The 144,179-nt window shown below is 47.0% G+C and overlaps 5 protein-coding genes across 6 annotated transcripts in view; 2 read left to right on the top strand and 3 right to left on the bottom strand.

The window, feature by feature from the left end:
* LOC119373644 (uncharacterized) overlaps positions 1 to 11,846 on the top strand; it is a 20,240-nt gene extending 8,394 nt beyond the window's left edge. The window contains exons 3-5 of the mRNA XM_037643700.1: positions 264 to 861; positions 6,493 to 6,649; positions 11,314 to 11,846. Of these exons, the coding sequence (XP_037499628.1) occupies positions 264 to 861; positions 6,493 to 6,649; positions 11,314 to 11,480 (922 nt within the window). The 3' untranslated portion in view covers positions 11,481 to 11,846. The remainder of the gene's footprint in view (positions 1 to 263; positions 862 to 6,492; positions 6,650 to 11,313) is intronic.
* Positions 11,847 to 41,193: 29,347 nt separating this feature from the next.
* Positions 41,194 to 48,435, bottom strand: LOC119373637 (uncharacterized). The gene is made up of 2 exons (XM_037643691.2): positions 48,272 to 48,435; positions 41,194 to 42,348 (listed from the first exon to the last, which is right to left on the bottom strand). Exon 2 carries the CDS (start codon positions 42,202 to 42,204, stop codon positions 41,464 to 41,466), a length of 741 nt encoding a protein of 246 aa, XP_037499619.1. The 5' UTR covers positions 42,205 to 42,348; positions 48,272 to 48,435; the 3' UTR covers positions 41,194 to 41,463.
* Positions 48,436 to 61,398: 12,963 nt separating this feature from the next.
* On the bottom strand, positions 61,399 to 62,871 carry LOC119374209 (uncharacterized). The gene has a single exon (XM_037644266.1). It carries the CDS (start codon positions 62,869 to 62,871, stop codon positions 61,399 to 61,401), a length of 1,473 nt encoding a protein of 490 aa, XP_037500194.1.
* A 21,821-nt stretch (positions 62,872 to 84,692) lies between these two features.
* Positions 84,693 to 109,143, top strand: LOC119373248 (malate dehydrogenase, cytoplasmic). The gene is made up of 8 exons (XM_037643270.2): positions 84,693 to 84,771; positions 86,617 to 86,718; positions 88,719 to 88,815; positions 94,924 to 95,099; positions 97,045 to 97,167; positions 99,697 to 99,873; positions 101,802 to 101,915; positions 108,822 to 109,143. Exons 1-8 carry the CDS (start codon positions 84,721 to 84,723, stop codon positions 109,032 to 109,034), a joined length of 1,053 nt encoding a protein of 350 aa, XP_037499198.1. The 5' UTR covers positions 84,693 to 84,720; the 3' UTR covers positions 109,035 to 109,143.
* Positions 109,144 to 135,424: 26,281 nt separating this feature from the next.
* The window catches only part of LOC119373224 (malate dehydrogenase, cytoplasmic), a 25,552-nt gene continuing 16,797 nt past the window's right edge, over positions 135,425 to 144,179 (bottom strand). Inside the window, exons 6-9 of one of the 2 annotated variants that reach the window (XR_007414384.1) lie at positions 143,690 to 143,866; positions 141,173 to 141,286; positions 137,077 to 137,571; positions 135,425 to 137,021 (exon numbers count right to left, since the gene is read on the bottom strand). Coding sequence is in view for 1 of the 2 variants with exons in the window: in XM_037643231.2 (XP_037499159.1) it covers positions 137,359 to 137,571; positions 141,173 to 141,286; positions 143,690 to 143,866 (504 nt within the window). In the remaining variant the exon portion in view is untranslated. Of the gene's footprint in view, positions 137,572 to 141,172; positions 141,287 to 143,689; positions 143,867 to 144,179 lie in introns of both variants that reach the window. The other variant, XM_037643231.2, reaches the window with a different exon arrangement.

Genomic DNA, 144,179 nt, shown 5'->3' with positions numbered 1-144,179 from the left:
GAATTCTTGTCTTCTTGCTGAAATACGGTGCCTCAATTAGGTAACGTATCTGAATAAATACTTGTAAGTTAGTAGACACATCAATTAATCTTAACAACTTGCCCAGAGAATGGTTCGATGAAATGCTAGAGGCAAGTATTGATATTGAAAATGAGTGATTCTTCGGCGTTACCCAAGATGCTTTATTCGTACGCATGTCTAGTATAAGCGCTACATAGACGAATTCGCGTCGCAGTTATGTTTTCCTTCAAATCTACTCGCAGACTTTCTCGGTTCCGGACAATGCCAACTCTCCAGCAAACTGATCCTACCTCGATGCACTCACCCTTCGCCCAAAGCGAAATACCAAAGGTGTACAACGAGGTGCACAAGTTCGTCCGGCAGTCCACAGCCAAACTACTCGAAACTTGGCAGGCGTCGTTCTTCACGTGCTCCAAAGAAAACGGTGCCAGCGACCACCAGTACCTGGAAATCGGCTGCGGGCCGGGCAATTTCACGCTCAACCACCTGTTGCCCTCGTGCCCACCGACCCTGAAGAGGCTCGTGTCAACCGACAACTCGCAAGCCATGCTGGATCATGCGAAGACGGTCCACGCACACCCGAAGATTGTTTACAAATTGCTAGACATATCCAAAGACGACGATGTGTCCCGCTTCGTCGCTGAGGAGGGTCGTTTTCAGCGAGTCTACTCTTTCCTCGCATTTCACTGCATCGAGGATAACGCTGCTGCGCTGAGAAACGTGGAGCGGCTGCTGACACCTGGTGGCGAGTGCCTCGTCATATGGAAGGCGTGTCCGAGCATGACAGTGCCGCTGCACCGTGCCCTCCTGGAGACCGAATTGGGAGCAAAATACCATGACGTAGGTAACATTCTTGTCCTAAACCTATGTTTTCTTTAATCCCAGATTCAAGCACCTGTACATTTCCTAAAATACTTCCACAGAAACCCATCACAAGCATCAGCTTGCACTCCAAGAGTATTTTTCGCCAACAATACGTTTAGTTTCTCGTTCTTTCCGCCAGCTGTTTGTTACCGGAATGCTTTAGCCGAGCCGGTGGTCGCACAGACTGTTGTTGACAAATTTGCTGAACTTGCTAGCTAAACTGTGCTGTCAGACACGAGTTATCGACCCTATCGCTTTTGTGTCAATATCAATCGATGTCCTACTTACGTGCATGTTGCAAATTTGCGATGTAACGTGGTGGGTGTTGCTATCAGTGTTATATCTAATGTGCTCGGCTCACTTTTTTTTGTTTTGTTTTTCATTTGCAGTGTTTCACGCGTAATCGAGATAAGTCGATTATGAGTCGTGTCTTTGCCCTGCGTAATAACACAGGTTAACTGTCATTATGACTTTTTGTAACCGTTTATGCCTATTGTAAACTTATGTGAATGCCTGTACCACAATAATAGGCATAAATCCTTCTAACCCACTCCTGTAAGAATATCTGATGGGATTCACAGTATCTCGAAATAAATAAAAAATATATATTAAGCAATCTCAGACGTGCAGAAAAATATTACGTATTTCTTTCTGCACGTCTGTGATTGCTAAATGTGTACGTACACATTGAGTTTCTATTAAGCTACATATATTCACCCTATATCGAGCGCGTAAGCGACGGGCTCTTGTAGGGAGTCTTCATGCGGCTGCGCGAATATGCGTACGAGGGCTTACCATAATTTTTGGTGCATTTTGGCGGTACCTGGCGGTTGCTACTGCAAAGATATACTGCAAAAGGCACAGGTGAACGTGCAAGACTGCTTGTTGCTCGTCGCGACAAGCGGTGTTGATGGAAAATGGTAGAAACATATTTAATGACCGAAACAAGTGGAAAGATCGAGTAGGCTCACGAGAAATTTAATGCGGACTTGTTGGTCTGGCATGCTGAATATATATTAGTTCTCGCGAATAAAAGACTACAAAAAAAAGGCACACAAGGACACACAGGGCACCGTCGGTTTGATTCTGTGTGTTCTTTTGCATAGCCTTTTACTTGCACTAAGAGAAAATTTGGAGGACGCTTGAGCTTAAGTAGAACGCGATAGCGTAATCGGGCCGAGCAGCACCTGCGAACTTTAATTTTAAGGGCATGGTCGCAATCGCTGGCGCGCGCGCTATCTCGGCAGACATCTTCGGACGGCTCGTATACCCTTCTACGTGCTGTGCTCTCAACGCGAAGAGACTTTGCGAAAAGCGAAAGTGCGGGTGCCCTCCGGCTCATATTTTTATTTGAATCTACCTCGAATTTTCGCTCACGGACAACGCTGCTTTTCCGCTCACAACCAAAGACGCCGCCGCCGCTGACACCGGAATTTCTGCGAAACGAGCTCTTTAGCGCTATCGCGTTAAAAACAACTTGCGGCCAGAGAGCGAACCCACAAGCTTCGCATTAAGTGTTTCAAGCTACACCATAGGGTGTCCCGGAGTGTGGAAGGCTGCGTGACTCAGGCAGGACTGATGTACTTTCAGCTAGTGGGCGCGGTCCCGCGCGCTCTTTAGTAGACAGCGTACGCAGGAGAACGCACGGTTTCTTGCGGGCGTGAGCAGGTTTTTGAAAAAGCTACGTAGCATTTATTGCGGGCTCTGCGGGAATTGCGTGTTGTTCTCGCGTCTTGTCGAGTCTTCACGCCAGCGCATTTTCAATATGGCTCTGGCCGGAGTGTTTTGCGTGAGTTGGGGTGGTGAGACTACTATATGGGTTCAGTTCAACCCTGCAATTGACCTAAAGATGTTTTCGTACGCGAGAAAAGCATGCCCTTTTCGTGACAACAGGGAGGGGATGCATGTAACAGCGAAAATGTTGGATTTAACGAAGATGTCTCTTATAAACCGGATAGTGCAGAAGCGCACGTACGTGCTGCTCGGGCGGTTCGTCACAAAAGACCGTGTAGCCATCCGCAGGCAAGTGTCGGCTCAATGCAAGAAATCTGTTCGTGAAAGTTGTTAATGCATATCCTTGGGCGCTTGAATTTTTAAGTTCGAGACACAGCGCCCGATAGGCAACTGTTTCTTGACTTGAGAGGCGCACGGCCGCGCTAGAGGGGAGACGCGACGCGCGAACACGAAGGCGACCCTTTAACGCGGCCGCGCTGCTTGTTCCTGAAGCTGGCGTATGGCGTCGCTGAGCAGCACACTGCCGGCTCCAGCGCGTGCAACGTTGCGATCCACTATACGGTGCGGACGCGCTTTTATGTAGCGGCCGTGGTACTACGCAGGATATCGCGTGCAGCGTACGGGGGTGCCGGCGGACGCCCATCTAAAACTGTCTATTGACAGGCATAAGCAGACGGCCCATACCTTTGCACGCGCTGTGGTTTCACCGCTCAGTGTGTGCAGAAGCATATACAGGGACTCTAAGACCTTCTTCGCGCCATCTCGCTGGTAATAACGACAACACGCTGATGTGCCACCCATCTCTGAGTACCGCGAGCGGTAAATGGTTGATATAAATAGCTCGCCGTCAGTGCGCAGAAGAACGTGCGGTCTGTGGCCGAGTCGTTTAGCGCCTCGCGCTGTGGATCGAGGGAGATTAGCTCTCATAGTTAACTGACTGAAACTGCTCCATTTTTAATAACCTGAGAAGGTATATCAATCCGCTAATCTTTGTGTGCTTTCCAGTTTGTCAATGATATATTACTGAGCGGGCTCCAAATTGGATAGGCCTACTCTAAGATATGTCTTTCTAGACTTTTGTAAGCTTTCAGTTTGACAGGTGCTGGTGCTCCGCATAGTTTGTTTTTCGACAGCGATGGTGTACCATGGGGTCCTGGCAACCATTAAAGTAGGTTTGCCTGCTTAGGTGGTTTGTCAGTGTTATCCCCAGGAACATTATTGACGCAGTTCTGGTTAGTGAGCTATGGTAGAGTGGGTACGCGAAGTCAAGTCGGGGATGAATCAAATGTATTTCTTTTTAGCAGTGTTTTGAACTACACACCCTAATATCCTCCCCACTTGAACAGAATTTATTGCAACTTCAGATGCGTCTTCAAGCACTGATTTCTATTTGACGCAGTTGTCTGCGGAGAAGTGCGTGTGTACCGTCGGGTGAGCACGGTATTTTGTTCAATTAATGTGAATTAAAAATAAGAGTTCACGTAACGCAAGAAGGCGGAAGCCTTGCTGCATTCATGTAAGACAAGATAAGCCGCAATGAACAGTACAAGACGCCTTTGAACGCCTTATGCGAACCCTTTTTTTTATGTTGTGCATGTGTTTACGTCTTCCGCTAGTCGTCCCCATTGCTGTACCGCTTTTCGCTGCCGCACTGCGGGATCTTCTTGCCTTCTGCATCGTGCTCGTACAGGCTTCGAAGCAAGAGCAGCGACACACGTTTTTTTTTTTTTTTCGCAGTGGCATAATTGCGCGGCCGACCCCGCGAGTCGCAAAGGTCCGCATGCTCCATCGCTCGCCACTTCGCCGCCGACTAGCGCCGCCGGTAACTGCCGACGCCTAGTTTGACACAAATGCGCACCGCGCCCGCGCCCACTTCTTATGCCCAACAACACCTGGTACTCTCTCGAGTGTGTGGCTGTGCGCGCATAAATCTTCTTGCACTCGCTCCCAGCTGCCTTCGAACGTATCCGCGAAGGGTTTTTTCCATCATGGCGCGTTTCGCGCCAAGCTCACAGGCTCTTGGAACGGGGCCTCCAGCATAGGCCCCTAATGCTTTCGCCTTAATAACACGGGCGCCAAAAGCGGCCCTTAAAGGATAATTTCTCAAAGGTAGTGACTGCAACGCAACGTGTGCAACTTCACAGCTGTTGATGTGACTCTTCACACGATAGCGTTTCGGTGATATAACTATGACGAATAAGGTGTATCGTGAGTGAACTCTTTGCAATTGGTGGGAAGTTCTAATTCGTCCAGCCGTTTCGTAATGTTCCGTAATTCCCGTGGCTTGACGCATGCTGCAATACTACGCAACTGCATCACAACGTGCGCATTCTAATTGACACACTCAACTTCCCGCGCGAGAGGACGCCCCTGAATTGTGTTTTTCCGGAGCAGTCCAGGAGCACTGGCCTAGCTTAGCGAAGAAAAAAAAAGGTCGACCTTCACGCAGGGTACCCGAGTTCAATCACGGCGTGAACTATATCTGAGTTTCGAATATTTGAGATTCGAATAACAGAGAGCTGAACTAGTTGGTAAGCATTCATTCTTAAAAGACAATGCGGACAAACACGGACACAAAAAATAAGTCAGGTCACCACGAACGCTAACAACTGAAGAAACGCACAACGACGAAAAAGAAAGAAGGCACGAGAACTTATCCGCGCATGCCCGTGCAATAGGCGAACCTATCAATCCGGCACGCGTGGGGGTCTACGAGGAAGATAAATATTAAGGCATATGATTTCATCGTTATGCAAATCCAAAAAAAAAGAACAAACGGCAGGAGGTGGAAGATGGAAGCTTGCGATGAAAAAATCCGTAAACAGGGGGCGGGTGCTCGAGCCGACGTTTCGACAAGTGGACTTGTCTTCTTCAAGGCTGGAACTGATTTCCTTAGCTATCGTGTGTATATGCTTCGTGCCCTCTCCAGAGTGGGGGTGGAGGAGGGGGGGGGGGAGAGGCCGCCGTGATGAACGGTGTGAGTCATAAGGAAGGCGGGGAAAAAAAGAAAGGAACAAAAAAGCGAGGGGTGTACGTTTCGTTGAATGATTGTCAGTGGAAGCACGTGGCATTTTAACAATAGTAGGTTCGAAAAATTGGAATGGGAATTCGTGTCAAGTCGATCAGAGTTGTAAACCACCCGCACGATCGTAGTATAGGTGTCATGTAATATTCTAACATCCAGTTTAGTGAATATCAGCGAGTATTGAATGATGTAGTTTGGTTTCTCGAATTAACAATGTCCGCATATTGCATTATTACAGCCCAAGGACCACTGCCATATGTGTGGCAAGTGGGCTTTTATGACGTAAATGCTGCCGCATTCGTAATTTTATTAAAGCGCCCAAGTAACTGTATAGGTAGCAAAGAACGCGCCTTCGGGATTTGTTAAGCCTTATGACTGCAATGTAGGGTTTCTAAAAATGCATCATGTTTATGATACCATTTCAATGGGGACTGTGGGTCCTATGACATTCTCTTAATTGACTCGAAGGCTAAAGCCATCTTCTTGTTCTTAGTTCCCCCGTCTCTATCTCTATCTGTATACATACATATTTTGCATTTGTATATATACACGCACAAATACAAACACATACACGAACATACATAAACTATGGTTGAACACCCCTACCGCTCCCCTCGAAAAAAATTTCTGGCTATGCTGCTGAAGATGATGTACGGACGGTCTTGCAAAATTATCGGCGACGCTGTCTCTGCGAAAAGGCTACGAGGCCATACTTTGGCCATTGGGAAGTGAACTCTCTGACATTTATGAAAGGTGGCTGTTTGCCCCGTTGTGCTCATCTTCTGTCGTTTCGATCAACTTGTTCAAAAATGGTTGAATCGTATTTTCCGCATCTTTTCATCCTTCAGGTGATTCAACGCGTCATAAACACACCACCTGAGCCGCGCGGCCCTGCCACTTTGAGGAATCACCTCCTCAGCCTTGTCGAGCAAACAGGGTTCGTTCCGTTGACTTGTGAGCTGTTGACAGTCAATATCGAAAACGCTGCAATCGACGACGCTGCACGTGAGTACCCATACGGTTTTCTAATTCTGTTATTAGGCACCTTTAGCTGGGCATTTACGATCCGCTCCGGTCAGACCGCGAATGCACATGAAAGCGTAGAAGGAACTGTAGTGCGCGCGCAGAACGATCGTGCGACCGGCGGAACGTGGAAAGCATCTCTCGCTCTGCTCGTGAAGCCAAGTGACCGGAGCGTGAGGGTGCGTCCACTTGGTTCCGCCGTCGTTTTGCAGCCGAGCTCACCGCGTCTCGGCAGGACGCGGTCGTCAAAAACACGAAACTTATGCAGTTCCTGCACTCACTCGGGACGCTACACCTGCGAGCGATTGAGCGTAAGCGCCGTTCAGCTTAAAGAACCTATTAATTTGATATTCCCTGCGGTTTAGAGCTTCCGTGAATGCGCGCTGTTATCCTATTAGTCTGGCTTACCCTGAAAGAAATTGGAACAGCTACGCACTAGTGATGTAAAGACCTGAGGAAACAGTGGACCTGGCGGCCATCTCCTCCTCCTTTCTCTCCTCCTCATCCTCACATCCGTTACTCACCTGCTTGCTATACTATACTATCCGTGACTATGGTATGCTCTCTTTCTTTCTTTTCCCTTTTCTTGCTATCTCTGTCTATTTCTTTCTCTCGATTTCTTTGATTGTCTCGCTTTCTTTCTCTTGCGGTCTTGCTCTCTTTTTTTTCTATCTCTCTTTTTGTGTATGTTTCTATCTTTCGCTCTCTCTCTGTATTTCTTTGTCTTTAATTCTTTCATTCAATTATAGGACACTCTCGGTGGGCTTTTGCCGTCGGCGTTGCCGTCACCGTCACGTTCCGTATACATACACACACACATATATATATATATATATATATATATATATATATATATATATATATATATATATATATATATATATATATATATATATATATATATATATATATAATTCACAAAGAAAAATTTGCAGTGGCCTAGCTCGGCTATGCCAGGATATCCGTAGCGTTAGCAAAGGTTCAGCTGATTATTCTTAGCTTTCCAGATTGTCTAGGATTATTAGCCTTCTTCTGTTCTTTCTTCGTACGCTGAACCGCTAATTGCCAGGCAACTACTTCGGGATCCGATGAGATAAGCTTCTCGGCTCTTCTGCGCCGTTGAGCAGCATTTGCGCTCTCCTTCTCCATAGCGTTACCCACCTGCAAACGCCAGTCAGACGCGTTATCGAGCAGTTCCAGCGCAGTGTCAGACGGCGACTGCACAGTGAAGGCGAATAGCTGCGCGCGCGCCGGCGCCAGTGTGTCTGCCATGGCTACGACGTCATTCCTCTCGAATGCTCAGACCACCAGCGGCGAGTCGCGCGCGGCGGTGACGGAGTCTGCGCGCGCGCCGGCGCCAATGTGGCTGCTGCGGCTACGACGCCACTCCTCCTGAACGCGCAGACCAGAAGCGGCGAGCCGCGCGCGGCGGTGGCTAAGAGCGCGTGAGATGCCGGCTCCGGTGAGCCAGCAGTGTGACATCACTGATCCTCGCGCATGCGCAGCACGGCTCATGATGATCCACGCGAAATCGGCTCCGGCTAGGCAAGTGTAGCTAACGCTACAAAATAATTAAGAAGAAACAAAATCTGAAGCGCGCGACCGGGGATTCGAATCTGCGACCCCTCGATCCGCAGCGCGCTGCGTTAAACGACTCTGCCGTGCAGAGTGCGTCCTCAACCCTGCTAACGGCGAGCTATTTATATACACGACCTTTAAAGCACGCTCATCGCGCCAGCGGCGCGTAGGGCGTGCTCTAAAGGTCGTCTCCTCTCCTCGCTTGTCTTCCGCCGGAGTTGGTGGAGTTACTGTATAAGCTACCTTTTTATAGCAGAGTTGTGCGTGTGTCTTCGAAACGCCGCTAGCAACCATGGACCGCAGAGAAGCTGGCGCTCGGGCCAATTTTCAGCATTTCTCGACGACGCCGCTGCAGTGAACTGAAATAACACTAGTCATAGACAGGCAATGTTTATCGCCGGTCTTCGACACGCCAGACGTGTCAATCGGTGACACGCATGTCGCCTGTAAAAACGGAGTGCGACTTCACCGCATAGCTGTGGTTGTTAGTCAGACCTATACACAACTCTGCTACCTCAAGGTAGCATATACAGTAACCCTAGGAGTTGGGATACGCGCGCGTCTCCTACCTCTACCACCTGTACTTTGCCATACCGGGCGTGGTCGCCCGTGCGCGCCCGCTTATCTCGTGAGGGGGGTGGTTTGTATGTCTTGCGCTTTCAGCGCAAAATTTGTGTTGAAGTTACAGAGCGCACGAAGGTCACTTCGCTCCCTGCAGCGACCGCGTTTACGAAAGGAGTGATCCACTAGCTAGAAGAGCCAAAGTAATCGCTAGTTGGTTGTGCATAGCCGACGCTTGCAAACAGTTCGGACTCGTCCTGTGCATACCTGCGCGTTCTTTTCATACGTCGTTCTTTTTGTTTGAGCAGCGCGCTGCAAGTGTCGAGCTGTGACAGTTCTTAGTTCGCGCTCGCCCTGTGCGTGTTCTTTAAGTGGGTCGTTTGTACTTGAGCAGCGCGCTGCAAGTTTCGAGCTGCTTGCCGTTCTTCGTGTGACATTACAATTTGTTGCTATGACATTCATTGCTTCGCCCTTGCGGCAAAACTTACTTTTTTCTGTCATGCTTTCCTTTCTATCTCTTTCTTTCTCTCTCTCTTCCTATCTTTTTTGCTGTCTCTCCGTACTCGCTATCTCACACATCCAAGTTATTGCATCCCACGCCGGACGAATCGGCGCACGTGATCTAGGAGCGAAGCAGAAGATGAAGAAGACGACCAGTGTCATTCATTGTCTTGACATTCGTCACGTCGCTAATGCACATCTACTGAATGTCCGCTCCATTGGGTGTTTGCGGTTCGGTATATCGAGTTAGCAGTCTAATTCATAAACAATAAAAACTGCATCATAATTAAGTTTGCGTAAACATGGCCATTGTATTAGGTTCAATGCCGTTCAACATAACAGTGAGCGCACTAGTTGGTTTCGCCTGTCGTTAAATCTGTATGATTTATTACACGCTCATTGACTATAGAGCAGTGTATTGCGTCCATTCTGAAACAGTGGGTTCCATCTGCGCCGTTTTTTTTGTATGAGTCAAGCGGAGATGTGTGAGCTTTCGGATTTGAGGGTGCGGGCGCAGCGTACAGAAACGATGAGTACGCCAGCATGACGAGTCAACGTACCTCTTAATACCAGACAACACAGGGCACCGGTGCGAAGCTCCATGCGTGGGTGCGAAGCACACAAGGCGGTGGGGCTATTCTTGGAGATTACCATGAAGATTTAGCCAACGGCTGTCGGTTCCGCAAATTGTAACATGCTGCGTTGTCACAGCGTGCTTAGCAGGCAATAGTACAGATAAGCTATTTCTTAATTTGTTTTGCTAGCTCGTACAGCTATATATAGCGATGGTGGGACATTGGATAGCAGTTATGCACCCGTGCTGCTTGGCTCATGCACTAGAGGCATGTACACATGCAGTACAGCACACACAAACATATGTTAGGCCAAATATAAATTTCATGACTAACATTGTTAACATGTAGTATTGTTGGTTTTCGTAGCGCTATTATGTAGAGAAACAAAAAGTCACAGTTTCGCCGGAAGGGCGAAGCAATGAATGCGATAGCAGGAAATTGGAAGGTCACACGCAGAACGACAAGCAGCTCGATACTTGCGGCGCGCCGCTGAAGCACAACGAAGGACGCCCGAAAAAAACGCAGAGGTATACACAGGACAAGCATGCACTAACAACTGTCACAATTGTTACGTCTCTGTGCTTGAGCAACGCGCTGCAATTGTCGACAATAGAGAATCAGACCATCTTAGATATTTCTTTTTCTTTTAAAATGCGGCGCGTGCAGTGACTCCTCTGCGTCTCCTACCACGCCGGGGCGTCTCACGCAAGATGTGCCCGGTGTTTTTTTTTTCGTTGCACATCACCAGTGGGTACAGAAAGAGGCCACTTTGTCGTGCGAGTCTCAAGGGCAGTTTTCAAATTCAAAGAAAATGTAGGAGTGTTGCGTGATTGAAAACATGCTCAAGCTCCTCCGAGATCTGCGTACCACCAGCGGTAAATGGTGAATATTAATAGCTCGCCGTTATTCGCCAGCGCATGAATGGCGCGTGGTGGAGTCGCCTAGCGCGGCGCGCTGGGGAGCGAGGGGCCGCTGGTTCGAATCCCCGGTCAGGTGCTTCGGAATTTTTTTTCTTCTGCTATATTTTTCAATGTGACTTGTTTATATATACGTGCATATACATATCTGGGACATGACGGCGACGGCAAAAATCTGCCGAGAGTGTCCATATAATTGCTATCGCAATAAAATATCATTGTTGATTGTATGAAGACTGCAAATTACAAAGTGAAGGTAACGTACATTTCACACTGTTTGGTTGAAATCAAACGAGTTGCAGGTACAAGCCAAGGCTTGTACGTGCAACTCCTGTCGCGTAACAAAATTAATATCGCTGCAAGTGTACCACATCTCTCAATTTATGTGCGTTCCTTTGTGTCTCTAATTCAAATATTACATTTAGTGAAACTTTATACAAGGAGTTCTGATTATGTGCGACTCTTGAAAAGTCCCTAATGAACAGTAAATTCGTATGCTTCACGTTGTTCACAGGTCTCTACACTGCTGGTAACATCATCTACCATCTGCTGACAGAAGAAGAGAAGCCCAAGCTGTTCAAGTTCACCAAGAACTTCTTGCTGCAAGAACAAAATTCCGACGTCTCATCCGTAGCGTCAACACGACAGCTGAGATTTATTTTCCATGGTTATAAGCCATAGGTGTCACTCCTGTCTGTGCCAACGTCTGGAGAATTCACAAAGTAACTTAACATGAATATATCTGTCCTGTGTTCTTAAGGATCTCAGAACCAAACACTGGTGTAATATAATGCGGTGCGGATAGGAAGTGCGATTTTTCATCATTAGAAGCGACAGCCTGGTTCTTATTCTCTGAGTTTCGTTTAACTTTATATTGTACTGAATGAATTTTATATTGCTGCTACCTTACTACCCATCATATCTGCGCTACGATATCTTACATAGTGATTTCAGTCAGCAAAGTTTACTATACGTGACTTAAGAAATCAGGGCAAAGTAGTACTTGCATGTAAATTATTGCTAGCGTAATAAAGTGTTCGTGTGGGAGTGAGAGAGTGCTGCATGATACATTGTCGTCTCTAATTGGTGTCTAAGCATTCCTAGGCGTCTTTACCAACACACTCGACCATGCCTTCTGTCTGTAGCGTAACGCCTTTCTGTATGAATATATATGGATCGGTAGGAAATACGTCAAAAGCGTGATGAAATATCGTTGAGCACGGAATATAAGTTGGGCCACCATTCCAAGGGAGGACCTTCCATCGTCAGAGCAACAACTGCGTTACTTCGCAGTGTGTTTATGAGCGCCCTGGTAGTTCTCGCCAACCTCAGAAGTGGAAAAAAAGAGAAGGCTTCTGCCCAAAGGCCTAAGTGTGTTCGATAGTAGTTATGCAGCTCCTATATCAAATAGGCTCAAGTGTGCCCTTTCAAACGTTTTTCGTTTTGGTCGGAGCACCATCATTCGTGCTTATGAATCAATGTGAACACGCCATCAAAACGCTTTTTCGTGCGAAACGACGCTGCTGGTCCGCTTCGCGCTTCCTGCGCAATATTCAATGCGATTCTCGGGCTCCTCTACTTAGCCAGCATGTACGAGCATATCCTAAGACACGCATTCCAGACGTCTCTTTTCGGCCGAGCCTTTCGTACAATCACTTATGAGTACCAGGCAGTACACTAACAAGCAGAGCACACATGTTCGGCGTGGTGACAAAAAATAGGATACTCAATGATAAAAAGACCTTCGGGTTTATCCCATAGGTCGGCAAACTCACTCATGAATCGACTAACTCAGACTCAGATCGAGACGTGAGTCTGAGTCTGAGTGAGTCCGAGTGAGTAATGTTCTTGTGAGCCTGAGTCCAAGTGAGTCCGGTTGAGAAAAATTATAGTGAGTTTCAATCCTAGTGAGTCCGGTTGAGGAAAATTTTGGTGAGTCTGAGTCCGAGTAAGCCCTAAGGTCAAAATATATATCATGAGTGATTCTGAGTGAGCTCCATATTTTTTACCCACTTATGGTCCTATCACCTCAACTTCAGCACTACTGTCAGCCTTATGTCGGCTCATGTTTACTTTTTTTTTTTTTTTCGAAAGTCTGCCCTTAGGCATAATATTTATTCAGAAATACACATATAAATTTGCTTCGTGTATGAAGTCCAGTAACGAGCGGTGGTGAGGTCCACTAATCCAGCAGTCAAGGTCGGGTGGTCGGCCAGGCCTGAGGCCTGTTGCACGTAGGTGACGACGACGGCTTAATTGTAGACCCGTGCATGTCCACAATAGGTGTGTGACAGTTACATGTTTACACTCATGTCTACTCACACATACTTCTACGCGCTGCCATTCATACGTCAGCTCAATATTATTGACCAGAGGTGTGAGTTGCGCAGGGCGAGGGGGAAGAGGTGCCTTGGCCTCCCCCCGCAAACTCTTTCACGGGAAGTTATAAATAAAAAATATCGTGTGAGTCATGTTGTTCAATAAAAATGTCTTAAGTGCAAAGTCTGATAACTCGTAATTGAAGCTACGATATCAAAATGTGCTAAATAGAGCCGCGATTATGCGAGATATTGGTATTAAAGAGCATTGACACTATGCCAGAAAAAGCTAATTTAGGCTAACGGACTCAAGAGTCGTCTCACTAAGACTCAGTGAGACTCAGATCGAGCCGTGGATCTGAGTCTGAGTGAGTCCGAGTGAATTATATTTTGGTGAGTCTGAGTCCGAGTGAGCCCTAAGGGCAAGATACGTTTCGTGAGTTTGAGTGAGCTCCACATTGTTTGCCGACCTATGGGTTTATCGAAAATGACGGAGGAGAAAGCTTTGGCTTCTGCCCCCATTCATCCCATTATCGGCCGGAATCCCTTAGACATTTCTCTCTCTCAGGTTCATCGATACGCACAGTCGACGTCAAGATTGTATGTGCAGGCGTTAACCATAGGCGTTGCGCCCGTACTGAACTGAATCTGCAGCACTATGCTATCAATAGTAAATGCTTTATCAATTCAAGTTATCTATTCCAAACGATTTGAAAAGTGAAACGGAGCATTCCATTGATATGCAACAAATTAAACATGCCGCTAGCAGCAGAATGTTAAGGGCCAAGTGTTTTTTATGCTCTTCCTAACTTCTAAATTGCCACGTTCACGGTGTATCTGCCAAACTTCCGTTGTTAAGCGGTCTAACTGCCTTTAGCGCATGACCCCGCATACACTCTAAGAAAAAAGAGAGTCAAAAGAGGGTCATGGAACCGTGACTCTCTTCGGGTGTCCATCTGACCCCTTTGGAAGGTACAGGCAGAGAAAAAGAGTTCGCATTTGGGAAGGAGTTACTGGACCCTCCTGAAGCGTGTTTCGATTGGCTTCGGTATACGGAAGAGCCGCCGTATACGCCATACATATCGCACGCTCGCCCTTTGGCGCCGTTGTGGCGCCTTGCTCGGCGACGCAGAGACGCAGATGACGCAGACGGGGTTGGCGCCGGGGTGGCGCGCCGCTCTCCTCTCTCAGTCGTTTCAGTCAGTCTCCTGGTCTATTGGAATGCATTGCGTGGTTGCGTTGGTTGCGCGTCTTTGGTGGTGGTGACGCCGGCTCCGTGCACGAAGTGACGCTTGGAGGGCGGAATATTCATGGAGCTGCGGACACCGACAACGGGCGCCAGTTAACGGTGAGTGTACTGCCTAATTATACAGCTTTAGCTGGGCGTCTGCAGCAGCTCTGCGGAATCTGCCAGCCATTTCTAACAGTAGCCTGTATCCGCGGGGCTGTTGCGGATGCCCAACTAAAGCTGTCAGTTGACGAGTTGCCACCGTTATGCGCGTTGCTGTACAAGCTCCCATGAAGTGAGCGATGCAAACAATAATCGAGGGTCATTTCTTGCTGATCGCACGTCGTGTCTGCACTACTGAAGGTGCAAGATGTCGTTTTCAGATGCACTTTAGTCTACTTCATAATAACATTTCCATCGACCTTGAGTGTGCAGCGTGCTTCCACGCGGGGGAACGTGAAAAAAAAAAAGCCTGTGTACAGAACGCTCAGACGCACTATATGTAATGGTTTTTGTTGGCTGAAAGACGGTAGTTTGAGGTGCAGATATAGTACGGTGGCTTCCAGAATGTATGCGGTAGTCATTCAAGTTAGACACGCCTCGCCAGTAAAGTGAAAAAGCTCTAGACTTTCGACGGCGCGCGTTGTTGCCGCCGCCGGCGTGCACTCTTTTCCCTCGTTTCTGTTTGCTGTTTTCGTGGTTTGCATACACTGCGATGACGTTGGGCGCTCTAACAGAATCGAGTGAGTGTACGGGATTGTGGGAGTTATGTGCGCTAATTCTAGCATATGACATGTCTGATCTCGACGTAGACGGCGTACGCACGCGCTGGGTGTCGTTCGGGCCCTAGTACTCGCATCTGTTTATCTGAGTATTTAAGAATGGGTTACGTTTGTAAAACATGCGGTCAATAACCGCTCACGGCATGCCCCTGGCTGCCGGAGGATGTGCTTTGTTGTTTTGTTGTTAGCCTTTATTATGTCTGTGTGAACCACTTATTGTGTAGGTTTTGCAAACCTTTACTGCAATTTCATTTTCTCATCATAATATCAGGTTCTGCTTTTCAGATACCGTTTTTCATGGTGCTCACGCTGGACAGGAGCGACAACCTAGCAAGCCACAAGTCTGATGCCTCAAGCCGTACCACTTTTTGATTTATTCTTAATCACAAGGAATAAATATGGAAACATGATGGCGATTTCTGATGCTCATTTAGCACCAAATGACACTGTGCACATCACAGTCACACATTTTAGTTGGCTATACTCATAGAAGCATGTCAATGAGAAATACCCAAACTTCTTAATTGGAAATCACAGACCATCTTTTCGCGCTTTCTATATAACTTTGCTGGAAAATATGTGTTGTTTTGACGAGTTTTATTAAAGTAATGCTAAAACTGAACTATTCTTTTTTTACAGTCGCTGGGCAGAACGGCAAGTATTATTGGACTTGCTTAAAATGAATACTCCACTATTTTCAACAGTAGTCGCGCAAAAGTAGAGCAAGGATCAAATGAGTAGCTTAAAATACTTGTGGAGTCGCTTGATGCTTCGGTGTGGGTCCCTTGACCCCCCCTAGGAGCGTTACCGGCAAGAGTCGTGTGACTCCCTATAAGTGGTAACGTGATCCTCCCGATGAGAGTCTGCACTCTTCCTAGAGGGTCAGGAGACTCTCCTAGAGCGAGCCGACCCTGACCCAGCAAGAGAGTCACCGTGACTATTTAAAGAGAGTCGTATACGTGGCAAGTCAGAACTCTCCGAAAAGAGTCACGCACACTCTTTTTCTTCTTAGAGTGTAGAGCGATTCGTACTAGCTGCTTCTTGGGTCTGGAGTGCGTTGCGTGCCCATTGTTCACGCGTGAACGTGGCCACGACATAACGATAACATGCGCACAGGCTCCCATTGTGATAATGCAAGAAGAGAAGTCACTTGACATCCGAGTGCTTGTTACCGCTTCGCAGCAGCATGCTCGAACGTTAGATATTTGTCCCCACTGAGCTCGTCAAAGAGAACTGTTGCCGCGGCCCATAGGCGCGCTGTCATGATTTTTTTTTATATTTCGAGGGCCTTCTTTAACCTCCTCGGACAATGAGAGTAATGCCTCGCGTGACAACTACTCGAGCTGATTGTCGCCATGTTGCCTTCCCCAGGAAGTGAAAAAAAAACGCTATATGTAATATACCGATGGTCCCACAATACTCGTCCTTCAACAACGGCACCTGCTCTATAAAACTCAGATTTCATTTAGAACCTCAGAACCGATTGTCCCTGTGGAGAGAAAAGGAGTCTGAAGAAATTAACACGCAGACAAAAGGCTTGCAAAATAACGAAGTTTCGAGCCACTGAAACGCGTGCGTTTAAAATCGCTCTAGCACAAAATGTCCATATATTTTTCATAGATGCAGCCATTAAAACGTTGAATACTTACAGATTTCCTATTAGCACGGACACAAGAAAAACAACATGCTTTCACGTTTCACCTGATATTTGATTTGTTTTGTCAACATCGGTCCCTTTTTTCTAAAAGCTTGTTCTCGAAAGCTGGTATAAGCTGCATGTTGTGCACATATGTTTTACAAACTCAAATAAGTGCAGCACATAGCTGAAGCAGACTTAAATGTAATATAATCTGTGGGGTTTCACATGCCAAAATTACGATATGATTACCACGCACGCCTTAGTGGAAGGCTTCGGAAATTTAGACCATGTGGTGTTCTTTAACGTGCACTGACATCGCAGAGTACACGCTCCTCTTAAAATTTCGCCTGCATCGAAATGCGGCCGTCGCGGCTGGGATCGGACCCGCGACTTTCAGGTCTGCAGCCAAGCACTGTAACCTCTGTAGCACAGCGGCCGACAGACATAGAGGATACTCAAATTCTTTTCAGACTCAGCGTTTGCCTGACATTTTACACTAATATTTCACTCTGCGCCGTATTGCAATGGGTATTTATTGTGCAAAATATACGAGCAATAGGGCTGGATGTAGAATTGAACACATTTATACTAATTTGACTAGCTAAATGTTCATTCGGAAGAAAAAACGCCAGGCCTGCGCGGAAAGCGCAGCACAGTCACAGCCAAAGCTGGAAGAGCGGCATTTCTAGAGCCCGTTATAAACTCTCTTGTGGCTACTAATACAAGTACATTAGCAACGTACCCACTACGCCACAAATCATAATTTTTGGGAAGTTGGGAAGCACCCACCACGACATTATTCGTTATTCTGCGGAGAAGCGAGGTACCATCTGTGAGGCATTATGTGCACTTTGTTATTGCGGTGGTTGATGACGATGAAAAATTATGGCTGAGCCCTTTGTAATGGGTTGGAAGCTTTAAACGACCCACTAGTTACGTAATTCATATTGTGTGACGCCCGATCGTTATTTAACTGCCCCACTACGCTTTATAACATACGTTAACCGGAGAAACGGAGAGCGAGAGAGAGAAGGAATTAACTTTATTGAGAGCCTGAGGAAATGGATCATGGGAGCGTCATGGGCTCCCTTGGCAACCACTTAGAAGTGCACTTGCCAGAAACCCACTACGCTATAAATCATCATAATTTTTGTGAAGTAGGGAAGCAGCTACTATGCAATTTTTCGTCATTCTGCGGAGAACCGTAGTACTCGCTAAACACCTGTAAGGCATTGTGTGCACTTTGTTGATGCTGTGGCTGATGACTATAAAGAATTATCGCAGAGGCCTTTGTAATGGGTTGGAAGCACTCAACAACCAACTCGTTGCGCAATTTGCATTGTGTGACGCCCGGTTACAGAATTCGCGTTTGTGTGACGCCTGGTTGTTATTTTACTCTTCTACCACACTACATGACATATGTTAATGTGTTTCCTTCCCGACATGAAGCCTGTATAGGGTCTTTTTGCAACGCAGTTCCAAGCACCGGCATGGCCCCGAGGTAGAACACTGGGCTCCCACGCAGAGGGCCCAGGTTCGAACCTCGTTCCATCCTGGAAATTTTTTCTCATTTCGTGCAATAGTGGTTACGGACACCGGCGGCGGCGGCGGCGGCGGCGGCGGACAACTACGGCGCCAAAAACGGCCGTTAAAATGATCTCATAACAGCTCGCTGTAAGAATGCGCAGCTTGCACTAGTGTCACAAGGCTGGAACCGTCAGCGGAGCTGGTGTTCCACTTAGCTAAGTTTTGCTAGTTTTGCCAAGCCTTTGCTGAGAGGCGAAGTTTAAGCTAGTAGTATTAAGTACGCCTAGACTTGGCTAGAAATTTCACATGACTACATGATAGGTGATGTGGTGATTTTAGTCAGGTGACCAGCTGTTACGTGGTTTTTGGTGGGAACAAGACCAAATCCTGGCCGTCCAGTGCGCCCTCGACGGGGCCGTTAGGCTAGACCTGCCAGTCCTCACGTGGGAGTAGTCGGATGACGCGGGGCAACCTCAGTGGATACCATATCCCCGCACTGTTTCTTTTTAAGTACAAGGTGATTTTTTGGGGGCGATACAGATTCTTTATAAAAAGAATTTGCTGCCATCTCGCACTGCGAATGTGAATGTCCAGCGAAGCTGTATTAACAGGTTCCTGTCCGCGGGAAAATAGGCCATTTTTGGGTACTATAGAAAACAATTTTGCTACTGTCGCACAAAATTATTGATACTGTAACATATGGTACGAATCTATAGGACAAGGAATACGCTTTCGATTAGTATTAAATTTAAAGCAAGCGTTACTGAAAAATTTTGCAAAAAAGAAACTTCAATAGGGCAGTTTTAACAAGAAAGCGAACACTCTGTAAATACATCAGTTCTGCTTTGCACCTGGTAACAAAGAAAAATGCCAAATAGCCATTTTTACCAAAAATATCATATTCAATTGCCCTGTAGATATAAGCATTTTATCTGTCGCCGTTATTTAGATACAAAAAAAAATAAATTTAGGACAAGTGGCTATAGTGCTACCGCGCAATGCAGTTACGTGATGCGGTGTAGTACGGGCTTGCGCAGCATGTCTCGCAGGAAACATTCGTTTTCTGTTCCATTTTTGACTCAGGAGTATGCATCCATGCATATTCATTAGCTATGTTTCACATTTCGGTGATTATTTGTCAGGTAAAGTAGAGCCCGAACAAATCGACGGGTCCGACGAAACGCCGCGCGGCACAACGGAGCGCAATGCTGAAGTCCGTTGCGGGTCGCCTTCTCGCGTTAAACTCCACTCGTTGAGCATCTGCCGGCAAGCGGAACCGCCCAAACGGAGTTGACACCCTGCAGTTAAGAGCAGTGACAGTTAGAACACACCGGATGCCTTATGAACGGAGCGCGGCAGCTTCGTAGATATAAACGAAAGTTAGCGGCGAATACCTGTTTACGTTCCGCGGCTGTTTTACACACATTCGCTGTCTGTGCTGTTGTCCGAGTCAAAATCAACTTCCGAGTCTTCGTTGCTGCCATCACCAAAAATTCTGAATCGGACTCGTCGGAATCTGCCGATATTTAGCGTTTGCGAGAAGCTGGTGCGCGCGATATTGGCACCACCCTTGAAGCTACGAGCGTTCGTTCCTCTCGACTTAAAAGGCATTTCAAAGCACATGGGCAGTGCTGGAAATGAAGAGGCTGATCGCCTCGCTTCATCTTGTAATCATGATGACTGTGACTGCCCGGAAATTTCGTCTATGATGGACAACGCTCGTCTGTTTATACACCGCCACCTCCTAAAGCAGCACCCAGACCAGCGTGTCGCGAACGGATAGTTCCCTCCCCGTGTTCGTGGTCGTGGCTTGCCTCGTCGTTCCCGAGCATTGTTATACAAACTAAGAGTCGGCTCAGTATTGGTGTCCGAACGCTTATATCGTCAAGGACGTGTGAACAGTCCGTTGTGTGCAGCTTGTGGCTCCTGTGAAACACTTGAGCATCTTATAATACACCGTGCCGCGTGTGCTACGCAGCGGGCTTTGCTGATTTAAGGAATATAAATTCCTCGTATTTAAATGCGCGACCATCGACGATTACCTCTTTCCGAGAGGTTGTGTATCTCGACACGATCAGGCCCATCGAGCTCTACTGACCTTCATGGACCAAACAGATCTGACAACCCGTTTATAGGCGTTTCTTTTTTTGTGTGTGTGTTTACCTATATTTGTCCAAGTCTTCGTCAATTTTTTTCTTTACTTTCCTATCTCCTTTCCTCTTTTTCTCCTCCTAACTTTTTTTCCTCTGTCTCTTCCTTCCTCCCGAAAGAGTAGGCAGGTGTTGTGCCTCTCTTGGTGGCAGTTGCCAGCTTTCTCTCGCCCTCTTTTCTCTGTGTCCTTGTGTATCTCTGTATGCAAATCAAATAAATAAATAAATAAATAAATAATCCCTCTGCGGCGGAAAAGGTAAACGAGAAAGCGAGACTAGAAAAGCTGTTCCTGTTATATACGAAGCAAAACGTTAGCGGGAAAATTTGAAGTTGAAAACCATCGATAGCGGTCTATCGATGGGTATATGCACGGACAGGAAAGTGTCATAAAATTGCGAATATATTCGGCATTTTTTCTTATACTGCGAGTTTCAAAATGCTCTCTAAGATGTTTGTCTTATGAAGCAATAGCCTCATTCACAGCACCAATCGAACAAGCTGTGAAATGTCCTGGACCTCACACAATGTTTCCCGGACGACGGCTCCTGGAGGCCTAGCCAGGGCCAGTAATTTCCCGCTGGACCCTTCATAAAGTTGATTATCTACCTTCGAACTAAATGTTGAGACCAAGGTCATCCTCGCAAGTGAAGCGCACGACTAAGCTATCAGTGCTTTTTCTCGCTTTGATGTGCTCTTGGTTCATCCACACGAACAGCTACTACTTTTTTTTCTTTTTCAGCTTTAGAGCTTCGACCAGAATTTTCTTGTCCTGAGTTAGGTAATCACTGGCGTACAGTCGTCAGCAAGCTTAACTCGAACGCTCCGCAGCGCGGCCTGGACTGGTTTGACTAATGCCAGCCGCGGAACGCTGGACGCTGTTGCCGAGATAATACCTCGGTGTGCTTGGATGGTATGTCGTCATGTATTTTAACATCTCAACAGAACCCGAAGCTACGCAGCGCTGGCCTCAATCAAACCGTTTCAGGACACGCTGCCGAGCGTTCGAGTTAAGCTTGCTGACGACTGTACGCTGGTATTTTGTTGACGGAGGGAAAGCCTGGTGATTCCATTGCAGGGCATGCCTTTTTCAGGGGCGAAGCTCCTTAAGGCGGCACCCGTTTGTTTCTCGTAGTTGTCGTAGTCGTAGTGCGTAACCAGTCGTAACGCTAGTACCAGATCTTGACCTCCAAGGCGGTGCCGGTGGGAGATTTTTCCTGTGCGTTGTTGAACAATAAAAAATTCGCAGCGTGCGCGTTAACTAAAAGCCGAATTCTTCTGTCTCTCATTCCCCATTAGCAGCCATTGGCATGTTCCAGTAGGAAACGTTAGTAGAAGTAGAAGTGTAAGTGTTAGCTAAAAGCCGACTTCTTCTGTCTCTCATTCCCATTAGCAGCCATTGTTTACCTCCAAGGTAGTGCCTGGTGAGATTTCTCCTGTGCGTGATTAAACAATAAAAATTTTGTTCAAAACGCCGTTGATTGATGAAATAAACCAACGAAAGACGCCAGATGTTTTCTAAAAGCAAAACGAAAGAACGCCAGATGTCTCTAAAGCAAAACGAAAAGACGCCAGCTGCTTAACGAAAGACGCCAGATGTTTTCTAAAGCAATGGTTTCCTAAACAATGAAAATTCACAGCGTACATGTAAAATTAAAGTGAGCTGCAAGTCGTCATAACTCATCGAACCTTCAGTATAAATGCGCCCGATCGCACGTCGGTGATGATGTACTGGGCAGAATTCACGGAAGATTCACGGTTTACCGATGAACCTCCGCAGCTTCGCCCACTCATCATCATTCACTCCGTGGATATGCTGTGATTTTTTTTATTGCGATAGCAATTATATGGACAGTCTCGGCTGGATTTTGCCGTCGCCGTCGCCGCCGTCATGCACCGTATATGTAAAAGTATGTATAGATATATATAAAAGCCCCAAAGAAAAATAATTCTGAAAAATGCTTCCGAAGCGCGGAATCGAACCAGGGACCTCTTGTTCTGCAGCGAGCGGCGCTATCCACTACGCCACGAAACGCAGATCCTCCACGTAGCTAACGGCGAGCGTTATATACACACCCTTTAGCGCTGGACGGACTCGGAGACAGCAGGCGATAATAAGCGTTTCTTCATTACCAGCGACATGGCGCTAGGAGCCCGACGGGCGCATTTAAAAGTCGTCGGCGAGCTCGCTCGCTTCTTATATTTGCGCATGGGAGAAGCTTGCGCTTCCGCTGTCTGCTCGCGCGGTTTTCTCGTGGTGAGGGGAAGAGGGATGTTTCACGCTTTCACCGTGATGTCCGCGCTCATGTTACGGAGCGTACGAAAGTCACTCGATCTCAAGGGACGCCGCTAAACGAACAAACAGAAGATGAGCGCGAATTATCAAGTGTCACAGCTCGACACTTGAAGCACGCTGGTTTCCTTCGCTGCTTCGACCGCCTTTGCAACAGAAGCGATGTTCAAACTGAGAGTATGCATTGGCGAGCCTCACTTCGTATAGCATTAGTTCCTTGCTATCGCATTCATTGCTTCGCCCTTGCGGCGAAACTGTGACTTTTTTTTATCTTTGGCGAATGGTTCGTCCCTTAGTCTGTAGCGTAAGGCATCACTCACTGAAGTTGGAGGAGGAGAAAAAACTTCATCAAACACGTAATTCAACGGCAGTTCTGGGTGGAGCGCTCAGTCCAAGGTTCCACTGGCTCTTGCTGCTTGTTGAGTTTGGCTCAGGAGAGCCGATTTGTTCTCCCGGTCCTCGCTTGCGAGCAGCCAGTCCCTCTGCCGAACGAAGTACACTGCCCCTTAGAAAGGGTGAGTTGATGTGTCCCGGCACCACGAACAAGTGTGCGTTTAATGTACCGAGAGCACCTTGCATAGCATGAATATATAATACTCCTCAAGAAAGGCATCCGAAATGTCATGACACATCGTTTAGCCCGGATGTCAGTGCAGCCAACGTATCCACAAGAGGACTTCCCTTCATCACAGCAACAACTGCGTTCCTTAGCAGTGTGATCATGTATGCCCTGGTCACTGTTGCCAACCTCAAAGGTGGAAGAAGAGAAGAGCAAGCTTCCTAGCAAAAAAAGAAAAAAAAGAAAGAAAGGGAACAGGGGACTATGACAGACAAAGCGGTTGGCTTGTCAAATGGCCTGGTGGACAGGTGTTGCACAGTAAGGGAATACATATTACTAGCGGCACTAAAACAGGTACAATGAAAATGCACACACTACGACCGCTAGACTTCAACTGAATCTTTACTTCCGTCACATGGTATATAAATTGATAACCTCAAAAAACTCCTCAACTGATTGTAGCTTCACCGTCTCGTCAACAGCTTCACGTGCCAAGCTACGTGTCGTGCATGCACCCTTGCAAGAAGCTAATCTCGTTTATTGCGATAGCAATTATATGGACACTTTCGGCGCACTTTTGCTGTCGCTGTTGCCGTCACCGTCATGTCCGGTATATGTATATGTATGTATATCTATATATATACATATATATATATAAATAAATAAATAAATAAATAAATATATATATTTATTTATTATATATATATATATATATATATATATATATATATATATATATATATATATATATATATATATATATACATATATATATATATATATATATATATATATATATATATATATATATATATATATATATATATATATAAGAACGGCACAAAGAAAATAAATCAGAACAAAAAAAAATTCGGCAGATCCCACGTACCGTGAGAGTCGATGTTATGCGAAGCATGCGGCGGGTAGGTGACTGTGGCGTAACTTTTTTTTTACTGAGCGACACGTTACAAAATGACGCTAAAGATTTGTATAAATTTTATACGCACACATATATATGTTGAAGAGCCGCATATGTGTTACATAACCAGCTGTTTACGGTTGGGTAACGCTGCCAATGGCAACGTGGGTATTACCAACACCAGAAGCGGTAAGTTGATATGTAGTGGTTATACGTGTCCCGAGAACGCATGCACGTTTCACAAACCCGTGTGCATGTGTGCAAGAAGTTCTTGACAGTTCTTGAACAAGGGCACCATCACCCTGATCAGTGAACACCAGCCGCTGGTCATGACTTCTTATAGGATCCGGTCGTGATCGTGGTGACGAGGGGTCCATGTGTAGTGAAGTATGTCGTATAGTTGAGCTGTTGGAATTCGTGGTTGCCTCGGTCATTTCGTCGACAAATTGTCTGTCGACAGAGCCAGCGAGATGTCGGAATCTGAAGTCACCCTTCGCGTTGGTGAGGTATAGGCCGTCGAGGCTGGTAGGCCTGGATAGTGCTACATAGACCATCATCAGTGGATGGTGTTTGTCGTATTCGTAGACTACCTGGGCGTATGTAGCCTACGTAGCCTAGTCTACAAAGCGGCTGTCAATCAATCTGGCATCATTCTCGGTCAGCATGAGGCCATCGCTCAGCCTCGTAAGAAATGAAGAGGACACTCTGTCGTTCTGGTGGACGAAGTGCAGTTTACGGTGCGGTGATGTGGATATCATATGTAACTTAACTTTCGTTAATGTATTCATCCGGGGTCGAGCAATGCTTCAATATAGCTTGCTGAATCATAGGAATACCAATGAATGTTTATTAGACTGCTATAAAAGCGGAGCCAACACTGGAACTACAGACGTTAATCTCATATGACGCCTGTGTCGTAGGAGTACACATCGTAGCAGTATCATGTAGTGTTTATTGCTTTCTTGTAAAATTACATAGTCAGCACCACAACCACAATTGACGTTACACCGTTATTACGCCTGCGTAGGCTGTTTTTCCGAAGCAGTTTATGGACCTGGCGTGGCTCAGTGGTAGAATACCTGATTGCCACGCAGAATGCTTGGGTTCGATTCCTGCTGGGATCCTAATTTTCATTCTTTAAATTCGTTGAGTCAACGCTGCCGATGTTGGTTTTCCTTAACGCTCTAGCATTTAAGTTACCAATGTCTGTTCTCGCCGTTCCTGGGTAGATATAAACTGTCAATCACCTGTGGCGCATACCCGTACACCGCGGCCCGTGGTAAAAGGGTATGGGCCACACGTGTCTAGTGGAAAGGGTTCGACGACGTACGCGACAAGATTTTAACGTTATTCATGTCACGACCCGGCAGTCATATTCGTCAAATCCTCTTCCATCCCATGCAAATTTTGGTCTACACCAAGTTAAGGAGGCCATCATGAGAGCACCAAGACATAGGCGGCTAGATAGACAGATAGATAGATAGATACGTAGCTGGAAATGCTCAAAGTGCCAGAGGTTCGCCAAGAAATGCTTCGCATTTAAAAATCTGAAGCGCCCGACAAAGGATTCGTACCAGCAACCCCTCGCTCCGCAGCGCACCGCGTTAGACAACTCAACCAAGCGGCATGCATCCGCCGGCATAATAACGGTGAGCTATTTACATACACCATTTACCGCTGGCGATGCGCAGATCTCGGCGGAGCTTGGGCGTGTTCTCTGTCACGTAACGCTCATACATTTTCTTTCAATTTGAAAATTGCCCTTGAGACGCGCACAAAAAAAGTAGCCTTTTCTGTACCCACTCGCAATGTTGAAGAAAAAAAAAAGGCCGCGTATCTTCGTGTTTCGCTGCAAATGTCATCGAAAAATGATAGAGGAGGCGCTGGATGAGATATGGACGTCATCTTGCAGTGGCGTCGGGAAACATGAGCTTGTGCAAAACCCTGGGCCACTGCTAGGTGGCAGCACCACATCGTCGGCAGAGGGCTTTTTCGTGCATAGCGTAGCATTTTCAGCACAGCCTATTCGGGCGTAGCGCCGCATTTTCAGCGCAGCCTAAGAAACAGTAGGGTCTTTATTGTTACGTATCTATGTATTTTCTAGTAAAGGAATACACACCTAATACTTACGTATTGATGTTGCGCCTCAGATATGCCTAATATTTGCTTTTTGGTCGACAATGTTCACAAGTATGAACGCACCCACCAGTTCAAGGTGGCTGGGCGTTGACCTAGTGCTTAACCTTTGGCCGGGTGGCTGAATCGTGTGAGAGACTAAGTAGCGCTGAGTAGCGCGCGCTTCGAGTGTGCGGAATCGTAGCAGAGCCGGTGTGTGCCGAGCCGATGGATGGATGGATGCTATGAGCGTCCCCTTTATAACAGGGCGGTGACATGTCTGCCACCAGGCTCGAAAAAAAAAACCTTCCTTGTTTTTTGTTGGCCTAATACCTTAACCACATTGATTAAATCTATGTTATTATACCGCAAAAAATATAAATTCACGGTCCATCTCTCTGCCTCTCAAGGCAGAATCACCTTATTTTCCCCATTATTTATTTTTGTACTTTATCTCTACCTTTCTGCCACCAATACTTCAACCGTCTCTTACTTATTTCTATCGCGGACGTGTTCAGCTTTCCATTGTTGTCCCTAAAACCCAAGGCTTCCTGTAGACTCGTGCCAACAAGTATACCTGGGTGAATATCGCCACATTCAATCAGTACATGTTCCATCGTTTCCTTAGTTCCCCCGCAGCATGTAAATTGTTCTTCTTCGTTACTGAATCTCGCTTTATAACTACGTTCTAAGGCAGCCCCACCTTGCTTCAAACAGTAAAGCCCTTCCCCTTGAATTATAATAACACCTTTCCCTCCTTATTTCGTTTTTTCCCTTTCGGTAGTAACTCAGAGCCGGCTTCTTCTCCATCGCTGTCATCCAATAAGTCCTCTCCGCCTCTCTGACCTTCCGCTTAATGCTCCTTGTTGCCATATCGCCCGCACCGCTAGCCGTATATTTACTGTTCTTTTCTCCACTGCGTGTCAACGCTTTTTTTATACAAATACCTGAAAACCTTCTCTGCCCATCTACTCTTCTTCATTTTCCTCAGCCTCTCTTCGAATCTCATTTTGCTCGGAGCTTCCCTCACTTCAAAGCCTGTCCATCCCATATCACCCTTTACAGCCTCATTTGTCGTCTTCCCGTGAGCGCCCAACGCGAGGCGGCCCACCGTCCTTTGATTTACATCCATTCCTGATTGTACCTCTGACTTCATGCACACCACTGAGTTCCCAAATGTAAGCCCCGGGACAACCACACTCTTCCACAGCCCTCGAAGCACCTCGTACCTATTGTATCCCCATAAAGGCACACCTTGCGTCAGACGCCACCGCGTGGCAGGAGACGGAGAGAGATCACTCCACGTGCCGCAGTTTAAAGAGAAAAAGAAATATATCTAAGTCAGATATTTGTAAGATATTTCTAAGAAATATCTAAGAAATATGCATAGTCGACACTTGTAGCGCGCTGCTCAAACACAAACACGTAACAACTGCGACGGGATCGCGCTTGTCCTCTGTATACCTGTGCGACCTTCTTTGTGCTTCAATGGTGCGCTGCAAGTTTCGAGCTGCTTGTCGTTCTTCGTGTGATATTCCAAATTCTTGCTATCGCATTCATTGATTCGCCCCTGCGGTGAAACTGTGACTTTTTTGTTTTGAGGACAACTGAGGGTATCCTTACGCACCTGTCTGCCTCCCTGTGTATGTGCATAGCCTCACAGATCTCGCGTCGCATCTATTCACGGTGCCGTTCCAACATCCTGAGTTCATCTTTCTTTATCCCTGATATAGTTCCGCTGGTCATTCGTGTTGAAGACAAAACCAACTGGTCCAAATTTCAGCTTTAACAGTAAGGAAAAAATAAAAGGGGCGAGTGGGATGTACGTAGATTTAATACCGGGGTTTTGATCACGCTGATAGGAGAAGAGGAGGGCACGGTGCTGAACCGTGCAACCGCTAAGGTTGCAGGAAATAACAACATTGTGTTCTTCCCATGAACCACGCCACAGACTTGGCGGCAAGTGAAAATGGGAATTTCATGGAAAAGACGGTTAAAAAAATATAAAAAAACCTTTAGAGAGAAGGCCTAAGTGCGTCTGATCGTAGTTATCGATGAGGACGCCATCAGAAGAGAATGTCGGAAAATATGCGTTGACTGCAGCCTGTGGTGTCACTGGGATACAGCCATAGGTCAGAAAAAGAGATTTGTAATTCGTAAAAGAAAACGTAATTGACTTTTGAGAAAATAAATACTATTACTTTGAAGGGTATACTGGTTTGTGCTAGTTGGTAGGAATTTGCGGTACAGTTACTTCCGCTCCTCTGAAGAACGTGTTTTACCCTTATCACACTTTTTTAAGAGGAGGTCAAGTAACTACATCACAAATGCAATGTTTTTTTAATGATTACCCTAACTTCAAATTTTTGCATACAAAAAGAAAACCGTTACGAAACGTTACGGAACATTTTTTTTCGTTCCGGAACAGAAACGAAACGGACCATCTTGCGGTGGAACGTAACTAAAACCGAAACGAAAAACATTTCGTTCCGACACCCTTCTCATGCCCAGGCCCCCACCTGAGAATCACCGGATGAGGAAGCGAAGGAATGTTTCGTAAAATGTGTGAAACTGTGTTCGGCGCTATGCCTTGGAGGAAATATCGCATAATGATAATATTGCGCACGCAATACGAAGACACAGACGAAAAGTTCACAAGGACCAGCGCAGACTATCAACTGACTTTATTCAAAAAGAAACAACAATATATACTCGCTACACGCACCTAATGATCATTGCGCATGCGCAGAACGGCATAGCATATTCGGATGCTAGCATATTAGGATGAGTATACATAACATCATGAGTATACATGTTATGTATACTCATCCTAATCAGACAACAAGAGAGATTGTAGAAGCTTGGCACATCTCTAGACTTCAAGACATGTGTGTCAGTCATCCACCTGTAGCGTTGAATGAAAGCGAAATTGACTTGCTAAACAAGATGTGATAGTGCAGCGAGTATGTTAGATGCTTTAATGTTCTGTATGTAAAGGAATATGCTATGCCGTTCTGCGCATGCGCAATGATCATTAGGTGCGTGTAGCGAGTATATATTGTTGTTTCTTTTTGAATAAAGTCAGTTGATAGTCTGCGCTGGTCCTTGTGAACTTTTAGTCTGTGTCTTCGTGTTGCGTGCGCAATATTATCGTTATGCAACCAAACCAACTAGCCCGCCTTTCCGTTTTATTGCAGGAAATATCGATGTGCTCCTTGGGAATGGGTGCAGATTTCTGTAATGGTAGAATCCGGGGCCGCATGCGCCATTGCTAGGGATAGTGCGACCACCTCAGCCCCGTCGGGGCGAGCCGTATTAATCGACGCGCGGATGTTAATGCGTCCGTCCTCCGTCATGGTAGCAGCCGTGGCCGTTCCTTCGAGTGGTCCTACCGCGGCGTGGGCATAAAGGACGTCTTCGCGATTTTTGTACCGCCGGATGGAGCGATGAGCACGTGCCCTGCCTCGGCTCGGGTGGCGTTGTGAATTCATGTTGCGTGGCAATGGTTTGTGTTGGATGTATGCCGCGACCCTTATTGGCAAAGGAGATCATGCTTCTAGAGCGGGTACTGTGTTTTAATTAGTATCCATTTATTTACCTGTTTTCAATACTGCTGCTCTCAGCTGAGAGCGTAGCAGGAGGGCATTACAAAAAGTCAGTACAATATATGAAAGGTTTACAGAACAATCAACTATGCAAACGAATGTAGGAAAAAAAGGGGGTTACAGTAATATATTACGACAAAAAGTGGTTACATACATACACACGATGAACTTGCATACATTTGTTACACCACTCAAGCTAAATTGTGTAAGGTTGAACACCATTTGTACAATGAAACAGTAATATTACATCCCATAAAAGGTATTTCATACAAAGAAGGAATTAGCCTGCATGCGTTCCTGGCTGTGCCAAGGGGAGGCAACTGACAAGTGTTAATGAGAGATGGGAGTAGGCAGTATGGCATCTGGTTGGGACAATACTAGTTCTGTGTACCTTCAATTTTATTGGCGAATTCCGAAAACGATTTGGTGTTTGTGATAGATGGGTGTAGTTGATTCCATTCCCTAATGGCAAGTGGAAAAAATGAACGTTTAAAAGTTTCATTAGTATATGAATATTCTGTTAATTTATTTGCATGGCTTTGACGTGTAAGTCGAGATTCAAAAAACGAACTGTATTTCGACGCGTTCATCCTGAGGCTGTTGTTAAGAATCTGAAACAAAAATTTTAGGTGGGCTTCTTTCGCTCTTTCTGACAGCGTTTTTAGATTAGATACGTTTAGAAGGTTAGTTGGCGAGTCTGTAAGCCTGTACCAGTTGTGGATAAATCCCACGGCATTTCTTTGCACTGCTTCCAGTTTTCTTAAGTTAGTCTTCGTATGCGAGAACCAAACCACACTGGCGTACTCTAAAATCGGCCTTATTTTTTTATAAATGTCTTATAGGCGAGCATCTTAATCGGGGTAGGAGCTAGTTTCAGGCATCTCTTAGGAAAAGATAGCTTGCGTAGTGCTGCTGCGGTAGTTATCGATGTGCTGGGTCCATTTAAGGTCTGCAGTAAGCGTCACACCTAAATATTTATCGACGTTTACTTTAGTCAGCACGGTGCCGTCGACTGCATAAGCGAAGTGTGAAGGATTTTTTCTTTTAGTGGTCGTACTCACGGCGGATTTTTTTACGTTAACTGACATCTGCCGTTGCTCACACCACTCGGATATTGTGTTAAGGGAAGCACTTAAGTAAGGTGGTCTGCGTAACTATTATTCCCTGAAATATAACACAGTCGTCGGCAAAAAGATTAATGTTAGAATCAATGTTCATAGAAATGTCGCTAATATAGATTAAAAAATAACAACGGTCCAAGAACTGATCCTTGTGGTACACCTGATGACACAGAAACAGTTTTTGATGTAGCGTGTTCAAAGAATACAAGTTGTTTTCGATTAAGCAAAAATTCCTTAATCCAACATGTAAATGGACTGTTACATAAGATGGCTTCTAATTTTCCCATTAATTTGTTATAGCATGCACTGTCCAATGCTTTTGAAAAATGTAATAGAACCATATGTTTTACTGCGGTTGTTAAGGCTATATGCAAGGCCATGTACAACTTCGGTTAATTGTGTAATAGCTGATAAATCCGTGCTGGTTGGGAGAAAGGAAGTGCATTCCCTCAAGGTAAAGAGTGATGTGTTTAAAATTAATGTGTTCTAGCAGTTCACACGATGCACTAGTGAGAGATATAGGCCTATAATTTGATATCATACCTTTATCTCCGGATTTATGTATTGGTATGATTTTAGCCAATTATCAGTCTGACGGTAATTTAGCGAGCTGGAAAGACTTCCCAAAAATTAGTCCGAGATATTTGCTACTCCATTCCGCATACCTTTTAGGAAATTCCTTCAAAACGTTATCGGGACCACTCGATTTTTAACAGAAGGTTCATAATACCGGCATCTGTAATGATTAGGTCATTGATGCTTGTGGTAATGCGCGAACTGACCGAGGGTACATTTTTGTTTTCAACTGCGAATACTGACTGAAAAAAATCGTTAAAGGAATGAGCTTTTTCTTGTTTTTCTCCTGCAGATAGTTGTGCCACTGCCACATCTCCACTGAAGCGTTTCCAGAACCTACGAGGGTTATTTGCAAGGAAATTCGGTAGAGTTACGTTAAAGTAATGATCCTTTGCCGCTTTGGCCTTATCTCGGAGATCAGATTTAGCATACCGCAGTTTTAAAGTTATCGACAGGCTTGGGTTGTCTTTTGCTGTTTTGCGAAGCTGATGCACGCGACGTTTTGATTGAATTACTTCTCGTGTGATCCATGGGTCTGACCTCGGCTGTTTCCTAATTTTTCGAGGAACATACTTATCGATACCAAAACATACACTTGATTTGAACGTAATCTAGAGAGCATCTTTGTCACATGATGCGTCACAAGTGAGTTGTAAAAAATTCGGCAGATCCCACGCACTGTGGGAATCGATGTAATGCGAAGCAGCCAGCAAAGAGCTGCATACATCGCCTTGTTTGTCTTTGAGCCAAATGAAATTATTCATGCCATGGCATCTAGTCCACCATATATCGCATGTTTGCCATGCACGCATGCATGCACAATCTAGTATACACCATGCCAATGAAACGCATATTCTGGTATGTACAATGCATGACCTGTCGCTTATGTTCATCACGCACTCGTGTCATGCCATAACAATTTTGGTATATATCCAGTTAACAAAACGGCCAGAAGCACACCATGACAGTGGCATGTAAATCATACCGTACATGGCATGCATAACATGATTCGCATGTTAAGACCTATCATTTATGTTCGTCATACAGTCACATCGCGCAATATCAATTTTGGTGTATATCAAACGAGCGAAATGGCCGCGAGCGCACCACGAGTATAGCATGTAAATCATGCCATACATGATATGCATGTCATGATTTTCATGTTAACACCTTTCATTTACGTTCGTCATACAGTCGCTTCGCGCAATACCAATTTTGGTGTACATCAAGCTAGCGAAACGGCCGCGAATGCACCATGAGCGCGACATGTAAATCATGACATACATGACATCATGTCACGGTTTTCATATTACCACCTGCTATTCATGTTCTTCATACAGTCGCGTCGCGCAATACCAATTTTGGTGCATATCACTAGCGAAACGGCCACGAGTGCGCCATGAGCATGGCATTACATTTCATGCATGTTATGATTATCATGTTACCACCTTTCATTTACGTTCGTCATACAGTGGCGTCGCGCAATACCAATTTCGGTGTATACCAAGCTAGCGAAACGGCCGGGAATGCACAATGAGCGCGGCATGTAAATCATGACATACATAACTTGCATGGCATGATTTCCATGTTACCACCTCTCATTTGCGTTCGTCATGCAGTCACGTCGCGCAAAACCAGTTTCGGTGTGTCAAGCAAGCGAAACGGCACGAGTGTGTCATGAGCATAACATGTAAATCATGTCGTGCATGTCATGCGTGTCATGATTTTCATGTTACCACGTCTCATTTACCGTCGTCGTACAGTCGCTTCGCGCAATAGCAATTTTATTGTACAGGGTCGACCACATCTAAGCTGAACACCTCATTAGTATTCAAACCGGTAAAACTAGTAGGTTTCTTATACGTCACGAGTGCAATGCCCGTTATAGAACGTCTAATCATGGTGTCGACAAACACAGTAATGATTTTCCGAATTGTATATTAAACAACAGCTTCAATGAGGTCTTGAATACTTGAGGTGTTCAGCTTAAATGTGGACGACTCTGTACATACAGCTAGTGAAGCGGCCGCGAATGCATCATGAGCGTGGCAATTAAATCATGACATACATGACATGCATGTCATGGATTTCATCTTACCAACTGTCATTCATGTTCTTCATACAGTCACATCGCGCAATACCAATTTTGGCGTATATCAATCTACTGAAAGTGCCGCTAGCGCATCATGAGCGTGGCATGTAAATCAGGTCGTACATGACTTGCATGTCATGATTTTTATGTTACCGCGTCTCACTTACGTTCGTGACACAGTCGTGTCGCGTAACACCAATTTTGGTGTATATCATGCAAGCGAAACCGACCCGAATGCACCATGAGCGTGGCATGTAAAGCATGACACACACGATATGCATGTCATGGTTTTCATCTTACCAACTGTCATTCATATTCTTCATACAGTCGCATCGCGCAATACCAAATTTGGTGTATATCAATCTACTAAAACTGCCGCTAGCGCATCATGAGCGTGGCATGTAATTCATGTCGTACATGACTTGCATGTCATGATTTTCATGTTACCACGTCTCACTTACGTTCGTCATACAGTCGTGTCGCGTAACACCCATTTTGGTGTATATCACGCAAGCGAAACGGACGCGAATGCACCATGAGCGTGGCATGTAAATCATGACATACATGTCATGGATGTCATGGTTTTCGTGCTACCACCTGTTATTCATGTTCTTCATAAAGTCACATCGCACAATACCAATTTTGGTGTATATCAATCTAGCGAAACGGCCGCGAGTGCGCCATGAGCGTGGCATGTAAATCATGTCATACATGACATGCATATCATGATTTTCATGTTACCACGAGTCAGTTATGTTCGTCATACAGAAATGGCTCGTCATACCACTTTTCGTATGTATCCCTTCATTTAAACGGCCGCGAGCGCCCCGAGACCATGTCATGTAAATCATGCTGCACATGACATGCGCGTCATGATTTGCATGTTAGGACCTGTCATTATGTTCGTCATGAACTCTTGTCACGCCGCACCAATTTTGGTATATATGAAATTAACGGAACGGCCGCAAGAGCCCAAAGGCCGTCGAATGTAAATCATGCTGTTCATGACATGCGTGTCATGATTTTCATGATATGACCTGTCATTTATGTTCGTGATAAGGCCATGTTATGAAACACCAATTTTGGTATACATCCGATTAACGGAGCGGCCAGGGAGCCCAAAGGCCGTGGAATGTAAATCATGCTGTTCATGACATGCATGTCATGATTTTCATGATATGACCTGTCATTTATGTTCGTAATAAGGCCATGTTATGACACGCCAATTTTGGTATACATCCGATTAACGGAACGGCCGGGGAGCCCAAAGGCCGTGGAATGTAAATCATGCTGTTCATGAGATGCATGTCATGTTTTTCATGATATGACCTGTCATTTATGTTCGTAATAAGGCCATGTTATGACACATCAATTTTGGTATACATCCGATGAACGAAACGGCCAGGAGAGCACGAAATCGTAGGCGGCTAGATAGATAGATAGATAGATAGATAGATAGATAGATAGATAGATAGATAGATAGATAGATAGATAGATAGATAGATAGATAGATAGATAGATAGATAGATACGCTCAAAGTCGCAGAAGTTCGCTAAGAAATGCTTCGCATTTAAAACAATTCCTTATCAGCGGAGCAACGCCACCCCCTCGCGTCGGACGGTCCTTGCGGATTACAAAATAACTTGGTGGCGCGATTTCAAATTCTTGCACGTCGGGGGCGAGCCGTGTTTCAGTGACAGCCACAACATCAGGATTATATTCAAGCAACAAATTTTCTAGAGCTTCTATATTGTTTAGAATACTTCTAGCATTTATATTTAGTATAGTTATTTCTTTGACTGCGTTTTGGCGAGTGTAAGGCCACCGCTTCGTGTCGTCCTTGTTTTGATGGAGGAGAACTTTGTCATCTTTTCCTTCATTCCAATTGAAGGCTCGACCATTAATATAAAGTTTGTGAAAAGCTACTGACAGATACTCGTGTTTTTGTCGGTTTTCTTTTGCACTTTCCCAAAGCCTTTTGCAACTTACCGTATTTTACGCGAGAAGTCTTCACCAATGGACAAGCCAGAGTTTTTCCATTTGTACCCCTTTATTGGTATTGAATGTTTTAGTCTGGGGTCCAGTAGTTTCAAAATAGCTGTCCTGATTTTATTTGGCTGTGCATTTCCCAATCGGTGTATGCGTTCGATTGTAACTGGTTTAAGCTCCAGCTTTTCTTCAATAATACCTTTGTTCACGGCTTGTTCCAGGCGTTCGCTTGTTTCTCCCTCGTGTTCTGCTAAGCCATAGATAATAACGTTCGACCGGCGGCTTCCATTTTCAAGGTCATCTATTCTTTTGTGCATAGTTTGAATTGCATGTACCATGCCTAGTATTTGACCTTGATAAGTTTCGACTTTCTTTTCTAGTAACGATATTGCGTCAAGTTTGTCATCAATATCAGTCAGACGCTTCTCTTTTACGTCGGCAGCAATTTCCTTTATCTGTTTTGCGATTTAGGTTAACTCAGGCCCAGGATTTGTTTAAATATCGCCCCCAATGACGAATAATTTCGTCAATATGTCTACACAGGTTGACGCAATCGCACAAGACTGCTGCGGGCATGGCAGCACGAGCAAGAAACGGTTGTCCGATCGAATACAAATTCCGTATTCCTTCCTCACCTGCACGATGAAGACCAAAGGGTATCCGCTAACAGTTATACAGACACACACTCGGCTACAACAGTGCATTTAGGGCTTCAGAAAGCCATCTGCGGGATATACCATACGCTGTAAAATAGCGTAATAAATTTTCGTAATTTATTTTGTAATACTGATGTTTCACCCCGACGGCTGCCTTTACATTAGCATGCTTCTTCTCCTGCGAAATTTTCTGTGGCTATCTATGAGAGAAGTTGTGACAAGGAAAAAAATCTCCTGCATAGCCCTATCGGGACAGGAACTTGTGTAACAAGACGACTTTGGGCAATCGGGCCGATTTCCAACAATGGCGTTGGGCACACTCGTGAAAGAAGAAGCTTTTGCTGATTGATACCAGTTGCGATGCTGCCCTTCGTGTGACCAAGAACCCTTTTAATGCAGAAGTTTGGAGCAAGATGAAAGCTTGAAACAGCAGTGTCGCAGGAGCTAACGTTTCGATAAGGAGACTTGTCAAGGCACGAACTGCTATTGCTGTATTTACGCGAGCTAACCAACCCACTCAAACACGTACTACATTTTCTTCGGGATCGGCTTTTCTGTTGATTGGCTGCAGAGGATTCTTGCGTAGTTTGGTCGCATATGCCGCAAGCACCGTAAACAAACATGGCAAACAGTTCACTTTGCAGCCGTATCATTGTGGAATACATTACCATTTCTAATAAAAATTTAAAAAACCCATACATTTCGCCATGAATTGAAAAAGTTCTTGTTATGTGACATTCACTGTTCTGTATAACTGGTTTTTCGACTTGTCATCTCTCCTCAAACTGTTCTTTTATTTTTTCTATTTTTATGTTATTTGCACTTATATTTTTTTATTACCGATGACACATAGTTTATGACAACATCGTCTTTTTCTTGTATCTGTATCTCATTATTATTGAATTTTGTAATAATACTATTTTTTGCTACTGCCGTTGCCAATCAAATATTTATGTTAATATTGCATAGGAGGTCCCATTTCAGTTTACACTACGGGACCTCCTTCTGTATATCCTTATCCTGTACATTGTGTTATGAATGAATAAAATTTTATTTGATTGATTGAAAACGTCCTGACTTTGGCCTGCGAAACCCTCGGTGATTGGCTTTGCATGTAAAAATTTATTCCCGCTGGAGCCACTCCCGAACAAGTGCGTAATGAAGCGGTCAGCACGCCGTAGCGTCCCTTATTTTTCCTTTGTCTTGCCGTAACTGGGGGCACAAATTTCGTGTAAATGTACTATTCGATATTCGATTCAATGTTCGATATTTTTGACCACTATTCGGCACTATTCGATTCGAATTCGATTCGAGATGAAATTTCACTATTCGAACACCCCTAGTGTTTTTCCTTCATATGGAACATCACGGAAGCCGTATTTACGCTTCCAGGGTGCCCATAATTGATGTCGCGATAAAACATTCTCGTATAGCTATGATTTCTTGTAAAAGAACGGATGCCTCATGAGATGCTTTCAAGTTTTTGCCATTGCATAATCGTTCTCGTTATTAGCACCCCTAAAGGCCTCAGACTGTGGTAGCTTAGTCAGTAAAAATACTTTTACACGCTAATATATCCTTATGCTTCTGTTAATAATGAAGCTTAAGAAAAATATGTGAGCGCGTTTGCTGATTGGGGAAAATTGTGGTCGACCATGTTCTTTGCACGAGCAATCCTTATAATGTATCACGAAACTAAAACACCACACACTTCTGCAATTAGAGTTGTCTGCTGAAGTGTTTCGTTTTGTGTGGCGGCCTAATCACACATAATTAGCTGCCGTCAAACCAACTATCTAACAGGTTGCCAGTTTTTATCCTTGACATCTCTCCCTCCCTCATATTTTCTCCTCCTCTGTAACCAGGTCATTTAACCTTAAGTACGCTTTATTGGAGATACTCGAAACGCACAATGATTTTTACAACAATGGATGAATCCTCAATCTTTAATTGTTGCTACCGCAAAGGGGCTTTGTGCTACTAGGATCGGCGTATCATCGCCCTACGGCTGTTCCCGTCTCCAATACGCAGCAACTGTATACACTATTTAGCGAGTACTTGCCGAAATTTCATTGAGCTGACGCGGATCACCGAAATAATTGCTACTCTCTCAGGTATTGCTTTCACTTTAGCTCTCTTCTCTCTGAGAATTTCCGTTTCCTCGACTCGGCGCAACAAGAAAACCTGACGGAGGTGTATTTCATCAAGGTTGCGATTTGGGCCTGTTGATTTGCCGTTAGAATGCAGAAAGTTGCCCGAGTGAGGCGCGGATAGAAGAGAGATACGACGTAAGCCAACCACTTCAAATATTCCTGTAAGTCGGATTGCTCGATATTTAGACGACCTGCAGGTACTGCAAACCGGTAAGGATGGCGGGTTTGAAATTTTGAAAACTGGCACGTTTAGATACGAAGCAGGGCAGGCCATTTCTGGAATTTTTAATAGCCACGAGGATATTCGCTTGCAGAGGTTGAAGAACGAGGCTAAGAAGATATGTACGCGACTAAACCTCCCAAAACTTCGGAACACTGCGCTTCTTGTGTCTAATCGTGTCTCTCTTTTGTCCGTGTCTCATTCGAGCAACTTTTGTGCATTCTAGTGACGGAGAGTAACGAGCAACCAGTGAGAAACAGCGAAGGTAGTCAAGGGCGTTCAATCAGAACCAGCCGCTACTGACTAAAACTTCAGTTTAGTGAATAGGATGACTTGTCTTCAAGTACCATGACGAACGTGAGTCCCCTTGTATAAACGTTAACTTAAGTGATATGTGTCGTTGAGTAGCTTCTCATTAATTATGGTTTACCGAAGTATATTGCCACGCCCACTTCTTGTTTTATTTTGATGTTTTTTTGGGTTTGACCAGCAAGGACGGTTATCAACGCTCGAGGCTGTCCGCGAAGCAGTGTTCGAGAAGCTTCTCGATTGTAGTAGATCGTTTCGTTAAGATTTCGCGCCGCACGCGAATGTTCCAGCTTTATCGAGAGATAACGCCGCCACCAGCGATATCGCTGGAAAGTTCGATGGCGCCTGCATAAAAGCCGACGCACTTGACCGCTTGTCAGTTGATCGACGGTCGACGCTCTGTTCGCCGCTATCAGTGTATCGCTGTAGTTTGACGTTCAGTTTCCTGGCCACAAGTTCGGCCAAATAAACAGTTTCATCTCGGACGTGCAGACTGCTGTCTTCGTCGACGTCACGACCACGTGACAATATTGCAGTAATGTAAGGTTATGAGAATACATCATGACTGACTACTTCGGCAACTATACGATACCGAACACCAGGCACGTAGGCAAGCACCCCCCCCCCCCGAATTTCGTCCAGCCTTCTATATTCCCGGGCAGCTTTTTTTGCCATGGAAAGACTCTTTCGAACGATTAGGCCTTGCCCCATACCCCCCCCCCCCCCCCGAAAAAGAAAATCCTGGCTACGTGCCTGCCGAACACCTTAGTTTAGTAATTCGGCGTCAACTTCCCAAGGTGACCGTCTATGGGGCATACTGGTCAGATTTTCGGGCGAAGATATTCCCGTTCAAGGAAAAAACCAATTTCCAATGACACTAGTGTTTGAATAAAAAGACGAGGGCGCCGACCACAAGAGGATAAACAGTGTACTGGCGTTTCGGCTTCCAGAACCGAAGCCTTGTTCACAATCATCATTAAACCTAGATTGCGAACAAGGCTCCCGTTCTGAGAGTAGAAACGCGAGTACATTGTTTATCCTCTTGTGGTCGGCGTCCTCGTCTTTTAAATGCGAATGCATTTCTTAGTAGGGCTATGTCAGGCGTCGGTCGGTGTCCGCGCGCCTCTCCGCTCTCACTTCCTCTCCCATAGCAACAGCTGCGGGCGCGCGCGCTTATCCTCGCCCCTAGCAACCGGAGCAGGCGGTGCGGGCGGAGTAGCGGAGAGTGAGTGGAGAGGAGGAGCGCGCTCTGGCGTGTGAGGGCGCTCGCATCGCGGGAGCTCGGCGGAGCTCCCGCGTGTGTGGAGAGAGTGTAGGAGAGGGTAGGTGCAGTGCTTCGCCGCTCCTTCTCTCGCCGTTCGCTCTCTCTCCTCCCTGCGCCACCGCCTCAATGCAGTGCGTTTGAAACGCGTTTGTAGCGTTTGTGCTGCCTTGGCACAGCCTGAACGCGTCTGTGCTGCATTGAAGGCGGTGGCAACATCCCTGAGAATATTACGAACGCACGTAGGAAGCGTTCGTTGAAAGAGGCGCCCAAAAGGGAGATACTTGTGCGCGTCAAATTACTACGCCGTGTACTCTCGGCGCAAGAAATGCATTCGCATTTCCTCACGATTCCCTTCGGGGAGGTGGGGGCATTTTTTTACACAATGATTCGTCCAGGCCAGACGGGTGTCTGTCGAAGCCTTGATTTTACACTATTGCTTGTATCAACCAACTGCTGTAGTAGGCTAGGCACGAAACAGATTGGCATCTAAGGTATCATTGAAGCTTGTATAGCAATTTCGATTTCGTAAGCGTCATATGTCACTTTGTTCAGGACTTAAACCAACAACGATGTTGCGTCTGAACGCATTCCGAGCGGCAGCGTGATGAACCGCTTCGATGCCCGAAACCTGGTGCATGTTCCAGTCCTTGGGGATACTCGGAATATTCTCATTGTCATTTCCAAAATATTGGTGACCCGAAAGAAGCCACTCCTCTTGGTCAATTTTATGATATTGAAGTAATTCAAGTGCCTGACTTCTTGTCAGAGGCTCTTGGTTTAATTTTAAATAATTCACTCATTTTTATCATGCTGCCCCAACCATCTGTTCTTTCACGCCTGGTGCCGTTTATGAGCAAACTCGAATATTCAAGCAACATTACGAGGCAGCAGAGGCGGGTAAGATGGCACATTTATATTCTCATGAGCTCGCGAGGTATGACTTCCTTTGAGGTTGAACGCGCAATAAATGGCGTGAAGAGAATGGCGAGATTTGTTTCAGAGACAACATCTGTCGTGTGATGCACAGTATATATGGCCTGAAAATGAAAGCTTTAGACTTGAGGGAAATTCAGATCGCAAAAACGTGAAGTCATTGGGGAGGATAAAATGTAACCATTCCTATCTGCTGCAGCTGTTTCGAGCCTCGCAGTTTATTTCGCATATTGTCGCAGTTGCACGCCCGCATTAGATTTCTGCGCGATCAGATCGAGGTCGGGCTTGAAGGGCGTCAACGTTCGGCCGTCGACAGAAATCGGTAGCTCAGTGAGAACATAGCGGATCTTGAGCGGCGAGTGTCCTCCCTCCGAACGGACGGCGCCTACGAAGTCCAGGAAGTGCTGGGCCGTGCAATGGCGAACACCGTAACTTCCGCACATGTAGTTCATCAGCTTCCTGCCGAAGATGTGGGTGCGGACGTCTTTGCAGGTATCGTACACTGCTTCGGCGTAACTCCTTTCAACTGCGTAAACAATCTCTGTGGCCGATGGGTTGGGACACTTATTCCCCTCGGTGCGGTTAGCGAAGACGGCGACGAAATGGGACTGGAACGGCGAGCATAACGCCTGGCAGACGACGTTCTGGAACTTCTTGAAGCATTCACTACCTCTGCGAACGCCCAGGTAAATTAGCTTTTTGAACTCGGACTTGAACACCTCCGCCTGCTCGGAGCTGCAGCAGGCAAGTGCGGTCTGACTCTTAGTGTCGAGCAGTTCGAGACACGCGTCCTCGAGATAGTCACTTCTTATGGGACCTGGAGCACGCTTGATTGCGCATGGAAGCCGCTTGCCAGTCGCATAGTCCGTGCCGCAGTATCCGTACGTGACGCAATCAGACAGTGTCGAGGACACTAGCGCGGCACATACAGCGACCGTAAAAAGGCAGCTGCCGCACATTGTCACATGCGCTCGTTGCAGTCCTCAACGATGAACCAGGTACGATTGCCGCTTCTTCCTTTTATACGGCAGGCAGTGCTCGATATCCTTGTGAAACATGCAGCCTTGGCCCGTACAAAATTAGATACCGCAGCGTCACTGGACCTGCACACAACGCACGCGCACGAAATCAAGACATGATTAGTTGTATAAGTCCTGCAGTGCAACTTGTAATCCTCGAAGCAATTCTGCCTATAAAAGCGTGCGATTCGTAACACGCTCGGCAAACATCATTCAAATGTTTAAGCGCCAAGCAACGTGTGTAGAAAGACACTTCTTTACACATCTACCAGTACCCTTTTCATATGTACGTCCCTCATGCCTCCCTCACGAAAGAGGGGATTGGTACGGGCGAGCAAGCCCATTAAGGACATAATTAGCAAAATTAGACCAGACACAATAGTACTTTCATTGATAACGTAAGTCCACTTTTTCACAGGATAGAAACTGTAATTGTACGTGTATGGAGTTCAATTATGTGACACTATATACGCTGTGACAAATTGGTAAACATGGGGTGTCGGTGGAGCCGATATTTCGACAAGCGGACTTGTCTTCTTCAAGGCTGCAACTGCTTTCCTTAGCGCTTGTGTGTATATGCTTCGTACCCTCTCTTCTAATCCAAACAAAGGAGGAGAAGGGGGCAACTGTGAAAGCGGGAGTGGGGGAGAGGCCACCATGACGAATTGAGTGAGTCAAAAGGAAAGAGGTATTCAGTGAAAAAAAGAAACAAAAGAAAAAGTAAAAATAAATTATATAAAATATTTAAAAAAGGAGGCGGGAGAGAGAATGAGAGAGGGAGGGGGGTAGTGTCAGAAGGAAGCGCCACTTGACAATGATAGGTCAGAAATTCCTAGAATGTCTGCTAATTCCTGCTATATACGCTGATTTATGTTTACGAACTCGAGCGCACAGTCTTGGTGGCATGGCGGGCAAGAAGCTCGTACAAAGGATTCACAAAGCGAAATGCAGACTAGGCGCAATGGTGTTCTATAACATGACACGATCTAGCTCTAAATAATATATCGTTTCTTTTCATAGTAGAATTCCGTGCACATTTCGCAATTCCATGTTCGCTGTATGATTGAAATATATTGTTTCGAATCTGTTTTTTCGAAGAGAAAGCAGAAAGTTATAATTTCGTTTTACAGTACTCAATGAGCAAAACCAACACACTTAAAGCTGTTGCCACAGCACAGTTATGGGTAACGAGGTCATAGAAATCATTACCTCACGAAAGCTGTAACAGTGCTGACTGCATAGACTTCGCGGTATACTGCGGCAAGAAGTAGGTAATCTCAGCCGCACAATGCAAAATTCATATGACTATGTCAGGTGAAAGGTATGCTCTTCGTACTTAAAGGGGTACTGACACCATTTTTCAAAGGCGAGTTTACTCTGCGATACAAATCTTCTGTATACAGAGACGGCTCTGAGTAAGTGTGAAGATCAGCAAATGCTGATAAGATATTTCATTTTGATATTCAAGTCAATATTCCCGTGGCACACCTACCAATACAGGCACTAGCTTGACGCCAGGTTACGGTACTAATTCTGGTGACTTCACGCAGCAGTCTGGTTAGTTTGATGACGCCAGGTGCCAAAACTTCCAAAATGGCCGCTTGAGCGTCACAAACAGAGCCACAATGCGGAGCGGCCGTGGAAACGCCACGATTACTTGAGCGAGCACGTGATGAGGTGCTCATACCGTGTTGTGACGTCAGGGTGCAGTAGAAGGCGAAACTTCTTTTAAAACACGGAGTGTAATTACTTTTTCAGGGTGCACTAGCGCTTAGCAGTACATTTTCTAGGTTCTCCAGGGCTTGGCCTTTCATTTGACGCAAAGACGCGACAACTGAAAAGTTACTGTCAGTACCCCTTTAAGTTATATATAGCAACATTACCATGAGCCTATTCGCGGTTTTCGTTAATCCAAGCCCCACCTTTACCTTCATCTATTAGCGAAATAAAAGGATACGCACAATCTAACATTCTCAATAGTGAAAAATATTTCTAGCGCATTGCATGGATGTTTCCTTAGCCATTACACTGTACGTAAATGTGTAGTAGACAGTGCTTCTACAGTTCTCGCCCTTTAAATGTGTAAACTGTTCTGCTCTGCTGAACTGCGTAGATCAATACACAGCAGGCGCCTCGGTGAAATCAAGATATCGCACAATATTGGACGGGTGTTTCTGATTTCAGACTGCGGTTAACAAATTTAGTGAAGCTCCACATGCCTTATAAAAACCTCCTTCGGCACGTACACTGCAAATGTGCAAGTGAATATTTTCGCTGCCAGGCTATTAGTATAGCGTAATCGCTAACCGCCTTAGAGGAACAGTAGTTTAGGTTATTTAAACTTGTGTGAAAAAATCAAAGCGAGAATAAATCATTACACCCAGCTTGTCATATTGAATTAGCCTAAGCGATCACGTAATGACATTTACACTTTAGCTGCGGCACCAGCTGGCGCTGGACAGTTGGATCACGAGGGCAGCATCGCACGAGCATAGCTAAACTACACCACATTATTTCTAAAAAATGAATTGTTATTAAAAGACGAAATGCATAAAGAAAATTTTTATCGATTGTCAGGCAGCTCAAGAGATTGAACATTTCATTTCCTCATGAGCGAAATTTGTTTTTAGCCTTACTAGCCTTACTTTCTAAAAGGGGCGATTGATAATGTCAGGCATGCAGTATTACGCAGGCTAAACACACGGGCCAGGACGCATTGCTACATCACACATTTCCTTTCACATAGAAAAGCAATCTTAAAGGTCGTAGACCAAGCCACGAAGCCCTTTCTACTGCGTGGGCGCGGAACAGCACAGTATGTTGTCCCCTCTCCTCTTTCATCTTCCCCTAACTGGTCTTCCACCTCTCTTCGATGGCATACCGGGTATTCGGTATGGTCTATACGCGGATGACGTTACCACCTGCTCGTGCGCAGGGTAAATTGGGGCAATTGAAAGCAATTTCCAAGAAGCGGCAGAAATAGTGAGTGACTACGCTAAGTACTGTGGCTTCATATGCGCCCTCGATAAGTCGGAGCTGCTCCTCGTCTCACCGAGAAACAAACTCGCATCCAACTCGGCCAGTTTCAATTAACGACTGGAGGGAAACACGCTACTTCCATCTCGGAGCGTAAAGATACTGGGAATGTTTTTATAATCGGATTACACCAACACAATATTACTCAAGAAGCTTGAAAATGCAACAGCCCAAGTTACTCACATGAGCCGGCGAATAACAACTAAGACAGGAGGCATGGAGGAGGCGGACACATTTCGCCTGTCCAAGCCTTTGTCGTGTCTCGAATAACTGATGCTATACTGTAAGCACGACTCAGTGTGACGGAGATGAAGAAAATCGGCACAATGACCAGAAAGGCATATAAGCAGGCACTGGGTCTACCGATCAGCACTTCAACAGAATGTTTCCTGCGGCTAGGAGAGCACAATACCGCCGAGGAGCTGATCGAGGCACATCTCTCCAGCCAGCGAACATGATTGGCAGTCACAGAAACGGGGATCCTCTCAATTCTGAGGCTCTCAGCCCTTCTTAACCACCCACCTCTTCAGACTGTAAGCAATACCCCATGCCACGTACAACAACATCACCGCCCCGCAGTATGCACCCAGTGCACTACAAACACAGAAGGGAAGCCCAGGCTCGTTCCATTCACAAGCAATATGGGCGTTAACCTTCCACAGCCTACACGAATGTGGCGTCCTACCCCGGACAAGCAGATACTACAGCCACCGTTATCATCAATAAAGAACGTCAGAGTACCCCACTGATCTCCCGAAGCCATCCCACGCACGCCAAGAAAGCGGCCGTATCCCTCGCCGTCTTCCGAACCGACGTTGAAGTCGTCATTACCGGCTATCATCAGGCATGCCGCAGCTTTGAAAATTGGCCATAAGTATGTGCTCAGAACTATCAACCAAAAGCCGCCAACGAGACCAGTCATGATCGTCTGGGCGCCATTTCATCGCGGCATTCCTGGCAACGAGATCGCCAACCTCGTGTCTCGAGAGCTGATTCACCGAACCGACGCTGAGGAAGCCGAGTCCGAATCCATGCATCCTCTATTCTTGTTCCACGACATCACGCATCATTACAACCTAACCTTCAAAGATCTTAACATCAAACATGCCTACACCGCATGAGACTAAACGTTGCCTATACGAACTACTTCAAGGACAAGAATAAAGTGTCTGCCTCGCCATTATGTATCCAATGCAACGCCCCAGAAGACCTGAAAAATGTTCTGTGTGACTGCGGGCAAGGCGCACCAGAGAGAAAATCTCTGAACACGGCATTACACCGTCAACGGGTCTCCAGCTTACAACTGCGGCATATTCTGGGGCCACCTGGCAAAGCACCACCTGTGCGTTACGCGCCACGAAAGCGCTGTTGACGTTCTTGCGGGTCATGAGTCTTAACGAAACTTTGTATATAGTGTAATCTGTGTGTTCGTCTGTGGCTGTGTGTGCCGTCAAGTGATTATCAGTGTATATATCATAATCATCACCCAGCACCAGAAGAAGCATGTCAGGCGAATAGCCAGGCTGACATCTCCAGCATTTCATTAAAACATTTCTCTGTCTCCATTTGCCGCAGTACACTGCACCTACTACTGATGACTTGCATGGCGAATACCTACGAGTCATCGCTAAGTTGAGGTCACTGATAAGAACGATACTCACACTTCTTAACTGAATTGTAACTCGAAGCGTATTGCAATATTTAGATACAGTTGAACCAGACATTGCAAGCCTTCATCGACATCATAGATTCTAGTACATGTTCTCCGCTGCAGTCGTAGAATAACCGGACTATAAAATAGTTCTCGGTTGTGACAGCCTGAGCATGCGTGATAAAGGCTGCTATGTTTGCGCGTTTATCACCTAATCCTTCATTTTCGTTCCTTCTCTCTCTTTTTGAATTCTCTCTCCTCCCGTGGGGTGAAGCAAATCGGATGCAACCTCGTTAACCCTTCTGCTTTTCCCTCGTTTCTCTCTCCACTACCGTGAATATTGTCACAGGGTCGTGACGTAGACGAAGGCAGCAGTCGGCGTGTCCAAGGTGAAACTCTATATTTGGCCGAACTTGTGGCCGGGAAGCGGAAATCAAACTACAGCAATACACACTGTATACTGATAGCGGCGAACAGATAGTCGGCCGTCGATGAACTGCCCTGCGGTAAGGCGCGTTATCGCTGGTGACCGCGTTAATTCGAGAACAATCTCAACTGTTCGCGTTTGCGCGCTCAAGCCTATAAGTACTTGCAAACGAAGCCGTGAACTCATTATGGAACGCACCAAGATCGCAGCACACACGACTGCATCGACTGGACCCACCTCGCGACCTTCGGCCCCCGTCTGGACTCTCTCGACTCGAGACGACGGTGCTTTGCCGACTCTGGCTTGGTGCGGCATTTACCAACTTTTCTGCATGCCGAACCGGCATGGATGATAGCGCTGCTTGCAACCACTGCGGTTGCGAGAAAAGAACACGTTCAAAGAACACGTTCTTTGACGCTGCCTTCGCTACAGCACGCACAAGTTGTCGTTAGTGGCCATGTTGGCCCATCTTCACGACAGGCCCCTGTCAGAAGAAACAGTATCGGAATGTCGACCTAAAATGTCGTCGCAACGGAAATCTATCAAGGCTTTAATAAATTATTTTGCGCGGCAGTGGCCTATTGAACCGACCGTAATACTTCCACGTCTCACCTTTTCATTTTTTTTAGTGCGCATGGATTTCTCTTCGCTCTCTCTTATTTTCACCTATCTTTCCCCCTCCCTCTAATGTAGGGTAGCAAACCGGATAATTCAATCCTAGTTAACCTCCCTCCCTTTCCCTCGTCCGTACCTTTCTCTCTCTCTTCTCTCTGTCAATGCTTGCTCACTAACATTCTCTTTCTCACACTATAATAAACGCATCTGTGACATTATCTTTAATCTGGGGAGGCGCAGGGCTCGCCTTCATACAAGAGATAAGTTGCATAACTTACCTGAAGTGTGCATGACATGGCTCACAGAGCTTGCTGCTCAAGCAAACAGAAATCCATTACCCGTGTCCTGCTTACCCTTGCACAATAATGTGCTCTACTTAAAAACACCTACATCGATGTCTTCCACGTAGTCGCAGAAAGCCGGATACATTTCGCTTGCAGGAGCAAGGTGGATTGCTTTTTTTTTTCGCTTTCTCTTTGTCTTCCTCAAGCAAGTATGCAGCTGCGGCACACTGCGTTTGTTATCGTGCATGTGTGTTTCGAGGATATTTTAAAATTACTTGCGCATTGTCATGTCACAATCCGCGCGTGTCAATGCGAATACGGAAGTTGCACAACAGGTATATTGTTGAAGACTGTACCGGATGGTTGTGTAGAATGTAGCAGCCCACGCAGATCAAAACGTGTGTGTGTGTGTGTGTGTGTGTGTGTGTGTGTGTGTGCGCGTGTGTGTGTGTGTGTGTGTGTGCGTGTGTGTGTGTGTGTGTGTGTGTGCGTGTGTGTGTGTGTGTGTGCGTGTGTGTGTGTGTGTGTGCGTGTGTGTGTGTGCGTGTGTGTGCGTGTGTGTGTGTGCGTTTGTGTGCGTGTGTGTGTGTGCGTGTGTGTGTGTGTGTGTGTGTGTGTGCGTGTGTGTGTGTGTGTGTGTGTGTGTGTGTGCGTGTGTGCGTGTGTGTGTGTGTGTGTGTGTGTGCGTGTGTGTGTGTGTGTGTGTGTGTGTGTGTGCGTGTGTGTGTGTGTGTGTGCGTGTGTGTGTGCGTGTGTGTGTGTGTGTGTGTGCGTGTGTGTGTGTGTGTGTGTGCGTGTGCGCGTGCGTGCGTGCGCGCGCGCGCAAGAAAGTTGAAGCATACAAGCTAGAAAAGTATAGAGAGCTTTGAATATTAGTAAATAATGGTTACTTTAGACGACATAGTGTTGTTCAGGTTTGAAATGAACAGTGACCTCTTCTCATTTTCTCGTCCAGGTTGTGTCACTAAATTTAGAAGTTCATAATTGGTAGGTCTACAGAATTCAAGCCAGGAAATAGTACCTCCGAGCAGTTTCTAGCAACAACTGAAATATGTTTCAGTTGTTGCTAGAAACTACCTATGTAGCCGAAGACGTCGTAGAAATATCTGAACCTCGTATTTCACAATTTTGTCAGTTCGGATTATGCGGTAAACTATTTGAAGACATTTCTTGAACCACTTCCTCAGCCTGACACGATGCATAGACATCTGTAAGTGTCTGGTTCACGATAGAATAGCTCACTCGTTTTAAAAAAAGGCAGAAGTTCGGGGAAAGGCGGAAGCTTGACGGGATGAAATATTCGTCAACACGGGGTGTCGCTCGAGCGGACGTTTCGACAAGCGGACGTGTCTTGTACATGTCGCAGTTTTCAAGAAGACCAGTCCGCTTGTCGAAACGTCGGCTCCAGTGACACCCCGTGTTGACGAATTTTCCATCACTGGTTTTAAGCGATGCTCCTATAACTAACAGATTGCGGTGGCGGCGTCGTAGGCAAAAAAAAAAAAAAAAATTACGGAAGCTTCGCGCTAGTGGTGTCAAGCCTGAACGAAGCCTGAAAAGGAGAGCGCAGCTGGGTGACCTTCCTTGTGTCTTTTTATTTATTTTTTTATTTCATTGTTCTCTTCGCTTTCTCTGTTTCTTCGATCTCTCTACTTTTATATCTGTTTTTTACCATTCTTTTCTTCCTCTCTCCATATATTTCTTTCTATTTCTCGCTCTTTGTATCTTACTTTCTATCTCTTCCTCTTTCTCTCTTTCTATGTTTCTCTTTATTTCTCTCTTTCTTTCTCTTTCCGCCTTGCTCTCCGGTTTTCCTCTCTCTTTTTCGTGTCTGTTTGTTTTTATCTCTTTCTTTTTCTACGTCTTTCTCAGTCTTTCTATCTTTTTTATGTCTTTATTTCATTTATTTCTGTCTATTTCTCTCTCCCTCATCCCTTCTATCGCTTTCTTTCTCTCTCTCTCTTTCTAACGTGTTCGTTTTCGTTTCACACTCGCACCTGCTGTACATGGCAGTGGGGCTTGCCCAATTCCTGTGGCGCACACCCACCTGAGTAGTTTTTCACGACGGAGCACAACTTACCGATAGCTTAAACAGCTTCACTGTAAACAGAATGAAGAGAGCGCGTGCCGGTTCATGATGATGACAGTTTTTTACGACGGAGAACAAGTCACCGACAGCTTAAAGAGCTTCACTGTTAAGAACGCGGTGCCGGCGAGCGTACAGAAATACGACCGTCGACGGTGCGTCGGTCGCATGTCTGTTGGTATGCCGCCGTTTTCCAATAACTGATGCTTTCTCATTTTGGGCTTGTCGGCGATCAGCCGTTTCTAATATGGCAATTTGATCTTTTGTCGAGGTGACTTGTCATTTCGCGTTGCAACATTCCATAGTTGCCTGGACATAAACGCATGACCGTCGTTGTTGCCTGTAGCAGCTCAGGTGTAGCGCGGCTAAGCGCGTGGATGAAGGTTCGATTCCGGGCATGGAGGAAGGAAGCCAGAGGCGTAGCCAAGGGGGGGGGGGGTTCCACCTTCTTCCCGCCGGAAATTTTTAGTTTTGCTTGCGTGCATATACACGCACACATACAAACGCACGCACGAACGTACATAAAGTATGATTGAACCCCCCCCCCCCAAAAAAAAATATTTCTGGGTACGCCCCTGAAGGAAACAGTTAGGAGGAAACATTGCGCAATGCGAAAGAAAGAAAGAAAGAAAGAAAGAAAGAAAGAAAGAAAGAAAGAAAGAAAGAAAGAAAGAAAGAAAGAAAGAAAGAAAGAAAGAAAGAATCTCAGTAATTCTATCAATGGGAGAGAGAAAGAGAGCAAAGAAAAGGCAGACAGGTTAACATAGACTACACTTTACTTGCTGCCCGCACAGAAGGTCAGAAGGAGGGGGCAAAAAAACAATAAAGAGAGGAAGAAGATGAGAAGAAAGAAGGAAAGAAAGAACAAGTGATAGGCACGGGCACAAATCGGCATTCATCGCAAATGCACGGAGAGTCGCAACCAAGACCCGTTCTAGAGTTCGATTCTTCTGCGGCTGTTGTAGAAAAATTGGAGTGAAATTGATCATATTGATAAAAGGTTTTCAAGGACTGGTTCCAGCTGTGGCCAAGTGACAGAGGCTCACGCTGCGATGCAGTAAAGTCCCTTTATTCATGGAGCGTTCAGAGAGAAGGCAGGTTAGATTTACACAGCTGTCGGTCACCCACGGCTTCTTCGAAGAGGAGCGCCAATTTAGCTCTCGTTGCTGTGGTTACTCATGTTGAGAATATGGACTCTCTTCTCGGTCATCTTATATCTTTCCCTCTTCTTCAACCCCCCCCCCCGTCATTGCGCAGCACTGTGCTCCCTTGTGGGTTGCAGAAATAGGCGTCATTCCTAACCTCACACTACTGCCATGTATTCGGAACTATGTGAAATGATGGTCAAAATGATTACTTAAATTTGAGCGTAATGCAGTGTTTATGAGAGTTTGTTATGCTTGGTTTGCTTGGCCTTCAAAGTGCTGGCTGTCGTCCTCAACACCGAATAACTGAAAAGTGAAAGATGAGTTGCTTATATTTAAAAAAACACACACAAAAGAAAAACTGATTCGCGTACAGGCGAATTTCACGCATAAGTACAGCTAGGTCACTTAGGCAGCGACAAGAGTGGGAATTGATACTGCAGATTGTGCAGAGACAAACTTTTGCTATCTGTGTGTTGGGCTGTAATAGGCATTGTACCATACGAAGCTAGGAGCAGAATCTAGATACACACGGGAAGTACCGCGCAGACTGTCAACTGAGCGCTTTATTGAAAAAGAAGAAGAAAACTTATAGTCATAGTCGCCTCCAATAGCAGCGGGTTGCATGCTAACGGAAATGAAAACAGGCAGTATGAGTGAAAAGAGACGAAGAATCAAAGTTGGACACGAGCACTTGAAGAGACGGGTTTATTATTTGAAGAGCTTTGTCTGAATACTAAGCTTTAATCAACGGCTCGATTCACCAGGGTATTTAACGGCACACTGCACGGAAGTAATACTGAAAGACGAGCTAGTTGGTATGAGTGCATCGTAACTTATTTTAGCGCACACTGACACACGGACACAGAAAAGAAGGGTACACCACAAGCGCTTCTATCAACTGTCAGTGTGCGCTAAAATAAGTTACGAGGCACACTGCACGCCATGCGACGGCAACACCATCTTAAAGAAAGCAGGTGATTTGGCTCGCTGAAGCTCGAAAAAAAAAAGCTTGTGAAATCTTAGAGGCCTATTCCATGTTGAAAGCAGACACTGAAAAATCACGTTATCGCACCTTTTGTGGCGCTGACTGAAGCAGCTATTAAATTTGTTGGCGATTGTTAAATTCAGCCATTCCTCACATCGCAACCATGAATCTGCTATACGAATCATTTTCCTCTTCGACTTTTTTATTTGTTTTTCTTTCGTTCAACGTTTCTTCCGTGTGTATATTACACTTGCGTCTGCGAACAATAAACAGTAGAAAGGTTGCGCACGTGCCTGTCCCTTGTCACCTAGTCGTCCTTTGTGTTAGAAATACAGCGCAGGAAATATGAAAACCCTTTACCTCCATGGAGCACTCATACCTTGCATCGTATACGGCACCGACTTCTTATCGACTCTGCGGATGATTATGAACGATTCATCGACCAATGTCACGAAAAATAGGCTTGCCACTTCAACCCCACGTTAGATCCCATAACATGTTTGAGCAATGGGAAGCCACCATTCGCAGCGAATGACCCTTATTGGCTCGTTGGTAGGCCTAGGGCAGCAGATGAAATGAAAGACGCTAGGCTGTCATCTCTTCACACATGTCAAATTTTTGTAAAAAAAATGTTCTGAAACAATCGATCGGTGAATCAGTTCCCAACGAACGGTCTTTCTGATCACGCAATATAATTGTATCGGGTAATTGAAGAGCGTCATAGTACGCGATCGAGAAATTAGAGCGCGAGGAAACGAATGGAACTGAAACTGCTATGAGCAAAGAGTTAATATAGCTCAAGGCATTTCTCATGCTATCGGCACAAAATTGTCACTCGTACCATCTTCATAAGCAAACGGAAGCATTCTTGGCAAAGTCGCAGGGCTGGTAGGTGTTTAGAATTATTCTTGCCGCCTTGTCGATCTGACTTAGCTCTAGCTGACTCCTCGGCTTGGCTTCGTGGTTCCCAAATGAAAAAAATTAGTGTCTGTTCCAATGGATGGCTTCAGAAACGTCCACTTTTCCTTTGAAAAACATGCGCTGCGTAGCCAGACACTACGACGCCGTGGAGTGTCGCGACTGAGCGCCGAGGAGTGTCGAGTTTACTGATAAAGCATTCATGATGTAGGGAGGCGCCAACTAAGACGGCACATAAGGGGGGCACAGGATGACGCGCTTTTCTTGTGTGGCGCGTTATTCGCGCCTCCCTACACCATCAATCAAAACCAACTAGCCTAATCTTTATTATACTGATAAAGCATGTGACCACAGGAAAAAGAGTCGCTTAGGCAACACAGCAGCACCTCGCGGTAGCACCTCGACCACAAAGACCACTGCCTGATATTAGGCCTTATTCGTACGTAGCTACTGCCGTATTCACTGGGACACGAGCGAGAAGCGATGAAGCGCCGAACGAGACCGTGGCGTCGTCTTCTTCACTCACCATGATGTCATTTATCTTCGTTAAATATGCAGGCGAGTCTTCAACATGCGTCGAAGTCGTACCGGCTAGAGGACTCAACACCTGGTGAGCCCATAGCCCGATAGCCGGTAGAGCGGTGATCTAGTGAAGTAGATGATAGACTGAGGCGGAACGCCAGGCTTGTAGACTTTATGCAGATCTGGAACAAACAAGTGCAGAGCAAACGGTAATAGAGACACTTGTGGTGTGTTGGCCACTCACTTGAACAGCCTAGGGTGCTATGCAGGATGGCCCGAGCTTCTCGGGCACACGAGTTTGCTCCGAGCTCGCGTTACGGCGGTCATGACAGGAAGACAGTGCGGAGCACGCGATAGCAGCGTTGATAAAAACGGCTGCAAGAAAGAGCATGGCGTCACAAGCGCACGTGCAGCATTTGCGGCGGTTTTCAAAGGAACACCGCGTGCGAACGCGTCAGCGCCGCCACTCAGGCAACATTTCAGCAGTGCAGCGACGCCAGCGTGATTGTCGCGCTATCTTTTTGCCAACTGATCATCGCGCCTCCCACGGGCGTGTTCGTGGGCGTTTGTCCTCTTTGGTGGTGGTGGTAACAACTTTATTCAGAACTCCGGCAAATTCGTGGCCTGGGCCTAGGCCGCCCCCGAGGAGGACCGGAGACCCTGTCTCCTCGCCGCCTCACGGGCTTGCTGGATGGCCCACAGTTGATCTTGCAGGTTTGAGCTGCGCAGCGCGGCCGTCCACCGCGCCGCAGCTTCATCTGGGGAGACTGCATGTTCTTCGCCTATAACCGCGCATTCCCAGAGAATGTGCCTAAGAGATGCGTGAGTCCAGCCGCATAATTTGCAGTTATCGTCTGAATAGACGTCTGGGTATATCCTCCTGAGGTGAACGGGGTTGGGGAAGGTCTGGGTTTGTAATTGCCTCCAATCTACCGATTGGGCCCTGTCGAGTTTGGGGCTTGGGGGTGGATAAATACACCTGGATTTTTGATAAAATTTTGTAATGTCACAGTATCTAGTCATTCTGTCTCTCTCTGTCCAGCCCTCCTCTGGATTTGCATCCCCTGGAGAGGACCTTTCTACACGAGCGCGGAACGTGAGACCTCGCGCTACGCGATGGACCTCTCCATTGAGGTTGGGTACGGGGGTGTGGGGGGACGTATGAGCCGGGAACCATATAATGTGTCGTTCCTCCGTCTCTTCAGAGGTGATATAATTCGCGTTCGCTTTGAGGATAGCCGCGGCCTCTGGTGAAATTCTGCCTTGTGCATAATTTCTGACCGCCGCCTGCGAGTCACTTATTATATACCTGCAACCGGGGCAAACGATGGCTAGGGCGATCGCCACTTCTTCCGCTGCCTCAGGGTTTTTTTCCGCGTACACTACACGAGCTGACCAATTGTTTATCAGTGTTGAGGACTGCCACTGCGAATGCACGTTGATCCGCGTATTCTGCTGCGTCTACAAACAGCGCTTCCTTGTCCCTACCGAATGCTTGTAGTAAAGACCTGGCTCTACTCTCTCTTCGACCCTGATTGAGTTCGGGATGCATGTTCTTAGGTAGGCTAGCCACCTGGAGCTTTTCTCTGATCGAGCTGGGGAGGGATGTCTTGTCGCCGTGCTGCTTGTGATAGGCTATCCCCAGTTTGTCCAGGATGCTCCTGCCCGTTCGTGTCCTGGTTAGTCTCTCGAGTTGCGAGATCTGTTGAGCCTCTATCAACTCTTCGAGCGTATTGTGGATGCCCAGCTGTAGTAGAAGTTCCGTGCTTGTGCTATCAGGAAGGCCCAGCGCCATCTTGTGTGTTCTTCTAATTAGAGTGTTAAGCTTGGCCTTTTCTGCAGTGTACCAGTTGTGGTAGGCGGCCACGTAGGTTATGTGACTAATGACGAAGGAGTGTATGAGTCGGACGACACTGGCCTCCTTCATACCGCGATGTCTGTTGGTGATTCTTCTGATGAGCCTCATCGTGTTCGTGATTTTAGTCTCCAGATTCCTGATCGTTGCTCCGTTGGCGCCGTTGGATTCTATGATGAGTCCAAGCACCGTTATCTGCTTGACCCTTGGTATTTCGTTTCCTTCTTTGGTGCGTACGCAGATGTCTTCGTGCTCGGCATGCCGGATGTAACACTTGGGGGGCCTTCCCTTAAGCGTCGGGCGGTAGAGGAGAAGTTCAGATTTTTCTGGCGAGCAGACAAGACCGGTTCCTACGAGGTACTGTTCCACTACCTCAACCTCTTTCGGAATATTCTTTTGTTCCACCTGCAGCATAGAAATTTCCACTCTCGAAGGCAACAAGGGCGCACACGCAGCACTCTGGTGCAGCTCGTTTCGCTTCTCTGGAATATTACAGCCAAATAAATGGACAGGTTACTGCTATACTTACATTACACATCTGAAGATTCTTCTGCAGTAACGAATCGGTAGAAACAATGCCTCCACAAACAAGTAAATGATAATATTTCTCGCCGCAAATCCCACCAGGGGCGCTTGCTTCGTGGCTGTGAGTGGTACATCGTGAGTGCGGTGAAGTTGAATGCGAGACATCGTAGCCACGTGATGATATAACCTTTAGTTCTTCGTGCGTGTGTGCGTAGTATGTGCGATTAAACTGATAGATTAATCGTGCCGCTCGCTAGCAGGGGCGTAGCCAAGGGGGGGGGGGGGGGGGTTGGGGGGGTTCAAACTCCTCCCGAAATTTTTCAGTTTTGCTTGCGTATGTAGGCACGCACACATACAAACGCACGCACGAATATACATAAAGTATGGTTGAACCCCCCTCCCCCGAAAAAAATTTCTGGCTACGCCCCTGCTCGCTAGCGTTGCGCCGTGAGCACTGCTCCTCCGCAAGAGCAAACGCGGTGGGCGGACCCTGTCTTCGCCGCGGGCGTCTGTCAATCAAATTGACTGACGTGCGAACTCGGGCACAAACTCGTTGATTTTGAAAAGGCCCCAGCTCAACTCGGGACTGTCATAGTTCCGGTGTGCCTTGTCAAGTGTTTTATGCGGTGGACGCTACTCAGCAGCTTCTTTGCATATAAAATAATTTGGTCAGCTTGCACTAGGTGCGCAAGGCTGGGGCCATCGGAGGAGTTCGGTCACAATATTCGTGCTATTGATTAGCTAGGCCTTAATTAACATGGCAGTGAATAGTTATGTCTTAGTCGATAATCTTTTAATTAACACGACATTAATTACTCAGGTTTAATTCGCAACGTCCTGAATAGTAACGAGGTAGTTAGCATATTTCTAATTAGCACGATCCAAATTAAGACGATGTCGAAAAGGTCATGATTATCTTGGATTTAATTACACACACCTAATTAGCGTCGTGTTAATTAGTATTAATTGTTAATGTTTTATTAATTAGTCAGGTTTAATTCGCACGGTCCTGAATAGTAAAGAGGTAACTAGAATAATCGTAATTAGCACGATTCTAATTAGCGCTGCCTTAATTAACAATAATTGTTAATGTTTTAATTACCACGACATTCATTACTCAGGTCTAATTCGCAAGGTCCAATAGTACAGAGATAATTAACGTAAATCTAATTAGCACGATCTTAATTAACACGATCTTCGTTAGTAAGGTCTTGATTATCTTGGTTTTATTTACACGCTCCTAATTCGCGTCGTGTTCATTAGCATGAGCCTCGTTAGCTTGTGCTTAGCTTTACACGGCTTCATTAGCATGGTCTTAGTAAGATGTGGCTTAGCTCGGCCTTAGCATGATTTGGCTTAATCAGCTTCGATATAGCATGTCCTGACTTAGCTATAGTCGGGTACAACTTTAGAAAAAAGCGGCATTTGCACCTCAAAGGCGGATGCACACGCGCTTCCACCAATGGGCGCGCGCTCTAGACTGACGGCACGAGCCGGACGGCCGGTGACTCCGCTCAAGGAGAAGATGGCCGCCCGCGCTTCGAACTCGGCCGAGTCGCGTCAGCTGTGATCATGCCTCGTCAGAGTGAATTCCTAAGCGGTTTTTGGTGGCCTGTCATGCCGGAAATATTATTGCGAGCTTACGATGCACCATTTGTACTGCGTGTGTTTGTTCTGAGCCATTATCCGGCGAAGGAAGACTGCACCGAGCATCGGTGACGCTGCGCTTCGCTTCGTCCGAAAAACGGGACGCGGCGGCGACACACCGCTGCAAGCAAACATAGTGTGTGTTCGTTCCATGGTGTTTTGTTTTGCTCCGAAGTGAAGTTATGACGAGGGAAGTTTGCCAAAGTGCGCTTTGTGGTGCCTACTGTGAGCGGTGGGTGTGCTCGTGTACCGTGTCGCTGTGTTTTCCGTCGGACGAGGTGAGGTGATCGAGCAGAAGCATTCTCAGGAGAAATGAGAAAAGTGTACGCGGATGGAACAAACCTACGAGTTCGTCAACGGAATACATTTGTGGAAACGACCTCCCACGCAAAAATTCGTTTCTGCCAGCTCAGCGCGAACGATTGTTAGCAGCAGTGTTATAAGATAGCCGAGGGTATGGCTGCGTTGTTCCTGTGTTGTGTAGCAACATCGATTGATTGCTCTCCTAACACGCGCTGCTTGAGGGAATGTGGCTGAATTAGCAACGATCAGATGTTTGTTCGCCCCAGAACCAAGTCGAACCAATTATGACCGTTAAACCGCTGCCTTCAAAAGAGAACTTGGCGTAAATTCGCGTCGTTCTGTGGTTCTCATTGCTCACCGCGCGCCAGCTGTAGAATGCCAGCTGTGACACAATCACGTATAATGTGTGCTGCCAGAGCTCGCTATGCTTTCCCATGACAAAGCTCTGAGCTGCTTTTCCATTCTCGTGATATGTTGCCACTAAAAATTCCTATGACCGCTCAGGCAACGGTGCAAAAAACGAAAAAAAAGAAACATTTGTCAACGTGGAGATATATCAGCTTGTGAACCGACTCATGATACCTCTACGCGCACCTGTCTGTAAATGTGTGTGCGTTTTTTCTGGCGTTTGTTTATATTTTCTATCTCCCCCATTCCTTTATATTTGATATTTTCTTAGTTCTCGCGCTTACGTTTTTGCGCATGTGTAAATATGTGCGTGCTTCTGTGCGTGCTTGAGTTCATTCCTTTTTCTGTCTTTTTATTTTATGTTAGCGTTTGTTTTTGTAAATTGTCTTTCAGCTGCGTCTTTTTTTTTTTCAGAATTTCCTAAACTCATAGTCATCTCATTCAAAGCACCAAGTCCTCTGAATAGCGCGACTGACCTCTTCGACTTCACTAAAGCCTTTCTCTCTCGTCCACCTTGTCTTCTCAGTCTGCCTATTTGCTTTGTTTTCTCCTATTTTTCTGTCCTTGCTTCTTGTGTTGTTGCCACAATGTGACTAACCAACTTGCAAAAAAAGATAGGTCTATCAGCTGTGACAACAAAGAAGCTTACAGAGCTATATTACCTTAAAAGAATCCCGTGGATTGCCCACTAATTTCACTTCTTACCCTTGTTCATGTGTTTATGCATCAGTGCATGCGGCAGCTCTTCAGAAGTTCACATGAAAGGGTGCCATATTGTGAAACGGCACCTTGCTATGTTGTTGCATTTTTCATGCTTCCAGTCTTCGTAAACAGGTTTAACTGCCCATCACATATGGTGGTACACATTTTCAATACGAATAATATTGTGCAGTGGGCTGTCATTTCCTGTCTGACGCTATCATCGTTATAAAGGCATTTTTCAGTGAATGGAGCACAGTAAAGTAGTGTACCGAGAGCTTTTGCAACTTTCACCATTTATTACTTCACCAATTTCATTGTCTGAATCTGACTGTCACTTTGCCTAGGGCTTGTTCGATGGCCAAAGTACCTCAGTAAAACATCTAACTTTACTCGGCATTTTTCAGTACCAAAAAAAAGCAGAAAATGCTAGCAGAGTTATTCAGGGTTAATAATTGTGCTTGTGTTTGCATTACTTGTCCAGTCAGATAAACAAATTAAACAATGGCTACTACATTTATATGATTTGAAGTGCAGAATGCTAACAGTGCCTTTCAAGCGTACGCCCAATTACTGCAATTAAGTACCATGGGGCCCTTAAAGATCAACGGTGCCTGCCGAAATGAGTATTATGGACGTCACTAAGCAAATTATGTTTTATAATTGTTCTTATTTTCATTACTTGCCTCAGCCAGATAACCAAAATGAACAGTGCAACCACATGACTGTGCTTTGGCATGCGAGCTGCTAACAGTTGCTCTCAATTTGGAGTTGACTACTGCTATTTTACCAACAATGGCTATGACGTGACTGTGGTTTGTAGTGCAAGACTGCTAACGGTGTCTTTCAAGCGTGCCCTGACTATCGTTATTTGACCACTCGGCCCCTCAAGCTCGACGGTGGCTGCTGCCTCAATGATTACCTTGGGCCTTCTCACATTGGCATTATTCATCTCAACAGGCTGTCAACAACAATAGGAGCGGTACAACTACCTGGAAACGGGCAACAGGAGCACTCCACTGGGCTTGCATTGCTATTATGTGTTAAAGTGGCTTAGTGAAATTAACAGTGACTGTGCTGTAAACTGAGCGGACGGTGTGTTCCTGTTGTTGCTTGGCGGCATTTATTGGCCTTTAGGGGCATGTAAAGCTTGTCGATGGCTCCAACATGACTGCCTCGGCAGACCTGAAGCTTACAATTGCTTCTCGCAGTGCTTGCACTGGCATTATTCATCTGAACAGGCTATAAAGAACACTAAGGGTGGCACAACTACCTGGAAATGGGCAACAGGGGCACGGCACTGGGCTTGCTTTGATATTATTTTTTGAAGCGGCTTAGTGAAATTAACAGTGACTATGCTATGGAGTAAACTGGATCCCTGTTATTGCTTGGCTGCATTGATTGGCCTTTAGGGGCATGTAAAGCTTCTCGGTGGTTCCAACGTAGCCACTTTTGTTTTCGTTTCAACATACGCCCTGCCAACATTGGCAGTCAACTTCGCCTCGGCTGCTGCTACTTCACCATAGGGCGCCACAACATGGCAATGGCTGCACGAATGAGCAGTTTGGGCTTCACTAAAGTAATGATGTTTTATAATTGTTCCTTACTTGCATGAGCTAGATACCCAAACAATGAAACCACATTAATGTGCTGTGGCGTGCAAGCTGTTAACAGTGGTTGTCAATTTCGCGTTGACTGCAGCTATCTCATCAACGGGCCTGTCAAGCTGGACAGTGGCTGCCTGGATGAGGATCTTGGGCGCCACATGGTTTTTCAGGGTTAATAATTATGTTTGCATTTCGATTTGCCAGCATTTCAGCATGTTTGCATGCCAGTAGTTAAATTGAGCAAAATGTGTGCAGGACGTTGCTCTTTCAGAATTGAACTTCCATTAAATAGAATACGCCATCAAATGAACTGCCTATTTATTTGAGGGGTCACGGGGTGGATGACTGAACACAACATCCCCACCGGCAACATTTAGGTAACCCTGATAAGGGCTGTTATTTAATTAATAGGTAGCCGTTAAGCTTCCTCGAGGGGCTCAATGCCGGACAGCTCGCAGTCAGAGTCGCTTTCTTCAGTGTCATCTTCCCCCAGTTGGATGACGATGGGCTGGACATGGTCACTTCCAGACGTGTCAACTCGGAACTTAGCCTCCAGTTCCATCACATGCCGGATGTTCTTCCTCCAGTCTTCCGCCGTTACGTTCTTGATTTTTTCCCTCAAGATGTCTTCAACAGTGCACAGCTTAAAGTCTCGGTTGTCCGCAGCGATACCATTTTTCACCTTTGCCCACACGAGCTCAATGGGATTGAATTCGCAGTGGTATGGCGGGAGCCTGGGCACAACGCAACCGGCCCTTGCAGCTGCGTTGTCTATGATGTAGCTGAGAAAGCGTGGCTTCACAGATGCCACCAACTCAAGCAGCTGCCTCTTCACTAACGTCGCGCTGTAGGCGGTGTCCTTGCTATTCAGCCACTCTTGTATGTTTTCCTTCTTCCAGGACGTCGTCGGCAATTTCTCTTCTCGGCGGGAGTGGTAAGGTGCATTGCCCAAAACAATGACACTACCAGCTGGCAACTTCTGCAGCACGTCGCCGAACCATCCCTCGAAGCGATTGCCGTCCATTTCTTCGTGGTAATCGCCTGTTTTTCGCCCTCGGAATACATCCAAGCAGCCGTCTACGAACCCATCTTCACTGCCGATGTGCGTGACGATCAGGCGCTGGCCTTTCCCAGAGGGTTGTTTCAGACCCGTTGAAAGGCCATTTGCGCGAGCGTACAGGCGTCCGCGCTTCTGCACCACGGTGTCTGTCCATACGATCAACTGAGTGTGTCCCGACGTCACCCATGTCTCGTCCAGGAATATCTTTCGGCCTTCCTCCCGGTAGCGCTCCACGTCACGAAGGTAGCGATTCCGCCACTCGACGATGTCGTCGCGGTCGATAAGCAGCGAGTTGCGGCACCTCTTCTCGTACTTGAAGCGGATCTCGGCAAGCAGGCGCCGCACAGTACAGCGCTTCAGTGACGGGAGATCCATACGGTTCGAGAACTCGTTGGTTATCTTCTCGACCGTCGGTATCTCGTTGCGGCGAAAGAAATCGTGCACACATGACCTCAGCGCGCACAACGTGAAGCTGTCATATTTCGTGCTGCGTCTTCTCTTCTCCGCATTTCGTGGGCGCTTTCGCGAGGGCGTCGAGAGATTGCCGCCCGAAGAAGACGAAGCCTTGGCCTCTCTCCTCACCTTGAAGACTGTGCTTTCGCTGACACCGAGCATCTCGGCGACAAACTTGCTCGTGTCCTCCACGCTGCGTACGGGCACCCTGTTGCGCCAGTACGTGTAGCAGTGGAAGATCATGTTCCGTGAATCGCTGTTGAGGATGTGGCCGCTCTTGTTCTTGCCGACGCTCCTTGGTGGTGTGGACATCGAGGCAACACAAGGCTCTTTCGGCAACAAAGAATCGCTTTCCGATGTCACCTCGATGGGCTCCATGGCGGAAAACTCGCGCTGAACGCCGTGCGAAATCTCGTGAGATCGCAGGTTTGCAAAAAGAAAAAAAAACGTGAAAGAAAAAGAAAATAAGATGCATCACATTCTTGAAAATAAGTTTGTGAAAGCATAAAAATAAAGAAAAGCCGAAATATTTTGCTATTTAAAACCAGGAGACATGCATCCATGTATTTATTTAAAACGATGAACGAAGCTTTCTTTTACCTTTCCTGCCTCGGTCGTCTTCTCGCCCCAGGTTTGTAATGGTTTCGATAAGTGCATTGTGCCTTTAAGTATTTGTTAAACAGCAACTGATTAATTTTAGGCTCGGGAAACGAGTAGTAAATTATCCGTGTACATGTAAACGAGCGCAAAAACCATGCAGCGCTGCCCTTTCTACTTTTGTCCCTTGCAACGAATTTAGAGAGCAGACGACGCGCAGCGTTGTAGAAGGCACGGGGTTATTTTTATCTCGCGATCCGGCATGTGCTGTTGCATTCCCATCACGACAGCTCTATCAAACCAGTCATCAAGGTACGAAAGTATTATACGTACCGGGAATTACGCGATTCAGAACCACAATTTTTTTAAGCGCCAGTAAATTCCCTACCTTCTCCCCACTCCCTCTTGACTCCAGAGCAGAGCTCTCTCAGCTGCGTAGCCGCTGTCAGTTGCAAAAGCGGGACTATTTCTTTGCCGCGGAGGCAATCGGCTGCCGCGCTTCGGTCATATGGACGGGGCCTCTCCTTTTTTCTAAAGTTGTACCCGACTATAGGTATAGGCGATGCGCAAAGCGCCGACCACGCCATCTGCCGCCATGGCTCGGAAGCGCTCGCGGGGCCCGGCGAACAGTGTTTCAGCGAGCGTCTACGCGAGTGCATGGATGGATGTGTTTTTCAACGTGATTTAACGACTCTCTCGGGCTTCAGCGATGTCGAAAATAACTGCTGCGTTGTCGGCTGCTCAAACACATACAAAAACTCGCCAGGAACGCACTTCTACATGTTTCCGGTGCTATTTCATGAGCGAGAGCGACGGCGACGGTGGATTGCGGCTGTCCGACGCAAAAGGTAAGCAATCGCGCTTTGTTTAGGCAGTGTTAGAACGATCACTGTGTTTTTATTTCTCCATTTATGTCGCTACGTCTTCAGCGAACGCTACTACGTTTACATTTGGTCGCCTCGCCTGCATTGTAGACGCTACAATGCACATGAGGTTGTTATCACTGATAAGACGCGATGCCTAGGCTCTCTTGAAAAACGAATGGCGCGAAGCGCTATGCCAGAGAATGTGGGGCAGGTGGCGGCTCCTTTACAAAAGCGCCGTGGAATCACACGTGTGCTGCACGAAATGGGCTGCATTCTACCTAATGATGGTACTGGAATGCGATCACCGGTGCAGAATGTTCGCTGTGCGCTCGCCTCAACTGTATGCATATTGGCTGTAAAACATGGCACCTGTTCGCACTGAAGGCTTTTGACAGGACATTCAACCGATTCAACCTCCCTTTGAATGCCTCGTAACACGACTCCATGCTAATAAAAAACACCTTTGATGTATCCCACTAATACTCATTCGCTTTACACAAGCTGTGTTATGAGTGGGGCCATAGGCGTGCTCACGGGGCGTGGGGGCTTTCCTATTTGCCTAAGGGGGGGGGGGGGGAGGAGCGCAAAATCTGCCCCTTCTGCCCCATCTGTCTATCTGGCGCGGCTAAGACGCCACTCCTCCTGAAGGCGCACGCCAGAAGAAGCCTCATTCATCAGAGAAACCGACATTTTGTGTCAGAACTGTTTCAACCGCTTCAAACAGATCGCCGTAGAGTCTCTGGATGCATCTCATTCTGACGAAAATTTTGTTCCCGAACAAATTGCTGTCGAAGAGCTAAACGTATTCGTGAAGACAACAAAATATATTTTTTTCAGCGAAATTACAGGGGGTCGACGGACATGCACCGACGTTCTTCTCTGAAGACACCCAGCAAATACGTAGCCAAGCTGCTATGACAAGCTAGGTGACCACCAGCTCCGCAGTGACTCAGTCCCGCGCCACTAGCGCAAGCTGCCTAGATACTTTTTCGCAAGTTTATCGTGCTGGTTTCAAAGTTTTACCAACGCTGACCATTCGCGTGACCGCACCCGTGAAATCCATGCGCCGGCGCGACAGCGCTCCTTCAAAATCTACTATATAAACACATGGCACGTAAACGAAGCTACTGTGTCGAGAAAAAACGTTGGTTCATGCGTCAACGCATGCAGGCATTAGTGATTGGGACGTTGTAAAGAAAGCGGTGTACTTACGATGAGCTCCACTTCGTAAGGAAGCTTGTTGACGCTTGTCTGTGGCAAACACTTGGCGCGTATAGTGACATTGTCGTCCCACACAGCTGTTACATCGGACACATGTCCACTATTATAAAGCGCGGCTCCTTTGCGCACACTATCGCCGCAAAAGTAATTATCAGGGACGCGCACAAGCGGCAAATCGCACGCGCGCACTTCCGTCATGCTTGCAGTGAAAGGAGGCGTCCGCCACGCGACCCGTGTGCGGTTCCAACGGGCTCCGCTACGCGGCTTTCAGTGGCGCCCCTATAGGCGCTGCGCATCGCGAATACCGCCCAGCCACTTAGCTAATCAGCCGGGCGTGCGTGCTCTGGGAACGAGCAGACGATGAAGAAGAGAACGAAGAGGGCGCGCGCCGGCCGAGCAACGCGCTAGAATGTACAGGCCGACCGTGGTGATTATACACGGTGCCTCGGCAATTAGCTCCAGCCGCGGTGCTGTAAGGCGCTCTGTCGGAACTAATCTCAAAGGTCACGGTGCTGATTATTCTAAAAGGATGCTTAGTGCAGACATTAAGCGCTCGAAAATGTATTCAAACGGCCCGCGCACACATAAAAAATATAGTTAGTAGAGCTTTCTGCCACTTTTCTTGAATGGGTGCACTTCTGCACTCAGTGGAACGACAAACAAATGAAAGAAGGTGCCTCTAGTTTGACGACACAACCCAACCTTTTCGACAGCCCTTGACGTGACGCCGCGTTCCATCGTAGCCAATGGAACGGAGCGCGCGCTGAGGGATGGATTTCACCTACTCGTACTATTAGCTCGTTCAAAACGGGGTGTCGCCAGAGCTCGGAAAAGATCCCGAGTTTCGCCAAACTCGGGCCATCCTGCATAGCACCCCTGGTCAGTAATTTTTGCAGCTTCGTATCTAGTCTGCTTGTAGGGTCATAAGCTAGAGCAGTGGTTCTCAAATGGGGTTCATGGGGTCCACGGAGACTCATTTAAATAAAAGCCACGTACTTCACGCTGCATGCCGTGTTGTGAGCCCCCCCTCCCCCTCCTTTATTTTTCTCACTGCAAGGGGTCCGCCATCTATTCCACCGATCTAGAGGACCGTACGTATGTTGGCCTCCGAGAAAGGCCCATTTATTCATGTGACGGTCACTCCTGTTAAGCAAGACCATAGATAGCATCGCCTTTGTCGGAGGTTAGAATGGTGATGCTACTATTATACCGTACGCTCCGAATGGCTCGCTTCTCCGTTAACGACGAACGCGTCGTTCTTGCACCGCCTTTTCGCAGGCCGCAAATCACATCACTGGCACGGCCGGGAACTTTTCGTACTTCCGAGGGCTATTGACTGATTGCGGGGGGGGGGGGGGGTAGGTGTAGGGAGGGGGGTTGGCCGCTCCTCTTTAATCATCTAATGGGGGGGGGGGGCAGAAGCGTGGTAAGCTGGGCAATAAAAGGGGGGGGGCAATTCTGCCCCATACCTTTACTCAGCCGGACCTTTCACGCCATTCCTAAACTCTTTCAGGGTCAAAGACCTACATGTACGTCATCCGCTAACACCCTCAAGATGGTCAAAGGCGTACATATGGGTCATCGATGGTATGTTTAAAAAACGCGCTTTTATATGCGAAGCATTTCTTAGCGAACCTTTGGCACATTGAGCGCTTCTATGTACGTATCTATCTATCTATCTATCTATCTATCTATCTATCTATCTATCTATCTATCTATCTATCTACGTCTGGGTGCTCTCATGATCGCCTCCTTAACTTTGTGTAGACCAAAATTGGCTTGGAATGGTAAGAGGATTTGACAAATATGACTGTCGGGTCATGACATGAATAACGTGAAATTCCTGCCGCGTACGTTGTCAAACCCTTTCCTCTAGACACGTGTGGCACATACCCGTTTACCACGGGCCACGGTGTATGGGTATGCGCCGCAGGTGAATAACAGTTTATATCTACCTAGGAACGGCGAGAACAGACATTGGTACCTTAAATGCGAGAGCGTTAAGAAAAACTGACATCGGCAGCGTTGACCCGAGGTATGGAAAAAATGAAAATTAGGATCCCAGCAGGAATCGAACCCAAGCATTCTGCGTGGCGTTCAGGCATTCTACCACAGAGCCACTCCAGGTCTGTAAACTGGTTTGGAAAAAGAGCCTGTGCAGACGTAATGCCAGTGCAACATCAATTGTGTTTGTGGTGGTGGCTGTGGAAATTTACAAGAAAGCAATAAACATTATATATGTACTCCTACGATACAGGCGTCATATCAGAGTAACGTCTGTGGTTACAGTGTTGGCTCCGCTTTTATAGCAGTCTAATAAATATTATATTTTATTCCTATGACTCAGCAAGTTATATCGAAGCATTACTCGGCCCCGGAGGAATATATTAACGAAAGGACTCAGTGCACTTAGTCCGCCAGAACAACGCAGGTGTCCTCTTCATTTCTTACAAGGCTGGGCGATGGCCTCATGCTGACCGAGAATATTGACAGATTGATTGACAGCCGCATTGTAACCTAGGCAACGTAGGCCACATACGCCAAGGTAGTCTGCGAATGCGACAAGCGCTATCCACTGATGTTGGTCTACGTAGCGCTATCCAGGCCTATCAGCCTCGACGGCCTATACCTCACCAACGCAAAGGGTGACTTCCGGTTCCGACATGTCATCGGCTCTATCGACAGACAATTTGTCGACGAAATGACCGAGGCATCCACGATTTCCAACAGCTGTACTATACCTCATACTTCACTACGCATGGACCCCTCGTCACTGCGATCGTGACCAGATCCGATAACAAGTCATGACCAGCTGCTGGTGCTCACTGATCACGGTGATGATGCCCTTGTTCAAGAACTGTCAAGAATGTCTTCCATACATGCACACGGGTTCGTGAAACGTGCGTGCGTTCTCCATCATAAGGGACAAGTATAAGCACTTCAGCATACCGCTTCTGGTGTTGGTCCTACCCACGTTGCCGTTGGCTGCGTTACCAAACTGTAAACAACTGGTTATATAACATATATGTGTGCATATAAAATTTATACAAATCTTTAGCGTCATTTTGTAACGTTTTGCTCAGTAAAAAAAATTACGGCAGTCACCTTCCCGCCGCATGCTTCGCATATCATCGACTCGCACGGTACGTGGGATCTGCCGAATTTTTTTTTTCAATTATTATTTTTTTGCTTGGCATGTGCTGCCACATTGCGGAAATATATGGAATTTCTTTCTTGCGCCTATCTCTCTCCGTCTTTTTTTTTTAATTCTTTATTACAGCGCTGCGTTGGCCAGTTTCGGTTTCGTCCTTCGGCCGGTTTCCGCTTTTTGCACCCGCAAAACTGATGGCTTTCTGGTTTAGAATCTTTCCAAAGGTGACCGATTTGCTACCCTCTCGTTTATTGTTCCACGGTACGCGATTACGCCTGTTTCCGTGCAGGCGCTGACTGCCACAAACGATGCCGCTGTGGTTGTGTTTCCTGGTTTCGGGGACTCACAAAAACCGCTTCCCTCTCGTTGGCGATAGACGAATGATTATTATAGGTTTCGGACTTGTTTTTGCTTTCCAGACGCGCTCACAACTACGCAGTCTTCTTCAGTGCGCTCACCCTCGCAGTTTGCTTGCGCTATGAAAAAGCGCGCCAGTTTCTCTGCTGCGAGTGCGTCTAGCGGCGATTCCTCCGAATTGCCGCTCGACTGCCGGATCACAGTCTGATTCAGTAAATGTCAGCCCGTCATACGAGAAGTTATTTACGAGTTAAGACTCAGATGCTGATGAGCGAGCGACATCACAAAAGCGTGCGCGGCGAGACGATGCTGACTGGATCAAAAGTGAGGTTTATCCCTCAGCGTTTCCACTCTGTGCGACGTCGTGCACTTATTTTGTACGTCTGTGAACTACACAGACGTTTATTGCAACGCATAGTTTTCAACAGTGGTATGGGTTTTTTTTTTTTCAGAATTTATCTTGCTGTTATTCATGAATAATCTTGTTGTTGCTCACGTTATTCATAAATTATGGCAACCCTAGAAAAATTGAGGACAATTTTTTTCTGAAGGGGATTCGCCTGAAGAAATTAAATCAGCAATAAAAAAATCGACCCTGGCAAGTCGATAACCCTGCGCATTAACGCTCAACCGTTTAATGCGCATGGTTACGGCGACGCATGTTTTTTTTTTTTTTTTGTTTGACGATAATGGCGACGCAGAACCCCTGCAGGATGTTGCATTCAAATAACTACTGACTTTCCACCTTTACCCCGGAGAGCTTGGGACCAATGGCAGACCTTTATGAAAAAGACGTCATCACTTCATTTTCATTTTCACATCCACTGAGAAGACAGACAGACAGACAGACAGACAGACAGACAGACAGACAGACAGACAGACAGACAGACAGACAGACAGACAGACAGACAGACAGACAGACAGACAGACAGACAGACAATGAACTTTATTTGATCCTGAGGAGCTTTCGTGGGAACCCCTATCGGGGACCCGCGGCAGCCGCTGGCCGCGTTCAAGTCGGGGCTGGGACACCGTGATGTTCCGCCCTTTCTTGGGCCCTCTGGATTGCCTGGATTTGTGCCTGGAGCGATGGGCTCCGGAGTACCTCTTCCCAGTCGGCTTCGCTGGATAGAGGGCCGTTAGGTAACGCGGGGCATTGCCAAAGCATATGCGCTAAGGAACAATAACTCTCATTACAGTCCGGACAGCTTGAGTCAACGTCTGTGGAGAAACGACTGAGAAAGCCGCGCGAGGGGAACGAGCCCGTCTGGAGCATTGTAAGTGTAATTGACTGAGACCTATCTAACTTCTGGTGAGGAAGAGGATAGGCCCTTCTACTAAGCCGATAGTGAGAGGTGATTTCGTGAAACGTAAGGAGCGGATCGTTATGCTGGATTTCATCCTGACCCCATAAAGCCTCCATGCCGCCGTGGTGCGTTAGATCTCGCGCACGGTCATGGGCAAGCTCGTTCGGGTTACGTACGTGCTGATGAACGCCCGCACCCATAGGGGCGGGAAACCAAGAGATGAAGTGAGTGCCAGGGTCTGTCCTTTTTTCTAGAATGGAGTCAGCCTCTCGCGCTAGGTTACCCGATTCAAAAGCTTTGATGGCCGCTCGTGAGTCTGTCAACACGTTGGTGCGCGAGTGGTCGGTCATGGCCAGGGCTCTGGCGACCTGTTCTGCAACTGCGCTCGTGGCTAACCTGACCGAGGCTGAGGAGCGTAATTCCCCGTTGCCGTCAATGGCTGCCAGCGCTAATGTGCTAGACTTGCCGTACTGAGCCGCATCGACAGACAGTCGATTCTCGATTCTCGGCGGCGTTCTGTAATATCACCCGGGCTTTTCGCCTCCCTACAATGTATTGCGGGTGCATATTCCGAGGGAACGGGCTGACCACAAAGGTTTCCCGGACCTCCCTGGATAAGGTGATTTCGCGTTCAGCAAGCATTCTGGGAGCCATGCCAGCCTCGTCTAGGATGCGTTTCTCTGCCCTGGTTGACGACAGCCTGACCACCTGGGCGATGACCTGCGCTTCGACCACTTCATCAATGTCGTTGTGCATGCCGAGTTGTCTTAATTTGTCAGAGCATGTGGTTACTGGTGACCCCAGTACCTTTTCGATGCTCTTACGGATGAGAGTGTTTAGCTTATTATTGCGATAGCAATTTTTATGGACAGTCTCGGCTGGATTTTGCCGTCGCCGTCGCCGCCGTCATGCACCGTATATGTATAAGTATGTATATATATATAAAAGCGCCAAAGAAAAATAATTCAGAAAAATGCTTCCGAAGCGCGGAATCGAACCAGGGACCTCTTCCTCCGCAGCGAGTGGCGCTAGCCACTACGCCACGAAACGCAGATCCTCCACGTAGGTAACGGCGAGCATTATATACACACCCTTTACCGCTGGACGGACTCAGAGACGGCTGCGCTTATAAGCGTTTCTTCATTACCAGCGAGATGGCGTTAGGAGCGCGACAGGCGCATTTAAAAGTCGTCGGCGAGCTCGCTCGCTTCTTATACCATGATGTCCGCGCTCATGTTCTGCGTGTCACCGATCTCGGAGGCGTGTGCGTGGGAGATGGATTGAAAAGGCGCATGTAGGCACAGCAAACATAATTTAATTACACACAAGAAAAACTATAAGAAAACACTCAAAATAACTAACAGAGAAAATCTTATAACCACACAGGAAATATGTGAAAGTCAACAAACACAACTCAGTACTTTCAAACCTACGACTAGCGTCGCTACTAGAGTGTCTGGCCACGTAGGCCTCGCCGTCGAATCGTAGTCTGGATGGAACACGCTTACTTGGTTCCGTCAAACTCCATGAGTCCCGCCTCCGTGGGGTTGGATCCGCAGTCGATGTTTCCGACGATCCTCTTCAATCGTCGCTCCGATACGTGTCGGTTAGCCACGCTGCCGTAAGCCTCTTCCCGGACGCTGACGTGGCCAGGCGTCGCTGCCGCTTAGGCCTAAGTAGAGTCACTGTATATGCTACCTTTAGGTAGCAGAGTTGTGCATAGGTCCGGCTAGCAGCCACAGCTATGCGGTGAAGTCGCACTTCGTTTTTGCAGGCGACATGCCTACCGTGTCGCCATATAACCTGTCTGGCGTGTCGAAGACAGGCGATAAACATTGGCTGTCGATGGCGAGTGTTAATTCAGTTCGCTGCAGCGGCGGCGTCGAGAAATAAAAAAATTGGCCCAAGCGGCAGCTTCCCCGCAATGCATGGTTGCTAGCGGCGTTGGAAGACAGATGCGCAACTCTGCTACCTAAAGGTAGCATATACAGTAACTCTAGGCCTAAGTACGAGCTCGGCCCCTGCTGTACATGATGACGTGGCGTCCCGGGGATTGTTGCTGGCTGAAGCTTGAAGGGGGACTGCTGCTGGTGCGTCCGGAATTGCCGCAAGGTGCTGCAACACCTCCGAGGAGCCTCGCCCGAGCGTCGTCGAGGTCAACGGCCACGCCACGGAGTGCCAGCGTCACGGCCTCCGGAATCGAACGTCCGCTGCCTTCCCGTTGGCAGAACGCGGCTGCCAATGCGACCTTCTTCTTCAGTAGCCACGCAAACAATGCCAGCTCATCGAACTGCTGCCTTCGTTTTTGGCTCGTGTCACGCGCATCGCGCCGTGTGCTACCCTGCACGCGCTCGTGCCTGTTCCGCGTGCTTCTCCTCCTACTTCGTCGTCTTCGTCGTCCATACGTCCTCTCCTTACTCATGACATAGGCCCCTTTTTTCCGAAAGTTTTTTTTTCTAAAAAAAAACTTCACTCTTCTTTCTTTTGTCGTAATGCCTGTCTTCTTGTCAACTCACAGGCCTTTCCGCTTGACACTTCACCACATACTTGTCACACACACACTTCGCTGGTCACTTCACAACACTGCTATATAAGTCAATCGTCCCTATCGCACTATATATGCACCACACACATCAATACATCAATACATCACCATGTATGTTGCACAATTTCATCCTCTTAGTGCTATCAAGCTTTGCTATTCCCTGTTTTACCCTCTACACCTATTTTGGCCGCTCAACAACTTCTACTCATAAAATCGGCCCCCACATTTTCTCTCCCTTTAATGTATTCTACACTAAATGAGTATTCTTGCAGTGCAAGACCATCTCATTACTCTTCCATTTGTCAACTTTGCCCTCTTTATGAACTCTAACGTTTGATGATCCGTCTGTACATTAAAATTCTTTCGGAAAAAATCGCTGCGAAACCTTTTATTATCCCGTAGTAACGCCAAGCCCTTCTTTTCCACGGTCGAATAATTTCTTTCTGCCTACTCTCCCTTTTGGTACTGTGCGCTGACACCCATCACAAGACTTCACATATCTTATAACTTCTGACTGAATCCCAGGCCAAAAGAATTCTTCTGTAATTCTAGTCAGCGTGTTCTTAACTCCCTGATGCCCTGCCATGGCACTGTCATGGCCTAAGGTAAGTATCGCTTTCCTGAAAGCTTTGGGTACCATCAGCTGTAGTACTTCCCTTCCTGAACTAAACTGGCATCTCCTATACAAGAGTCCATCATGTATTTGGAACTCAAATACATTCCTGCTTCGCTGTTTCTTGAATGGTTCCCCTACCTTCTGAAAACAACCCTTCAACGATTCATCCTTTTTCTGCTCTTCTCGGAACTCCGTAGGGGTTACATCTATACTCTGCATGGTCGCCACCTTCAATCTTGTGGCCTCTGCTTCTCTCTTTGCCGCCGCTCTCGTAATTGCTGCCAATGCCACTTCTGCTATTGGCGTCTGCACTTCTCTTACTCTGTCGTGGCATGATTCCTTCTTACCACTCTCATTTGGTTCCGCTACTCTACCACTGGTTGCATTCTGTTCATCTACCACGTCCCTGTTGTTTTCCCAGTTCGTATCAGGCTCATCTACTTTCCTGACTCCCGGCACATTACCCAAAATCAGGTCGTACATTGGCTTCTCCAAGCACTTTGCTGTCACCCAACCTGTGTAATATGGCCTTGCATCCGAGCTTCTGGAAGCCTTCTCACCGAACTATCCACCAAAATGACTGTTGCGTACTCTCCTGTTAGATTCGACTCGTCTACTAAGCTCCTTTTCACCAAAACAATATTTGTGCCTGTATCTCTCAAAACTTTCACCCTTTGTCCATGCACCTCTCCGTCTACGACCGGTAACCCTTCTCCTTGAGAGTACAGCTTACTTTCGTTCTTACTCGACTCTTCTTTCTGTGCCTGTTGCCCTTCTTCCACGCTATCCCTCTGTGAGTCCACTATACAAGCTACGTTGTCTTTAGTTCCAACTTCTCTTGTGCTACCATCCTGGGAGTCCACTATACAGGCTACTTTGTCTGTAGTCCCTGACCTACACTCATTCGCCCGGTGTCCCCTTCTGTTGCACAACTGACACACTATTACTTGTGGCTGTGAACGACCATCTCCAGCTCGACAATTCATAGCTCGGTGCCCAATGCGGTTACACAGGAAACACCTGAGTGGTCGCTGTGACGTGTTCGGTACCCCCTGAGGTCTACCCTTTGTCTCATCTGTTCTTGCTTTGTCACAGCCTTCATTTGCCTTCCCTAGGTTTCTAAATCCCTGGGCCTCCAAATACTGATCCGCATGCTCTGCTACATCATCAAGTGAGGCTACCTTTCGTTCTTTCAGGAAAACACTTAACTTGTTACTGTAACAATTCAAGAATTGCTCCACGACCATGCAATCACGTACGCCTTCATATGTTTTTTCTACATTCGCCATCTCCATCCATCTTTCAAAATAATTTGGCAAGCGGCACACAAACTGCTTCGCTGTCTCTGCATTCTCTGGCTTGCACCCACGAAACCGCTCCCGGAAGCCTTCCGCCGTCAACCTAAATCTTTGCAACAGTGTTTTCTTGACTTTATCATAATCCATGGAGTCATCAGCGGGCATTCGGCCAAAAACACTTAAGGCTTCTCCTACCAGACAAAGGCTGAGAGATGTTGCCCACTCCCTTCTGTCCCAACCTTGACCCCTGGCAATCCGTTCAAATCTGTGTAAATAGGCATCCAAGTCATCACGTCTTTCATCGAACGGAGCCATTAACTTTCTCGGACATATGCGGGTAGTTTTGGGTGACTGCGAGCCAGAGGATGCTGATGTGACACTCTGGTCGTCTTGCGGAACACCATTAAGTTGCGCTAGTCTCAACTTTAATTCGAGAAGCTCTTTTTCGCGTTCAAATTCGCGCTCCTGTTTCTCTCGTTCATACTCGCGTTCCCTCTCCTTCAGTGCTATCTGCTTATCCTGTTCAATTTGGGCATTTTCAAAAAACTTCAAAGTCTCCTCTTTAGTCATACCTAGATCTTTAGCTACCGCCGTCAAGCGCTCCCAATCCATCTCCGCACCAACTTATTACCAACTGAGAATCGGTGACTGGGCCGGATTGAATCCTGGAATCTTCTATCCTGGCAGGCTCGCCAATTGTTTTGTCACCGATCTCGGAGGCGTGTGCGTGGGAGATGGATTGAGAAGGCGCATGTAGGCACAGCAAACATAATTTAATTACACACAAGAAAAACTATAAGAAAACACTCAAAATAACTAACAGAGAAAATCTTATAACCACACAGGAAATATGTGAAAGTCAACAAACACAACTCAGTACTTTCAACCCTACGACTAGCGTCGCTACTAGAGTGTCTGGCCTAGAGTCACTGGAAAAATTTCAGAGTATCGCATCTGTTTTCCGTGCGCCGCCGCCGACGCGATTGGCTTACTCGCATCACGTGACCTCTCACCGCCATATCCCTTCCAAGCGCATTGGGTGCAGGCGCGTTCAATGCAGAGCGTGGCCGGACATTTAGCAGTACCACGGTTAGCAGAAGTACTTCGTCGCTTTTTTAAACACGTCATGCAGACTTGGGCGTAAGCAGATATTTTTTTCGGGGGGGGGGGGGGGGCACCTTCTCGATCTGAAGTGGGGGCCTGGCAGGCAGATATGGTCGATTGTCATTTCGTGCTATGTATGCCACGGGAAAACAATTTCGGGGGGGGGGGGGGGTACGGTCCCGGTGTGCTACCCCCTGGCTACTCCACTGCATGCAGATGCCAGAAGAGAGTAGCTCACCATCAATCGAACGTTACTGGTGAGAGCTACTCTGGGAATCTCGTTTGCCGTGTGGGAAAAATTAATGTCAAAGAGCGCCGCGTTCTACGTGGCTACATAGTTGGCCTGAAGGAATTCGCCCCCCTCGAATAACAATCCTTCCTGCAGTGAACTACACTAAGTTTGCTGGAAAAAATCTTATGCGACAGGATACTTCACCTTTTCGGTTCGCTACGGTCAGCGATATTGAAAACTACATACCTTTCTATTTGCTCGGCTCTTTATATCTCGATCTGTTGAACAGATTAGGCATGCTATCCGAGTTAAAAGCGTGCCACGCACGAGAGCGAAATCGAAGATTTATTAAAATAATGACTGTTTACTGGTATACCTTGAAGGCAATTGCGGCATGATCACTTAGCATTGCACAAAACAGAAGCGTGGAACTCTGTTGATAAACTTGGTATAAGGCAACGTTATCAAGCGTATTTTTAAATTTGTTGCAATAAAATGCTGCTAATACTGCATTGCGCCGAGCGTACCCTTAAAATACTGTATAGTTGGTGAGAAATGGTCACAGCCAAAAAAAAAAAAGAAAAGCAGATCCCACGTATTGAGGGAGTCGATTTTATGCGAGCCCTAGGTCTATATACATACCGTATTGCAGTAGCATGCGCTTTAAAAATTCCGGGATGCGCTATTTCTGATCAAAACAACATAAAGCACCATGCCGAGGAAGTTTTAATAAGAGAGCATTATTAAAAAAAAGAAGTGCAGCAGTGCAGAAATCGAACCCCAGCTGTTTACGCGCTGGCAACGCAAAAAAAAAAAAAGCTGTTTGTCGTAACAGATCAAAATATTTGCAAATTCATTGCAACGTTGAGAATATTAAGGAGACAAGAAATAGGAAATGAAATAATTAAGTAGTGATGTCAATCATTTTTGATGGCCTTCTACGTATCGCAAGATTCACCTTACCTACCGCATGCCGATTCGCCCGTGCAGTAGGCTGCTAGCGTTCCGAATCAAGACGTCGCGCACAACTTCCGATTACCGTACACACACAACTTCTATTACACATATCAACCAGTCGAACAGCAAGCACGGTGCGCAAGCAAGCTATGCGTCCGCGATCAGTCGAAGGACGCAATGTTGAATGTTCTCGATGTTCGATAACGTTCTCGAGTGCAGTGAACCTGAACACCGACTGCAAAGCTAGCGCAAAGAGTCAAGATTCACCAAATGTCGAAGTAAATGGCATTTCGCACGATGTCACTACGCTAATGCAACTATGTTTACAGCCCCGGACCTAGCGAACACGCCCGAGCGTGACACGAAAAGAGACCGATGAAGCCATGAAGAGAGTTCGCGGGCACATGGCAACATTCGCCGTACGTTTCATTACACCGCTAACCGCGCAGTCGATCCATACCTGTCGATGACTCGAAATCACTTCTAATATCCTCTTGAAGAAACACACACACATAATGCCGTTCTGCCGAGCGTAACACGGCACTGAGGCTAAAAGATCGGTCACTTCTCAACACATGCTAGCAACGCGCCGGACGGTCTGGAAGGGACATGGCCGCCACCACCCAATGTTGCCCGCGTGCAGCCTACCTTTGCGGTACTCTGATTTTCCAGTGACTCTAGTCTGGCCACGTAGGCCTCGCCGTCGAATCGTAGTCTGGATGGAACACGCTTACTTGGTTCCGTCAAACTCCATGAGTCCCGCCTCCGTGGGGTTGGATCCGCAGTCGATGTTTCCGACGATCCTCTTCAATCGTCGCTCCGATACGTGTCGGTTAGCCACGCTGCCGTAAGCCTCTTCCCGGACGCTGACGTGGCCAGGCGTCGCTGCCGCTTAGGCCTAAGTACGAGCTCGGCCCCTGCTGTACATGATGACGTGGCGTCCCGGGGATTGTTGCTGGCTGAAGCTTGAAGGGGGACTGCTGCTGGTGCGTCCGGAATTGCCGCAAGGTGCTGCAACACCTCCGAGGAGCCTCGCCCGAGCGTCGTCGAGGTCAACGGCCACGCCACGGAGTGCCAGCGTCACGGCCTCCGGAATCGAACGTCCGCTGCCTTCCCGTTGGCAGAACGCGGCTGCCAATGCGACCTTCTTCTTCAGTAGCCACGCAAACAATGCCAGCTCATCGAACTGCTGCCTTCGTTTTTGGCTCGTGTCACGCGCATCGCGCCGTGTGCTACCCTGCACGCGCTCGTGCCTGTTCCGCGTGCTTCTCCTCCTACTTCGTCGTCTTCGTCGTCCATACGTCCTCTCCTTACTCATGACACTGCGTCCTGCCTGATACTCTAGCAACAAGTCTCAGCATGCTTTCGGTTTTGGCCGTGATGTGCGTCAGGGTTTTGACGTTACATCCCCTCACGTCAATCAGTAGTCCTAGGATTCTAATTGAATCTACTCGTGGAATGCGCTGTCCATTTCTTGCAAAAAGGGCGATGGGAATTTGATCCAGGTGTGGAAGTCTCCTAACGCCTTGCCTGGCCGGCCTGTACAGTTCTGATTTATTTGAAGAGAGTTGGAGGCCTGTGCCTTCTAGGTAGGACTCCGTTTCGTCTAGAGCTGATTGCAGCGCGTTTTCTACTTCTGCGAGTGATCCTCCCGGGCACCAGATCGTGATATCGTCCGCGTAAATTGAGTGGCCTATATTGGGGAGGGATATTTTTTTTCAGCCGAGGGGGGGGGGGGGGACGTTGCGGTGAAACTTGGTCCCCTTCAAATGGTGAACCCTGCGCGCGCCTATGAGTACAACACAAACACGTAACAACAAAATCCATGAAGACACAGGACAGAGCGCTGACTTCAACTTTATATAGGCGTCAGCTTGTGTGTCTATGAGAATACCCCGTTAATATCACGTTTTTTTTTTCTCTCTCTCTCTCTTGGCGATATCTTGTCTGATATTGACGGGGTATTTCCACGAATATGCAAGCTGACCCAAACATAATCCACTAGTTGAAGTCAGCAATGTGTCCTGTGTTTCCCTGGTTTTTCTCGCTACGTGATTGTGCCGTTAATAATAATATCTGGGGTTTAACGTCCCAAAACCACGATATGATTATGAGAGACGCCGTAGTGGAGGACTCCGGAAATTTCGACCCCCTGGGGTTCTTTAACGTGTACCTAAATCGAAGTACACGGGCCTCAAGCATTTTCGTCTTTACCGAAAATGCAGCCGCCGCAGCCGGGAGATTGTGCCGTTGCAACCACGAACTATATGCATCACAGACTCGCCTGCTAGCAAACGTTGTTGACTGATTCACCGTTCTACCGCACAGACAGCACCTCTTGGCATAGGTGTCGATTCTGCGTTGAAATTCAAGCCACAGGAAAGTACCTCAGCCTTCTTCTCGGACGGAAAGTAAGAGGAGGTTGATAATGTGTATTGCGTCTTGCGACACTTCCGGACGGAGTGCCTGCAGTTTCCTGTACTGTGACGTTATATGCCGACGATATATGCTGGTCCCGGTGAAGTTCGCGCACGGCTGCACCTCTGGGAAGTCTTCAGGTATCAGACGCTCATGCACCCGGCGCGCAAAAAGGCACTCTCATTTATAACGTCCTCAGTTTCTTACGGCACTAAAAAACGCCTGCTTACGGCAGCTTCCGCTCGGCCTATCGGATAATCTCTGATGGCCCCACGACGTGGTAACTGGTCTCCTTAAATCAGACTCCTCGGCGGTAAGTTATCTCGCTTGCACGCAAGGTTGAATAATCTCTCTCTCTCTCTCGCAGTGTGCAGGGGATGGGGGGAAGCGTCTTCAGCCGTTACCCCTTTGCAACGCCACTGCTTCTGTTGCATTGAAAAAAAAAAGCAACCCCCCCCCCCCCTAACTGTGCAAAGTAAGAAAGCTTCGCTTCGTTCAGATGCTGTTGGTACGCGTGAGTAGCGAAGAGACTCATTTGTCCTTCTTCCACTGTGTGTGTGGTAGCTGTCTGTCACTACCGTGTCCGTCGCTTTGAAATCCGCTGGCGTTGAATGAGGCACTGCTGTGTGTGTACCAGGCGAAGGGGTGGAGGCGGCTATTGTGGACTGCTCGGTTTCTATGTGCGCCGGCTTCATTCGATCCAGCGACACAACTTCAGGGCGACCGCGCCTTTCGGTGGTCAGCGTCTTCCGCCCATGGCAAGGAACCTCGAAGGGTCCTCGATAGGTGAAGGGGGGGGGGTCCCACACCTTTTATGTATGTTCGTGCGCGTGTACATACACGTGGAAAATTGAAACATTTCGGAGGGAGTTTGAATCTCCCAAAACCCCCCACCACACCCCTGGCTTACGCCAGTGGTACCCGGTAACGGACAGGCACTTTTGCTCGGTTGAGGGCTCGATAATGCCCGCAGGGCCGCCAAGTGTAGACTCCGGTACTCCTGCCGGGTGCAGGCTCCTGCCGGGTATAGACTCCGGCACCGTGAGCAGTGCAGACGCTCAAGGACTAGCGCGCGGGAGGATTATGCCAAGATCCCCATGTTCGGCCATCTTTGGAAGGTCCGTCTTCCCTGACGCGGTGACGCCCATTCGCATGTCTGCCGGGAGTACTTGCATAAAAAATTCCCGTACTAGGTGACTGTCGACGATTGCTGTGCTGTTAGCCAGTTGCTGCATAAGTCGCAGCAGTTCGCAAGGGCGGCGCTCGGCCAGGTCGGCGACCTGTAGCACCTGCTGCAGGCGCTCCGACTATGATGGGATGACGCGGCGAATAAGGGTCTCCTTGAGTACCTGGTAGGCATCTTCTGTGGGTGGCGCAAGCAAAAGGTTCCGCACTTCGCTGGCTGTTGCAGGCGGGATGCTGACAACCACGTGGAGATCTATCTATCTATCTATCTATCTATCTATCTATCTATCTATCTATCTATCTATCTATCTATCTATCTATCTATCTATCTATCTATCTATCTATCTATCTATCTATCTATCTATCTATCTAGCTCTTGGCAGGCATTCCGGCCAATGAGTTAATAAGTTAAACAGGTTACTCTTGTCCTTATATATATATATATATATATATATATATATATATATATATATATATATATATATATATATATATATATATATATATATATATATATATGGGTCCTTTCATGCCAACTGTCCCAGACGTGGCGCTCGCACATCACAGATTTCGCTGATAAAATTTGTGCCTTTTTCCTGTGCCACATGGAGTATTGTCGCAAAACATTTTTGCTCGAAAAAAATTTTGACGATCATGGCGCCCCCTCGAAGTTCGCTTGTATTTGTTAAAGTGTGCCAGATAGAAAAATGTGTATAAAATCTATTTTTGTGTGTTGAGCTTCTAAACCGCGCTTGCGCTATCGCAGAGGTTCTGTTTAGTTGTCCTATTCATTAATTCCGAAATTTTTGTTTCACTACCAGTTACACATCTTCAAAAACTACAAAAATCTTCAATGTTCGTGATTTTTTTCTGAGCTATCTGGAACTCGCCCTAACCAATCTTAATAATAGTATGATTTTCAGGAAAGTTTATTTCAATACAAAAATGTTTAGGGGTAAAATAGACTTCAAATATTCCCGAAAAATATTGTGAAGTTAGAGAAAATGTGCGATTTGTCGCATGTTTGACCGTATTTTTCATACTGATGCGGTCCAAGTAAAAATCCTCGTCATGCGGTGTTTGATAGAAGACTTCATCGTTAAGTAATGCAGAAAGTCTAATCAAATCATTTTTTGTTTTAAGGAAGAAAATAATTTTTGAAGTTTGCCCTGCGAGTGCGCCCGGCATTTCATTTTGTTGCCACTTCGCCGCGAAGCATGTGGTTGCCCTTACAGCTGACACTCGTCACAGGCAGCGGCAAGATGCGAGACGTATGTCAATGGCTCGTGAGTGGTCGAAAGTCTTGTCGCGTTGACGTCAGGGCGACGAGTAATGAACTCGCGTTACAATGTGAGCTTGCTTGGCGGGCCCAATGGGAAGTATGGACGCCAGAGAGCAGCCTATGGCGTCGTTGGCAAAATGTGCTAGAGGGCCGTCTATACAACACGTATACAAAGAGAAACAAGTGTATACAATGTGCATTATTTCTTTCAGTATGTGTATGCTAGTTGTGCAGACGGCCCTCTAGCACATTTTGCCAACGACGCCATAGGCTGCTCTCTGGCGTCCATACTTCCCATTGGGCCCGCCAAGCAAGCTCACATTGTAACGCGAGTTCATTACTCGTCGCCCTGACGTCAACGCGACAAGACTTTCGACCACTCACGAGCCATTGACATACGTCTCGCATCTTGCCGCTGCCTGTGACGAGTGTCAGCTGTAAGGGCAACCACATGCTTCGCGGCGAAGTGGCAACAAAATGAAATGCCGGGCGCACTCGGAGGGCAAACTTCAAAAATTATTTTCTTCCTTAAAACAAAAAATGATTTGATTAGACTTTCTGCATTACTTAACGATGAAGTCTTCTATCAAACACCGCATGACGAGGATTTTTACTTGGACCGCATCAGTATGAAAAATACGGTCAAACATGCGACAAATCGCACATTTTCTCTAACTTCACAATTTTTTTCGGGAATATTTGAAGTCTATTTTACCCCTAAACGTTTTTGTATTGAAATAAACTTTCGTGAAAATCATACTATTATTAAGATTGGTTAGGGCGAGTTCCAGATAGCTCAGAAAAAAATCACGAACATTGAAGATTTTTGTAGTTTTTGAAGATGTGTAACTGGTAGTGAAACATAAAAATTTCGGAATTAATGAATAGGACAACTAAACAGAACCTCTGCGATAGCGCAAGCGCGGTTTAGAAGCTCAACACACAAGAATAGATTTTATACACATTTTTCTATCTGGCACACTTTAACAAATACAAGCGAACTTCGAGGGGGCGCCATGATCGTCAAAATTTTTTTCGAGCAAAAATGTTTTGCGACAATACTCCATGTGGCACAGGAAAAAGGCACAAATTTTATCAGCGAAATCTGTGATGTGCGAGCGCCACGTCTGGGACACTTGGCATGGAATGACCCATATATATATTAATATATATATATATATATATATATATATATATATATATATATATATATATATATATATGTATATATATATATATATATATATATATATATATATATATATATATATATATATATATATATATATATATATATATATAGCGACAACAATAGAGCCTCTGCGCACCCATCTTGGAAGATGGGTGCGCAGAGGCTCTATTGTTGTCGCTACCTAAACGAACACAATGTCCGCGACAAGCAAGACCCTTCTTACTGACCTTCCGGACTTTTCTTTGCTTTTTTCTTCTTTTTTTGTATTGCTGTTATTGTTGTTGTTGTTGTCGAGGTCCCCCCCCCCTTTTTTTTTCTCCGTTATTTCCCTTCCTTTCTGTCCTTTCCCTTCCACTCTCAACATGCTATAAGAGGACACACACACGCTGTAAATATTGTTATGTCCTGAAGAAGACGGGGCTCCCGTCGAAACGTAGACAAAATAAACAGTTGTTTTTATGAAGGCGCATATACTTTTATACTTATAACCTTGCGGCAACCGAAGTTACTCTTCCGTGTATATATATATATATATATATATATATATATATATATATATATATATATATATATATATATATATATATATATATATATATATATATATATGTACAGAAGATAAAAGTAAACAAGACCAACATTGTAAGTATATGTTTATATATATACTTACAATGTTGGTCTTGTTTACTCTTTTTATTCTTTGTTGAAATGAAAGTTAGGTGAATTTTTTTCTATATTGCATCGCGCACTTAAATTTTCTCTTTAAATCGCAATTTCTATTCCATAAATTACCTTATTCCTAAATTCAATATACATTTATGAAATCGTCCAATTATTGGCTAGTCTCCCACAGTGGGTGCGAGCCACGGTGACTAGTCGAACAAGAATATTCTAGCCATCCTATATTTTACTGTTCCCTCCTAGTGGGAACGGCGCCAGTCGTGCAACATCATGGTGATGAGTTGGCAAGGAATCGTTCGATGTGTACTCGGCAATTTTTAACACTAACTGACCATTCTTTTCATCTCGGTTTATTATCACTCAGCATTCTTCACTGTCCCGTTCAATCCTGCCCTATCTCTTCGATTCAATACGCTACTCATATCTGCGTTTCCTACAGCCACCGTATCCTCACTTTTAACGCGATAGCGTTCGAGAGCTCGCTTCGCAGAAATTCCGGTGTCGACGTTCGACGGTTGTGAGCAGAAAATCAGCGTTATCCGTAAGCGAACATTCCAGACATATGCGAAAAATAAATTACAAGATTGTTCGGCCCTGGTGAGAATCGAACCCAGGCCTTCTGCGAGGTGTTCTACCATGCAGCCACGACAGTACTTGAAACTACGGCGTAAAAATACGCTATAATAATGTCTTGTAGTGGTTGGAGTCTCCTTAACGCATGTAACATTCGTGGCAGAACCGTAGGATCACACCAGGCGTCAAAACAAGTGAACTGCACAACCAGCAGGTGGTTTAGAGCTGTCCACCCATTACGAGGTGTGCATCTGCGCAGGTGCGCGTGGCACCTTACGGACGCGTAGTAATTACTTCGCCAATATGCAAGAAGAAGAATTATGGTGTAGTGGGCACTTAGCCACTGTACATTCAATAGACATTCTAGGATAGTTTGAAACGGCCAGCGTTACGCGCACAAACGTTCCTTTCCTTGCGGCATATGGTTGAAGGTGATGCGCACGGGGCCCGATAACGCTGTCGCGTTCTACTCTTGAAGGCGAAGCTCAAGCGTCATGCACACTTAATTGTCATCATCGCCACCGCCATAACCATCATCATCTCCATCTCTAGTGATGGCCGTGTTGTTCGGCCCTATCGTCATCCTCACACAGGGTCCTCCGTAGCCTGCACAAGTGTCGCCGCTGGTCCCGTCCAATTGGAGCCATGTCACAAAGCGATATCCGTGGATCTACCGGTTTCACGACGCCCTCCACTGTAAGTACTCTAAAACATACTCTGAAAGCTTTTGTAACACCCCACGCTTAGCTCGTGACAATTCATCGAGCCTCTGCATGTTGCCTGTAAGACGTTGTAGAGTTGGTAAAATCCGCAGAACTGATTTGCGATTTGCAATTCGGGAAATGTATACAGTCGTGAGCAATGTGAGAGGGAACACAGAATTTGTGTTTAACCAACAATTAGGCTACTTGCACGCGAATGTGGTACACTGAATTGCAAACGATACTTTTCCGCTTCAGCATTTGGTGTTGTGAACACTTTTGCGCTTGCCAACTGCGTTTAGCAGCTATGACCTTTCGATGGTAATCTCAGTCTTCGCTCTCATATTGCTGACCACTGTACTGCCACATGATGTGGTGACATTTTTATACTAACAACAATTATGTTCTGTGAATTACAAGGGCATTATTTACCGTGGTCTTGAAATACACAGTCTCGCATGTTTTTTTTCTGGCAGCTAAGCAGTTGCACTTTGTCAAATTAAGCGCCTTGGTTTGCGATGATACAGAACCTTTGAGCAGTTTTATAGACGTTTCAGCTTAGTTCACAACACATGTTTGGGGATTTACATAAATGAAACATAAGATTTAATAAATATGGAACATAATTCGTACTGACGTTTCCTAACATATAGTAAAAAACCAAAACATGCAATAATTGTCCAGTGCTGGCTGTTCGAAACGTGATAACACGCGTGTCTTCAGAATGTAGACCAACAGGCGATCGCGCCGACATCCGGAATAAGGCTGAAATGCTAGATCTTCAGGCGTTTTTATTTAGTGCAGCGGGGCCCTGCAATACTTTCCGAACGTAGTCAGAAAATGATGACAATTTTTAATGAAGGCTCCTGTGAACAACTGAGGCAAATATTGTTGCGCTGCACACATATGGTACTTTACTATTTCACGTCAAGGACAGCCGAAAATCGTTTGCCTTTTCCGCGGCAAATTACGATGCAGGTGAGACTGCCACGGGCACTGGATAATTTCATGACTGGGAAAACACCCTTATTAAGGATTTTATTGTTTGATTCGAGTTCAACGAATAAAACAATGGGCATGTCCTTACCTTCAGGAACACTGAAAAAAAACAACTCATTTTTGTGCCACCCGTCCCGAGCAACAGTCGTCCGCTTATTGTTTTGTCTTCTCCAACGCTCATGCGATGGGGAACCGGGTGTACAGCACACGTGCCTTTAAACAATGCAAACCTGAGGCGCTCAATTGTTTCGTACAGAGCCTGCCACGGCAGTAATTAACCCAATGTACATCGCTGCGAGGAAACAGCGCGAAAACGAGACTAAGTCGAAGGAACAAACAACACAAGCGCTTCCCACAAACGCATTTGCCAACTAGTCCTTCTAGGCACCCTTCTCCAATGCACATCGTCGTTTCCAAAACCGCCGGTACGCTTGCCAGCGCACTCTGCCTCTCTTCTACGCGCCTCGCGAGCTGGACGCCTTGGCATACACTACCTCGTGTTTAGCTATTTGAAAGCCCTTCAAAATACGCCATCGGAATCGTTGGTCAAGCTGAAGCAGGACAAAGCCGATGAGCACCACGCACTCGCGGACAGCCCGACTTTGCCACGACAGCTGCGCGCCATTTCTTGTGCTGCGTCGTATACATCTGAAGTCAGCGCATAATGAAGTCGATGAAAGCACAGGGGTAGTTATTCGTAGTATTTAATTTATATGTAGGAAATATGGAATAAAGAGAAATGAAAGGGAATGAGTGAGGACATCGAGATTACATATAAAATGCCGAAACTAACCGAGTGGACTACTGTGTAAGTCATTTGTACGGTCGCATCTGTGTACAGTGCAAGGATCCAGTCCGGGTGCTTATCACCGGCGCGGCAGGCCAGATCGCCTACTCTCTGGCTCCGCTCATAGCCAAGGGTCACGTGTTTGGCTATGACCAGGTGAGTTAGACACGCTTCTAGTCAGCATTGGAGCATACCGCAGAAAGAGGTTTCCGTATTACTTTTATAAACTGGTCGCTTGGTTAGTCGACCAGCACGGCCGGATGGTTTGCATTGGTAAACACGTTTGACGAAGAAAGCATACATGCTGGAAAGACGACGGCGACACGAATAACGTTCTGTGTCTTCCTTGTCTGTATTATTATCTTACTAATACCTTGAACTTACTACTACTCAGCTGTAAGTCCGACGTTCGTTTATATATGTTTTACTATCAGACATATTTCGTCCACAAGCCTTTCTATCGAAGCAGTAACGCTGTGTGACCTCGTGATATGTGAGAAGTGGGGAGCCTAGCTCTGTGTTGGCCGCCTCACTGCGCGGGGCTGCTTCGGAGGGTGAGTTCTCATTTTTTACGACGTACGAAACGGGTGTCGAGCGTTAGTACACTGACAGTTTTAATCGTCATAATTTTTCCGACATCCTGTAGAGTGAAAACGCTCAACATCCGCACCACCACCGGAAGCTAGTTGTTCCACAGCGTAAGAAGCTGTGGGCTCACTCCAATAGCCGTTTATGGTGACCTTGTTGTCAGCCGCCGCTGCTCGTGTCTGTCAAAGCTATTAAACTGAGATATTATCAGGAAATTATAACCGAGTTTAACCGAGTTCACGCGTGATTGAACTAGCGTACCCTGCGTGAAGGTCAACCCCCCCCTCTTTTTTTTTGCCGCTAAGCTAGCCCAGTGCTCGTGGGCTGCTCCGGAAAAAGACAATTTCCGACAAAAAAAAACAAAGAAAAAATTGCACCATTTCCCGCTAACGGGGACCATGAGGCGATGCGAAGCCGGAGCACTTGCACGATCGCGTTCCGTTGGCGTTCGCTGGGCATGCTACCGACCTCGCGTCTTGTAACGCGAAGAGGAACGCTACGCGCGTCTTGTCTTCTCTCTAGCCTGGCCGTTAATTCTCACAGGGCGAGCGGGGAACGCGGTCGACAGGCGCGCGAGAGGGCGGCAGCGTAGGAGAGGAGAGAGAGGGGGAGGGTGCGCACATGCCCTAGTGCTCATCGCGGCGTTGCGCAGGAGAGAATTTCGGCATGTCTAGCCTGCGTTTCAAAGATTGGAGAGGGGAGAGGGGAAACGGGAGAGGGGTAGTGGAGAGGAGGTGGGGAGAGGAGGAGTGGAGAGAGAAAGTGGTGAGGGGAAATGGGAGAGGGGAAGTGGAGAGGAGGGGTGGAGAGGAGGTGTGGAGAGGAGGTGTGTGGAGAGGGTATGCGCATGCGCAGTAAGGGTGGTCACGCCGCACACCACCACCACCACCGGATTGAACTCCGCTATAAGATGCTTCGCATCTAAAAGACAAAGACTATAAAACTTAACTTTCAAGAAATCAGACAGGAAATGTGATGGACTACACCTTCAGGTCAATCTCCAGCTGCTTTCTGGCATGATTTCTTCAACCAACTTTTTTAATCGCTGGAAACCACAAAGGCGTGCCGAATAATAACTTTGCTGGGGCTCACAACAATAATATCGTACGGTCATGTTGAACCCGCGCATATATTACGTTCTAATTCGGCCGCACAACATTGTGCAATGTGATCCTGACAAAAGCCGAAGTACAAAAGCGAAATGGTGCTCATTAGTGGCGGCCAGCGTTATTCCAAGCACACAGGTTTACAAAAAGGCGTTTCAGCTACTATAATTTCTTCTCATCGCTTCGCTGTACATCTCGTGCACCGTACCCCTCGCAGTAAAACACGTCAGGTATGTTAAGAAGGTACCGTTTCTTTTCTTGAGCTCGAGAGAGACTTGTTGAAAACAGTGAGTACCTTTCTTCCACACACCTTGTCCGACGCTATACGAAGCTTCAGCCGAGTTTACTGAATTGAAGTTCCGTTATTTCCAGCCAAAGCTGGGAGTCATGCAAAATACAACTGTAGGACGTCGAATGGTGCTATTTCCTCCATCGTAGTCAACATCATCTCGTATTTCGCAGCCTGTGATCCTGCACCTCCTGGACATCACGCAGGCGATGGGAGTCCTCAGCGGCGTTGTCATGGAGCTCCAGGACTGCGCTTTCCCATTGCTGAAAGGTATCAGCGTCATCATTTTCTGCAGATAATAATAGCAATGACAAGCCCCCGTTCATATTCAACCAAGTCTTAGCTACTTTGGTAGGGCATATAGGAATGTCTCAAAGCGGTACATGATAAAAGAACACACACGTACAAAAATGTGTCCGGATTTGCACTTCTACCTTCCACTATCATGAATCTGTGCCAACTAGCTCAACTGTCTGTCGTTGGAAGGGGTACTTGGGCAAAAGACATTTTTAGACAACTTGACTAGACAAAGGTAACCTTGAATCCTCCTAAGTTCTTTAGATACGTGCCAGCAAAAAATAACGACTACTGGAAACAAAGCTCCTAATAAATACATTTAAACAACTAATCGGACGTGCCAACAGCTCCGCCGATGGAACTGGCGGACACGGGTGATGTTTCGATAGCTCGACCAAGGCATAGAAGACGAGCTTGCTTTACCCCTAAGGTTGTCTTGTACAAAAACATTTTGTGGAATAATAGGCGAATACTGGCTGACGCGTTGTCCTGTTTCATTTTGCACTGCAGCATTCTACAAGACAGGAAAAAAAATATGAGCGCGCGAGGTCTACCTCACTGAAAACATGCGTTTTAACCATTTCTGGCGATTCTTTATAACTGCCCACTTGGTGCGTTCACAATGACAACGCAAATGTAAAATTCATTCAATGTTCGCTGCTGCTGGTTTCCCTTCTGTGGCCGATTGTTCCGTGCGTATAAAAACTTTCCTGAACCATGAAAATATAACTATCGTTTTGCTCTCCGAGCGATATCGCGCGTCTGTTATTCTTTTTCATACGTTCATTGTCTTGTAGATAGAAACTCGAATATTATATACCAGAAGGCATAGAACAAGATACCAGAGCTGCTCAGTACAAAACAATATGTGTACACCGACAAGATATGTAACACAGAAGTATAGCTTAAATAGCAAATACGAGTAGGAATGAAGGAAGGGAATTTTCGACGGCTCGTTTCTTAGCCTGACACACAGGGGCGTAGCCAGGGGGGGGGGGGGGTTGGGGGGTTCAAACCCCCCCCCCGGAATTTTTAACGCACACATACAAACGCACGCACGAACATACACAAAGTATGGTTGACCCCGAAAAAATTTCTGGCTACGCCCCTGCTGACACAACCTTAATGAAAACCAGCAGATAATGACGCCAAGGAAGGTGTAGGGAGAGTTAATTGTACTGTTTTTTTAGTGTATTGTAATAATTGTGATAAAGATGTGAAGAAAGTAAAGTGGACGAAAAGACAACTTGCCACTGACAGGGACCAAACCTGCGACCTTTGGTATGCACTTAAAAACAGTACAATTAACGCTCCCTATTCCTTCTTTGGCTTCATTATCTGCTGGTTTTCAATACGAGTAGGAATATTTTAGTTGGTTTATCGGGTTTAACGTCACAAAGTGAATCATACTTTTGGAGATGCCGCAATGGAGTGCTCTGGAAGGTTTCAACACCTGCTGTTCTTCAACGTGCGCGTAAATCTAAGCACACGTGTGCTACTAGCATTTCGCCTCCATCGAAATGCTACCGCCACGGCCGGGACCGGACCCGTTTCTTAGCACCGTAACCACTCGGCCACCGTGGGGAGGCAGATTTTAGTTGATAAGAGACTGAAATGGAATTAGGCAGGCTATGTAAAGGGCACTGTAGCCAACCAGTGGTCTATTAGAGCTGCAAAATGAGGACCATGGAAAGGAAGGCTTATTCGAGAACGGCAGTGAAATAAGGTGGTGCGATGAAATCAGAAAATTTGCGGGCATACGGTTGTGTGAGCTGGAGCGAAGCAAGAATAAATGGACATCGGAGGGAAACGCATTTGTCCTGCTGAGAGCATAAAACAAGTTTACCATGAGAAAACAACTCCAGAAATATTGTTCAAATGCGGGCCTCTGGGGCACTGCAGGAGAAAGCTGTATCACACTGCGAATTCCATCAGGAAACAGGCTGATAAAAAAATCGAACAGTGCTACTACGACAAGAACTGAGAAGCCGACGTATGACTCAATTAGACCTTCGATGAAGAGCAAAGTAGAAAGGCTTTCCTCCTTGAACGTATGGCGGCAGAATAACAGGCTGAGGACGTTGCTGGTTGTTGCCAGACAATTATTATTATTATTATTATTATTATTATTGCGATAGCAATTATATGGACAGTCTCGGCTGGAAAATGTCCGTCCCCGTCGCCGTCATGCACCGTATATGTATAAGTATGTATATATATATATATATATATATATATAAAGCCCCAAAGAAAAATAATTCAGAAACATGCTTCCGAAGCGCGGAATCGAACCAGGGACCTCTTGCTCCGCAGCGAGTGGCGCTAACCACTACGCCACGAAACCCAGATCCTCCACGTAGCTAACGGCGAGCGTTATATACACACCCTTTACCGCTGGACGGACTCAGAGACAGCAGACGCTTATAAGCGTTCCTTCATTACCAGTGAGATGGCGCTAGGAGCGTCACGGGCGCATTTAAAAGTCGTCGGCTTGCTCGCTCGCTTCTTATATTTGCGCAGGGAGAACCTCGCCCTTCCGCTGTCTGCTCGCGCGGTTTTCTCGTAGTGAGGGGAAGCCCCGCCACGGTGGTCTAGTGGTTATGGCGCTCGACTGCTGACCCGAAGGTCGCGGGATCGAATCCCGGCCGCGGCGGCTGCATTTTCGATGGAGGCGAAAATGTTTGAGGCCCGTGTGCTTAGATTTAGGTGCACGTTAAAGAACCCCAGGTGGTCGAAATTTCCGGAGCCCTCCACTACGGCGTCTCTCATAATCAAATCGTGGTTTTGGGACGTTAAACCCCAGATATTATTATTATTATTATCGTAGTGAGGGGAAGAGGGATGTTTCAAGCTCTCACCGTGATATCCGCGCGCATGTTACGGAGCATACGAAAGTCACTCGAGCTCAAGGAACGCCGCTAAACGAACAAACAGAAGATGAGCGCGAACTATAAAGTGTCACAGCTCGACACTTGAAGCACGCTATTATCCTTCGCTGCTTCGGCCGCCTTTGCAACAGGAGCGCTGCTCAAACTGAGAGTATCCATTGGCGAGCCTCACTTCGTATAGCATTAGTTTCTTGCTATCGCATTCATTGCATCGCCCTTGCGGCGAAACTGTGACTTTTAACATGAAAGTGTTTTATGCCGGGGTCCACCAAGACTTCAGTGACGTATTTCCGTCACGGAAATGACGTCGAAAAAATGTACACTATGAGATGGCAAAGAAAAAAAGTTCCGTCAACGGGCATCGAACCCACGACCGCTCGGTCCGCAACAACAGATGCCGGGCGCGCTAACAGACTCTAGAGGATTTACAAACGCGCCTTTTATATCTAGCATTCTCCCGGTCGGCGGGGTGGTGTTGCCCTCTGGGAGCGGCAAAGTAAAGTAATTCATCATTACCGTGGCCTCCGCAATTAGTACCTGCAACGCGTTACACGTTCATCCAATTCGGCGCGTTTTCAATAGAAGTTCAATTTTGTCAATGCCTTAACACACCGCGAGGTGGCGACCTTAACCCAAGCATCGTAAGAGCGTCAGCCTCGGTCATAGCATCACGCTAATCAAACCAAAAATAGCTCTGCGACGCGCGCCTGCCTCACCTTGGCTGTAACACCGCGTCCCCCCCCCCCCTACGCGCTCGCCCTGAGAAAAATTGTGACCGGGCTACCGGGCGGCACGACGCGCTTTGCGTTTCCCTCTTGTGCGGCCGTGGTGTTCAATCACATTTTAACATGCCGCACGATGGCGACCAAGTTCTGCGTCCAATGTGCGACGCTCTTCTGGCTATCACACCTCGTTCTATGATTACGCTTTCATCGTTAACTACTACAGCTACCACAAGGGTTTGTTTAATCATTTAACAGGGACGTTAGTCGTCGGGATGCAGATGTACCACCAATCATCAAAGTGGGTGCATCCACGTTAAACGGTGCTATAGCAGCCAGACATCAATATACGTTGCGCAAACTCTCTTATATCAATGTATACAGTAAACATTCAGTTACCTCTACAAGGACACGTTTTACTTTCATGTTATTCCGATTCCTATGAGGTAGGGATCAACCATGTTTTGTTATTATTATTATTATTATTATTATTATTATTATTATTATTATTATTATTATTATTATTATTATTATTATTATTAGTGTACCTCGCGCTTGCTTGTAATTGAACTGCCTTTATCATCATTCAACTTTTCTATTTCTCATGTGTTTAATCAGGGCTGGCAGAGATACTCAGAAAAGTATTCCGAATACAGATATCGAAATACATGAACTGGAAGCCTAAAATACAGATACTGAGATACATTTGCTTTTAACGTAACGGGATATTTTGGAGATACTTTTGCATAAGACGAAAAAAGTATTCCGGAATACAGTTACAGCGATACAGTTATTGGAATACTTTTTTTATTTGAAGGATGCTCATACTACGCAAAGACAATTATTAGTGCAGCATAATGTTGTAATTAAAGTTACAGTGCATCGAAACATTCAGTTCATTTATTTATTTATTACAGTACCCTCAGCGCCATTAAGACATTGCAGGGGAGGGGGTGGACAAAGTACATAATTAGCAATAATCACATAATTACAACTGTAATAAAAATAACTATTTCACAGCAACAGTAACAAGGATTGGACACCGAAATCGACATACTTGGCGAACAAACTAAGCTATGCTAGAAATAGCACACTTTGCGCAAATCACTCGAATCACTAATGAACACCAGTGAATTGAGAAAAAGTATGCATTTACTTTGCACATAAGATCTGCTTTGCTGAGAAGGTTACTGTGTGAACATCTCAAATAGGCTGTCGTCTAACAGCGTCGGTTCAGCCTCAGCACAAGACTCACCAAAGAAAAAAAGTCTGTCTACCGCTGAAGGGGAGCACAAATTCGTGTTATAGTGAATAATATCGCCTTCATAGCCGGATTGCCCTGCAGCTTGGCGATATCTCTTCTCGGGTCATCTAGATACCGAAGCGCTTCCGCCCTCACTTGGGTTGCTCTGACTGTTCAGAATCCGAAGTCTGTCCCCATCTTCGGAATCCGAAGCCATCTGACCCTGTCGCTTCAATGAAGCTGTCACCACCACCAACGCTACCAGCATCCATTTCAGAAAGCCGCAACAGGCGAAGTCGGCTCCGGCGGTGGGGGAGCCTGCTACCACAAACGACCGTTTCACGCATGTAATCAATTAAGAACGCACCCTGACATTGGAGAGGTGGCTGAAAGCGCGTCAAAGATAGCCATCTTATAGTCCCTTCCGCCGCGACTACGGGAACTGCTTTTGGAAGTGCCGCCGCTTTGAGAACTGAATGCACGCGAAGCATTGCAAAGCCTGTTCCAAGGCGGTATCCGCGCGGGGGGTCGCGAAGTAATAGCTTGCCACCAGAAAAAAATTACGCGTGCTGCACTGACCTTGAGAGACAGCGACTTTCGTCGGCAGAGGCCGACAACACTGCCCCCAGCGATTCTACCGTCTGCGGCGTCGCGCGCTTTACCACAGGGACCATTGTGTGCTTGAGCGGAAACCATCGCCGCCCTATCTGTCGGCGACTGGCGGCGCGCCTTTGCTTGTCTTGGCACAAAAAAGAAAAAAAAAACGCCATTCCCCCATTGGAAACACGCCTCAACCCATTTCCGACGCAAAAAAAACAATGTAACGAGATACCCGTGTCCAGCATAGTATCGCGATACAGGCGATACATCCTAAATGTATTTCACTACTGAGATACAAATACATTTTGCAAATGTATCTCGATACAGAAATACAGATACTCAAAAGTATCTCTGAAATACTATCGCGATACTCTTGTATCGCGATACTGCCCAGCCCTGGTTTTAATATGTTATGCTCTGTTGCACTACCTTTTTTGTTTTATATTTTCCTTTTCGTTGTAATTATATTCTCATGTAGACCGTGTAATATAATTTTCTTTCATTTACATTGTGCGTGTAGCCACACTCAGAACGCAGTGGTGTTGCTGGACGCGGTTAATGAACAATTCATTGATAGATTGTTAGATGCTATTATTAGAATCCCATATACTTTCCCCCATTAACGTAGAGGTGGTGGCCACCGACGACGAGAAGAAGGCCTTCACAGGCATCGACGCTGCCGTCCTGTTGGCCTCGTTTCCTACGAAGCCAGGCGCGACGCGCAAGGACCTCTTGGCTCCAAACGCCAAGATCTACGAGAGCCACGGGACCTGCATCAACCTGTACGCCAAGAAGAGTGTCAAGGTCAGTGTTGGGCCACACAGCGCGCGCATTCCTGGCTGGTGTCTTTCGAAGATATCAGCAGTGTTCGGCACAGAGCATGGTGCTTTGCAAGTTTTGAGAACACCAGGTTACAGACCAAACTTATGCGAACCCCGTTATCAAACACCTAATTTACGAGACATATGCAAGACAGATAAATGCAAGAAATGCAAGGTTTACTATGGGAATGTCGAGGGATAACAAACAATACTGGGGACGCAGCCTCTAGTGAGCACCTCCGCGCGTTCTGAGAGGCCGTTGCACAGCTGTGCCCTTTACGATCGTCTTTGGGTTGTCCAGCGGGCGGAGAAGCCGCCGGGACTCAAGAACTCTTGGCAGTCTCCTAGGCGGGACCTCTTGCCCATCCCAAAATCTCGCAGGACCTTTAAATAAACTTCTTTGACTGACTGACTAGTATTTAAAGGAACATGTCAGACTGCACCACGAAGAAGGGAATTCCGAGTTTCTGGAGCAATAGCGCTGATGTACAAGTGAACTTAAAATATAAAAATAGCGGTGGAGGCGAGAGCCGCCCTATAGCCCACTGCACTCCAAGAAAAAAAAAACACGTGGGACTCTTTTCGGCCACGTATACGGCTCTATTTAGAGAAAGACGTTGACTCTCTTGTCGGTCACGTGACTCTACGACGAGAGTATAATAATATCCAATGACAGTTGACGTGTATCTTTAAAGAGTGTCATATACGTGGCAAGCCAGAACTCCCAAAAAAGAGTCAAAGGACTATTTTTTTTCTTTCATAGAGTGTGCCGATGTGTTTAGAGCGGTAGCTCTACTCCTCCCGGTGCAAAACCGAAAACGCCTGTTTGAGTGAATCTGACCTTCCAGCTCAGCCAAGGTCAACGCCGGCGAAAGAGCTTCAGCGAGACACTAATGCGGTACGTTCGCGAAAAAGAAGAGTGGCTCAAGGTCAGTCTTTCGTAAAGGCGCTGGCTGCATTCAAGTTAACTCCGCGTTCGCTCTTCAAACTGATATCAAAAGGATAACTTCAGCGCTCTGCTCAACCTGGCAGGGCAAGCAACTGCAGCTAAAGCAAGTCCTTGATAGAAAATAACGCAACTGTGTGGCGGTGTTTTCTACAGGAATATGAACTTTGTAAGTATGACCGAAGTGAGATTACCAAAAAGTCATAGGCTGCATATAAGTGGGCAATTGTGATAAACGTAAGACACCAGAGAATTTCCGCCGTATGACTTAAGCAAAGCTTTCATAATAAAGACACTGTATGTGCGATGAAAGAGGTCATAAAGCGCGCCAAGCGATCAACAAAGGTACCGTACCGATGAAACTTAGTCTAGCACATGATGAACGTAAGTGGCAAACAACGGTTTCTGCAGCTATGGTGGCTTTAGAGAAAGGTTTCGCGTTAGGTAACCGAGAATATACTAAATACCTGCGAGACAGAAACCCGGAGACTTGAGAAACAGGCTCAACTTAAATTGAGAACGACGCAGCGAGCCATGGCGAGGAAAATGATAGGCGCATCCTCAAGGGACAAGAAGAGGGCAGAGTGGCTTAGAGAACCAGCAGGTGTTCAGGACATCTTGGTCGAAATCCAGAAGAACAAATGGGCATTGGCAAGGGCATGTAGCGAGAAGGCCACATGATAGCCACTGGTCGTTAAGGGTAACAGACACGCTTAAGAGTAACAGGCACGCTTGCCTTCAAAAGAAGGCAAGCGTACCAGGGGAAGGCAGAAAATTCGGTGGGCAAGTGAAATTAAGACGTTTGCGGCGATAACGTGATCGCAGCAAGCACAGGATCGGGTTAACTGGAGAAGCATATGGGTAAAGTCCTTTGCCCTGCAATAGGCGTAGTCAATCTGATGATGATAATGGCCCGAGCATACGAGCTGCGTGCATTAGTCTGTATTTAGCCCGAATGTGCAGCCCGAATTTATTTCCGCAGGTTCTCGTAGTGTGCAACCCGGCGAACACTATCGCGTTCATCTGCTCCAGGTACGCGCCGTCCATTCCGAAAGAGAACTTCTCGGCATTGACGCGGATCGACCACAACAGGGCAAGGCTGCAGGTGAGCTCCACCGTGCACGTACTGCATGGTGAATTCATTTGCCAAGTACAGAACTCATGTGCACTTGGGAAATGTTAGGGCATATCAATACTTATCCTTACCATTCACTAACAAACTTTCTGTTGACTCCAACGAATACCGGTCACCCCTTGCAATGAGAAACAAACGACAGGTAAAGTCGTATTTACCGCCACCATGTATTTATAACAAGTAGTGGTATATTTCAGTATTATCTTGTTTACAATAACTGTAATAACTCACGCGGTACCATGTGCATTTGCCTAAGATGACCCGAAAGCGAAAGCCATCTTTTTCTTCTTTTTCTTCTCAAGCGATTTTATTGGTCGCTTGCCCCTAATCCACCTCCGATAATATTTTTTTAACATTGCAAGTAAACGCGCGCGACGAGCTCAGAAGGCCGCCACGATAAACAACGCCAAACGCAGCAGTGCTAGGAGTCGCGGGCGCCCCAGCAAATTCCACGAAACAATTCCTTCTCCTCTCCGGGCCTTTTCGGCAATCCTCAGACTCTCAGCGTTCGCCGTGACCTCAACATTCTCGTCTGCTCGTCCTCCACAATACCTGCTTCTATGCTCGCCTCTCTTCCTCTTCGCACGGTGAGGAGGAGCACTGGGCAGGGAGGAGAGACGAGCCGACGAACGGAGCGTACCGATGGAAAGAGCGAAACGAGTGAGGGCCTCTTTTGTGTCATCAAACGCGTGCAACACCGCTATTACGGCACCGTTTCGCAAAACTTTCACGGCTACGTGTTCGTTGTAGACTCGTGCGCAAGTGCAACACAACAACTAAATTTCAACCTCTGGGTGGTTGTTTAGGGGCCCTTTAAAGGCCAACTCCGGTGATTTTTCGAGGTCGATGGATCTCAATGAAATTCGCTGGGTACGTTTCTTTGCACGTTTCCGTCATTTATGCCAAATTACAGGCTTCAGACATGCGCAGATTGTTTGCAAATGAATTTTAAAGATTGTCTGCAAACGCCCTCCTGGCTTCCCACAATTATTGGCAACATTGCGTCTGTGACGTCAGTATTGGGAAGGCGGCGGAAGTGACGCAGCCGAGGGCACCGCTAACTTCGGCGCTTCGGCCGCTACAGCGAGCGTCTGTTGTGCACAAGGCGACAGACAGCGTTGGTTTGGCCGGCGCTTCGCTGGTCGTCCCGGCTGTCACAGTTTTCATACTCCGCGCCAGCGTGACCGGCATGCCTTGCACGACTTCTGGTTCGTTCGTAACAACGTCTACGTCATACGCAGACAGTACACTCGGTTGGGTTTCAGTTTCGGTGTTGCGCTTTTTTGCTTATTTAAAATTATTCTCCAATTTGCCGAGTATTTCTGCTATAGGGCCCGTAACAGGAGCGTCTCAGGAACATAAAAGCACCATTACTTTGACATGGCCAAAAAATCGCCGGAGTTGGCCTTTAAAGCTTTCTGCACCTCACGCGGTTTTGCAGCGCCTCCGGGACCGGCATCCCCTTTGACCAAGCGATGACATCATGTGATGATGTGACGCGATGTGGCGACATGGTGACCATAGCGCAGTGTTCCCCGAGACTGGGGGGGGGGGGGGGGGGCAAAGGTTTACGCAGCCCCCCCCCCCCCTAAGTCAAAGTATGGGACAGACTTCGCCCCCCCCCCCTGTTAGGTGACTAGAAGGGGCGGCCGCCCCCTCTAGTCACCTAAGATGTGTGTGATGTATATTTCATACAACCACAGAAAAATCTCTACCTCGAAACTCTCGAGGTTTCCTGGCTTCAGCTTGTGAGAATGCCTAAAAACGCAGGTGTCGGAAGCAAAATGTGGCAACACGCATGCAAAATCCTTACGTCATGAGTAAGCGTGGTAGGCGCGGGGCACGTGGCCCTGAAAACACCTGATAATTCCGTATGTATCCGTACGATTCTTACGGAAATATATGACAAATATATGAAAAATATATGGACATCATATGAATTCTACAAGGAAAAGTATAGCAGTATTGGAATGACGTATGGAATGTTTCAGTAGAGATGGTCAACTCCAAGCTTTTCACGGTAAGTAAGTTATCATCCATCGCAGATAGGAACAACGAGTCTATCTCCCTAATGTCATGTGAAAACATATGACGAACACCATAGGAATGTCGCTATTTGCTGTAACGAATGTTTCATATAAAAAGCACAAAATGTAATGCGAAAGGAAACAAGAGCTGACGGAATACACCACTTGTCAGAAATGGGACCAAAACTCATGTCTTCTGAATTACACGTGTTGTGCTTCACCGCTGCCGCTGTGACTATCCTCCCGATTACTCTCTAGGGTATTTGTGCGAAAACAACGGTTGAGGAATCTACCCATTCAACCGCAGACGTCACCAGCGTGTCATGCGTTTGGTTTCATCGTCGGTCCTCTTCATGTCATCGTCATTGAACAAAATTTATTAAATGACCCTCACGATTCCCTCACATATGGAATACCGTTGTTTTACCTGAGCCTTGTCGAAATAGCCCTTGCCTTCTCGATGTTGCCGCAGATTGGCGAGAAGCTAAAGGTGTCGGCTGCGGACGTGAGGAATGTGATCATTTGGGGCAACCACTCGACCACCCAGTTCCCGGACGTCAGCCACGCAACTGTGATGATAAACAACCGGGCAGTTAAGGTTACCGATGTCCTCAAGGACCAGGCCTACTTACATGGAGAGTTCATTAAAGTGAGTCATTTTCGTATTTTTAACCATTTGGTGGCGATGGCTGCAGCGCTGGGCTAATGACAACGGACACCTTAAGTTGGCGCAGTAGCTCTCACCACCAAGTATGGCCCACGAACTAGGCCAATCCGCTACTCGCTTTTAACCACGCCGTATAGTATCCCGACCGCGTGAAACTACACAGCCACCGAAAAGGAAGCTCTAAGTTTGTTTACAATCACAAATTTGTTAGCCAGCTCTCATTTCCTTCATTTTCACTTTGAGAATGTACTACATGCCACAAAATATAAGCGTAGAACTTTTTAGTCTTCTTTTTTTTCGGGTCGTAACCTCAGTGTTAATTAGTCAGTATGATTTCATGGATATCAAAGTGTTTTTCGCCTTTTGCCAATTGTAGACCTCTTGAAGAACTCAAAGCTAGTTATTTTCAGAGTTTATCCTTACGATAAAATGCACTGCGCCCTTACCGATTAAGAGTTAACTACAGTAGGACAGGCGGATAGGCTAGGTGCTCTTTCATTATAACAAAGTCAGATTAACGCAAATGAAGACGAACACGAAAGCAGAGACACAGGTACAGGCGCTACTTAGAACTGTGTATATTATGAGTGTGTGTGTGTGTGTGTGCGTGCGTGCGTGCGTGCGTGCGCGCGCGTGTGTGCGTGTGTGTGTGTGTGTGTGTGTGTGTGTTTGTGTGTGTGTGTGTGTGTGCGAGCGTGTGTGTATGCGTGTGTGAAGAAGCGTTTCCAATGGGCCAAACGTACATGGGAAGTGTAGAGACACAATTCAGCGGTTTTCTTAATTTTATTTGCCAACGCTTTCGACCGGTGGACCGGTCTTCGTCAGGGCTTGTGAGCAATAAGCTCATAAGCCCTGATGAAGACCGGTCCACCGGTCGAAACCGTTGGCAAATAAAATGAGATAACAGCTAAGTTGTGTCTCTTTTCTATATATATATATATATATATATATATATGTTTAGGTGTGATATCGAGATTGGCGAGGAAACGCGGCCTCTCGGTTACGTAAGACCGGAACTACACGTGACGAGGAAGTGACGAAATTTGAGTCAGGGCGCGCCAAAGCAGAATCTTGTCAGGCAAATCGGCAGTCATTCTGAAATACGCAAGCACACAGCTTATTCTTTGGGTGCCACGCATAGGCGGAGAGTTTTCATTTTCCCGGAGGGGACCGGGTACCGACGTGCTCTTAAGTCAAAGAGCGCTCTGCATGAAATCATATTCCGAAGGTGCAAGCCGCGCTGACACAGATTCAGTAATTATTTTTTTTTATAAACACAGCTTCTAAAGCCATGCGAGCTGCACTGCTCTACTACATATCCTAAAATCTCAGTGTCCTGAAATTGTGCCTCGCAACCGCATGCAGAAACACGTGCAACCAAATGTGGGTGCTTATCCGCTCCCTTCCTTAATTTTGGGCATGCTCCCTAAGGCGGTCGTTGATGGATCGTTCAGTTTCACCGATGTAGATTTTTGCGTAAGTTAGGGGAATCGAGTAATCAACTCCGATGGAGCATTTAAGAAAGGGAGACTCGTGCCTTATAACGCGCCCTCGTTGAGTTGGAGTACAAATGCCTGGACAAAGTTTCTCCAACTTGTTCGCGGCTGAAAAGACCAGAAGGGCATCGTGTTTGCCGGCAACATTCATGGGGTTGTGCGAAAGCACATGTAGTAGATACGTCATTACATCTGGCCTGCCTTTCATGTGCTAGGTCCGAGCTCTATCCCTTCTAGCTTCGAGTTTCATTATTTGTAAGAGACCATGCCACTGCAACAACGACGTACAACTCGTCTTCGCTACGTGGGTCTGACGCTTGATGTCCACGCTACCCCACCGTAACTAAAACGGATCGCCCAGCGCGAACGGTATACGCGGACAACTGATGCTCTTTGTCTTTTTACCTCATGCAGACGGTGCAGGACCGCGGTTATGCAGTGTGTGCAGCGCGCAAGCGGTCCAGCGGAATTACCACAGCCAGCGCAGCGGCAGACCAGTTGCACGACTGGTGGCAAGGAACTCCCGAGGTTGGTGCTATCAGTAGTTAAAACGGAGACTAGAGAAGGAAACCAGGTAAACGACATCCAGGGCTCCAGAACTTGACCACGTCGAGTACGATTAGAAGAACTGTCTTCACACTGCCAGTTCCCTCACTTGTGATCCGCAGAGTAGACATTATGCGTGCTTCAGTGAGTAGCTTTTCTTCTCAGAACTTCGATTTGCTCGCGCAAACTCATCTGACACAAAGGATTGCTCGCCGCAATGCAATCGCAGAGTTCATCTGATTCCTTCGCGTTTCAACGCTTTCCCAGGAAGCAGCGAAGTGCAAATTTGCTTTACGGCATTAAGTGCTTCACCACGTCACCGAAAATGCCCATCGTTAGACCCCTTTTGAATGAATAATTTAGCAAAACCAGAACCGTATAAAGGGGATATACTAGTCTGAGTAAAACGAAATATCGCAGTTCTGTAAGCTGTCTGCATTGAATCAAGTTGGCTCCACGTGAGGCGTAAGGAGAGAGCTCAGGGGCGTCGCTTCTGAGCAAGCCGACCATCTAAGTCTCTTCCAGGGAGATTTCATCATCATCATCATCATCATCACCATCAGCCTGTCTACGCCCACTGCAGGGCAAAGGCATCTCTCATGTTCCACCAATCAACCCGGTCCTGTGCTTTCTACTGCCACGTTATACCTACAAACTTCTTAATCTCATCTACCCGCCAAATTTTCTGTCTCCCCCTCACGCGTTTGCCATCTCTTGGAATCCAGTCAGTTACCCTTAATGACCACCGGTTATCCTGCCGACGTGCTACGTGCCCGGCTCATATCCATTTCTTCTTCTTGATTTCAACTATGATATCCTTAACCCCCGTTTGTTCCCTGACCCACTCTGCTCTCTTCCTGTCTTTTAAGGCTACACCTATCATTTTCCTTTCCATCGCTCGCTGCGTCGTCCTCAAGTTGAACCCTGTTTGTAAGTCTCCAGGTTTCTCCTCCGTAGGTAAGTACCGGTAAGATGCAGCTGTTATATACCTTCCTCTTGAGGGATAGTGGTAGACTACCATTCATGATTTGAGAATGGTTGCCGAATGAGCCCCATCCCATCCTTATTCTTCTAGTTATTTCACTCTCATGGTTCGGCTCCGCGGTTACTACCTGTCCTAAGTAGACGTACTTCTTCACAACTTCCATTGTCTCGCCACCTATCGCAAAGCGCTGTTCTCTGCCAAGATTGTTCCACATTACTTTAGTTTTATGCATATTAATTTTCAAACCTACTCTGCTACTTTCCGTATCCAGTTCAGTAATCATGAGCTGTAATTCGTCTGCCGCGTTACTCATCAATGCAATGTCATCAGCGAATCGCAGGTTACTGAGATACTCTCCATTAACTCTTATCCCTAATTCTTCCCAATCTAGGGCCCTGAAAACCTCCTGTAAACACGCGGTGAATAGCATTGGAGAGATCGTGTCTCCCGGCCGTACGCCCTTCTTTACTGAGATTCTGTCGCTTTCTTTATGGAGGACTGTAGTGGCTGTGGATCCGCTGTAGATTTCTTCCATTATGTTTACATAGGATTCGTCGATGCCCTGATTCCGCAGTGCCAGCATGACTGCTGATGTCTCCACCGAATCAAATGCTTTCTCGTAATCTATGAAGGCTATGTATAGGGGTTGACTGTATTCCATGCATTTCTCTATCACCTGATTGATAGTATGAATATGGTCTATTGTTGAAAAGCCTGTACAAAATCCTGCCTGGTCCTTTGGTTGATTGAATTCTAATATCGTATTAATTCTGTTAGCAATTACTTTTGTAAATAGCTTGTAGACAACGGACAGTAAGCTGATGGGCCTGTAATTTTTCAGGTCCTTCGCGTCCCCTTTCTTATGGATCAAGATGATGTTGGCATTCTTCCAAGATTCTGGTATCCTCCCCGTCGAGAGAAACTTCGTATACAGGGTGGCCAGTTTTTCTAACATAATCACTCCACCGTCTTTCAACAGGTCTGACGTTACCTGATCCTCACCAGCGGTTTTGCCTCTTTGCATTCCCTTTAGGACTTTCTTTACTTCTCCTGTCAATACTGGCGGGATGTCAGATTTCTCTGGGCTATTACTGCATCTTACGTTATCATCATGACTCTCTCGGTTGCTGTACAGATGTCTGTAGAACTCTTCCACTACCTCTACTATTCTATCCATATTGGTTGTGACCTTGCCTTCCTTGTCCCTTAATGCATACAATTGATTTTTGCCTATGCACAGTTTTGTCTTCATAGCTTTGAAGCTTCTTCCGTTCTGTAGGACATGGTCAATTCTCTCCATATTATACTTTCTTATGTCGGCTACTTTACGCCTATTGATTAACTTCGAAAGCTCCGCCAGCTCTATTTTGTCTGTTGCATTTGAGGCTTTCATGGCTTGACGTTCTTAATGAGGTTTTTCGTCTCTTGGGATAGCTTACGAGTGTCCTGTCTAACGACTGTACCCCCGACTTCCACTGCACACTCCTTAATGATACTAGTCAGATTATCATTCATTGCGTCAACGCTAAGGTCGGTTTCCTCGGTTAAAGCAGCCTACCTATTCTGAAGTGAAACTCTGAATTCCTGTACTTTCCCTCTCAGAGCTAGTTCATTAATCGGCTTCTTGCGTATCAGTGTCTGCCGTTCCTTCCTCAAGTCTAGTTGAATTCTACATCTTATCATTCTATGGTCACTGCATCGGATCTTGTTAACTACTTCCACATCCTGTACAATGCCCGGGTGGACACACATTATGAAGTCTATTTCATTTTTAGTTTCGCCATCAGGACTTCTCCACGTCCACTTACGAGTAGCCCGTTTTCTGTAGAAGGGATTCAAGATCCATAAATTATTGCGTTCTGCGAACTCTACTAGTAACTCCCCTCTGGCGTTTCTAGAGCCGATGCCATATTCCCCAACTGCATGATCTCCAGCCTGCTTCTTGCCTACCTTTGCGTTAAAGTCACCCATCAGTACAGTATACTGTGTCTTTACCTTACTCATTGCTGATTCTACGTCTTCGTAGAAGCGTTCAACCATTTGATCATCATGGCTGGATGTAGGCGCGTAGGCCTGTACCACCTTCATCTTGTACCTCTTATTAAACTTAATTACCATACATATAACCCTCTCATTAATGATATAGTATTCCTCTATATTACCAGCTATATTTTTATGAATAAGGAACCCCACTCCGAGTTCTCTTCTGTCAGCTAAGCCACGATAGCATAGGACGTGTCCGTTCTTCAGCACTGTATAAGCCTCCTGTGGCCTCCTAACCTCACTGAGCCCTATTACATCCCATTTAACACTAATTCCTCGAATAGTACAGCCAGACTCGCCTCACTAGGTAAAGTTCTAGCGTTATACGTTGCCAAGTTCAGATTCCAATGGCGGCCTGTCCGGATCCAGAGATTCTTAGCACCCTCTGCTGCGTCGCAGGTCTGACCAGGGAGATTTATTAGTCACTAATCAGTTAACGACACCTTCACTTGATCATCCATTAACTGCCATTGATTAGCTGTTGTTGGCCATGCCATTAACTGCCACTTTCTTTAACCTCTGCGAAACCAAATGTACGTACAGACGCACAGTAAATCTTTTGCCTCACTCGATCTGTGAAGCAAATGGTCGTTAGCAGAGACCGCCTTGCTGTTCCATTTCTTCATTAATCGCTACATTTCGTTTCTCAAAGGTTAAACAAAGTTGCGCTACAGCGCGGTCAGGGGCGTAGCGAAGGGGGGGGGGGGGTTGGGGAGGGAAAAATTCACTTTTGCTTACCTATATATACACGCACGCATACAAACGCACGCGCGAACATACATAAAGTATGGTTGAACCTCTCCCCCCCCCCCCCCCCCCCCAAAAAAAAAAAAATTCTGACTACGCCCCTGCGCGCGGTGTTGTTTTTTTCCGATGGCAAAACAATATTTGGTATGTTATGCGGTGCGATTGCCAGACGTGCACGGATATATGTAGGAGCATATGCAGAAAGTAAGTTTGAAAGCTCACTATCTGTCAAGCACGTCAACAAGTACACGATCTGTTCTTCCGGGGTGGCATATAGCGTACTTTGCACGTGCGGCTACGTGTACGTCGCTCAGACTGGCAGGTGTATTGACATTAGATTAAGTCTACATGTTAATTCCTTGGAGGGAAGAGTGTAACCCCGTCTTGCCAGCCATTGAAGTGAGTGAGGCTGCGCGCTTCAGTTCGGTTGAGCCTCAATTATCATTCAGCGCCACGATCAGAGGGCACGGGAGATTGCATGAGGCGTGAGTGCAAATACTTAAACAAGTCAGTCATCGCGTTCGCTATGAAACCATTGTGGTCACAGATCGCTCGTAAGCACGTATGTTTCTACGTGCAGCCCACTCCCGTGTCCTGTGTATATTGGTTTCCTCCAAATAAATGTTTCAGTTGTTAGACCAGCACAATTGTCCCGTTTTAGATGCGAAGTATCTTAAGGCGGAGCTCAGTCCGGTGGTGGTGGTGTGCGGCGTGACCACCCTTACTGCGCATGCGCATACCCTCTCCACACACCTCCTCTCCACTCACCCTCTCCCATACCCCTCTCCCCTCCCCCTTTCCACTCTTCCTCTGAAACGCGGGCTAGACATGCCGAAATTCTCTCCTGCGCAACGCCGCAGTGAGCTCGAGCGCATGCGCGTCCCCTCCCCTTCTCTCTCCTCTCCTACGCTGCCCCCCTCTCGCCCGCCTGTCGACCGCGTTCCCCGCTCGCCCTGTGAGAATTAACGGCCAGGCTAGATGGGAGATACGACGCGCGTAGCGTCCCTCTTCGCGGATTCGCTCGCTGGATTTCAAGCAAGACGGACGTGCCGGCCGCGATGTCCTGGATTACTCCTCGTACCTCTCGCTGACCGGCGCCCCGTGACGGACTCCTCGCCCGCTATGCCGTGCGCCGCTCATCGTCGGGACCTTCTCCGTTTCGTCGGTGTTGTGCACTGTGCCTCTAGCTGTGTTTCGCGGACCCGTCCCTGAACTCCCGTGACCGTTTCCCAATCTTTCCTGTCCTCTTTTCTCTTCGTTGGATGGATGTGCTCCTCTCACTTTTCTCTCTATTTTCCTACTATTCTTTTATTCCCTCCTTACCCCCCACCCCTACAAGGCACTGCGCCGTGTCGCCTATAGGCAGACAGAAATTAGGTGCCTTTTTCCTTTCCTGAATAACCACTGAAGAAGAAGTCTTCGCGTTCCACGACGCGAGGTCGGTAGCATGCCCAACGATCGCCAACCGAACGCGATCGTGCAAGTGCTCCGGCTTCGCATCGCCTCATGGTTCCCTTTAGCGGGAGATGGTGTAATTTTTCTTTCTCGTGTATTGTCTGTTTGTACGGTGTCCTAGAATAGACAAGTTCCAACACTCCCGCCTTTCACTTCTCCTACAGTCGGCTAGAAGCTAAGAAAAAATGATGGTTTCCACTCGAACCGCAAGTACTTCTTCTCGGCTAATGTAAATGTTACGCGTAGGTTCGTCGCTACTAACTAAAACGTTACTTTTAAATGCGAAGCATTTCTTAGCGAACCTCAGGCACTTTGGCCGTTTCCATCTATCTAGACGCCTAAGTCTGGGCGCTCTCCTGGTCGTCTTCATAACTTGTAATATACCAAAATTGGCACAGCAGGGAATCAGTGTATGACGAACACGATTCACTGGTCATGACATGAATAACGCAAAATGCCTGTCGCGTACGTCATTAAACCCTTTCTCTCAGTCACGTGTGGCACATACCCGCATATCAGAGTTCATGTTATGCGGGTATGTGCCACAGGTGATGCAGAGTCTTAACCAACACAGTAACGGCGAACACACATTGACACAAGGAAAGTGATAATAATAATTGTTGGGTTTTATGTCCCAAAACCACGATATGATTATGAGAGATGCCACAGCGAAGGTCTCCGGAAATTTTTATCATCTAGTATTCTTTAACGTGCACCGAGACCGCATAGTACACGGGGATCTAGCATTTTGCCTCCATCGAAATGCGACCGCCGCGGCCGGGATCGAACCCGCGACCTTCGGGTCAGCAGCCGAGCACTGTAACCGCTGCACCACCACAGCCGACGCAAGGAAAGTGAGGGAGCTGAAGACAGAACACCCCTGAAAGACGCTCAACTACCACCCACTCGTCCACGTGGTCCTAAATGAAGCTTAGTTGCGATTAACGCCTGTCCTCTGCATCTGTGTTCCTTCTTTGTCCTCTTCCGGTTCGCGCTATCCCGTATTGAAGGAGATAAACACTACATATCAGCTTACCGCGTCTGGTGTTGGTAACATCCATGTTGCTGTTGGCATCGTTACGCAACTGTAAAGAACTGGTTATATATTACATATGCGACTCTACATATGAGAGTGTGTATACCACTTCCACGTTTCTATAGCGTCATTCCGTAACGTTTCGCTCAATGTGAAAAATTACGCCACAGACACCATATAATGCATACGCGACTCTTCAACATATGAGTGTGCGTATACCACTTCCACATTTTAATAGCGTCATTCCGTAACGTTTCACTCAATGGGACAAATTACGCCTCAGACACCATCCCACGCATGCTTCGCATAACATCAATTCCCACGGTACGTGGGTTCTGCCGAATGTATTCCTGAGCAGCGATATCAAAATCCCTAACGAAACTTACCAAAGAGTTCCGGACCTAAAACCAGCGATACAAACGGGTGTTGGTATAGGGAAGTGAACTCTCTGAGACACTCGAGAAGTGCTTGACGTCATGAAAATGAGTAAGCGCTATTGGGTGGAGCATTTATGCAAATTATCTGTGGGAGGGACATCGATGGCTGAGGGCGGAGCTGAGAATATTTTGTTACGTTGTAATAAAAAAAATTCTCGAAGTGTAGGTGACGCGCGTCTTCGCAGGGCGAGTGGGTGTCCATGGCAGTGATGAGCGACGGCTCGTACGACACGCCACGCGACGTCATATTCAGCTTCCCGGTTCGGGTCGACGCCCACCGGCGCTGGCACATCGTGGGCGGACTGGAGATCTCGGACTTCGCCCGGCAAAAGATTGACGCCACCGGCAAAGAGCTCGTCGAGGAGCGAAATGACGCTATAGATATCTGCAAGTTCTAAAAGGCCGCACAGCCATTATATAAAGGCGCGCTCTGACGGTCTATAATTTCTCAGGAGCTCCAGTATCGCCACTTCCTGCCTTATATATTCCCGAGCATAACAGTTATTTCCTTTCCTTGGCCCTACATTCATGGGCGCTCGGAGGGGGTTGCAGGGGGGGGGGGGCGGTGACTGCCCCTGGAATTTAGGGTAATATTTTTTATGCAGTAGCAATAAGCTACACAGCTCGAGCGCACTCAGACCCCGCATATCCATGTGAAATGTCCTTCAGGATTAGCAGCCAACTTTGCACGTTACACACAATTGATTAATCTTGCCCGTCATGACAGCAGTGAATGACAGGCTACACCCCCTCCCCCTTGCGGATGCACCCCCCTGCAAAAGGTTCTGCGGACGCCATTGCCTGCATTCCTAGCTGACTGTGTACGCATGGAAGTGATTGCCACGCCGCAGGAGTTTGGTAAAAACGGTGGAGCCAGAACACAAACACGTGCTCCAGTAAATGCACAATAGGTGACCTAGAAGACCCACAGAAGACACACAGGATCACCACGTGGTGATCCTGAGTGTGTGTAAGCGTGTTCCGTAAAACAACGCTATACCGTGGAAGGCTCAGAGGGGCTTTTATCAGCTGGTGTACATCAAAAAGAATGGCCGAGAAATAATACATGTACAAGACAAGCAGCAAGCTTCAAACAAGGCCATAGCTATGCTTTCCCGTTTTAGTGCTGAAGCCGTGCTGTAGTTATTGAGCCAAACTGCGCGCCGAAAGAAAGAAAGAATTAAAAAAAAAACTAACAGCCAATGTATCCCGACAGCGGCGACGACTTTTATCGGTCGACGAAATATTATTAACGCATCATATACGCCGACTATTTATAACCGACTCGTAGTGTATATTCCAATGTAATTGCTGGCAATTACGCGCGTGATCCAGAATATACGCCACTGTTCGCTTTCGCGTATGCACTATGATTAATTCAACAAGATTAATAACTACAGACATGATTTCGACAAACGAAGGCGTATCTTGTGCCCGTGCCATAACATTGTGACAGTCGTCATCCGGTGAAAAATGATCACCTAAAGTAAGTAAACAATCTACGCGTGCAAATACTTTAATGCGACGCAAAAATATCCAAAGTCTGTCCTGCAGCCATAAAGCACTGGACCAGATGTCAACAATTTTGCATTATTTCTCACTGGGCGCCCCGCGAAACCAGAAGGCTTTGTAACCAGTAGGCATCGGGCGCCCATAGCCTACTGGCTACATTTGGTTGTATATTGTAGCTTCATAAAGACGATTAGCTACGTTTTGCGCTTTGAACAAATAAGCCATAGTATTCGTGCCGCGTGGTTATCGTGAAAAACAGGATGACAAACGAGACCTCCCTTTCGTTCGTCCATCATTTATGACTTTACTTGTCCATACATCGTGCCCAAAATAAAATCTATGACGGCGTAGTCTTCATATTGTTCTTTTCATCTGTGTGTGTGTGTGTGGCTTCAATTCCTCAGTTATATGTTACTGCGACTTTTAAATCTTACATTGGTAGCGCATACATATTTGGGACAGTACAAAAAGCATAAGCATTTTTATCTTTCAGACTGTCAGCTAAACACGCATGAATATAGATACCTTATACAGCCCATATGCAATATAGACCCTTTTCGAAAAAGGGCGCCCCTAGCACCGCGCACGCAAACTACAGTCTGCCGCCATTGTGAGGGCACCGCAGCAGACGACGCGGGCTTCGGCAACGTGCCAGTGCGTGACATTTCAGCACCGCCGAATCGTGAACTGTCATCAACGTTTTTCGTAGAGACGGCGTGCTGCGTTCCCATGTGCCACCATCGAGGATATCGCGACGAGAACAGCGATAAGGTACGCGATAAAACTTGAACAACAAACGCACGTGCTCTCTCTCCGTACGTGATAACAAACGGACGTGCGGAAGGGCGCCGTTTTGTAAACGCGCTACAGAAACAGACGTGCTTATTTCACAGCGCCATGTGTAGCCTTGCTTTTACGAATGAATAGTCTTCTCCCGAGTGCCTGCATGCGGTGAATTGCGATAGATTGTTTGTGCAGAAATACTGCGAGGGTTTGTAAGGACATCCAGAAAAATAAAAATGAAGTTGAGTACCGTTCATTTAGTAGCGAGAGTACTCGCATATCGTAAGCCACGTGTCAACATTTGTTAGTACATACAAAGAGGGGCGTAGGCAGAAATTTTTTTCTGGGTGGGTGGGTGGGGGGGGGCATAATAGCTATAGCATAATAGCAACATAATAGCTACCACAATACCATAATAGCTACCTTGATCTGAAGTGGGGTACTAGGGTAGCTGTTTGGGCTTGTTGGTTTGGCATGACACAGGTTGAAAGCGCAAAAGACGAAGACAGAGAAGTCTTGACACACACACGAGCGCTGACTTACAACAGTATTTTATTCGGAACCAAGCAACCACATATATAGCTCAAAAGCCGTGACACATCACGTGTGCGCTGTCGGCACAAAATTCATCTCACGACGCAAGAAACATAACTCTTTCCTAGAAAGAGCAATTGACGGTTGTGATACACATGCGTCACCTAATCTATCAATTAACTCCGCCTCAATGATCTCGCGGGTTAACCGGTTTCTATTTCTGCTCACAACTGAACACTCGTCGTCGGGTCACACGTGGTCATAACAGTGCAAGATCTACAGTGCGCATCTAAAAATCCCCCTCTCATCTCGGACACGTTGTAACGATGCTCCCGGAGCCTATCATTAAGGCAACGTCCACTTTGGCCAACATAATAGCTACCACAAGTCAAAAGAAGTTTATAAACAGTACCTTTTGCGCAGTCAACGAAAGAAGTTTTATGCTTCTTATCGCACTCACTATTCTTGGGGGCACACACGCTAGTCAATCTGCACAAAGATCGCAGTTTATCTGGCGCAGAAAAAACAACTCTAATGCTTGCAGCTCTAGTGGTGGCCGGGCAGGCACGTGGCGTCCGGAAAATAGTTGCGTAGTGTGGCTTGCGGCAGACAGAATTTTCACCGGTTGCGGTCGCATAGTTCCGCGACAGTGACGTCCTTCCTCTCCTTCGGTGAGAAGTTTGTAGCTTCGGCGAGCCTTTTTTTTCTCCCCCGGTCCGGGCGCGCACGCGAGTTGGCTGTGGTCACGGTCCCGCAACCGCGGCAGTCGAGCCAAACTGCTCGTCCAAGCCGTTGAAGGGTACAAAATGTTGCTCATTGTGCTTCGGAAGCACCTCAGAAAGACCAACGGAGAGTACTAAGAGCTCGTTCAAGCACGCAAACGGTGAGATTTCAGCGGATGACACGGAGTACTAGCCGCCAACACAAACATCACAGCACTCACGCTGATGATGATGATGATGATATTGTTGCCCTGTCCTTTGTAACGGGCGATCAAACGGGAAATCCGGATCTGGCACAATAAGTCTCTAACTATTGGTTTGGTGTATTTGCTGCCGGACCTGTTCTATCCTGCAGATAGTTCGCACACCACCAGTGTTCTAATCGACGCTTCGTTGCCTCCACCGTTTCCCACTGCGGTTGCTCTTGTGGCTCCCGGAAACCCAGCGCCATTGCCAGCAATTTCTGCCGTTGTTCCGGTGGCGTAGCGGCCGCAGATGAAGTGGCGGAGACCTGTGGTTTCAATGCTGGGCAGCGTAGCACGATGTGCTCGATGCTTTCCTCCTCCAGGGTGCACAGGGGGCATGTCGTGTCGAGGTTGGGTGTGTACGTCGCCCGCAGCAGTCGGGTTCGCAACATGCCGCACCTGGCTTCACATAGCAGACCGCTTCCCTTTGAGTTTTCGTACAGCGGTTCTTTCTCGATCGCTTGTTTTGCTTTACTGTAGAAACTCAAAGCGGGCTTTCCTGCTGCCATCGTCCGCCAGCTGGCACTTTCGGCCTCCTGGACGGCTTCCCGCACCTTGGTCCTCCTGTCCCGCTGGGGTTTTTCCGTAAGTCGGCATGGTGCGACCTCGTACCGCTCCGCCAGGCGTTTTGTGCGCAGCACCCACTTTGTGTTGATGCACTTTAGGTGGATGTACTTAAACACCTCACGCGCCCAACGTCCGTCTGGTAGCTGGCTCAGCCGGCGCTCATAGGCGAGTTTGGACACTGCTTCCCGAGCCTCAAAGGAAGACCAGCCCACCTCGCCCTGCACCGCCTCATTTGGTACGCCCCTGTGGACGCCCAGTGCTGCTCTACCTGCCTCCCTCTGACGTACTTCGAGGGACTGACGTGTCCCGGATGACAAGCAGAGCACACTGTTTGCAAAAGTCAAGGCCGGGACCGCTACTGACTTCCAGAGCTCTCTGGTGACTTCAAATTTGTTGAAAGCCCAAAGTGCCCTGGAGTTCAGAAAAGCACGCTTCCTCATTGCTCTGGGTTTAAGTTCACTCTCGTAGTGGTGTGTATAGTGAGGTGCAGCTGACAATGTCACTCCCAAGTATCTGTAGGTGCTTGTCCACTCTATAGGGTTTCCCTGGAGCATGAGTCTGCTTTCAGTGTATTGCATGGGATCTTCTTGGCTCGCCATAACCATGCATGCCGATTTTGCGGGGTTGAAGTGCAGACCGATGGCCTGTGCCTCCTCTGAACATATGTCTAGCAGACGCTGCAGGTCCTCTGTGCTGTCTGCCAGTAGCACAATGTCGTCGGCATAGAATAAGGCTGGCAGGCGACGTGGGCAAATCACTCCCTGATCCCAGTAGGTAAGGTTGAAGCCTGTGTCGCTCTCTGTCAGTTTCCTCTCCATGTTAACTACCAGGAGCATGAATAGCACAGGGGACAAGGGGCATCCCTGTCGCAGTCCTTTAGAGACTTTTATCGGTTGTGTCACATTGCCCTCCCAGTGGATCACAGCCTCATTGTCTGTGTATAGTGACTGTAGAATTTGTTGTAGGTTGCTGGGCAGGCCTTGCTGCCTCAACACCTCCCACAAAAGTCTGTGCTCCACTGAGTCGTATGCACGCGATATATCGAGGAAGGCCATCATTAGGGTCCTTTCCTCTCTTGCCGCAATCTCAATGGCTTGTGTCACAACAAACAAATTGTCTTCCAGGCATCGTGCTGGTCTGAAGCCGTTTTGCAGTTCCCCTAGGACTTCCTCTGCCCAGGACATCATGCGTTGTCGCAGGATGCAGCAGAAGAGTCTGTATAATACAGAGGTGACTGCAATTGGCCGATAGCTTTCTAGGTGGCGTTTATCGCTGCCCTTTTTCAGGATGAGCCGGATACGTGAGCGGTTCCAGCTTTTCGGGATCTCGCCGCTCAAAAGCACCCGGTTGAGGACAGCGAGGAGTAGTTGCCGAACAGTTGAGCCTATCTTCTTGAGAAGCAGTGCAGGTATTCTGTCCAGCCCTGCAGCTGTGTTTCCAGACAAATGCCTGATAGCTCGTTCAAGCTCTCTAGCCGTTATTGTGTCACATGAGCTGAGTGACTTCCTGGTCTCCGGGTCTGTGTCTTCTGCTGCGCTTGCCATAGAATGGAACTTCGCACTGAAGTGTTTTTCCACAAGTCGGAGACATTCTTCTTCAGAGAGTGCCTGCCCAGTGTCCGGGTCTTGTAGGCTTGCCTGGGTCTGGGGTACTGGAGGTTGCTGGGTGCCTATGTACTGCCAGAACTTCTTGGCAGAGTCTTTCCCTGCCTTTTTGATGTTCTGCAGGAGGCGTACATTTATTGCCCGCATTTTCTTTTGTACAACGCTGGCCATGTGTCTTTTGGCCACCCTGTAGGCTTCCCACAACTGTAGGATATTATCCCCCGTGGACCCATGCTTCAGTGCTTGACGGTGTGCGCGGCACGCTTGCTTGCGCTTGAACAGAGCCTCCGAGACCTCTTTGTCCCACCATGCTTTGCGGCGGTGTTTTTGCGTCTTTGTGGCAGGGTTCGATGTCTTTGTGACAGAATTTATGTTGTCGACCACCCACTGTTCGAAAACGTCGTACTCGTCCGTGTCTACCTGTTCCACAGAGTTCTCCAGGGTTTCAACCAGTTTGTCTATGGCCCACTCTGGCAGGGCATGGTGTCTTTCTTTTCTTTCTACCCCTGGTCTTGGTCGATAGCTGCTGCTCAGTTCTATCCATATACTATTGTGGTCACTGCCCACACTTTGGGCACCCGTCGTGTCAATGGACATGCCCACCACCCGGGGAAACAGTATTGGGGAGACCAGGCAATAGTCTATACATGTTTGTTTGTCCGATACTGCCCACGTAGTTTTCCCAACGCATTTATCGGAGGTGTTTAGGATCACTAGCCCCTCTTTGTCAGCCCAGTCCAGGAGATACTTCCCCATTCGGTCTGTTTTTCCATCAAGGTCCTCGATGTGGGCATTGAAATCCCCTATAATGATGGTCGGGAGGCCAATGGTCTGGATGTCTCTTTCCACGCATCCAAGAGTCTCCACGTTTTTTTGGTAGGAGTCTGCCCCCGTCCATAGGTAGACCAGCCCAATTGCCAGTTCCAGGTTTCCCAGTGTGCCTTTCATCCACATATGTTCTGTACAGCCCTGTAGAGTTCTCTCCCACTGCGTATCCAAACGGTACAAGAAGCCCAAGCCCCCTCCTTTTCGGTCACCACCCTGGCGGTTTAGGCCCTCCCATGCAAGCCCAGTATGTGTGGGGGGGTATTCGTCATTGCGTAGGTGGGTCTCGGTCAGGCCGGCTATTTCGATGTGTCCCTTGTCCAAGATTTCATAGAGTTCCTGCCATTTCTGTTCTCGTCTGCCCCCCTGCATGTTCAGGTAATACAGTGACTTATCGTTCCCTTTGTTTTTTCGTTGTCTCCTTTTCTTTGCTCGACCGTGGTTATCAGCTGTGTGAAGGTGAGATTCAGGTTCCCTCCTCGTTTGTGTTCTCCTACTTTGTTTTCTTTCTGGTCCTTTCGATCCCCTGTCCCCTCCCCACTCTCCGCAATGTGGGATGTGGGCGTTTAGTTTCTCTTCGTTGCGTTGTGCCTCCGCCAAGGTCTTCCTGGGTTTTGTTCCCATGCCATCTGAGTGATGGTTTGCTCCAAAGCTTTCATAAGCAGGGTGGCTGCATTTTTGCCTCTGTTTCTCCCGCTCCTCGTATAAGCAGCATTGGCTGGTCCTAAAAAAGCGTTGATTCTACGCCCGAGTCGCTGTCCCAATGCCGCCACTGTCTCTTCACTGTAGAGATCGTTGTACAACTCTTTGTTGGGTACCCAGTTGGTGCTGGCAAATTCCACTCTGGGTCCCAGCTCTCTACATAGTTCCTTCATTCTTGCGTTCCATTTTGTGCACTCGCTTTGTAGGGACGAGTTCTCCGAGGTCCATTCTGGGACTGCGTACACAAGGAACCTGTGTTTGTCGTTTCGCTGCAGCCATGTATGTAGCCTGTCGTGTAGGCTTTGGGCTAGGCTTTCTGTTGGGTGATTGGCTGTGTTTAGGTCTTGGGTGCCTGTATGCAACACGATAATGGCCTCTGTTGTGTACCATACACTGTTCATTTTCTCGATTGCATCGCAGGTCTCTTCCAGAGTAACCTCTTTTTTTGTCCAGAATCTCACTGCCTTCTTCCATTTAGTGGCATGAAGAGTGTGTGGTTTCATCCCATACGCATTTGAGTCTCCGAAGATGAAAACCCGCCTGTTCGTGTTTGCCTGCATTTGTTTCTGATGCTGAGATTGAGATTTCCTGCTCTCTTGTGTGTTGCTTCGTTGCGTGTTTCGACCAGCATCTGTCGTTGGCATGGGGGTGAGCGGTTTGCTAGCCCTAGGCGCTGGTTTCAGTTCTCCTTTTCTCGAGAATGTGGGCGCTTGTTCATTGCTGAGGCTCTTCTCACATTGAGTTTGGTCTATTTCCATTGCAGCTCTGGCGGGCGAAGCCTTCGCGTCACTCGCCCGTGGTGTTGGACTTTCATGGGGGCCGATGTTGTTCTCCATATTGGAGGCCGCCCTCTCATCTTTCGGTTTCGTTGGTGCATCACCATCTTCATCGCCCTCTTCCACTTTGTTTGCGGGGGTTGTAGCTGGCTCTGTGCCTTTCTCTGGACTGCCACAGCAGCAGGGCTGGACAGCCTGCACTGCGTCAAGCTTGGCCTGTAGGTTCTCTCGCAGTTTCTGTTCCTCACCAAGCCTGTCCTCCAATGACCGGCATTCCGTCTCCCACTTGGCTGCTTTTTCATCGAGTTTCGCTGCGAGGTTTGCCACCGCGAGTTTCCAGTTTTCAGCCTCCTGCTGAATCCGTCTTGTGAAATCGGCTTGGATAACATCCAAAATCTCGCACCTCGGGCACAGGAAAGTCACTGCTGCCTCGGCCTCTTCAATGCATGTAAATTGAGTGTGCTCCAATGCAATCCATGCCTTACATCGCGAACACATCACCCATGGGTCGTCGGCCCTCTCCACGCTCTTCGACCGTCGCGTCTGCCTTGTTTTCTTTGAAGGAGGCATGTCTTGATGGACAAATCACTGGTTTGCACTGGTTTCGGCCGGAGCGCACGCCAAGCACAGCACACGCACACGCGGTCCCCAGCAATTCACTGGTTTCGGCCCTCACGCAGGGTTACCAGACGGTGCGAGCCTCAAACCGCCAAATTGGACTCCGAGGTAGCCCAAACATAGCCCAAAGCGAAAATTTGAAGTAGCCCAAAAATAGCCATAGTCAGCAAATGTACGCGTGAATCCGTTGTATGGAGTAATTTTTTTTGCTACTAAATCCACAAGGATTGAGCGATGGCTGCAGAATCTAGAAAAAAAAGATTATTTCCACTTGATAACATACAAATGAATGCAATCACAAAGAAATATAGAAGCATAGTTACAAGAAGTAGAAATAGGTAGGATTTACAAAAAGTAGAGATATACAAAAACTCATGAAATAGAGAATACGACAAAAGAGATGAAAGTGGAGAAGCGAAAGAACTACTTAGACATGATCACTTGATTTTGAGGCTGAGGCACTGCTCGGCCCATACAAAACGAAGGAGTTGAAACGCGACAAAAATTCTTCTCCCAGTTTGAAATCTTCGTAGTAGCCAGCGTTCATAGCCAGACCAAATTTTACGTGGAGCAGCACTTCTAAGGTCTCATTAGACATCCTGTTTCGAATGTCTGTTTTAGTAAGTGAGACCTGGCTGAACACTCGTTCAACAGCAGCGTTTGACACTGGTAGTGACAGCAAAGAGAGCGCCAGCTTAGACATCAGTGGAAACATCGAGTTCCCGGCAACATTTTTTGCATTTTGTACCAGTGGCGTAAATCCCGGGGGGGTCAGGGGGGTCCTGACCCCCCCTGTGTTTAGACTGGGGGGGACCCTCTATGCAATGGTCCCCCCCTGAGATTTCGCATTCGAACATCTTCCATCTTGGCTTGCTTGAAGTTTATTTTCACACGTGCCATTCTAAATCGCCTCAGAGTTCCAGCTCTCAGATACAACGAAAGAAATAAGCACAATTCAACAACTTACGATAATATTTTTACGACATCTTCCCTGCGATGTTCAAAGTCTGCAACCACATCCATAGCACCAATCACGAATACCGCTGCCATGCAGCGGCCGTTTATCCACGTGGTGACGTATCATTGCGCCTTCTAACTCGCTGAGAGCAACGAGATTCGTGAAGACATTTCTTCAACACCGAGTCTGGGGCGAGAGAAATTGAGTAAGAGATATTCGGCCTTTGCTTGCAAATCTCGCCACAAATGAGTCATCTTTTCACACCCAACTGAAACTGCAAGCATTTTTCAGTACCCCTGTTCATTCCGTCGCCCCCATATGTATACTTCCGGAGCCCCTGGCTGCGCGCGCGTTTTTGACGAACTTCTGGGCCCGATCCACCCGATCGTTCAATCTACAGTGTTCTAGAAGTGTTCGCAGCGTCACCTTAGAGTCACTTAGAGTCAGAGGTAGCATATGCAGTAGCTCTACGTCACCTGAAACTTTCCGGCGGGTTGCAGGGCGCAGCTAGCTCGCGTTGCTGTTTTGCGCGCAAGAAAAGTCTGAATTACGGTGCGCGACACACGAAACTTCTTTTCATGCAAATTTCTGTGAGTTGTGAAATAAAGTGCTGTCGTTGTGACCGATTTACAGAGGGTGGGCGATATTTTAATAGGCTATGATGAATATGAATGCTCCTGCGTGTGGGGCGTTCAAGTTCTTTTTTTTTTTTTTTGTACTGCTGGTCGATACGATTTTCAATGCCCTTTCCCCACTGTAGCGATCCTAGCGACTTCACTCCCGCCTTTCGAGCCCCACTATACCGGATATAAACAATGCCTCATTTTTTATTTATTTTCTTTCGCATGAGCTGGTCTCTGCGACTAACCTACTTAATGCTGTTTTTTTTTTTCGCGAATCAATAATCGGCGGAATCACTTGGCTTTGTATTAAATGTATCCGCACGGTAATCTTAAATTTTTTTATTTGCAGACATAGATCATACAAGGTTACCAAAACTGGTTGGACTCGTAGGCTATATATATTGGTACGTGCGGGTCCAATGAAAAAAACAACAACCTATACATAGGTATTATGAGTACATAACAAGTAACACACATTACGTGCGTACATTTTTATTACACCGCAGAATTGCACCACCAAAATAACACTCGACAGCGTCACGTGCTGACAAACTAGTTTTATTTACACGGAACCCTGCCTATGTATGCGCAAATGCTGGCCATATCACAATATGGATTAACAATACATGCATGGTCGCTCGTGATAAAACAATAAACTGCCGATGACAACCGTCGATCTAACTGGAGCATCTCAAAGGAGCCCAATCCCCGTGGGCCTCCCCCGCTACTTCAATCATCCCCCCTAAATCTCTTTTTTTTTTTTTTTTTGTACATCGATCTCTATCCAGCCCGTTTCATCTGGCAGTAGTTCTGTGCTTAGGACTTCGAGCGAAACAAGCAGCCAGAATTCTTTATCATTTTTTAGAAGTACCCTGACCGCTTTACCAAAGCACGAGTAAGGTTTTGCTGTCACCGCCCTCGTATTTTCTTGCTTTTATTGTTATCGCACTTGACTTTGCGCGGTCACTCTGAGCTTCGTTGCGTCCAGCTGTTTTTTGTTGTCAAACGCTGCACCAGAAATTTCTCTGCACGTACGCTGCATGCTCTATGTGCACGACCGCCGGAGACTGTAAAAAGCGCCTCCCTCCCGTCCAGATGCAGCGGCGGGCCGTCTTTGAGACAGTTGCAGTGTACGGATAGACACAGAAGCCGCTCCTTCAGAAAAACAAGCATACATAAGTGCAGCAAAGCTGCTCGCGTGGTGCCGACAAAGGTCCTTCAAGCGAATGAATGGCGGGAACATGCGCTGCAGGGCGTGCACGAATGTAAACAGTAGCTTCTACTACTTGGGTAAGCTTTAAAAAAGAATAAAATGCTCAACCCCCTTCTCCCTCCGTTGTTTTTTTTTTTTGTGATCTCTTGTTCTGTCATTGCGGTGGCCCTCTCCCCGCCTCCAACCCCGCGTTTGTTGATACCCCCCCCCCCCCCCCCCCACCCGGAATTACAGCGTAACCAGCGTAACCCCGACCAAGAGGACGCGCTTCACACCCCGCAAGAGAAGTTTTCAGGAGAAACTGGCGGCAACACCCCTGGCGGGCGCCCAAGCAATCGACGCGGAGAGGGCCGTGGAGGCGCGGCGCAGAGATACGGCAGTGAGCCCACTGCCCAATTCTAGTACACTGTAGTTCAAACGAAGACGCCTGTCCTCCGGTTTCACTTTGTGGCGGAAAAGCAGGGGGGCAAAACTTTCTTTAGTAGGTTGGACGACGACAGAGAATCAACACGTCCGCTTGGTTTGAACGCATCACGAAGACTGCTTTGTTTGTTCACTATTTACAGTGCTCTCGTAGAGAGGGAAAATGAAAAGGAAAATAGAAATACAGAAACACAAGCACAGTCAAAAGATTTTCTCTGCACCCCGCACGTGCAACAAACTTGAAGAACAGAGGGAGAAAACGCTTTCCCTGTGTTGGGTGACGCTCCGTGTGGCTTTCAGTGTTCTTTCACGGGGTGGGCGCGTGGGTCGTAAAACGACGAATGTCAAGGACGTTCTCCGCTCTTCCCGTACTCATCGTCGCCTTCAACCTCCTTAGTTGCAACCCCGAAAATGCGTCCCCCGGGTTGCCCCTCTTCCTCCTTTTCGCCGCGGGGTTTTCCAATTAAAGCTGCTTCGAAGTGGGGGCTGCTTCCCAATATTCGACAAATACGACATCACTTGTCAGTCGTTCGGCAGTTTCAGCCTGCACGCGTCCACAGAAGTGCTGCCAGCACTGCAACCGGCCGCGCAACCTTCTTGGCGTAATGTGCTTGTGACTTTCAACTGGACTGGGAAGATGCCGCACAAGCGGCAGAGTTCGCTGAGCTCGTTCTTTCTGCCAAACTCCAAGCGACCTTCTTCGGAAGACAATGTCACCAAAAACACTGATGAGGTGAGCCTTTTATGTAATTGATCATTGATTATAATTTTGTTTTGTCGGGTACCCTTAGTGCAACATACAAGGATTTTTATTCTGATTAAAAAAAGGGGGAAGTGACAGTTACTTGAATGCCGCCTTGAAAGCCCAAAATGGCTTGCAGTCATTAGACAGGAGGATAACTACCACGTTACGTTAAACAACTAACAGAAATCTGCTAGATAACTTTTAAATCAATGGTTTCGTGAACTACGTTGCAACTAGCTTCAATGGAGCTATTATTAGGACTACCCTAATTCATACAATTCGCTAAAAAGCAAGGAATGTTTGGTGGTTTCATCCACCGGTTCCAGGATCACGCACCGAAGGAATTAATGCCATTTAGAAGAGCGATTTAGACGCTTCGGCCAACTCTTCATTACCTTAGAATAATAACAGAGAGACGAACTAGTGAGCCGCAAGCGGAGTTTGTGGTGTCTTGACTTCTCTCTTGTTTCCGTGCTTGCACGCCCAGTCATTTTAGCATGAATCGTCATCGCCTTGGAGTTGATAGAAGCGCACGCACAGCAGTAACATGTTATCAAGGCATTGAGTCCAGTGACGAGCTACCCGAAAACTCTTCTACGCACCATCTACATGGCTTTCCTAGCGCGGTTCTTGAATCACGCGAAGGAACCTCGAAACTTTGTAATCTTCAACCTCCCAGCTTTCCTGCAATATGCCAGCAAGCGAAAGTTTCCCCACGCACGATCTCCAGGCTGGTGGCTAACTTTCGGACAGTCTGTTTATTCATGAACAAAAGTGTTTACAATCAACGAACACGTAGCCGTGAGAATTTTAGGGGCAAAGCTCCTTAAGGTGGCACCCGTTCGTCCCTCGTAGTCGTAGTCGTAGTAGTCGTAGTGCGTAACCAGTCTTACGCTTTGACCTCCAAGGTGGTGCCGGTGGGAGATTTTTCCTGTGCGTTGTTGAACAATAAAAAATTCGCAGCGTGCGCGTTAACTAAAAGCCGAATTCTTCTGTCTCTCATTCCCCATTAGCAGCCATTGGCATGTTCCAGTAGGAAACGTTAGTAGAAGTAGAAGTGTAAGTGTTAGCTAAAAGCCGACTTCTTCTGTCTCTCATTCCCATTAGCAGCCATTGTTTACCTCCAAGGTAGTGCCTGGTGAGATTTCTCCTGTGCGTGATTAAACAATAAAAATTTTGTTCAAAACGCCGTTGATTGATGAAATAAACCAACGAAAGACGCCAGATGTTTTGTAAAAGCAAAACGAAAGAACGCCAGATGTTTCTAAAGCAAAACGAAAAGACGCCAGCTGCTTAACAAAAGACGCCAGATGTTTTCTAAAGCAATGGTTTTCTAAACACTGAAAATTCACAGCGTACATGTAAAATTAAAGTGAGCTGCAAGTCGTCATAACTCATCGAACCTTTAGTATAAACGCGCCCGATCTCACGTCGGTGATGATGTACTGGGCAGAATTCACGGAAGATTCACGGTTTACCGATGAACCTCCGCAGCTTCGCCCACTCATCATCATTCACTCCGTGGATATGCTGTGATTTTTTTCGAAACGCTGCTGTAATAGCTGAGATACACCTGTTTGATGATACAAAAAAGGCCCTCGCTCGTTTCTCTCTTTCCTTCGTTCATCAGCTCGTCTCTCCTCTCAACACCTTCTCGACGGCCAATGTCAGCGAACTTGGCACGGGCCAGTGCGAGCGACGCAGCTCCCTCTGGTCAGTGTATGGCGCGGCGCCGAGTCCACACGCCACGAGCTGACGCGTTGTAACGCGTACCGGGGGTTAGGGCTTTAGAAACCATGCACCCTCGCAATGTGAAGGCTCAGAGTTGCGTATTTGCGAAGGAAAAAAATATTAAAAAGCGCATACTTGAATCTCCCGTATATTAATGACACAAAACATCCCATGATGGCATGATGCCCTTTTCGTGTTTATTCGGACATCAAGCAGGAAGTGATGTAACACAGAGCGAACCGTCCAAGGGCGTCGCCCCATGGCTCCTTCAATCAACCGCTCCCGCGGTGAGAAAGCAAGGAGAAGGCTTTATGTGTATACCGGGCTCTAATTTTGTTATGCAAACATAAGCTGCGCAACGAGTTCTTGATATCTGTAAAAATATTTTGTGTATGCACCTGATGAAAGGGACATGAAAGTGACTTCGGTCACCTCTAACTTTCTTTGTCATATGCTCTTTCGGAGAGAACGAGGCGAGGGGGAATAATGTGGGGTCGAGTGTGGAACACTCTTTTTTCTGCCTTCTTGGCGTCACGTAGCACGTGATCTATATACGAGCAGGCAGCTGACCAATAATCCTAACACTCCTAAGTTTCCTGAAGTTTCAATCCACATATATACCCTATAAAGTGGACGGGGAGATTACCGCCGCCGTAGCGAAGTGGTAGAGCATCGGACGCGTTATTCGAAGGTCGCAGGTTCGGTCCCTGCCGGCGGCAAGTTATCTTTTCGTCCACTTTAATTTCTTCACATTTGTATTCTAATTACTACAAATAACACCCCCTATACTTTCCTTGGCATTGTTGTGTGTTAGTTCTCATTAATACCAATGTTTCGCCATACTAGTGAAGATGTCGCGAGGTGCTGTCAACTCAGATGAGCATTCACGCTTCCTTCAAAATCAAATTAAGATAACTGAAAGCTAACGTCCGCCAGTTATAAACGGCCAGAAGTACCCTTGCACGCATATAGACAATCAAACAATACAAACATCTCGAGGTTTCAATTTTGGTGTCAGTGTTCCTTTAACGTTTGTTTCATATCCAGTGTGTAGATTCATCGAATACTCATCGGCTGTTTGGAACTGTGTTGTAGAAACTAGTTCGGAACGTTGTATGACTCATTCGTCGCGCAGTGCAGATCGTCAAGAGCATTGCAATAACGCGATATATGAATATTTGTGTGTTTTCTTTTTGTTTTATTGTAAAGTTTTCATTTTTGTGTAAAATAAAATGCACATTTCTAATAATCAAGATGGCTGCCATGCAAAGTCCGGGACCCCCCCTGTTGTTTTGATGGATTTACGCCACTGTTTTGTACGCTTACCCAGAATTCGGTTACGGAGTGGGTACCCTCTGCCAGATCGTCGACTCTGGTTTGGAGTAGGCGATACTCAGATTCCATTGTTGAAATACATCTTGGCTCTACAAAAGCACTGAATGAACGATGCACGAAATCGAAAGAGTATTTCTTAATGCTGAGCAAGAGGGCCCCCTGCACATCTTTCTTATTTTGTTCACTGTGTGGTGGGGCGAAGGGGGGGGGTGGTTGCTTGCTCGGCATTTTACGGTAGTAGAAGTCAAGAAAGTGTAGAGAAAACGTCAGCCATCAACAAGCCTTTTCTTGGGCTACGTCTCCAGGTGCAGGGAATATTGTTCAACACAATGGAATGTTTTGATGGCGTGACCTATTAGCGGCATGCGCAGGTAAGCCTTGGCGTTCTTTGTATAGAGCTTTTCAACAGAGAGAACGATCACCACTTTTCTTGGCTTCTGCCTGGGAGTACAAAAGCTGACCTCGCGCCTTGGTACTGCATTTTTGGGGGGTCACGCATGTTAACAACTGCTCATAGGTGCATTAGAGTTTCTAGAGCGTTTTTAGTGCCGGGGACCCCTAGACGCTCGCGTATGCACGCTCCCGCTTTCCTTTGTATTCTCCGTGGGTGCAGCTGCTGAGGGTCCCCGGCACTTGTAAGGCTGGAAGTACAAACGAACGCAAGAGCGTGCGTGCTTAAGCCATTTGGGGTCCCCGATACTAGGGTGGCTAGAATGGGGAGGTGTGAAAAGCGGCCGCGAAAACTGGTCCCCAAATCGCGCCGATGCCGCAAGGGGCGCTGTACGCAGAGGCGCGGGGAGTCGAGCAGACGACGTGCCGCGTAGCGCCGCTCATGTACGGCAAACCTGTCTCACGCTATTAGCTTGCAACAGTTTGCTGCGTCAATCGTCTTTCTTCTTTTCTCTTTCAGCGGGTGCAGTAAAAAAGGGCACACTGTAACATCTTCCTCTCCTAGTAAAAAACAGCGCGAAAACTACGAAGGCGAGACAGATGAAACAGGACTAGCGCTGTCTCGTCCTTGTAGTTTTCGCGTTGTTTTTTACTATGAATGTGTACCAACAAGCTCAAGTTCGTACGCTTCTCATCTTCCTCTCCTTTTTTACTGATTTTCGTGAAGGAATGCACGCGAGAAAGAATATATCGGAGTGACATGCGGTGCGCACCAACCAGCAAATGTCGATTGGTGTTACTTCCTTGAAAGAAAAAAAATTCGTTACACACAATATGGATAATTTAAAAAAACACATATGAAGCCAAGGGTAACTAGAAAGTTAGATTAAAAAGTTAACATCGAGTAAATGAAAATGATAAATGAGCAAGCGTTCATGCTGTCAGATGGAATTTATGAAAGAGATAACCCTCGCGGTAGTAAATATGTAGATCTGAAGTAATGCAAAAGATCAATCTAGACAAAATGGATTTGGCACAAAGAAAAGGGAAAGAAAAATAAAGCATCGCGGTAATCTTTTCGTCATATTTATATAACCGAATACAGCACAACACACATCCCTCTGAATATAAAAACAGCAACTTATTGTTAATCATATCTTCTGAAGTGAAGCTACGAGGTACCTTTTTTTCTAATTGTAATATCGGCGACAGAATAAAAGGAAGCGGTCCGTTGTTTCAATTGATAGCAAAATTTGCACAACGGCCGGGCACGCCATGAGACCAGCATTATATAAATAAAAATTCACTCGTGGAATTTGGCCGCGTAATCTGCTGTAAGAAACTTCTAATTGTCACGATGCACACCGCTGTTTATTCCGGCAATACCTTACATGTACTAAGTTTTTAAATTTATCCAGTGATAATTTGCCAGTGTCGCTTTGCAAACAAGCATTTCTATACCTTAAAGCTGTCGCATAAGCCGTATCTGGTACATTAGGAATCAGAGCTCCACATAGAGATACTGTGGCTCATGAATCCACCATTTCATTTAGATACAATCCGCGGTGGCCCAGTACCCTCAGCAATCAAATTTTTTGTAAGTTTGCAGGTATTCGATAACGAAACATGCTCAGGAGTGTTGAATTCGCTGCCGTATATAGGAAGTGCTGAACATACCGAAAGATAATCTGTAACTATAACTGCTGTTGATTCATTTGACGGGAGCTTGCTAAAACAACAGCCAGTATTTCTGGCATTAATATAGGTAAATATATACGATGATAAGAGGAAGATAGAAAAAAAAGCGCTGATTTCTGCAACCCAATAGGGAGCACGGCTAAGGGCCTTAGGTGTATGATTGGGAAGTCGAATTGAAAAAGACCACTGAAAAGAGCGAGAGATGATGCCTAACCCAACGTTACTAGACTAGGTTAGCAAACTAGTCTAGTGACGTTGTCCTAACCTTACCCTCTACCGATGCATAAGTCGCGTTTTTTTATTGACATAATGAGTTGTATTGCTAATTGTCATGTGAGCAAGGTGTGTACTGGTAATTTATATACAGAAATGGCATTTGTTTATCATTAGGAGAAAAAAAATATCATGACATTGTGTGCGAAGGATCGAACTGAGCTTACTTGAAGAGCCAATATGTTATATTTTTACATTGAGTAGTTCTAGCAGCGCTAATGCGAATATAATCTGAGGGGTGTTCACTCACGACCAATGTGCTTCAAAGAATAAACTAGGTTTTTAAATGAAAACGTATAATTATTGTCTCTGATGCGAACTGTATATCTTTAAAAATGTACGTTTTAACTGTTGGTGTCTCTGATCTAATTACAGACCATGGTAATCGCGTTTCCATATCTAACGCGTTGTTTACAACGAAGATTAGAAGTCCAAGGCACAAGCGCAAATCATTCCTTTCTAATAGTAATAGATGCTTCATTTTTAAGCTGCGTTGCCAGAGAAAAAGAACAACAAGAAAACGGCGCCCTATACCGGGATTGGGCGAACATACATTTTGTTAATCACTATCATTGTATTTCTTCGCAATTCAGTTCTTTGGTTTAAGAGTTTTCGTAGCAGCCAGGAACGAAGCACCAGCGTTCAGTTCTCTTCGTTTTATAGGGTATTTTCACCACAGCTCACTAATGCATGACTCGTGTACAATAAAGAACGCGTAAATGGTGAAAAGAAAAAAAATCACGCCGCATTTCCTTGTAATAGCCTTCCAACGGGCAATCTGCGACAGCGGCGGCTGTACCCGCGCCCCCTGCAGCAGCGCCCCTGGCGGCATCGGCGCGCAGAGGGACCCTCTCTGGCAAGGGAAACGCGCAGCGCTCAGCACACCTCCCCATTCTAGCCACCTTACCGATACTAAAATTATCTACATTTTGTAGCTTTTTGGAATTCTTGCCTAGTCGATAGCAATGTAGCCCAAAAATAGCCACATAGCCAAGGAGAAAAATTCGACGCCAACTCGAACAAAAAGTAGCCCAATTTGGCTATTAATAGCCCAATCTGGTAACCCTGCCCTCACGATGGCGCTAGCTATCCCACGCTCCTTTGCGAAGCGAAACTGACGAAAAGCCCACCGTCAGGTGGCGTATTTATGAAAAGGGTCTATCGAAAATAGAAAAGAGGCCCTTATACATAGCTTATCTAGATATCACCGGAGCGTATGACAACGTTAATCAGGAAATTTTGTGGGATATATTGAAAGAAGTGGGCATAGGGGACGACTGTATACAGCTTTTGAGGGAAATGTACCGAGAAAATACAGTTTGTATAGAATGGGAAGGAATAAGTAGTAAGGACAGCGTTGAAATTAGCAAGGGGCTGAGACAGGGATGTCCTTTGTCCCCGCTGTTATTCATGCTGTACATGGTGAGGATGGAAAAAGCGCTAGAAGGTAGCAACATTGGATTTAATTTGTCACACAAACAGGTCGGCACGATGGTTGAGCAGAAGCTTCCAGGTCTATTTTATGCTGATGATATTGTCTTATTTGCGGACAGTCAAGATGATATACAGCGACTGGCAGATATATGCGGAAGGGAATGTGAGGCTCTAGGACTAGGATTTAGTGCAAACCAAATGTGGATTGATGGTATTCAATGATCACGAAGACCATGCGGTCTTCATACAGGGCCAAAAAATACCGAGGGTAAGCGAGTACAAGTACCTCGGAGTATGGGTAAATGAGGGGGATAGATATATGGAGGTACAAGAGAAAGCAGTGGTAGCAAAGGGAAAGAGGAATGCTGCAATTATGAAGCACAGAGCTTTATGGGGATACAATAGGTACGAGGTGCTTCGAGGGCTGTGGAAGGGTGTGATGGTCCCGGGGCTTACATTTGGGAACTCAGTGGTTTGCATGAAGTCAGAGGTACAATCAGGATTGGATGTAAATCAAAGGACGGTGGGCCGCCTCGCGTTGGGCGCTCACGGGAAGACGACAATTGAGGCTGTAAAGGGTGATATGGGATGGACAGGCTTTGAAGTGAGGGAAGCTCAGAGCAAAATGAGATTCGAAGAGAGGCTGAGGAAAATGAAGAAGAGTAGATGGGCAGACAAGGTTTTCAGGTATTTGTATAGAAAAAGCGTTGACACGCAGTGGAGAAAGAGAACTAGGAGGCTCACCAGTAAATATACGGCTAGCAGTGCGGGCGATATGGCAACAGGGAGCATTAAGCGGAAGGTCAGGGAGGCGGAGAGGACTTATTGGATGACAGCGATGGGAAAGAAGCCGGCTCTGAGTAACTACCGAAAGGGAAAAAAACGAAATAAGGAGGGAAAGGTTTTATGATAATTCAAGGGGAAGCGCTTTACTGTTTGAAGCAAGGTCGGGCTGCCTTAGAACGCGAAGCTATAAAGCGAGATTCAGTAACGAAGACGAACACTGTACATGCTGCGGGGGAACTAGGGAAACGATGGAACATGTACTGATTGAATGTGGCGATATTCACCCAGGTATACGTGTGGGCACGAGTCTACAGGAAGCCTTGGGTTTTAGGGACAACAATGGAAAGCTGAACACGTACGCGATAGAAATAAGTAAGAGACGGTTAGAGTATTGGTGGCAGAAGAGTAGAGATAAAGTACAAAAATAAATAATGGGGGGGGGGGGGGGGGGAATAAGGTCATTCTGCCTTAAGAGGCAGAGAGATAGACCGTGAATTTATAAATATTTTTGGTATAATAAGATAGATTTAATCAATGTAGACAAGGTATTAGGCCAGCATGAAACAAGGAAGTTTTTCCTTTTTCTTCGAGCATGGTGGCAGACATGTCACCGCCCCGTTATAAAGGGGACGCTCATAGCATCCATCCATCCATCTATAGGCATTTTGGTTAGAGGCGAACCAAAATACATAAGCTGCTTTTCACCCTTTTATTTTTCTTGCTGTCTCAAGAAAATTTTCAATTTTTACGTGTGCGTGTGACACACACTATTGTAACATAGCTGCGCTGAGCGAAAATGCCCGAAGGGCTAACGACAAAAAGGACAGGACGAGTGGTGCGCAACACTAGTGACACACGTCGACACGTGTGACACACGTCAACCATCCAATCAATGTGTTTACGTTTATTCCAACCGACAAGAGATGAGCGGGTGACAAATAGTTGTCATTAATACGCAGCCTCACAAGCCCGCGACTCCTATACCGTTGTGAATAAGCTGGGATACGTGGGCTTGCTGGTAGCGGGTCATTTCTTAATTAAGCTTTGTTGTAGGGCGCGAAAGGACACGGACACAAGAACGAAATGTACGACGACACACAGCGTGGCGACACTGGCGCTGTGTCGTCGTACGTTTCTTTCTAGTGTCCACGTGTCGCGCTGCAACCCTATATGCTGTACCATTGATTCACACCAGCTAGACAGGAGTGCAGATTGGTTGCCACATCAGAACAAATGTACCAGAATAGCTAATATAATAACAAAATGTTCAATGTATATCCACGTAATTGCACTATATATGATGTTGTGCTTGGGAAAATCAAGCACACAGCATCCTTCACAATAATAATAATCATTGCTGGGGTTTTACGTCCCAAAACCGCGATCTGATTATTAGGGACGCCGTAGTAGAGGGGCTCCGAAAGTTTCGACCATCTGGGGTTCTTTAACGTGCACCTATATCTAAGGACACGGGCCTCAAAGATTTTCGCCTCCATCGAAATTGCAGCCGCCGCGGCCGGGATTCGATCCCGCGACCTTCGGGTCAGCAGTCCAGCACCATAACAACTAGACCACCGTGTTCGGTCCAGATTACTTGAGGCCCATGTAAAAAGAATCATAATTGACAAATTCACATTATTAGAAACACATTGCAAGTTGACCTGACCGGGACAAAGGCGCATATAGAAAATGTGGCGCCTTGTTCCAGGATTCCATCAAGATCGACTTGAGCTCACATTTTTTTTTTGCGTAGTTGTGATTCTAAATTGGAATGTTTTTAGGGGCGAAGCTCCTCTTAGTCTAACCTTGTCACGTCTCCGTTGTCCGGCGTAACCACCTTTGCAAACTGCCCACTGCTTCGTCTTTGCAAACATCCCACTACGACCCATCACCGATACTTTGCAAACTGCCCACTACTTCATCTTTGCAAACATCCCACTACGACCCATCACTGATCCATTACTTCACCGACCATGAAGCCGTTATAATGAAGGGGGAACGGAAGTCACGTCTAGCTACCACTTACGATTATTAAATTTCTTATATAAATATATACAGTGTTTGTCACGTCTTTGATCATGTATATATGGGCTATCGCTTTGGTTACTGCTGGGCGAAACCACTGAATATTTCACGGTGTAACCATGATTGCTTCAGGAGCTTCGCCCAAGCTCTTCATCATTCACCCGTGGATATGCTGTGCATTTTTGTATAAAATTTTTGTCTTCTACTGGTTTTTAGCACATGGTGGTTTTGCAGTGAGGATAGGAAGACATAAAGAAATCGTCGATGTATGTGGCAAACTATACGGCCGCACCATGCGGAGCCGCACATTATATAGGAAGAGTGTACTTAGTACGCTCTAATATATCGGTTTGACTACGTGGTGATTTCACTTAAAATGACGCTGCAGTGACGCTTAATATTCCTGTACAGAGGCGGGACTGAGTCCAGGCACGTAAACGGTACGTTGACAGCTGATGACCCGCAACTTAGCGTGATACAGTTTAGGCAGCCAACTAGAATATCTTGCCATAACCAATCGCATGTTTTTCAGTGCAGAAATAAAAAAAAACACTCCATTAGACACGTTCACTGTTTATCTGGAGGATTTAAGTGTTTGTAGATGACTTGTGCCATGTCATGTTGTGCATATTCAATCGCGATCGAGCCTGACCCGGATTCAGTTTTTCCACAGTGATTGGCTCCACAACTCGCGCAAATAAGATAATCGCTACCGAGAAATTCGATCCCGATCAGGCCCGATCGCGATCAAAGGTGCACTGTGTGGCACCTATCTTACTACTAAGTACAGGTTTTCATCAATAGTTGCCATATTGCGCTGTCGGTTATTCTTCGCAGCAGAGACGAAAATGCGAAACTGTGACCAAGAACACGAGAAACTTACTGAAAAGTGTTTTTCAAGGAAGCATCGAACTCGTACAAAACTTAATTCTCACAAAAGCACGTCTTCGACCTCTCGCGCGCGCTAATCATGGAGACACTTACTTTACGCTGAACACACATGGCTTAAAAGCCTTGTAGTGCGAAAGCATGTACGGAGGATGTAAGAAGCCGGGACGTCCCAAAGAAGTCCACACATCTTAACAACCCCATTAAGGCGTACGGTGTATTTTCAAGAGACGTCCTAGACAACAAGGTCCGAAAAACGCACCATCATGTACATAACTGGGATGTCGTGACTGGAATCTGCACGCGAGATATTTTCTACTTATGTGCACCGCGAGGCAGCCTACAAGATGCGTGTGCGTCGCTGACGCTCTCTTTAAGTTCACAATTATTATAATAAATTAAATATGTGAATATTTGCACCTTGCTCATATGAGCGACACACATGAGGTAAGTATAGATATTTCTTGTCATCTCTTTTACATTTCCGACTCTAATTTTCTTATGTCACGTCTCATTTACATCTCGTTGCATTTATTCCATTAATGTCAGTTGTAAGTCAGATCTTTATCTGTCGTTTTTATATTCTACCTTTGTCCGTGTTTTTCTGTGCGATGTAAGCCGTGATAAATTATTCCCATTTTTTTGGCCAACACACTAATAACCATCCTCGCTAGAGGTTCGGTCTTTCAGTCGTTGGGAAAGAGAAATAAGCTTTGTGGTATGTTCGAATTGTAATCCTGTAATCCAAAGCTATATCCTCTCAACTTTCATGAATGTACCGTATTTTTTAAATGTTCCGATAGATTTCGCTTTGAAAAAAGTCACGCCATATCCACGAAGTGAATGACGATTGAGGAGCTGGCTCGGAGAAGATCGGGAAAACCCGTGAATCTTTCGAACCACAAGCGGTCGAATACCTTGCAGCTGTGGCCAAACGATCGATCGATCGAGGAACTCGCGCTTGAAGCGCGCGTCGGCGCCGCCACCTTCGGCTTAACGACCGCTTTCGGCGCTTGACCGCCGCTTCCCGCGCCCGCTCCGCTTCGAGGTTATCTTGCCGCCGCTTACGTACCGCCTCCGCTTCGCAAGCCTTGGTCCGCACGACGCTGGCGTCTTTCATCGGCCTCGCGAGGTCGCACCGCAGGGTCTTGCCGGCGGGCCCGCGCTGCTGCTACCCTACGAGCTCTAGCTGCTGCTTGCATCGCCTCCAAGGCATTCGTGAGGAGTAGCTGCGCTAAGTAGCGCGCACATCGAGTGTGCGGAATCGTAGGAGAGCCGGTGTGTGCCGCGCCGATGGCGCGAGGCGGCGCGCTATCTAGCGAGCGACCTATGAACTATTGCACAGCTGCGCCTGTAGCGGTCGCCTCTGGAACTAAGGTTACGGCGCGGGACTTCGCCCCAGCTTAAGAACCTGGCTAGCCAGCTGTTAAAAATTATTTGAACGTCACCTTTCTCTTCCGTGCAAGGTGATTCCCCGGCATGTGATGGGTTCCTGCTCCGGCTCTTTCGGGTTATAGTAGCGCGGCCGCCTCCGCATCGAAGCTTCGAGGAGTCGCCAAGAGGTAAAAACGGGACTCACGGCTTAAAACTTGGTGTCGGCGTGGAGTGTCTGTCGAGCTCTTCTTGCATCGTTAAAAACGTGCCACAATCAGAAAACTCTTGGAAAAGTTCGTGGGAGGCGGAGCCCAAGCGACGTGTGTCCGCACGCTAGTTTTTCTTGAGACGTTGCCAGCTGCTCTTGTGTACACTCCATCGCTCGCGTTATATTTTAAAGCGAAAACCTTAGATGCCTGATCAAACGCAAGAAATGGCCGTCACCGGCGTCAATACGAATTATACAACGAATCATCGTCACACTATGATGTCACCGTATGACGTCATCATGACGTCACTTAACGTTATCGCATGACACCACCGCTTGTTCAAAGGTAAGCAGATCCAGGAGGCAGTGCAAATCCACGTTGCGTGCAGAAAGCAGGGGAACGGGGGAGGATCAATACAGTCGACTGAGAAGAAAAAGATGCATGGCTTTCACTTTCGAGTCGTCTTAGGCAAATGGGAACGTGTGAACTTTGGTAGAGGATGCTGCGGTATCAAAATGTGCAGCATCCATAGTGTGGTACCATGGGCTGCTACGCATGCCTACAGCAGCTAGGGGACATATGGGGCTGCTGTTTGTATTTCGCAGTTAAGCTCACATTCTGGCAATTTGTGAAGCAAATGGGGGCAGCTTCGTTATCCTTTAGCTGCAGTTCTTAATTGACATAGGATGGCATGAACGGTTGCAATAAAGCAATGGAACTACCACAGCGACATAGCTTCACAAACAAAGGGTAGCTTGAACGATCATTATTCATGCTACATATGACAACCTGTGATCTTCGGACATTCAGGAGGAGGCCCAGCTGGGACCTCTACAGGACATCTTTCGGCCGGCACCGCTCCGCGGATGCTTTCCATGACGCCAGCTGCGCCAGGGGGTCTTATTTATCGCTTCGGTTTCACGCTTTCGCAAAGACGAAGTGAGGGTCACACGAAAGCCGTTGTTTTAAATGTTTACTGCGATATCAATTACACGGCGAGTTTCTGCCGTTGCCGTCATATATGTTCCGTGTAAAGTCCAGATCAATAACATCGGCCCGCGCGTCGTATGTACTATGTGCGAGCGAAAGCTTCAGGAGGCTGCAGACGGGCGCGGCTCAAGCAGAGATTAAACGCGCTGGCCGGCTCCGTCGGGCGAAGGAGCGTGAAGGGGTGCCGGTGGAGGGGCTGCGTCGCTCGAGGAGCAACTGCGAACTTTTTTAAAGAGCGCGATCGCGCGATGCGTCGACTGAGGTTAGTAGTAGGCTTATACCTTTGTACGTGCCGTGCTCTCACTGCGCTTGCTTCGCGTTGAAGCGCACGAAAACCGCTTCGCTTGCTGGAGTAGCCGTATTCCGTATTGCTAGCGTTTTGTAGAGTTACGCAAGATCGGACCATAATGAAGTTAGCTGCTAGGCTTACTTAACAGAACATTATGATTTGTTGCTATCGCCATAGGCGTGTGCAGGGTTCCCCTTCAGGGAGGTAAGGGGGGGGGGGGCGAAGGTTCGTCGCAGCGCCCCCCTCCCAATTAAGTCAAAGCATGGGGAAAAGTTTGTACCCGCCCCCTCTTAAGTAACTAGGGTGGGCGCCGGCGCCCCCCCCCCCTCAATTATATAAGTCTGCCCCATTTCATTACTCAGCCGAACTTGTCCTGCCGATGTTTAAAGTGCAGCAACAGGCACACCAACAGGCACAAGCAGAAAACCTAGTGAAGTACATTTCCATCCACCTTTAAGAATATAAAGCAACACGCATGTAGATTCTATTCAAAACAAAGATAATGCCAGTCAGTGATATCTCCGACACCCCCGAGCAAAGCTTTATTAAAGAAAGCAGTCTATCTACACAGCATTCCACAAAAGCATGTCGATAGTGAAAACATGTGAATACTGCTTCAAATAGGCAAATCAAATTCACAACTGCATTGTAAAGTCATAAAAATCACAAATAACCATGCAGTGCTTCTTACGGAAACATGACTTGTGCTGGATGTCACAATACACGACTTTTAAAAAGCCTAATTTTGTTCTTTGGTTCTGAAAAGGAAGTCCTGTAGCATTCAGCGATGCTGACCAAGCATCAGCTTTGCACAAGTTCATGCAATGAACAATACTGAACCCAAGTTTGCTGCCTATACATACGCACTCTCGCGGGTCACTCCTACACGACGCGGAGCAACACTCATTCACTCATGAACCTTCCATTGTAAGCATACATGTAGTCTACAGATAGTTTGTGTTGTCACCGCAAACCAAGCACCTTATGTTAGTGAGGCGTAATTTTACCGCAACCTGCAATTAGTACTTATTAATTATGTACTCTTGTTGGGCGATCTGATCTGCCTGCAATTTGTTTGGTCCGCCTACAGCCATAATAGCGAAAGTAGAGAGAGTTGTGTATAGAAAAAACAAGTGTTCATACCAATTTAAGAAAAGAAAGAGTTTCAAGTCAAAAGCCCTAGATTGGCCAGAATAGATTTTGATATGTAGCAACATAGTGATGTATTTGTGTGGATAAGCCATTTCCGAGAACGCCTTCGATGTAAAAGCCTCTTGTTGATAACACAGGGTGCTAAGCCTGTTATCTTACTTCCTAGAACACTGCAAGCCACGCAGATTATTATAATTGTTTGAAAGAAAAGGCGGGGTCTCTTTTCCTGCTACCTATCACCCAACATTGAAGTGAGAGGTCCTTCGAGTGAATTCGAGCGGCAAACGCAAAGCGATGTGCAAACCAATGAGGTAGGCACGTCTTCATCAGCAGTCCGTACTTCTCAAGCACATCTTCAGCTGGAGGTTTCGGATTCTGGGTTGCTTTCGCAGTCTGATCTTTATCGGTGACATGGCTGATCGAACAGCAGATGCGCCTTGCCAGACCTTGGTTCACTTGAAAGTGTCAGGTACTTTCTAGAAATGAAGTCACATCGTTGCTACGTTACGAACAGTGGCTAGAAGAGGGAAATGGAAAAGGGCCAACCCCTACAGTCTCGCCGATTGCCTCGCCAGACAATGGGAAAGGAATTGATTGCCATTATGCAGGAAAAACGACATTGCAAAAGTGTTCAACAAGGGTAAAGTCCCCACACTCACTGTGGGAAGTTTCGGGCACCTCGATTTAGGACAGCCTAGCACTCACAATGTCCCGAGTGATATGTACCAGAGGATACAAAGCTTACGCTAAAGATGTATCGTGGTGAATTTATATTGGGTGCAGTCATTAACAAGTGACACAGGCACTGCACGGAATGGTACACTGGCCGACTTCCAGCTCAGTGCATGCCCATCATTTGCTTGCTGAAGAAAGCCACATAATTATTTACATGGCTGCCATGACAAAGTACCATGTTTGCTTCGCATGCGACTGTCTACTGGCTATTGCCGGCACCTGCGCACTCCTTTGATTCTTTCTTGTGATTTCATATTCAATTGAATTTGCTTTTATTTCACAAAAAATGTAGCAGCATCCACTAAAAGCTGACTGCCGAAAGGTCGATCCTCCTTCTGCATGACGGTATGAAATTATGCAGTCATCCGCTTGTAATTAATTAAACCAATATATAATCTTCCCGCTTCATTTTAATATTATGTTTTTTGGCAGCTGTCAAAGGAAAAATTACAGGAATAATGGGTTGTCTATTATGCCTGAAAGAGGCAACGGGCGAGATTCGAGGTTGTGAAAGAGATTAGAGGGTGGGGTTCTCAGAGCTTGGCTGCAGACGGTGCGTCCCGTCAATCCTTGCAGACGGCCAGGGCGTCGTCGCGCTCCTGGACAAGCTCCTTGCCCGTGGCGTCGATCTTCTGCCGGGCGAAGTCCGACACGGGCAGTTCGCCCACAATGCGCCAGCGCCGCTGGGCATCGATATGGACCGGGTAGCTGAAAACCACGTCAGACGGCGAGCCGTACGAGCAGTCGCTCATCACTGCCATGGATACCCACTCGCCCTGCAAGGAAGAGCATGAGCGCTTTAAGTAAGACGCCAGCTCTCCCGCTGAAGAGAGAATGGACCAACTGCTTCTATAGTGCATTAAAGATACACACGGGCCAACACATACAGTGGAACTTCGATTATACGACTTTCAGGGGACCGCGCAAAATCGTCGTATAATCCGGGCGTCGTATAATCGAAAAACCGAGAATATAGGCAGTGACGGTCATTTTTGCCCCACAACAGCGGGCACATAATGCCTAAGAAAGTCCGCGGCACAAACGTACGCTGCTCCGAGGAACGTAGATTAAATTAATTGAAAAAATGACAACCACGCATTTTATCGGAGGTGTGAACGAACCTTTATTTCTCACCTTTTAAAAAAATCTGTGATTTTCTTCCGAGAGTTTGCCCAGCCACGACGCATCAGCTTTCTTTCGATAGCTGCAACATCTGGCAGCAAGTCGCCGATCTCATCGCGTGCGCAAGCAAACCGCCGAATGTGGTCGACGTAGCACAACACGTCCGCGTAAGTCGGAACGGACACGCTAGCCTCTGCAGCGTCGTCCATCTCTTCCTCGTCGGAAGTTCCCGCAGTGTCGGGACGCACAGTTTCGATAATGTCATCCAGCGACACTTCACTGCACACTGCAACGTCGTCGTCGGCACCAACATAGTCCGCGAAAGATCCAGGCAGCTCCAGGCTGCCGAACTCTGGTTCATCGTCAACAGGCAGTGCAGCTTCACTGGTAGAACAAGCACCACTTCTATTAAAGCCGCAGTGCCTGAAGGAGTTGGCGATAGTTTCTGGCGTGACTGCGTCCCATGCACTAGCAATGTAGTGCATTGCGTCAAGCACAGAAAGTTTCTTATCCAACTGCTTGCGTTCCATGCCCGCCAGCCGACGCTGCACCAGAAACTTCCGATATTTCTGTTTCATGCACTTGATGACGCCAGCGTCAAGTGGCTGCAGCTGGCTAGTGCAATTGGGGGGCAGAAATACAACTTTCACATTTCTCAAATGCGACATATCTGATGGATGGCATGGCGCATTGTCAAGCAGAAGAAGAATCTTTCTGTTCTTAGCCCCCATTTTGGAGTCCAGCTGCTGCAGATATGTAGAAAACATAGCAGCCGTCATCCAGGCTTTCCGGTTGAACGTGTACTGGCACGGCAGCCTTTTCAAATTCTTGAAGCATCGCGGCTTCTCAAACTTGCCGATCACGAGGGCAGGAAGCTTTTCAGAGCCGTCTTCATTAGCGCAAAGCAATACGGTAAGACGCTCTTTGCTTCGCTTACCCCCGTGACAGCTCTCTCCTTTGAATGCCAATGTCTGTTCTGGCTGCATATTATAAAATAATCCAGTTTCGTCTGCGTTGAACACGTCGGACGGTTTGTATTCCCGTATCAATTCCGGCAGCAATGCAGTCCACTTTTCTACAGTGTCGGAGCTGACTGACGCGCTCTCTCCACAGCAGCGGCTGTACACAACTCCACTGCGTTTTTTAAAGCGATCCAACCAGCCATTGGAGGCTTTAAAGTCGTCAATGCCGCAGCGCAATGCAACTGTCTCAGCCTTCTCCTTCAAAATTGCGCCATCCACGGCGATTCCTGAACTGCGGGCCTGACGCAACCACTCAACGAGGGCCTTCTCCATGGCAGCATATTTGCCATCTTTCGCGGCCTTCCTGTTCAGGCCGAACTTTGCCGCATTTAGTAGGATGCTGTCCTTCTACGCGAGGATCGTTTTCAGCGACGACTCGGGAATGTTCAGGTCGCGGGCAATGCTGGCCTTTGTTGCTCCGTTCCGCTTCTCTGCCTCCTCGATTATGCGAAGCTTTTCTCCGAGCGTCAGCGGTTTTCGGTTCCGCGACATTGCGAGACGCAGCACTCGCAACCAAAAGTTCGAAAGCTTCCTCGCACACCAATGACCGAACACAGAAAATTTTGCACGTGGACACAGCAGCTGCGGCGCAGCACAACCAACCGATGAGGCAAACACGTGAAGGAATGGCTGAATGGCAGCACGGCAGTAGGCCTATTCGATTTGCAAGCTTCGACCAATCGCGAGCGGCTAAAACGCCCCAGCCCTCTGGTAGCTAGACAGCGGCGAGTTCCGGTTCCCGCGGCTGTCGCAAACATTGGCTCAACAATCGCCGTTCAACACGTCCGGTATAACGACACGAAATGTAGTGAAAGTTATCGTATACTAGAAAGCGAGCTCGAGATTATCTGCCATGTTATCTGCTCACAACGGTCACTGCGGTCACAACGGTCACGGTCACTACAAAACCACCCAAAAGAAGAGAGAGAAAAAAAAAAAAGGCGACAACGGAAGTGCGCAGTGCAATGCGACAAAACGAATGCGCTCCGGCTGGATCCGGCCAACGTTGGCTCTGGCTAGCTATGGCCGACCGCGTGTCGAAAAATTGAAGAGGCCCTGTGGTGGCAGCGCGGATACGAACTCGGTTCCTCGGTTTCCCGACTTTTTTCGCCCGGCCGCAGTGTGTTTGCGTGCCAGCCCGCGTCATCGTAGGTCTTTTTTTTTTCTCGGACAGTCCAGCAAAGCGTCGTACGAGGCGGGGCCGGTGTAAAATTGCGTCGTACAATTGAGGTTTTTAATACATTATTTCTATGGGGGTTTTGCCGGGACCAAGCCAATTCGTCGTAAAACGCGGGTCGTCGCAGGACCGGGGGACGTATAATCGAAGTTCCACTGTACACACAATGGCAAGCTATGTATTGGTAAGTGCATACCATGCTATTCAGCGAGAAGTGTTGTGCTGTGGATGCCTGCTCTTCGCTTTTGAAAGAAGATGATTGATGCAAAAATGACAACGCCATCAGTACTACCATTTCAGTCTTAGGAGTTCTGAACAATGACATGCATCGATGTTACGATGGTGAATGGGCATTCTCCTTCAGATAGTGCTGACCTGCATAAAGAGTGATGTGCAACAGAAAGTCTTATCGCAGTAAACATTACCCCTAGATGACCTAACTCACTTGACAATGTTTGCTGCTTTGCTCATGCCTAGTAGGACGTTACGCATCCCACATATGATGCAACCCTAGATGTTGCAGTCCTCTGTAGAGGTATTGCTAACATCCCCGAAGTTCCTCCCCTTCTTCATGTTGGCTTTCCTTTGCTGTTGCTAACTATCAACCAGATACATTTAGTCAGTCTGTGTGCAGATAAACAGAGCCATGCTGAAGTGAAGTCTGGTGACTTGTCAGACATTAGAATTACTAATGCTGTTGCACCTGGCCAAGCTCACAAATACGAATGGGATTATGATGCCAACATCAAAGCGGGTGACTTCAATCCCACCCTGACAAAGGGTGCAGATGCCGTGCTAGCTATGAAGGCATTCATCGAGAAAAGAAGCCTCACAGAAAAGTTGGCAAGGGATCTTGTGTCTTGAGGATGCGCTTGTTGCCACATTACTGCTGCAGCAACAACTGAGAGTGACCGACTTCTAAAAAAAAGCGAGGTGAATGTTCTCTTCTGCAGTCGATTCGCGAGGTAATAAACTCCAACAGCAATGTCATTCGATGGTTACTTGGAAGAGTGTTGCAGGACCCTTTTAAGGCACTTCTGAGCGCTCAAAACTGACCTCGGGAGTGCCATGCCACCAGTCATGCACGTGGTCAGCTGCCGCCTTTGCAGCTGACATGGCGCTAGAGAGCTTTCGTGCCGCAATCACCGCCGCCCCACGCTTCTGTACAGTCTGCAAGGAAAATGGACACAAACGGTATCTCAGGCAACAGTAGCAATTGAAAAAAAAAGACACTTGCCACCACACAAACTTGAAAGTTTGTGTGGTGCCATGGCTGCCATTGTTCCCACAACAGAGCCACTTGACTAATGTGACACTTTTTGCTACTCGCCTAGCCAAATGTGTGAAATGAGCCAATCAATGTTAATCTCACCACATATCTCTTGGTAACATGCTGACTCACCAGTGCTACAAAGCAGCATGGCGATTCTCAGCACCGAGAGATAACTGCCACATGTACGAAATATGCACTGCACACACGAAGTGTAAACCATGGCTTGCATAAAATGTGTGCCAAACATGCCATGCTTTCATATTAGCACACAGAGGCTTTATAGTCACGTCCCCACTTTAAAAGTCAGTGCCATTTCCTCCTCAATGGCGAATGTATGAGCCTGCAGCAAGAGGCGTGCACTCTAGACTCACATCATAAGCCGGACTGCCAGTGGCTTCACCGTCTGGCACACGAGCAGGACTACAGTATATAACCTTGTTACAATGGATCTGCTTACAACAGACATTTGGACACTACAGACAAATTTGCGGCGTTATGCCAACATCCCTATCTGTTTCACTGATTGAGCTTTGTTCACAACGGATTCTGGTACAACAGACATTCGGATATAATTGACTAAAATGCGAGGCCGGCAAGTTGGCCAGGGCCCCTTTAGAGTGGACTTTTCTGCCACGGACATTCCAAATTCAATAACTTCCGACTTCAAACGACGCTTGGCTTACTTTCAGGATGGGAACAGCGCACCGGATATCGACATACCGATTTAAGAACAAAGGCTACCGATCTCCGGTCTGTCAGTGATCAGTTATGCCCAGTCGCGCCGACAAAAATTCGGCTCGCAGCGTGCTTGGCTTTGCGTTTTGGGACGCCGACGTGCGAAATAGCTAGCCGCTGCCGTCGCTGCTCCGAGCGGTTGCTGCATGGTGAGCTTGGCCAGGGGGGCAAGCTACCGCAGTGTAAAATGCCCATCCGCGGTTCCGAGGAGCCAGCGGCCGATGAGATTCGTTGCTTGCGACGAAGCACACTGCGGCTTCCTCACTTTCGCATGTCCCCTAGTGCAATGTTCTTGCCCACAAAGTTCGGATTCGTCTCGTACATGCGCGCCATGAGAATAGTTACACCTAGCCACAACGTCGAGCAAAAGCGCGGTTGCGTGTGCGTGGCCACGGTGCCCGATGTTTCAAAGTATGTCACGCTCGATTGCGAGTACAAAGAGTTGTCCCCGGATGGTCTTCGTCACAAGGTCCGAAGTGCTGACGAGCAGAACCTCTAACCGCGGGTTCGACAAGTCTGAGACACGCGTCTGCGATGTTCGTGACGAGTGCGGCACGATATCGTAATCTGAAGACTGAGCTTCCCCTTGAAGCCGCCAAAGTAAAGCGTAATTATATTTTAAATAGCCTTCGACCCGTGAACACAGAACGAGTGCGAACGTGCCAGTAAGTAGCGTGATTTTCGAGAGCCGTGACCTCGTGGTGCGCAAGCAGCAAACGACGCTCTCTCGGAGCGAGCATTGGTACGTGCTGGAGCAACATGGCAGAAACAGCCAATCGGAGGCCTCGAAACGAGTGTCAAAACATTTGCCTTTTGTACGCTTGTTTCTGAAGGGAGGATCTAGCTGAAGCGGGAAAATTTGAATACGGAGAAATGCCCTTTCGGACGAGCCCAGAATGGCGGTGCCCGGTTGCGCCGTTGAGGAGCTATAGTTTTTTTTTTTTTGCAATTTCTGCAATAATTTTCGCCATCTCGGCAGGCGCAGCAAATTTTTTACAACACTTCTATGTAGTTTTCAGTGAAGATATATTGCTGAAAATGTGACTCTCAGATAATCGATTTTTTTTTAATTTTCCACGGCAAGAAAGCCGCGACCCCCTTTAAAAATGAATTCATTCTTTGACTGCATTGTGACTCGTAATTCTCTCCGGTTATAACAGACCCATTCAGTGTTTACAAAGAAGTGTGTTGTAACGGTACTTGGATTTTACATACTCCTTTTACAACAGACCAATATCCTCTTCACTATGAAGGTCTGTTGTAATGAGGTTATACTGTATTTCTTTAATTGCGGAGACCATCGTGCTTTGGTCATCTGGGTGGGGCCTCTCCTGCCTTGTATCTAACTACAGTGCAATCATGACGTGACAGAAATGCTGCTTTGATGGTTGCTTCTGTCCAGTGCGTTTGGAAGGAACAAAAGGAACCAACTGCAGACCGTGTCTTCCAGGTGTCTTTGGAAGATTATCACAGCGCCTGGCCAAACAGCTTGGCTGCACAAATTGCAATCAGAGCTCAGGTAGACATAATTTAGGAGCTCTAAGTGACAGAGAAGGAACACTCACAGTCAGGAATTCGCCCTGGAAGTAGGCCTCGTCCTTGATGGCGTCGGTGACCTTGACGCTCTGGCCGTTCAGGGTCACCGAGGCGTGGCTGGCATCGGGGAACTGAGTGGACGAGTGGTTGCCCCAGATGATGACATTGCGCACGTCTGCGGCCGACACCTTCAACTTCTGGGCAATCTGCAGTGCCAGGGGAAAAAAAAGAGTGACATCCCACAGTTGCAATGAAATGAACACCGCCTTTCAATGCAGTGTAGAGGAATCGGTATGTGAGCCATCACATGCAAAGCGTAAACCAGAGGCATTACATGATAAAACCAGGCTTTAAAGGGGCCATGACATGGTCACCCAACAAATTGTGGTTTTCAGTGAAAAATAGTAGTAGAGGGTCTATTGTGCCTGTACATATATGAAGAATGCACTGTACGAGAATATTGCAGTACAAAATAAGCCCTAAAAGTCGCTGGTCATAAACCCCGCCCACCGCCAGCAA

The sequence above is a fragment of the Rhipicephalus sanguineus genome, chromosome 11 (assembly GCF_013339695.2).
Source record: "Rhipicephalus sanguineus isolate Rsan-2018 chromosome 11, BIME_Rsan_1.4, whole genome shotgun sequence".
Classification (NCBI taxonomy): Eukaryota; Metazoa; Arthropoda; class Arachnida; order Ixodida; family Ixodidae; genus Rhipicephalus; species Rhipicephalus sanguineus.
Note: the sequence above shows the minus strand (reverse complement) of the source record. Positions and strands in the feature narration are given on the sequence as shown.

Bases quoted from the DNA above. Each gene is read 5' to 3' on its own strand.
- LOC119373248 (XM_037643270.2), top strand. From the start codon at position 84,721: ATGTCACAAAGCGATATCCGTGGATCTACCGGTTTCACGACGCCCTCC. The intron at 86,719-88,718 runs GTGAGTTAGACA...CGTATTTCGCAG, and splicing joins ACGTGTTTGGCTATGACCAG to CCTGTGATCCTGCACCTCCT. The intron at 97,168-99,696 runs GTGAGCTCCACC...ATGTTGCCGCAG, and splicing joins ACAACAGGGCAAGGCTGCAG to ATTGGCGAGAAGCTAAAGGT.
- LOC119374209 (XM_037644266.1), bottom strand. From the start codon at position 62,871: ATGGAGCCCATCGAGGTGACATCGGAAAGCGATTCTTTGTTGCCGAAA.
- LOC119373637 (XM_037643691.2), bottom strand. From the start codon at position 42,204: ATGTGCGGCAGCTGCCTTTTTACGGTCGCTGTATGTGCCGCGCTAGTG.